General features: G+C 45.1%; 6 protein-coding genes across 16 annotated transcripts in view; 5 read left to right on the top strand and 1 right to left on the bottom strand.

The window, feature by feature from the left end:
* zgc:158766 (uncharacterized protein LOC100009641 homolog) overlaps positions 1–39,313 on the top strand; it is a 42,763-nt gene extending 3,450 nt beyond the window's left edge. Inside the window, exons 1-26 of one of the 4 annotated variants that reach the window (XM_010884450.4) lie at positions 2,756–3,196; positions 12,452–12,649; positions 14,794–14,883; positions 15,062–16,337; positions 22,006–22,209; positions 22,824–22,947; positions 23,070–23,163; positions 24,217–24,306; positions 25,422–25,538; positions 26,225–26,323; positions 26,928–27,070; positions 28,140–28,278; positions 28,485–28,607; positions 28,829–28,993; positions 31,270–31,445; positions 31,566–32,393; positions 32,608–32,857; positions 33,823–33,912; positions 34,278–34,502; positions 34,645–34,815; positions 34,987–35,164; positions 35,331–35,444; positions 36,483–36,767; positions 36,959–37,209; positions 37,372–37,444; positions 38,466–39,313. In XM_010884450.4, coding sequence (XP_010882752.2) covers positions 3,128–3,196; positions 12,452–12,649; positions 14,794–14,883; positions 15,062–16,337; positions 22,006–22,209; positions 22,824–22,947; positions 23,070–23,163; positions 24,217–24,306; positions 25,422–25,538; positions 26,225–26,323; positions 26,928–27,070; positions 28,140–28,278; positions 28,485–28,607; positions 28,829–28,993; positions 31,270–31,445; positions 31,566–32,393; positions 32,608–32,857; positions 33,823–33,912; positions 34,278–34,502; positions 34,645–34,815; positions 34,987–35,164; positions 35,331–35,444; positions 36,483–36,767; positions 36,959–37,209; positions 37,372–37,416 — 5,544 coding nt within the window. In that variant the 5' untranslated portion in view covers positions 2,756–3,127 and the 3' untranslated portion in view covers positions 37,417–37,444; positions 38,466–39,313. Of the gene's footprint in view, positions 1–2,755; positions 3,197–12,451; positions 12,650–14,793; positions 14,884–15,061; positions 16,338–22,005; positions 22,210–22,823; positions 22,948–23,069; positions 23,164–24,216; positions 24,307–25,421; positions 25,539–26,224; positions 26,324–26,927; positions 27,071–28,139; positions 28,279–28,484; positions 28,608–28,828; positions 28,994–31,269; positions 31,446–31,565; positions 32,394–32,607; positions 32,858–33,822; positions 33,913–34,277; positions 34,503–34,644; positions 34,816–34,986; positions 35,165–35,330; positions 35,445–36,479; positions 36,768–36,958; positions 37,210–37,371; positions 37,445–38,465 lie in introns of those variants that run through there. The other 3 variants (XM_010884449.4, XM_034288909.1, XM_010884452.4) reach the window with 3 other exon arrangements.
* Positions 39,314–42,336: 3,023 nt separating this feature from the next.
* On the bottom strand, positions 42,337–55,362 carry si:ch211-269k10.4. Of its 2 annotated transcripts, none has more exons than XM_034288657.1 (6): positions 55,213–55,362; positions 54,677–54,875; positions 53,586–53,705; positions 53,231–53,287; positions 44,384–44,491; positions 42,337–43,859 (listed from the first exon to the last, which is right to left on the bottom strand). In XM_034288657.1, the coding sequence occupies exons 2-6, from the start codon at positions 54,854–54,856 to the stop codon at positions 43,761–43,763; spliced, it is 564 nt and encodes a 187-aa protein (XP_034144548.1). In that variant the 5' UTR covers positions 54,857–54,875; positions 55,213–55,362; the 3' UTR covers positions 42,337–43,760. The 2 variants fall into 2 exon arrangements, with proteins under 2 accessions (XP_034144548.1, XP_034144547.1); XM_034288656.1 differs by having other exon boundaries at positions 54,677–54,880; positions 55,213–55,360.
* On the top strand, positions 47,497–58,117 carry LOC105018764 (membrane-spanning 4-domains subfamily A member 4D-like). 2 transcript variants are annotated; one of them, XM_020040635.2, is made up of 8 exons: positions 47,497–47,733; positions 55,626–55,686; positions 55,893–56,055; positions 56,426–56,530; positions 56,711–56,767; positions 56,888–56,989; positions 57,294–57,410; positions 57,640–58,117. In XM_020040635.2, exons 1-8 carry the CDS (start codon positions 47,661–47,663, stop codon positions 57,667–57,669), a joined length of 708 nt encoding a protein of 235 aa, XP_019896194.2. In that variant the 5' UTR covers positions 47,497–47,660; the 3' UTR covers positions 57,670–58,117.
* An 8,805-nt stretch (positions 58,118–66,922) lies between these two features.
* Positions 66,923–79,275, top strand: ptdss1a (phosphatidylserine synthase 1a). The gene is made up of 13 exons (XM_010884456.4): positions 66,923–67,378; positions 69,329–69,420; positions 69,652–69,696; positions 69,887–70,011; positions 70,284–70,442; positions 70,808–70,959; positions 71,316–71,457; positions 72,989–73,101; positions 73,384–73,449; positions 74,619–74,718; positions 75,373–75,441; positions 75,988–76,048; positions 76,758–79,275. Exons 1-13 carry the CDS (start codon positions 67,191–67,193, stop codon positions 76,850–76,852), a joined length of 1,407 nt encoding a protein of 468 aa, XP_010882758.1. The 5' UTR covers positions 66,923–67,190; the 3' UTR covers positions 76,853–79,275.
* Positions 79,276–80,186: 911 nt separating this feature from the next.
* On the top strand, positions 80,187–82,376 carry LOC105018766 (E3 ubiquitin-protein ligase NHLRC1). The gene has a single exon (XM_010884457.3). The coding sequence runs from the start codon at positions 80,470–80,472 to the stop codon at positions 81,697–81,699; it is 1,230 nt and encodes a 409-aa protein (XP_010882759.2). The 5' UTR covers positions 80,187–80,469; the 3' UTR covers positions 81,700–82,376.
* A 138-nt stretch (positions 82,377–82,514) lies between these two features.
* kif13a (kinesin family member 13A) lies at positions 82,515–142,581 on the top strand. 6 transcript variants are annotated; one of them, XM_034288669.1, is made up of 41 exons: positions 82,515–82,890; positions 83,203–83,296; positions 98,511–98,523; positions 103,838–103,898; positions 104,554–104,646; positions 109,510–109,690; positions 112,013–112,100; positions 112,781–112,915; positions 114,098–114,210; positions 114,531–114,645; positions 114,847–115,059; positions 116,253–116,363; positions 116,626–116,760; positions 119,542–119,675; positions 120,129–120,215; positions 120,493–120,674; positions 121,747–121,972; positions 122,239–122,401; positions 123,067–123,210; positions 123,459–123,614; positions 124,879–125,043; positions 125,192–125,368; positions 125,559–125,710; positions 125,789–125,921; positions 126,177–126,323; positions 127,531–127,569; positions 129,212–129,311; positions 129,646–129,772; positions 129,959–130,014; positions 130,981–131,105; positions 131,792–131,968; positions 132,555–132,647; positions 133,726–133,878; positions 134,089–134,166; positions 135,899–135,949; positions 136,171–136,267; positions 136,419–136,570; positions 138,698–138,848; positions 138,880–139,785; positions 140,034–140,223; positions 140,324–142,581. In XM_034288669.1, exons 1-40 carry the CDS (start codon positions 82,830–82,832, stop codon positions 140,168–140,170), a joined length of 5,721 nt encoding a protein of 1,906 aa, XP_034144560.1. In that variant the 5' UTR covers positions 82,515–82,829; the 3' UTR covers positions 140,171–140,223; positions 140,324–142,581. The 6 variants fall into 6 exon arrangements, with proteins under 6 accessions (XP_034144560.1, XP_034144555.1, XP_034144559.1 ...); XM_034288664.1 differs by lacking the exons at positions 140,034–140,223; positions 140,324–142,581 and adding an exon at positions 137,234–137,404 and having other exon boundaries at positions 138,698–139,335; XM_034288668.1 differs by lacking the exons at positions 98,511–98,523; positions 140,034–140,223; positions 140,324–142,581 and adding an exon at positions 137,234–137,404 and having other exon boundaries at positions 138,698–139,335.
* The last annotated feature ends 898 nt before the right edge of the window (positions 142,582–143,479 follow it).

Genomic DNA, 143,479 nt, shown 5'->3' with positions numbered 1-143,479 from the left:
CATTGGGACTTGTGTTTCATATAAAACACGTTTTGGCCTGGGGTGTTATTCTTGGCTTCTGGGTTCTGTTATTATGGTTCAGGCTGTTTAACTGGCGTACGTAAAACATCACAAACGGATTGATTTTGCTTATTAAGGGGTTCAAAGTAAATGATTGATAAATACTACTGTTCAGCTAGTATTTCTATGTAGTCGTCCACATCTGAATTGGATTGTGTGGGTCTAATATAACACATCTGAGGGAAATGAATGAGTACTGGGTTTAAAGTTAAGGTTGTGGGACAATAGCAGGTGGGTGGCCTGGCCTGGCTGGCTGGCCCTCTGGGTCACTCGTAACTGAGGTTGGACTGAAGTGTCACATTCCACAGATGGGTGAGCATGTGTGTGTGTGTGTGTGTGTGCGTGTGTGTGTGTGTGTGTGATATCCCCAGTTTGTAAATAGTGATGGTCAACTTCACCACAAACTGACCTCGGAACACGTCTATGAGACTTTAAGGGAATTCAAAAGTGCATGTGCGAGTGTGTGTGTGTGTGTGTCTGTGCCTGTCAGTGTGTGTGTGTTTGCATTTACATGTACAGTATACAGACCACTAGTAGTTAATTTTTCAGTCATAGCTATTTAGGAATCTGATACCAAACCACACATTGTTTTGGAAACCTGCCCTTATGGTATGACGAATGTGTGTTCCTCCACTTCCTGTGTAGGCAGCCGTTACCGTAAATTACCTTAATGAAGAGGATGATGATGATATAGGTAGTGTTCCAAATGGCACCATATTTCCTATCAACTGCACTACATTGTTCCACAGTCATATGGGCCCTGGGCTGCAATAGGGTACTTGTTGGAAATTAGGGTTTCATCTGGGACGTCTCCTGTGTTGTGTCTGTATTGTCCTAAGTGTAATTCATCCCCCAGATGGATTTATCAGATCTTCTGGCCCCCGTGGGACAGCACTATCTGTTGTTCTGCATCCCAACAAAGATTGTTTACCAGAAGAGGTATAAATTAGGGTTATTTTTAACTGCCCTTGGACAGTGAAAAAACCTCTGGAGATGACAGGAGCTTTGAAATGTTTGTCTTACAGTACAACACGCATTGACTTGGCTGTTCGGAATGTAAACCCTTGGAAACAAACAAAGGGCTTTATACACTTTTTTAATCTTTCAAAATGAAATGAAATAGCTACATTGTAGTAATAATCCAACAACAAATCATGTTTATTTTATTTACCCCTTCATTTATATGGCCAGTCTCTTTCCGTGAGTCCTGAGTACATCATGACGAAATAACACCTATGACGTTGGTGTCAGAGATGAATGTTTCCTGTTTGTTCCAGTGCATCAGCAGGCTCTTAAATCAAAAGCAGTATTTAAATACTCAAAGAGGCTGCATCCTAAATAGCATGGTGAACAGAGGCCCCTCCTGGTGGTCAGAGAGGAGAGACCAGTTGGGCTCGGGGGGGGGAGACCGAGAGATGAAGGAGGGCATGGTTTGTTGTTACACGCTCCCAGAAATTATCTGATGGAAAACAAATGGGGGAGGAGGGCAGGGAGTCAGTTGGTGAAGTTTTTGTTGTGGTGATATATGTAAAAATGTTACTCCGTGTGCAAGGAGAACATGACTGAAAATGCTTTCTGGTCCCCGTTTCTGCCTTTATGTGTTGTGTGTAATCCCCATTTCATAAACAGATCCCGTTCTCAGCACCTTCACACCCTTTCCTGAACAAGGATTTCCTATGTTTTGGTTTGAGATCCATTGGGATCAGATTTAATGGACAGAACGTGTGTTGCCCTGACAGTTGTGTCCGTCACATTCCAGTGAAGTCTGAGAACACTCCTGATCCCCGTCTGCTTCGGTTGTGTTTCTCTGAGGTTTTATCCATGTTCACGTCAGCATGGCGTTAATGAGAAACCGCTGAGTTTGAGTGCAAAGACACACTGCTTTGTAAAACAACGTCTACGCGTCTAGTGAAACTGATGATTTCATGTTTTTTGCCTCTTGGGTCAAAGAGTTTGAGCTAGTCAAGTTAACATTAACAGTCAAGGTAATTCCTTGATTGAAAGGCACTTGTAAAGGGTAATCTGTTTTGAACATGTCACATCTTTCTTTCCGGACAGGGGAGATGACCCGCATGCGTCACTGGTCTGTCAGGGGCAGTTCAAGGATTAGTTGTCCCCCCCTTACAAGATTTAAGGGTGCACTATTGTACTGTCTGACCTGCGACCACGACCAGTGCTATGCAGATGTCTTCTTTTCATTGTCTGTCTCCCACCTCCTTTTGAAAAGCAGCAGAATAAGCTGAAACTCTAGTCCATTTGTATTGACGGGACAAAGAGAGACCATCAGGGTGTGTGGTGGTGAGGGGGGTCGGGGGTCGTGGGGGTGTACTACCCCTGCCGGGCAGTGAAGTGAAGGGGGGGGGTAGAGGGTTATTGTTGTTCTGTGCAGGTCAGGTTGTGTGTTTTCTGAATGGCCCAGAGGACCTGTATCAGTATGCATTATCCAGATTGTAAAGAGACAGAGAGAGAGACAGAAAGTTTAAGAGACAGAGAGAGAGAGACGGAAAGGTAGAGAGACAGACAGGGAGAGAGACAGAGAGACACAAAGAGTGGAAGAGAGAGAGGCTTCAGTAGCAGCGGGTAGGGAGGGAGGGATGGGGAGAGGGAGGGAGGGATGGGGAGAGGGTGGGGAGGAGGGAGGGATGGGGAGAGGGAGGGAGGGAGGGAGGGAGGGATGGGGAGAGGGAACTCAGCTTGCTGCCTCTCTCACGCTCCCACTGGAGTTTAGTCGAACACTGGCTGCCCAGCAGTGCTGTTCACCACAGAGAAGGAGAGGAACAGGCATAGAAAGAGACAGACCGAGAGAGACAGAAAGCGAGAGACAGAGAGAGAGAGAGAGAGAGAGACAGACAGACAGAGTAAGACAAGGACACAGAGAGAGACAAAGTAACATCAAGAGAAACAGACGAAAGGGGGATCATGGCCAGAGATACTAACATGGCTCTGGACATGTCTGTCCTATAGCAATGATTCCACCGTCATCCACTGGAATTACCCTGGATTTTACCTTTGGTGCTTTATTCTTATTTATTATTAAGTTATGTTTGGTGCTGTCCTTTGTATCTAAATGTTGGCACTTGGCAAAATGCACTCCAGAGCCAAGTCCAGGAGCTGTGACAACTACCTGAGCATTAAGGTGAGGAGACTTCGTAAATGTCTGAAGTCAAGTGTTTTTTATTGCCTGGTGATTTTGAAGTGGGACTGAACCTTGTAGCCTGAAGTAAAATTCTTGTTCATAAGCTACAGGCACAATTTAGTTGGACCTGCTGGATCTCAGCAACTTCCTTGTAAATATCGACTTACTTCTTTCAGCGTTACAGCTCTAAGACTTCTGACTTTAAACAAATGTCGTTCTTTTTAAAAGTTGAGCTAATTTTAGATGTCGTGCCCATTTGCCCTGTGTCTGTATCTGTGTTCATTGTTTCACAGTCATCAGATGTGTCCTTCACTTTACAGATATCTAAGCAGCTGGTATTTTGTTAGTCTGAGTGTGTGTTTTGTGTGTGTGTGTGTGTATGTGTGTGTGAGCTGGTGTGTCAATGCTTGCGTCCACATGCGCGTGTCCATGCGTGCTTGGCTGAAGTCTTGTCCTGTACTGGTCAGCCAGCTGCAGCCTAGACTCAGAGGGCAGAACAACCTGACTGTCCAAACCTCCTGAGAGACGCTACCGCTCCGGTTTGTCATTGGTGTTTGAATGCTGGACTCTCTGCTGGTCAGACTGGTCCAGTATGTTGTTTGGCAGCTGCTTGATATCTTGATAGGCTGACTCCTTTAACCCAATTACAGTTTCCCATCAGCGCTGTTTATGGTCCCACTAAGCTCAGTAGAGCATGGGGCTGACAAAGACAGGGCTGTGGGTTTGATTCCCATAGGTTGCCAGTACAAAAAGAAAATGTATGCAGTCGGTACTATGCGTCAGGCTGGATAAGAGCAACTGCTAAGTTACTTAAATGTAAATGTTAAGCATTTGTCCTTTTCTGAAGATGAGATTCTTAGAAGTGAAGCGTTTTAAACTATTGTCAGTCAAGGATGTATTTTCTTTATCCCTGAAGATTCTGTGAATCTTCCATATGGTTCTAATTTTGTTTTTTATTTTCTTTGGAAAGTTAGGGGAAAGTTTGCCATAGTCCGTGCAATGGTGACTATTACAGTTTCATCAAATGTTTATTGTATTATGTCCACTACCTGATGCTGCTTAGTTTTTTGTGGTTTTCAGTATCAAGGCTGTGTACCACATATATCGATGATGCTTGCAACTCTCTTGGGTCTTACTAGGGGCTATCAGGAATACATACGTTTTTGGACCTTTAAATTAATTATATTTATCCATAGATTTTTCCATTATCATAAATGTCTCATGAGCTTAATTTAAACTTTGTCCCAAACTGGCTTTATTTACTCCAGTGTTTATAAACAAAGTAAATGTAAAAGCCTTAAAACACAGTTTCAACTATCATTTTGATGTCATAGATGGTCTGTCCTTGCACCTAGCACTTGTACATTTCAGAGAGGTTACACTGTTGTTTTATCTAGCTCATTTTAAATGTATGCACTTAATGTAAGTCACTCTAGATAAGAGCATCCTCTAACTGGCTAAAATGTAAATGTTATACTGCACTTCACCAACCACGTCCTCCAGCATTGAACACAAGGACTGGGAGCTTTGTTAGTATTTATTCCCGTTTAATGTTGTTTAATGGATTTCAATCGTTATCATGTCAGATTTAACATGCATTGTTGGTTGTATGTAGCCTGTACAGGCCATAGCCTGTCTGTAATCATCACTGGTCTGGTTGTATGACTGTGGCCTGTCTGTAATCACCACTAGACTGGTTGTATGAATGTAGCCTGTCTGTAATCACCACTGGTCTGGTTGTATGACTGTATCCTGTCTGTAATCACCACTGGTCTGGTTGTATGACTGTGGCCTGTCTGTAATCACCACTGGTCTGGTTGTATGACTGTAGCCTGTCTGTAATCACCACTGGTCTGGTTGTATGACTGTAGCCTGTCTGTAATCACCACTGGTCTGGTTGTATGACTGTAGCCTGTCTGTAATCACCACAGGTCTGGTTGTATGACTGTAGCCTGTCTGTAATCATCACTGGTCTGGTTGTATGACTGTAGCCTGTCTGTAATCACCACTGGTCTGGTTGTATGACTGTAGCCTGTCTGTAATCACCACTGGTCGGGTTGCTTGAGGGATCCTGTTGTTGCTGTGTTGTTCTTGGTCAGTCTCCCTATCTAGGCATCATGCTGGGCACGGTAGTACAATGTGTTAGTGATGTCACATCCTGTATGGCCGGGAAGGTTTGTGAGAGGTTGCAGGCAAACAACATCCTGACCCCTCTGTGGACATCCTGTAGAACAAAGATATTTAGCGCCTGGTCTCAGAAACCTCAGGAACCCCCAAAAAATGACATAGTATATTGTACAGGATCAGTGATTTCTTTTTTAAATGTTTTCTCAGTGTGACTGTATGTATTGACCCAGATGGGTTTTCTGTGAATGATCAGCTCCTGTGAAACATCCATGTCTGTCTGTATAACTGTCTCCTCCCTGTCCTTCTGTTGACCTGATTCAATTATGTCATAGAATTACTGTTGTTTTTAAATAGTTTAACACAATAAGCGTATTGTTTTAGAGGGGTTAACTTAATCTGCTAAGATTATTCGAAAACAGCTTGTTTTTTACAATTGGCCATCATACTGCTTTAATGTAGGTTAGAGTGTTTGAGTGCGTTTGAGTCTGAGTGTGTGCATGAGGGCGTGTGCTTTGGTGCTTGTCTGCACTCTTGCGTGCTTTCTTAATTGCGGTGGAGCACTGCTGAAGCCAACCCACAAAAGAGTTAGTTGAGGATGTGATGGTTGTGATTTCAGTCCTAACTCTAGTCCCTGTTCTATTTAAGTCGAGCGCCTCACTACTTGATTTAATTTCCCGTTAGTAAGATTTCCATTAGTAATCCACTCTGCTCTGAGGACTCATGACACCCCTAGCACCAAGCCCTTTCTGTTTCCTGTTCCCATTCATTACCCTTCAATCTGTCTTTTTATGAAAGGACCTACTGCTGTTTTTGTTTTGTGACCTCATTTTGGTATTTAAAAAAAAAATTGTTGACCCCAACCATGTAAAAAAAAAGTGATTTAGTCTACAGCCAGTGTTTACTCTCATAATTGAAGCCTTGACGGTCTGATTTGTGATAGTATTGCAATCTGAAGGAAGTAGGGTTGGAACTGTTTTGGAATGGTATTTGGAAATACCATTGGGAAAAAAAAGATAATATTTCCCCGGTCGGATTTAGTGCCTGGGGTGTTTTTGGTTTCTTTAGGGTCCTGTCCAGTCTGTTCTAAATGGTAAGATGCTCTCTACATCCCCTGCCCCCATACACACATTTTCTCTCATAACCCCATTTTCTTATCAGTTGACCCCACATTGGGTCGCGACCCATAGTTTGGGAAACAAGGTAATTTGGCAGTATCTTACCTTCAAAGACCATACCGTACCAGGTCGCCATGGCCTTAAAGTGTTTGCCCTTTTGAGACCACCAGCACATTGTTTTTCCTCCTTCAATCTGGATTATATTTCCCATCGCATTCACCATCGGTGGATCAAAAGGGGATTCAGACAGATAAGCTCTTTGATCTGATGGGAATGTTTCTCCTACCTCCTAGACTCCTTTGTGGTCCTCCTGGCACCTGGCTGTGGAGCAGGTCTGTGTTTGTGCACCCCTGTGTCGTCTTTGTCCACTCGGGCCTACGTCCCAAGTATAATGTCCCCTATGTAGGGCGCCACTTTTGACTCGGTCCCTTAGGAAATCCCAGTATGGAAAAGTAGTTCACTATAAATGTAACGTTTTTGGACACACTACCGCTTTGTCTGTTGGCCCCCTAGCTAGCTGATAGCTGGTTAGCGGTTAGGGAGCTGTCTGTATGGGGGCTCTCTCCCGGGCTGTTCCACTCTCCTGGAGGCTTCATGCTCCACTGGAGGCCTGGTGCGCAGCTCCTTTTGTGTCTCTGACCCACTAAATGTGTCTGTTGCCTCTCACTTTCCTGTCGATCTGTCGCTCTCCGTCTCTGTGTGTCTCTGTCTCTTTCTCTCTTTCCCTCTCTCGCACAGTCTTTCCTTTCCTTTTCTCTTTCCTCTTTTCTTTCTTTCTTTCTCCCCTCAAACCTCTCTCCCTGCATTCAGTCTTTCTGTCTGTCTTGGTCCGTTGTCCGTCTCTGTCACTGTCTTTTTCTCTCCCTGCCTCCCTCTCTGTCTTTCTGTACGTCTTTTTCTATCTCTCTGTCTTTCTGTCTGTCTTTGTCTTTATCAGTCTCTCAGAGATTTTATGTCCCAGGTAGAGATGAAATTTGACAGAGCCCATGGAGACGTGTTCATGTGAGGGCTTTCCTGTAGGTGATATATTGCAGAAGATGGCACACATGCTAGATAACTAGCCTAAGGTGATTTAATGTTGTTTAATCATTCATACGCTGGTCTTACACTCCAACTTCAGAAAAAGTCACAAAATGAAATCATCGTTTAGGAAATGAAATAGCTTGAGGCCAACTACTGTAGATAGATGGCTTTAAACAGGCTTTGCTAATTACTTCTTCACCTGTTTGACAGAACAGCTGTATTGCCTGGGCAATGTATGTTTGTGGGTGTGTGTGTATGTTGGGGTTGGGGTGTGTTTGTGTGTGTGTGCGTGTATGTTTGGTGTGTGTGTCTGCCTTGTTCTCAGCACCCGTTACAGTGAAACCACACGAGACTTCAGAAGCACTCCTTCTCCCTTTCAGAATGGGCCTAATTACAGAACAGGACATCACTCTATTTTTCACTCAGCTGAGGTCAAACCAAGATGGTTAGTGTGCGTCCCAAATAGCCCCCTACTTCCAATCAGGTGCAATGCTACCCTACAACGGCTTCTCCCCTGAAGTAGTGCACCCTAGTGAGAACAGGGTGTCGTTGGTGTCCTTGGCGCAGTGCTCCGCGTGTCTGTCTTCCTACTAACTCTGCGTGCGTATTGTTTAAGGTGGAACCTTTAGGCTGCGGGTTTGGTTTGTTTGTCCTGCCTGTTTGTGAACCAGATGTCTGTCCCACCTGGATCCTCCGACACAACCTAGTAATTACCGGGCCACTGTCCCATACACACACACACACACACACACATGCTACCTCATACAGCCTGCTGTAAATACCTGGGATCAGAAAGGGTGGGACGCTGTAGTTCACTCCCAGTCAGGACTTACTGAAGGACTGGGGCTAGTCATACAGCCACACTGCGTGTCCCAAGTGGCACACTATTCCCCGCATTGTGCACTGCTTTGACCAGGGTCCATAGGACAGTGGGTTAACGAAGGGGTTAGGGTGACACGCGTAGTAGCATTTCAGCAGGCAATACTTCTTCCCACCCTGGGGTTTAACACTGGTCGCTATTTAAACCTATTTAAAGCTCCGTTGCTGTGGTAAGTCGGGTCAAATCCTTTTTTCAGGGTTCCGCTACCAGGGGTTGTGTTGTGTTGTGTTCCTCGCTATACAGGCTTGATGCAACAAATCAAAACATAAACACTGCGTGTATTTTTGTTTTTGTATGTAGTGTGTGTGTGTGTGTGTGTGTGAGTGGGTGTTTGTATATATACATTTATCAGCTGCTGTTTGTTAACCTAACCTATAATGGTTCAACTTAAACCTAACCCTAATTCCAAACCTCATTTCAACCCTAGACTTAACACTAAGGCCCAAACAAATTAGCATTTTGTGAGTACCGACGCAAGTAGACACATCTTAAATGTTTTATTTCAGCCCAGCAATCAAATGTACAATTCAGTAAGAGCATATGTTTGCAGTCTCACTATCCAAGGAAACTTAGGAGGACAGGTTACAGACACCACTGCTAAATGCACACGCCTCCCAACTCTCTCCTGACTTACACAGTACTGCGGTCTGGAGGCCTGTGAACACGGTGGAGATTTCCAAACAGTAGTACCAAACATTTGCCCTGATAACCGTGGCTGTTCAGGTGTAACGTAAGGGCCTGGTACTGAAAAGTCTGGTCAGTAATGTCTCTCCCTGGGGCCCCTCAACAACATGGGACATGTTCAGGAGACAGAGGAACACGTCATCGTAAACATTAAATCACCTCGCTCTGACACAGGAACGCTTGTTGACGGGGACAGCTACTAGTTTTCTCTTGAGTTTCCCTGTTAGTCCAGAGCAGTGAGTTTCCCTGTTAGTCCAGAGCAGTGAGTTTCCCTGTTAGTCCAGAGCAGTGAGTTTCCCTGTTAGTCCAGAGCAGTGAGTTTCCCTGTTAGTCCAGAGCAGTGAGTTTCCCCTATTAGTTTGTCCAGACACTCACACACGGACTGTCTCAGTCACTTTGACATTTGAAAACAGCTGATTTAAAGTGTCAGAATCCTGTCTCAAATGTTTACAAGACCACTTTTTTCTTCTTCTTTCCCTTACCAAACGATACCGGGATAGTATTAGCTATTCCACATGGAGAAACAGTGGGTTTAGGGTTGGCTGTGTGGGTGTAGAATTTCCAGCATCTGAAGAGAGAATGAGGAGACTACAAGTCAATGCAAACTGATAGACAGACAGTTGAGACAGTTTTAATGGGGAATATCTCAGGCACTTGGAACAATGTTGTAGAAAAAAAATAGTTAAAACATTAACATTCCCTACAGATATTTTCTGTTAATTCATGCTAATTGTACAGTAAAATGTCTGTATTTAAATAGTTGTCAACTGGCTAAAATCTTATCAGTTTTAGAACCATTAGAACTGCTCTCACTCTCTCTGTCTCTCACTCCATCTTTCTGTCTCTGTCTCTCGCTCCCTCTGTCTCTTGTCTCTCTGGGCCATTTTAAAACCATGTAGTGCCATTGTTCCCTTCAGTAAATGCCACGTTATTCTTCTACTCCCTGCACCACTAGTGAGTAATACTGCCAACCAAATGCCACCCTATTCCCTTTGTAGTCCACCTGGTGGTCCTGGCAAAAGAAGTGCACACTACAATGAATGAGGTGCGATTAGGGATGCGGTCATAGCCTGACCAAAGAGAGACGTTTTGGGTTGGGTTTAAAGCCTGTCTGAAACCAGCTGACTGAGGTGGGAGTTTTGTTTGACGGTTTTGGGCATCCAGAGCACAACAGCCAGAGGGCATCGGGGACCTTGTACTGGGCTGGTTACATGTACACCAGTGGCAACACCCTTCCGGTCCCTTTGGAATCATGGAAAAATACCAAAGAAACCATTTGGAAAATGTGAAAAATCTAATTTTTGGACTGTTGTGTTTGATAGGGTGTTTCGGGGAGTGCGATGTGGATTGGACAATTTAGCGTGGTTGGAATTGCTCTGAGAATGTGTTAATCGTTTGATGTGACAGTTTTGTGTCTTAGCAGTTTAATACCTGCTGGTTTAGATGATGGACTTATAGCCAGCAGGTCTCTGGGTGTACAGTGCCGGCCAGATCCCAAAGGACACGCTGTCTTCTACTGCACGACCTTTATTGCCACACTATAGTGCACCCGATAGGGAATAGGGCTCCCTTTGTGATGGACCGTCAGTAATTTTGGCATGACGTAGCACCATCAAATCGTCCAGCAGGTCCCAACACACGGACAGAGGCTGTTTTCCGGTATGTTTTGGGTTTGGTACCTTGGGGCTTGACACGTCCGCACACACATCTACACGCGCGCACACATCTACACGTCCGCACACACATCTAAACCTCCGCACACACATCTACACGTCCGCACACACATCTAAACCTCCGCACACACATCTACACGTCCGCACACACATCTACACGCGCACACACATCTACACGCGCACACACATCTACACGTCTGCACACACATCTACACGTGCACACACATCTACACGTCCGCACACACATCTACACGTCCGCACACACATCTACACGTCCGCACACACATCTACACGTCCGCACACACATCTACACGTCCGCACACACATCTACACGTCCGCGCACACATCTACACGTCCGCGCACACATCTACACGTCCGCGCACACATCTACACGCACGCACACAGAAATACGCTTGTGCTCCCCAGGAAGTCATCAGGTCGCAGGACACATCCTCCATCGTGCCATTTCCATCAGTGACAGGGGAAACATCTGGCCAGGTGACGTCATGGCCAGAGAAAAGCCGACAAAAACACGGGTCCTGGAAAGTCCAGTCCCTCCCTCCCCGGGCCGGACCTGCGCCAGTCCACCCTGTATTGTGTCTGCGGAGGAGTGGGTCTTCCCCGGCGGCCAATCATGGCACAGAGTAACGAAACCTATCCCTTCAGATGCAATGACTGCATGCTGCTAAGTTTATGTGACCCGGGGTGGACCCAGAAATGCACCGTGGTGTTCGTTTCCATGGCGCCGACCCCCGTGACCGAGCACGTCGTTCTAGGTCAGCGTGCATTAGGAACACATTATGACCTCCCCAGGGGTGTTAGGGGATTTTAGTGTGTCTGAATGAGGATGACCTGTCCTAGCGGACATGGCCCGGGCTCCAGATAGCTCCCCTCCAGGACACATCGACCTGTGGACCGTGTCATAAGTAGGTCAGTGCACAGCCTACGGAATAGGGTGCCATTCGGGACACAAGCTGGTGCCTGTGGTTGTGGGATGAACCTCGTGACAGGCCCGGTAGACGTGTTGTTGACTGCTTGGCCCCTGACCCCACCCCCTCCAGCCAGCCATGGGGCCACGGTGACATCACCAAGGCCAAACAAGTCCACCTGTCTTTCCACAGTGGGAAACAACAGTGGAATGGAACACACTGGGCTCCTCCACTGATAACCATGTACACCGGACTGCCTGAGAAAGTTCAACACAGAAACAACGGGGACGTGTCCCAAATAGCCTCCCGTTACTTGGAATGGGCACTTCCTCACACCGTGACCGATAGGAGGCCTCCTTGCTAGACGCCTTGTTCTCACCTGGGCGTGCGGGGTTAGCTCTGCCTTGCCAAGGGCTCTCTCTCTCTCTGATTTAGAAAGGCGTTTCATGCAAGGTTGTATGTTGGCCTCAAGCAAGGAACATTTTTTCGAAAGGTCATGTGTAATGTTCCTCTAAAAGACAGGAGCTCAGATGAGACCTTCCAAAATGTCCGCACACATGTTTCTGCGCACCTTCTTACTCATCCGCCAACGAAACACGCCCTCTCTTCAGTCACAATACCACTAGAGGCACTCTCACTGAAATATAAAATCATTTTCCATGATTTTGGGGGGGGGGAAAGCTACATATAAAACGTCTAAATGATCCATGCAAAATGTATCTTGAAACAATTGCTTATGTTAACTTTGCGCTCAGGGAATGTAGTGCCCCGGACATGTATGTATTAACAGTGGTCGTCTCCTTCCTGTTCGTGTTCCCCTTCAGGACTCTGAGTCCCTGGACAGTTGCATCCAGAGCACCCTGTCTGCGCTGTACCCACCGTTCGGCGCCACCGCGTCCACCGTCCTGTGGCAGCTCTTCGGCGTGGTGGAGAGACAGTACCGTGGCGACGGACTCCGCTGCCTCATCGACTTCCTGATTCCTGCCAAGAGGATCCTACAGAGTGTCCAACAGGAGACCCGTGTGAGTGGATAGACAGACGGAAGGCATGGTGGCGTGATGAGTGAGAGGCGGACAGAGAGACGGTGGTGGTGGTGGGGGTGGGGGGGGGTGCTGTCAGATCAGCCGTAGCCGTGGGAAAGGGCAGCCACTGAAGCACAAGTAATGGAGTGAACATGACCAGTATCCTGTGGTCTGTTATCTGCCCTTGTCTTCAGGACTCGTAACTATTTGTTATTTGCAACATTGTAAATAACTGATATTATATCATTTGAAATGGATAGGGTTTTGTTTTGAGACAGCCAGAGCACTTCAAAGCAACAGAGGTCAGAAGGAAAATGTAATCGTTCGGAAATGTGTAACACAGGCAGCTATTTTTCCAGTCTTCCCCTTCCTGTAGAAGTACCAGAGACTGGCTGTGTGAACCTTGACCTCCCCTGACTGTAGAACTACCAGAGACTGGCTGTGAAAAACCTTGACCTCCTCTGACTGTAGAACTACCAAAGACTGGCTGTGTAAACCTTGACCTCCTCTGACTGTAGAACTACCAGAGACTGGCTGTGTAAACCTTGACCTCCTCTGACTGTAGAACTACCAGAGACTGGCTGTGTGAACATTGACCTCCCCTGACTGTAGAAGTACCAGAGACTGGCTGTGTGAACATTGACCTCCCCTGACTGTACTCCCTCTGAAGACACACTGTAGTTAAAAGATATGGAACAGATGGTGAAAATAATGTTTTTCAACAGACCGGAAAATGTCAGAATGTGAGAATATAGCGATAGAGAGAGAGAGAGAGAAAGAAAGAGAACAGGAGTGGGAATAACTTTGCTGAAAGGATGGGGGGCAAAGCAGTAGGACAGAGTTGATCATTGTTCAGTCTGAAAGCCATCCAGCCATCCTGCTCCGGACAGGCAGAGGGAAAACTGAGTTCCAAATGTCAAACTACCCCTTTATGTAGCGGCACATTGTGGATCCAGGTCAAAGGTAGTGCACTATTTAGAGAATAAGGAGTCACTTGGGACACTTCACTAGCTCTGAATAGAGCCTGAAAACAGGTCTGTCTGAGAGCTGAGAGGCTATGGGCTCTGGGCTGTAATCTAATACAGCCTCTCCCAGCAGCTTTGATTGCTGTGGGTTAGACGGCTCCACATGTCCATAGCCAGTCCTTGAGGCCCTTAAGTCTGAATTAATCTTTGCTGTGATTACACTGTGACGATAGCCTGATAGCACCGGACAGCCCAATAGTTTCCAGCCATGGCAAGCTACTGAGAAAAAACTCCTCTGTGTGAGAGGCTTAGCCTCAGGTGTCAAAAGAAATACTGTGATTCTTCAGGAGATACTGTGATTCTTCAGGAGATATAGTGATTATTTAGGAGATACTGTGAGCCTTCAGGAGATACTGTGATTCTTCAGGATATACAGTGATTTTTCAGGAGATACAGTGATTTTTCAGGAGATACTGTGAGATTTCAGGGGATACTGTGAGCCTTCAGGCGATGCTGTGAGCCTTCAGGAGATACTGGGATTCTTCAGGAGATACAGTGATTCTTCAGGAAATACTGTGAGCCTTTAGGGTGTACTGTGAGCCTTTAGGATGTACTGTGAGCCTTTAGGATGTACTGTGAGTCTTCAGGAGATACTGTGAGTATTCAGGAGATATTGTGAGTCTTCAGGAGATACTGTAAGCCCTTTGTACTATAGTGTCAGTTACAATTTGTATGGTGGTTGGTATAGTAACCCGGCCTGAGGGGGTAGTTATTGCTAGCCTCCAAGAATGAGGAATCAGTTTAGAGGATTGACAGCAGAAAGAGAATGGCCAATCAGTCAAGTGCAATGAATAGAGAATGCCAACCTCTCTCGATGAATGTGAAATGGTGTGACCAGTAACAATTTATCAGATTTTTGTCCAGCTCAATACATTTTCCCAACATCCCATTCCCTATAGGGAGCTACTTTTGACCAAGGCTTTATGCGAACTAGTATGCGGTTTGAGACAAAAAGTTCCCACATTTTTCATCCATGTGCTTTCACACCTAGGAAATATGACAAGCAACCTGTACAGTTTGCGCATCAAATTCTGACTATATGTGCTTCCTATCTCTCTCTCTCTCTCTCTCTTTCTCTCTCTCTCCCCCTCTCTCTCTCCCCCTCTCTCCTGTCTCTAGGTCCGGTTTCGTGGTTTGCTGTTCTATCATGAGGGTTGGCCCCTCTGCATCAATGAGAAAGTGGTCCTGCAGCTCGCTCCACTCCACAAGGTTTACAGATGATTTTACCCACACTCTGTAGTAACAGAGCAGACAAAAAAACAGAGTAGCTGACACCGGATAAGGACTGAACATCTTAATAAATTATAATAGAAAAAATAAAGTAAAACATTTTTAATAAATAATAATTATCAAAATTTGAACGCAAATGTCATCATCTCCTGTCTAGGTCCGTCTGAAGCAGGGAGACTTTTATCTCCAGGTGGTTCCATTGGGTCGCAAGGCTGCCAAGCTGGTCATAAAATGTCTGTCGGCCAGTGGCCAGGCGATCGCCGAGATCCCCGTCCCGGAGAGCATGTACGGCAACGTCTTCACCACTGAGTTCCTGCAGAATGTGACCCGCGAGCGAAACCTCCAGCCGCTGCAGAACTGCCTACTCACTACCGGACCGGTCGTGTACCGGACGCCGTGGAAGAACGTGGTGAGTCCTCTGTTCGTCAGCAGCACGGCCGACGCCATAATGCAGGCTCGCCGTGGCAGCGCCGGCTTCCGGGGTCAACTGAGCGCCTGCAGTACCTCCGGATCCACGGGGACCCTGGATTCACACCTCAGCTCCCACGAGTCGCTTTACTCCCAGGGGGCAGATTCCACCTTCTCAGAGCCTGCTACGCCGACCGCGGAGGTCCTGGTTGGGTCGGACCACAACCGCACTGGCAGTAGATCCCAACAGGATCCAGCAGGACTTTACCGGTTAGAGGAGCAGAACCACGTTCTGAGAGCTCCTCATCACTCCTCCAGCAACCCCCAGACGGAGAGGCTGTCTGGGGAGGAAGGTCCCGGCCGGGGGGGGCTGGAGGAGGGCCGCGGTGGAAACAGGGAGAGGACCAGGACCTCGTCGTTCAACACAGACCTCAGTAACCCCAGCCCCCGGCGCCCCCGCCACCCCAGGGACTCTGTGTCCTTCGAGACTCGGAGACTGTTCCGGAAGTCCTACATGGAGGCCTTGCAGAACCCCATGAATCTGGGCTCCAGTTCCGAGTCCATCCTGGAGGAAGGACCGGAGCACGGCCCAGGAGGCCCCCTCAGTCCCAGGGGGGACCACCTGTCCCCAGCCGTGACGCCGGGCAGCCCCTCCACCCCAGCTCAGAGAGAGCCAGGACCCCGCGGGGTCAGGCTAGTGGGGGCCAGATCGTGGCTCGGGGGTGACCCGAGCTTACCCCGACTCTCTCCGGGCACACCCCTCCTTTACCTGCAGAAGGGGCTGAGGAACGCGGGGGGTCTGGAGAGTCGTGCGGACAGGCGCTCTAAGTCTCTAGAGAGGACTAACAAGGCAGCACAGGTCAAAGGTCACAGAGCGCGCTCTTCCTCAGGAGGCTCTGCCAGTGGTAGCAACCTGCCATCGCCCAAGAAGCTGATGAACGGCTACGCGTTGCGCTTTGGCCGGCTGGACCTGGAGGCCCCGAGCTCAGAGAAGAGGAGCAGCAACCCAGTTAGAGAGGAGCCAGGTATATGTGTTTTATATTGTAACGCTCTGACTGTTTAGCCAATAGCTGCATGCGGTTTGATAAATGGGCCTCTATAATGTGACTCTCATCAAGACATGGAGTTAGGATGGATTCAAGTCTGCTGCCAATGTTTGTTGTTTAATGTACTTTTCCATCAAAAGATTATTTTAGGCAGTCTGAGTCACTGCCTCGCAATACAGCTGTGTCATTAGGGCCTGAGGGGGAAGAAAGTGAGAGCAATCAAACATTCGTAAAAATGTAGAACTTGGCTTGTCAAGAGTGAGCTTGAGCCAACCCCTTCGCTGGCGTCGGGTCCCAAGGAGGTCGGATCAAAACACTCTACAAGGACGTCAGCTCACCCCTTTGAGATGACGTGGCCTCCAGGTCTGAAAAGCTGTCTCTCTGTCAGACAGGTTTCATGTTGTGGGTTCAGTGTGTAATTACAGTATGACCTCCAGTCAGGGATGGGCTGGTGCCGTACTGAGCTGTGTTTGGACTCACAGTTGACATGAGGAGACAGCTTGTAGTGCTCATGTGCTGACTGTTATTGGTGGTGACTGATTGCTTTTGAAAGCCGCTGGAAGTGTGTGTGTGTGTGTGTGTGTGTGTGTGTGTGCGCGCAAGGTATGTTTCTGTGTGTGTGGTGTGTAATGTACGTGGATGTGTGTGTGTGTGTGTGTGAGGTGTGTTTGTGTGTGTGTGTGTGTGGTGTGTAATGTGTGTGTTTGTGTGCGAGGTGTGTTTCTGTGTGTGTGCTGTGTAATGTGTGTGTGTGCAAGGTGTGGTAGTGTGTATCCATGCATGTTTTGGTGACAGGTGTGGCGCATCTGTTGGATAAGGGTCTTACATCTATTTCAGTTGTCGGGTTCAAGACACTGTCTCACAAACACACATACACACACACATAGACACACATACCCATACACACACACACAGATACACACACACACATCTGTCTAGAGAGTCATTTTGTTTCATGCCTCTTCCGGGTATTGAAATGTGGAAAGTGTGAGTTGGTTTAACCCCATGAAAAGAGAGACTCAGCAGTCCTGTGTGTGTGTGTGTGTGTGTGTGTGTGTGGGGGGTGGGGGGGGGGGGGGGGGGGGGTTAACTCACAGGTTTTCCCTGATGTCCAAATGATAGGATGAGGAGCATTCAGAGGAGCATTCATAGCCATAGATCAAGCCACATCTTTTAATAAAATTCCTATACATACAGTGTGTGTGTGTGTGTGTATATATATAGTATCTCACAAAAGTGAGTACACCCCTCACATTTTTGTAAATATTTGATTATATCTTTTCAACACTGTAGAAATGACACTTTGCTACAATGTAAAGTAAGGAGTGTAACAGCTTGTATAACAGTGAAAATTTGCTGTCCCCTCAAAATAACTCAACACACAGCCATTAATGTCTAAACCGCTGGCAACAAAAGTGAGTACACCCCTAAGTGAAAATGTCCAAATTGTGCCCAATTAGCCATTTTCCCTCCCTGGTGTCATGTGACTCGTTAGTGTTACAAGGTCTCAGGTGTGAATGGGGAGCAGGTGTGTTAAATTTGTGTTATTGCTCTCACACTCCCTCATATTTGTCACTGGAAGTTCAACATGGCACCTCATGGCAAAGAACTCTCTGAGGATCTGAAAAAAATAATTGTTGCTCTACATAAAGTTGGCCTAAGCTATAAGATTGCCAAGACCCTGAAACTGAGCTGCAGCTCGGTGGCCAAGACCATACATCACTTTAACAGAACAGGTTCCATTTTTTTTATACAAGCTGTACACTCACTTCTTTACATTGTAGCAAAGTGTCATTTCTTTAGTGTTTTCACATGAGATGATAAAATCAAATATTTGCAAAAATGTGAGGGGTGTACTCACTTTTGTGAGATACTGTATATATTTATTTATGTATATACACAATATATGTAATTATTTAAATATTAATTGTAAATCCAAATTATTTGGATGCAATATTATACTGTAGTTTAATATGTTTTAATACCCATACCAAACGGACAGGACAGAGCTGTAATGTGGACAGATGTGTGTTTTCATCGATTCGCACATACAGATGTTTCTAGTTCTATTCTGTGTTGTGTTAACAGATTGCACTTCAGTTTCATCTTGATTGGGTTTAGAAAGTATCAGGAATAAACTGAACAGGACTTAATCATAAGTAATAACTTAGTAACAGTGATGGTTTAGGTAGTGACTGGCTCATGAATCTGTGTTGGCCAAACTCTATATACAACACTCTGGAAGACTCATAATGAAAGTATCTTGGTGTTGATGACCCTGAACTCATATCTGTATTTACAACCCTGTTTCTAAAAAGGTTGGCATGCTGCATAAAATGCAACGGAAAACAGAATGCTATGATGTGCAAATAATTTTATAATGAAAAGAGTACAGAGACCACATATCAAATGTTGAAACTGAGAAATTGGATTGTTTTAGGAAAAATACATTGAATTTGATGCCAGCAACACACCCCCAGGTTGGGACAGGGGCATGTTTATTACTGTGTTGCATCTCCTTTTCTTTTAACAACACTGAGGAGACCAATTGCTGTAGTTCTGAATGTGAAATGTTAATCTATTCTTGCTTGATGTAGGATATCAGCTGCTCAACAGTTCCGGGTCTCCTTTGTCATATTTTTCATTTCATAATGAATCAAATGTTTTCAATGAGTGGTCTGGACTGCCAGTTTAGCACCCGGACCCATTTATTACGGAGCCATGCTGTTGTAATACGTGCAGAATGTGGTTTGGTTTTGTTGAAATAAGCAAGGCCTTCCCTGAAAAATACATTGTCTAGATGGCAGAATATGTTGCTCCAAAACCTATATATATTGTTCAGCATTAATGGTGCCTTCACAGATGTGCAAGTCACCCATGCCATGTGTACTAATGCACCCCCATACCATTACGGATGCTGGCTTTTGAACTGGGCACTGATAACAACCCGGATGGTGCTTTTCAGCCCGGAGGACGCAGCGTCAGTGATTCACAAAACAGAATTTCAAATTTAGATTTGTCAGACCACAGGAGTTCTCCACTTCACCTCCGTCCATCTTAAAAGAAGATGGCGAATGCAGCGGCCCAGAGAATGCAGCTGCGTTTCTGGATCTTCTTTGTATCTGGTTTCTATGCTTGGCAGTTTTATCTTGCATTTCTGGATGCAGCGATGTACTGTGCTCACAGACAGTGGTTTTTGGAAGTGTTCCTGATCCCATGCAGTGATTTCCACTACAGAATCTTGTCTGTGTTTTTAATGTGGAGCTGCCTGTGGGCCCGAAGATCACGGCAATCCAATATTGGTTTTCGGCCTTGTCCCTCTCTTTCAATGATATTATGTACAGTAGATCATGAGATCCCTAAACTCTCTGCGATTTTACATTGAGAAACGTTATTCTTAAATATTTGCAATGTTTGCCGTGCAGTCTTCCACAGAGTGGTGAACCCCTCCCCATCTTTACTTCTGACAGACCCATCCTCTGGGATGTTCTTTTTATACCCAATCATGTTACTGACCTGTTGCCAGTTGACCCAATTGGTTATGTTAATTGGATGTTCCACCAGGTTCTTTTTCTGTATTACACAACTTTTCCAGTCTTTTGTTGCCCCTGTCCCAGCTTTATTTAAACATGTTGCTGGCATCAAATTCAAGTGGGCATATATTTTTCAAGGTATAATAAAAATGTTCAGTTTAAATACTTCGCATGTTGTCTTTGTACAATTTTGTATTGAATATAGGTTTTGAATGATTTGCACATCTTGGCATTCTGTTTTTATTTCCATTTTACACAGCGTCACAAATGTTTTGGGGGACAGGCTTGTAGTTACAATATCCGATAGTGTCTGAGTCCTCAGAGATGTCCAACAGTGGCCAGCAGAGGAACCTTTTCCCACAGAACCCTCCACAAAACTGCAGCCACAGTGAACAGGAAACCTCAGAGGATCCTATAACCGACCAGACGAAGCAGGGACACATACACACACACACGGAAACTGACAAGCCCTTTCCTCCGTTCCCACGGACTTACTCATGTACAATAGGTACAGTTGTTTGCCCCCCCCCCCCCCCTTTTCGCCACCAGAGACTAATGCAGGAGAAACCCCTTTAAAACTCTGCCTGTGCTCATGCAGGGGCCATCCACCTGAGAAACTGGAACCAACACTGGCTCTGCCCATGACTTTGTTCTGGAAACATGGCCTGCCTCCTGGACTCTGAGGAGGGGTTGTGTTACGCCAGCCAGCCTGACCACCAGCTGAGACGGTCACGGCTGTGGTAGTCATCGCTTCCTCCCTGCTCCCCTGCAGAGTTTCTGACGGTGTCCCAAATGACCCCCTGTTGCACTTACCTGGTCCGAAAACATGCTCAACAAAGTGTGCATGGTGCCATTTGGGATGGATGCAGTGTTTCACACCGTTTAGGTCATCGATAAACTCGACTGGTTTCGCTCCACAACAGACAGCAGTGTGGGGCAGAACAGTTTGGCCCTGTCCTGGCTTCAGTGACGGCTTAGAATGGTGTAAAACACTGTATACCAACCAGGCTCTGCGCAGAGACAATGCATGGGAGGCTTTGCTCCACATTTTCAACTTCCTGCGAAAACAAAGCACTTTGGGAAGCTTGCGGTGAACAGAAGCGCCGGCCGCACGGTGCCAGTCAATCACACAGGAAGTACATTTAGTGTCTGCGGACAATAGTTGGGCTCGACTGGGAGGGGGGAGGGGGGAGAGGGAGGGGGAGATCAGTGTCACGGGACCAGGCAGAGACGGACCGGATGGAACAATACAGGGTGGCCTGTCAGAGATGGTGTCAAATGGATTTGGGTCCCGACAGGTGATGGCTGTGTATTTCAGTTATCCTATACATCCTCTGTTGACCCACACTGACAAGATTTCTGTACTGCATTTCTTTTTAGTCCAGGCATCTGTGTGGTCTTAACCTGTGTTGCTTCGCATCAGGAAAAGAATTAGAGGATCCTGAATGGAAGGCTCCCTTAAGAAGGGCACTTGCTAAATACATTTATTAATAATACGAAAACATCACAGATATTGTTTTATCTAGGAATGATCTGTGTACACCAGGTTCAGCTGCCTTAGCCAGGGAGACAGGAGAAAGGGTAAGCAGACAGCTATTGGTACCAGTTGGGAGGGTCAGGACGGAACCACATTCCTGTTAATGTTGCCTTGGAGGCGGCTGCCTGTCTTTCAAAGTGTTATCTTAGAATCTGACAGATGTTCAAAAACACTTTCATATACTTTAAAATCACTTAAAATATGTTTTCCTGGTGCAAGGGAACCACTGTGGTGCATTCTGTCTAGCCAGGACTCTAAACAGGCCAACAGTAACTCTAGAAAAATATCAAATCCTATTTGAACCCAGGTCTGATCTGCGTGAGTCAAACAGAAAACATTTCTATGTCTGGAGTGATTACAAGACAGATTCCCTCTCAATCCAGCCCCTCTCATTTATTCCCTTTCTCTCTCCCACCCTCCCTTCACTCCTCAACAGAATCTGTGGTAAACTCCCAATGAAAGTTGGTTCAAGTTGATTCGGTTTATATCAGATTTGACAATAAATACTAGCAAATCAGCACCAACATTTCCCATGTTTTTTTTAACCGCAGCCTATTTTGCCCCCGGTCCTCTTCAGGGCAGCACAAAGGTGGCAGCGCTATCCCCGAGGTCAGACGGCACAGCCACGACGGAGCGCCTTCTCACCACCAACCCGCCAGGCCGTCCGACGGAGTGGCCCTCCAGCCGGCCTCGGCCCCAGTGTTGGGTCTCCACCACCTCCCCTGCCTGGTGTCAGAGGTCAACCCAGAACTCCTGGCCTCTGGGGCCATCGTCTTGCCTGGTAGGTGACCTGCCGTGCCGTCTCTCGGGCGGCGGCTCTTCCTGGTGCCGGTGGGCCCGGGCTCGGATGTGACGTACTATGTGGGGAAGAGGTTCGCTGCTTGGGACACGCGCAGAGTGAGAGGTGACGCGTCTGTCGTTAGGCGTTAGTCATCGCAGTCTGTCTGTGCAGCTCCAGAGAGTGGTTTCAATGCGTCCTCTCGCGTTACATCTGATCCAGTCATTTAATCTGCCCCTGTTGTCCTCCGTTCGCTCAAAGTCCCGTTTCACTCCTGCTCCAACATGTGGCCCAGGCACCATATGGCGTGTGTACGGACATGAATCGACACAATGGCAAATGACTGTACTGTCCTCCGCATAGGGCTGTTTTATTGTCAGGCTTAAGGAGAGGGATATTTGGGTCCCAGCTGTGCAGTGTACTTGTGCTGTAAGATGAAGGGATGATATTACGCCACCTTAATGCCCCAAGGCAAGGACGTTTTTAAGTGGGGCTACAGCGCTAGTGCCAACCTAGCCTGTCCGATCCGTTAAGTGTCATCCCCTAAACTAGCCCCGAGCGCATCATCACCCAGAGTTTCACCCGGGTGATGTGGGCCGTCCTTCTCTGTGTTCCAGGAAACCAAGACCGCGGTGGGAGGTCCGTGCTGCAGGTGTGCACCCGGGGGAGGGTGTGGGCCGGGGAGAGCTGCACCGCCAAACACCTCACTCGTCTCCTGGGATACTACTATTCCACGCTTCGGTAAGTCACTGTGACAGATGGGGCTGGAGACGTGACCGCTGTGTGAAACTGGCGCGAGACTATAGTTCCAGGGGTCTGGCCGTTCACAGGCTCAGAATGGGGGGTTTTGTTTGTGGTTTCAGGAGAGCGAGGCAGGAGAATGGTGTTACCGTGCTGGTGGACACCCGGAGACAGCAGCCTAGTGCTGCCCTTTTCTCATCCCTGTCTGGACTCCAGGTAAGAGCCTCGTTTGGTCCTCACGGTCCCCGTGGTCCATGGATACCGCGTGTACACATTCCACCTTTCACCGACCAACTACATGAGCGGTGCACCGCATGCTAGCGAAGGTTGTGACCGCATCACCGCAACCAAGAGTTTGAACCCTGGTCGTAGTCTAGCTCATTGGCAATGTCACGCTGGGGCCACGCATGGGGTGAGCTCAGCTCCACGAGGGGGTGGTTTGCTGGGTCGGTGTCGGACGGGGTCGCCTTGCCGCGTCACGCTGTAGTGACCCCTTGTGCAGGGCCAGGCTCCTGTAAGCTCTTCAACCCTTACTTCCTGGTTGAGCAAGCCGAATGGCTGGGCAAGATTAATGGTGTTCAACTGAAAGAAAAAGGGGCCCTCAAGTCCATGTTACCGCATGGCTGGACAGCTGTGGGCAGGTGTTCCGATCCTTGTCGTGCCATACTGTCAGTAACTGTGTGGATGGAGACGACACGTCTCGACACTTGACCCTTTCACACTTTCTGGGGATTGGTTGAGACAGGGCAGGGGAGGCAAATTGGGTCAGAATTCCAAAATATGAAATAGGTTGCTATGTGGAGAAAATTACTCCATGTGAGCTTTCAACAGACAATTACAATGTCATCACCACCACCTCCTGAACAAACTAACCTCAAACTAACCTATGTCTCTTTCTGACTCTTTACAATGATTTTATTGCGTTAACAAATATTATATTATTATTATTCATACACAAAACTAGCACTTATAGCTTCTTTGCTATGGATCTTCCTCCAAAACCTGAGATGAAGTTTGATTTTGGTACGGGTTCGTTCATTTATTTCTGGTGACATCTGTTTTCAGTAGCGGGAAAATCTGTGTCTCACAGCAAATGGGGAGACCTAATCTTGTGTGTTTGTACAACCACACACACACACACGCACACACACACACACACACACACATGCAGGCATGAAGATTTGTGGCTGTTGGATGAGGCTGTATTGTCATCTTGGTCAGTTTTTTCCTACCACCCAATCATCTAAATTTGTGTTATTTTTTACTCAGGCATTATTACCAAATGCACTTTACTCCGTTCTGCTACTTGTGGACAAAGAGGCAACTATCAAGACCGAGAGAGAAATGACTACTATTCCGGTAAAGTGCAACATAATGATTTTCTGTGATGTTTGGTGTCAAGTGTTCCTGACTAGTCTTTTATCAAGGCTGGAGACACCTTGTTTCCTTAAAGTTCGGCAGACATTGTTTCTGAAATGTCTCCCCTCTCTGGAGTATATCTCGCATTCTGATGGTTTTCACAAACCTAACGGATAACAACACAATGTAACATCAGGAGATATACTCAAGTGGATTCTCGGCAACAACACAACATAACATCGGGAGGGATACTCCTTGTGGATTCTGAGACAAAGGGGTTGTTGTGTTAGGTTTGAGCTAGCAGCCTGTCTGCGTTACGTCCTTGACCTAAGTGGGAGTCTCAGTCAGACCGTGGATATTTTAGTGTGTGTGTGTGAGTGTGTATGTGTGTGTCAGTGGGAGTGCTCCACACAGGTGAGCGTGTTTAGCATGTTAGGTCATGGTGAGTTGAGAGTTGGGGTATCTGAGCTATTTAGGTCTGCATGAACCCACACGTCTAACTGGCGGAGAAGCAATCCTCCTTATTACCAGCCTAGCCTGACTGTACGCCCACCCCCCCACACACACACACACACACGTACTGAAAACACCCACAGCATCCATCCCACGCAGCCAGACACCTCTAATGAGATCAGGGTTCGGGAACACCCTCCAGTGAAGTGATTATCCTTGGGATTCTGTAGTAGTTTCCTACAGTGAAGTCCAGGGCATGTCTGTTCATATTGCAACATGTGGATGAAAGAGGCGATGAATCCTTGTCCTGATGAGACCTGCAGCAGAGCTATCTGCACGACAGAGAAATGCTTCTCCTGTAAGGTTTTTTTCTTTGTTATGTTCCTTTACTTTTCGTTATCAGGACCAGCTGTCACAATGTTTTGTACAGCGGATGGGGTGTTTTTTTGTTTTGGCCATGTTGCCAGGTTCCGTTGCTACCTGTGACCCAGGAAACTGGTTAACGGGTGACAGGTTTTGTCTGGTTTTTGTTCCAGCGAGGTGTGAGTTAACGTAAAGTTAGCCTGTGGGTAGTCACAGTTTGTGTAGCACAAGGTGCGGGATAGACCCTGAGAGAGTGTGTATGTGTGTGTGTGTGTGTGTGTGCCTGTCTCCCCATACAGACAGAGATCGTGACGTCTCTGAAGGCCCTATCGAAGCACATAGACCCCAGTCAGCTCACTAGAGACCTGGACGGCACCTTCCCCTACGACCACCACCACTGGATCAACTTCAGACAGGTGGGCCTCACAGCACCGCTGGTACCCAGCTGGCTAATGTCTGTCAAATCATGGCCAACCAGGGCGCACACATAGTTGCCCATAGTTGCCCATAGTTGCCCATAGTTGCCCATAGTTGCCCATAGTGTTTGGGGAAGAGTGGCATCTTTGACATTCAGATTGTGAAGCTTTTCTAACTGTTTTCCGAACTGTATCTTTTTGTAATATGTCCCTCTCTATCTGTTTCTTTCTCTCGGTGACTCTCTCTTTCTGTATCTCACTCTCCATCTCTCTTTCTCTCTCTGTTTATCCCTGTTTCTCTCCCTGTTTCTCTCTATCGCTGTTTCTCTATCTCTCTGTTTCTCTTTCTCCATATCTCTCTCTCTCTCTCTTTCTCATTATCTGTTTATCCCTGTTTCTCTCTCTCTCTCTCTGTTTCTCTCTATCGTTGTTTCTCTCTCTGATTCTCTATCTCTGTTTCTCTCTATTGCTCTGTTTCTCTATCTCTGTTTCTGTCTTTCTCTGTTTCTCTCTTTCTATTTCTCTAACTCTCTATTTATCTCTTTCTCTGTTTCTCCCTCTGTTTCTCTATCTCCCTGTTTCTCTCTCCCTCTGTTTCTCTATCTCCCTGTTTCTCTCTCTCTCTGTTTCTCTTTTTCTCTTGCTGTTTCTCTTTCTGTTTCTTTCTCTACATCCTTCTGTCACAGAAAATCGAGCCATTTGCCACAAGCTGCAGTGTTGCTCTCTCCTCTCTGAAGGCCTCCATCTCCACACTGAGCTCCAGCAGCAACATAGACAGCACTAAGGTGTGTGTGTATCTGTAATAAATATGTGTGTGTGTGTGTGTGTGGAAAGCGCTAAGGTCAAAGTGTTATGGCCCATGGCACCACTTTTAGACAACCAGTCAGTGTGTCTGGAGAAGTGATTGATGTGTCTGTGTTCAGTGTGTATGTTAGCTTATAACTGCTGTCCTGTTTGTCTTGGTTGTCCTACCTATAGATTAGCGAGGATTTTCTGTCCAACAAGCATATTGTATTATTGAAGAATGTGAAATATCTTAGTAGTGTGTTTGTGTGCACAATCACATTTAACTAACCTGGTGGTGTTGGAAAAACCTATCAAGGTTAATAAAACACAGCACCTTTTATCTTGAGGAGATATTTCCGCTGGGACCCACAACAACGAAAAAATATTTTGTCTTAGGGGTTAGGGTAATGTTTTGTCTTAGGATAATGTTGGGGTTAGGGGTTATAATTAGGGTTTGAGGTTAGTGGTTAAGTTTAGGTTTAATGTTATGTTTAGGGTTAAGGGTATGTTTTTGTTATTAAGTTTAGGATGACAGTTACAGGTTAAGGTAATTGTATTACGAATCGGATTGCTGATGTGTGTGTGTATGTGTGTGTGGTACAGGAGGTGTCTGAAGTGATGGAGCAGCAGAGACGTCTGATGGAGTGTGTATTGGAGGACACGCGGCTCAACAGACTGAGGCTGGAGGGGGGAACGGTTCTGGCTCGCATCAGGAAGGACGAGGCCTGTGAGAATGACAACTACAGGTGCAGTAACCATAGGAACAACATACACACTAATAATGGTACAATACCCATAGGAACAACAAACACTAATAAAGGTACTATACCCATAGGAACAACAAACACTAATAAAGGTACGGTACCCATAGGAACAACATACACTCTAATAAAGGTACTGTACCCATAGGAACAACATACATAGTAATAAATGTACTGTCACCATAGGAACAACATACATACTAATAAATGTAGTGTCACAATAGGAACAACATACACACTAATAAAGGTACTGTAACCATAGGAACAACACACACTAATAAAGGTACTGTAACCATAGGAACAACATACACACTAATAAAGGTACTGTAGCCATATGAACAACACACACACACACACACAAATAAAGATACTGTAACCATAGGAACAACATACACACTAATAAGGGTACTGTACCCATAGGAACAACACACCCACTAATAAAGGTACTGTAACCATAAGAACAACACACACACTAATAAAAGTTCTGTCACCATAGGAACAACACACACAGTAATAAATGTACTGTAACCATAGAAACAACACACACTAATAAAGGTACTGTAGCCATAGGAACAACATACACAATAATAAAGGTACTGTAACTATAGGAACAACACACACACTAATAAAGGGACTGTAGCCATGGGAACAACACACCCACTTATAAAGGTACTGTAGCCATGGGAACAACACACACACTAATAAAGATACTGTAACCATAGGAACAACACACCCACTAATAAAAGTACTGTTACCATAGGAACAACACACACCCTAATAAAGGTACTGTAACCATAGGAACAACACACACCCTAATAAAGGTACTATAACCATTGGGACTCTAACCAGGGACCTCCCTCCACACTGTTACTAGGGATGGAGATTTTAAAATCTCTGAGATTAAATGAAGAGAGGACTGTCTTGACAGAATACCTAACCTTCTCTAGTCTTTTATTTTTGCACCCACACTGATGTTGTCCCACTAGCCTTAGCCATAGCTGCATCTGTTGCCCGTCAGTTATTGCTGACCCATTCTGTTCTGTTGTCCAATCAGGGATGCCGTGGACATGGTGAATGCCCTGTACAACCAGGTGGACGAGGAGGTCCACAAACTGGTGATTCTATCTAACAAGTCTCTGAAACAACTAGAGAATCTACTAGAGGTCCGCAGGTTTGAGGAACAGACTGAACAGGTGGGCTGTTCACTACAATTACAACAATGGCTTGTATTCCGGTATTTCCTTATACGGTCCAGATCAGTGTTTTGCATGTAAAGGAATTCCCTGTTTGCTCTTAATCCTTCAGTCATGCAATGATCATCAAATGGGTAACAATGTAAATACTCATGTACATTGTATAATGAGCTTAATTCCCATGTCTCCTCTTTCCGTGTGTCCAGATCAAAGTGTGGTTCAGTGTGGAAGGAGAGAAGCACCTCTCTCCCCTGGACTCTCTTCCTCTCTCCTTGGCCACGGTCAAGAACATCAGGCAGAGTTTGGACCAGTTCTTTGAGGAGTCAGCTGTAAGTTTTCATAATCAAGTAAAATACATAATTACACCATTTATTGTTAATTTTAATTAAAATAGTACCACATGAAAGTCTCCTTTTTCCTTTTCCATTTCCTTGCATAATTTTTGCTTTCCTTTTCCATTTAAAGTGACTTGTGGTATTCTGCCTTTAAAACGACATAAGACTTCTTATGAACTCCATTTCCCATGATCCTCTCCTCTCTCTACATGCAGCATCAACAGAAGCAGGGTCTACAACTGGTGAGGCAGGCAGGGGAGGCTCTCCCTAGTTCAGCCCTGCTAGACTTCAAACAGCATCTGGGATGTATCTTGGGTAGATTGGAGAGGAGGAAGAACCAGCTAGACATCCTCACCAACCTTTACGAGTTCTACGACTCGGTAAACATGTTTTCAACCTCGACAAGTTCTTCAACTCAGTAAACATGCCTCCAACCTCGATAAGTTCTATGACTCAGTAAACATGCCTCCAACCTCGACGAGTTCTATGACTCAGTAAACATGCCTCCAACCTCGATAAGTTCTATGACTCAGTAAACATGCCTCCAACCTCGACGAGTTCTATGACTCAGTAAACATGCCTCCAACCTCGATAAGTTCTATGACTCAGTAAACATGCCTCCAACCTCGACGAGTTCTATGACTCAGTAAAAATGCCTCCAACCTCGATAAGTTCTACGATTTGGTAAACATGTCTCCAACATCAACAAGTTCTACGATTTGGTAAACATGTCTCCAACATCAACAAGTTCTACGATTTGGTAAACATGTCTCCAACATCAACAAGTTCTACGATTTGGTAAACATGTCTCCAACCTCGATAAGTTCTACGATTTGGTAAACATGTCTCCAACATCAACAAGTTCTATGATTTGGTAAACGTGTCTCCAACATCAACAAGTTCTACGATTTGGTAAACGTGTCTCCAACATCGACGAGTTCTATGACTCGGTAAACACCCTTTACAGGTTCTATGAAATATGTTTGTTTAGTACCGTTACATGTTTAAAACCATTAGAGACATGTGACATGTTTAAAACCGCTAAAGACACGTGACGTGTTTAAAACCATTAGAGATGCGTGACATTTTTAAAACCGTTAGAGATGCGTGATGTGTTTAAAACTGTTAGAGATGCGTGACGTGTTTAAAACCTTTAGAGATGTGTGACGTGTTTAAAATCGTTAGAGATCCGTGAAGTGTCTAAAACCGTTAGAGACACGTGATGTGTTTAAAACCGTTAGAGACATGCGACGTGTTTAAAACCGTTAGAGACATGCTACGTGTTTAAAACCGTTAGAGACATGCGACGTGTTTAAAACCGTTAGAGACATGCTACGTGTTTAAAAACCGTTAGAGACATGCGACGTGTTTAAAACCGTTAGAGACATGCGACGTGTTTAAAACCGTTAGAGACATGCTACGTGTTTAAAACCGTTAGAGACATGCGACGTGTTTAAAACCGTTAGAGACATGCGACGTGTTTAAAACCGTTAGAGACATGCTACGTGTTTAAAACCGTTAGAGACATGCGACGTGTTTAAAACCGTTAGAGACATGCGACGTGTTTAAAACCGTTAGAGACATGCGACGTGTTTAAAACCGTTAGAGACATGCGACGTGTTTAAAACCGTTAGAGACATGCGACGTGTTTAAAACCGTTAGAGACATGCGACGTGTTTAAAACCGTTAGAGACATGCTACGTGTTTAAAACCGTTAGAGACATGCGACGTGTTTAAAACCGTTAGAGACATGCTACGTGTTTAAAACCGTTAGAGACATGCGACGTGTTTAAAACCGTTAGAGACATGCGACGTGTTTAAAACCGTTAGAGACATGCTACGTGTTTAAAACCGTTAGAGACATGCGACGTGTTTAAAACCGTTAGAGACATGCGACGTGTTTAAAACCGTTAGAGACATGCGACGTGTTTAAAACCGTTAGAGACATGCGACGTGTTTAAAACCGTTAGAGACATGCGACGTGTTTAAAACCGTTAGAGACATGCGACGTGTTTAAAACCGTTAGAGACATGCTACGTGTTTAAAACCGTTAGAGACATGCGACGTGTTTAAAACCGTTAGAGACATGCGACGTGTTTAAAAACCGTTAGAGACATGCTACGTGTTTAAAACCGTTAGAGACATGCGACGTGTTTAAAACCGTTAGAGACATGCGACGTGTTTAAAACCGTTAGAGACATGCGACGTGTTTAAAACCGTTAGAGACATGCGACGTGTTTAAAACCGTTAGAGACATGCGACGTGTTTAAAACCGTTAGAGACATGCGACGTGTTTAAAACCGTTAGAGACATGCTACGTGTTTAAAACCGTTAGAGACATGCGACGTGTTTAAAACCGTTAGAGACATGCTACGTGTTTAAAACCGTTAGAGACATGCGACGTGTTTAAAACCGTTAGAGACATGCGACGTGTTTAAAACCGTTAGAGACATGCTACGTGTTTAAAACCGTTAGAGACATGCGACGTGTTTAAAACCGTTAGAGACATGCGACGTGTTTAAAACCGTTAGAGACATGCGACGTGTTTAAAACCGTTAGAGACATGCGACGTGTTTAAAACCGTTAGAGACATGCGACGTGTATCTCTGCCAGGCTGACCGTTCGACCCCCCCCCCCCCCCCCCCCCCCCCCGCAGGCGGACCAGTGGATGGAACACTGCCAGGACTACTTCCGTCAGCTGAACCTGGAGAGCAGCGGCGTAAGCCTGCCTCCAGCTGTGCTCCAGATCCTCCGGGACTACTATGCCGAGGCCTCCAAGTTCTCCCTGGACAACTTCAGCACCCTCAACAACATGGTGCTGTCTCTGGACAGGTACACTGTCCCATGGTCTGTACCGGCCTGGGTTCCGGAGTGAGCCCATCCACTTCCTATGTTTACATCTTCCCCCAACACTCCTTCTTGCCTCTGACCTCCTTCTGCCTGTCTGAACAGCCCCCGGCAGACCCAGCATTGGAACCAGCTGTGGACCAGGTGTCAGCAGACCAGGAATCAGCTGGAGGAAATCCTGGCCCAGGCTTCGGCAGCAGCCACGGCAGCCTCTAGCTCCGCGGCCAGCGGAGATGGAACCGCAGACGCCCCAGACACTGCCGACAGACGGACCGCCGACGGAGACGGGGCGCAGCACACGCTGGGTTCCGTCTCTGGGAACCCGCCGGTTTCACCTGGGCTTCCCACTCACGGGTCACGGGACACGTCGTCATCTCTGGAGTCCGAGGAGGACACCAGGTCCCACTCGGAGGGGCCGTTCTCCTCCAATAACAACAACAACAAGAGCCCTTCCTCCACGCGCTCTTTGACCTCCCCCTCCCTGTTCCCTTTCCCCCCGGAGGGAGACCTCCTCCTCCCTACGCTGCTGCAGAGCCCCTCTGTGTTCGACGACACTGACAGCGACTGCACTGTGGACTCCCTGGGGGCTACGTCCTGCCGCTCCGAGCCCGTGCTCTCCTCGGTGACAACACGCCACCACCACCACCACCACCACCATCGCAAGCAGCCCCTCAAGAAGATCATGAAGAAGACATCAAGCTACGAGGTGTCGGCGGCAGGGGACGGCTGCGGCGGCCAGCCAGGCAGCCACGGTGACACCGGCCACCTGCAGGGCTACACCGGTGTGTACATAAAGGGGCTGGAGGTGGCCAACAACGTGGCGGTGGAGAAGAAGCTGCAGCGGCCCGACTTGGTGAGCCCGGCGCTGGGCCGCAGTCGCAGCATGTCCTCCCCCACCAGACACCCGGAGGCAGAGGGGAGGAAGCAGAGCAGGTGAGAGGAAAGCAGCATGGCGTAAATGAGCCGCATTAGATTGTCCCCATCCCAAATGGCACACTACGAATTCAGGATTCTAAGCACCCGGTTTTAGAAGGATCAGTTGAACAGTAGAGTAGACGCTGGCATCCTAGCAACAGAATCCAGATTGAATCTTGTTCAGGAACCGTTGTTTGTTAATTGAATGTCTGTAATCCTCCCTGTTCCACAGTAAAGTGCAGCACATCATGGATGAGATGATCTCCACAGAGAGGGAATATGTTCGTTCCCTCAGCTATGTCATTGAGCACTACTTCCCAGAGATGGAGCGTCCGGACCTCCCCCAGGACCTGCGTGGGAAACGGAGCATCATCTTCGGCAACATGGAGAAGCTGTGTGACTTCCACTGCCAGTACTTTGTGAAAGAGCTTGAGGCCTCTGCCCACTCTCCCTTGTCCATCAGTAGCTGCTTTCTCAGACACGTGAGTCCTTACCAGACAAATAATCAGACAAAGAGACACAGACAGACCGGTTCTAGTCAAAAGAAGTGCACTTTATTGGAAATGTATGTCCCTTCTAGACAGACAGGCTAGAAGGGACATACCCCCCCCCCCCCAACCTCTCTGACATGGCCATCTTTTACATTTTCATGTAAATGCTTCTCAGCTGTGTCTCTCCCTCAGATAGATTTCATGTATTGTCCTCATACTAGAGCAACTAGAAGAGGTTCTGCCCCAAAGTTTATTTAAGTAACTAGTGCTATAATGACAAGTGAACGAGGCCCTTCATCAGATCTCTCTGTCAGATATCTGGTCATAGATCTTGGGGAGTGTATAGATTGAAGGGTCAGTGGTACGGAAGCATAACAAGGCGAATGATAGAGAGATAGTGTCACAGCGCCCTGGGGATGTGAACTAACACACTAAAGCACACAAACCCAGTGACCTATTTCCAGCTGGATGATCTGGTCTACAATTTAAACTCTTGTCATTGACTTTCATTTCTACATGGATTACACTCTTGTCATGCACTCTTTCTGACAGTTGACTTCTTTATGGGAAAAATCTGGGACTGATAAATATCTGAGAACAATACATAGACTTATTTTTAAATGCAAGATTGCCCTTTAAAACAAAAAGTTTTTCCTTTTAAAGAATGGCACGATTAGTCACCTTACTGAAATCTAAACCAATCTAAAATATAACCCCAATATGAATGTTTTAGTCAAAATCAAATGGTATCCTAATGACTGGTTGAGGGAATTCAGGCAAATTTATTTACCGTTTCTTGTCAGTTAAACAGGCACAGAGAACTGCATTCTAAATGGCACCCTATTCTCAAAATAGAACCCTAGAGGGAAATAAGGTAGTAGGAGCTCAGTGTGGGTCACCTCCTCTGTTTGTACCTTTGACTGCAGACAGTGAATTCGTGTTATTCTTGTGTGCAGGAGGATCAGTTTGGAATGTACGCCCTCTACAGCAAGAACAAACCCCAGTCTGACGCTCTGCTCACCAGCCATGGGAACGAGTTCTTCAAGGTGCGTCTGGGAACAGTTCTGGTAACCGGCGTTCTAAGAACAGATTTCACTTGCGCCAGCGGTGGTTTTATATCCCAGTGAGAACAAGGCCCTTGTGGCCTTGTGTTCTTCTCTACCCCATGCTGCTTGTTAGAGGCTTAACCTCCAGCCTGAGTTGGCTTAGCAAGGGACCAGTCAGTCACTAGTAAACACAAGTGTGTTTACTAGTGACTGACCACCCCTCTGTCTGTCTGTTTCTCCATCTGTCTGTCTGTCTTTTCAACTGTCTGTCCGTTTTTCCAACTGTCTGTCTGTTTGTCTCTCTCTCCACCTGTCTGTCTCTCCACCTGTCTGTATCCTAATCTCTACCCTCTCCGTCTCCCAAGAACAAGCAGGTGGAGCTGGGAGATAAGATGGACCTGGCCTCCTACCTGCTGAAGCCCATCCAGAGGATGTCTAAGTATGCCCTGCTGCTGAAGGACCTGATCAAGGAGTGTGGCCAGTCCCAGGAACAAGAGCTCTCTGACCTCCGCACTGCAGAGGAGATGGTCAAGTTCCAGCTGCGCCATGGCAACGACCTGCTGGCCATGGACGCCATCCGAGGCTGTGATGTAAGTAGCAAGGGAGGGAAGGAGATAAAGGGAGATGGAGACATAGAGAACGATAGAGATCCAGTGATGTAGGGATGTGCAGTCAGCAGAGACACTGACATCACGTTTCCTCTGGCCTCTTCTGGTCTCCTTTCCTGTGCAGGTGAACCTGAAGGAACAAGGTCAGCTGAGATGCCAGGACGAGTTCATCGTGTGGTGCGGACGGAAGAAGTACCTCCGCCACGTGTTCCTGTTCGAAGACCTCATCCTCTTTAGCAAAACCAAAAAGATTGAGGGAGGATATGATGTCTACATCTACAAGCAGTCGTATAAGGTAGGAACCGATGCGCCGCCCATGGATACGTCCCAAACCGCCCCCTATTCCCTGTGTAGTTCTCTACTTCTGACCCCAGCCACATGGGCCAAGGTCACTGAAAGGGCACGGCCCAGGGTAAAGGGAGCCGTGTTGTCCCATAACGTTGAGTGTTCCTGCCTCCCCATCCAGACGGCTGAGATAGGGATGACGGAGAGCGTGGGCGACAGCGGGCTGCGTTTTGAGATCTGGTTCCGGAGGAGGAAGTCCCAGGACACCTTCATCCTTCAGGCTAGCTCCGGCGAGGTCAAGGCTGTGTGGACTGCCATAATCGGCAAGATCCTCTGGAGACAGGCGCTACGGAACAGGGGTGAGGAACTCCCGTCACCAGTAGGTCATGTCTGAGCTTTCACTGGTACTCTTTATCTCCATGTTGTACTGCTCGTTAAGGGGTGGTTTTTGTGTTTATCAGTGAACTGTCATGTGGGTCTTTGTCCTCTTCCTGGGTCAAAACTGGTTTGTTCTTTTAACTGCAGAGTTACGTTTGAAAGAGATGGTTTCCATGGGGATCGGCAGCAAGCCTTTCATGGATATCAAACCTAGCGAGGCTGCTATTAGTGACAGAGCCATTGACTACATCAAGGCGTCAGGTGAGAAATAACTCCCTATCTCTCGCTCAAAAACTCACAGACTCTCTCCTTCAATCTCTCTTGTTCCTTCTCTCTCTGTTTCTCTTCCTGTCTGTTTGGTGTATTTTAAGGGAAGCAAAAAATAGACAAGCTCCTCCAAAAACTGTGTTCTTAAAAAGTAATCTCCAAAGGCCCTCACCCTGACTTAGACATTCCACCATCCATCCTAATGAGGTGTGGAGCAGGTCGTTTGGGGAGGGGACTGCTCTAACACAGCAAATTATGTGTTTACGAAGTGGCAATATTCAGATGGGAGGATATTTCTCCTAGATAGTCATGATAGTACGTTGGCCACATTCAAACCCTAGTTGAGTGTTGCCCGGAAAAAGACTCTCAGACATCTGACATCAGGGATAGGGGTGCCTTGTCACGTTCAATGAAGCAAAAAGCTACATCACAACAGCATCTCAGGGCACCTTGTCTTTGTTCATCTTTATATTTTATTTCCCCCGAATTATGTGATGGTTTGTCAGGACTTTTGTTGGTGGGTGTGTTTAAGTTATCAAAGGATTTGGAAGTTAACACACCAGATGGAATCGATGCCATAGAGGCTTTTCCGGTCAACATTCCAGTGCAGACGCCTTAACCAAAGGAGACTAATTTGCTACCATTCACAATTATATTTCTCGTCTTCCATGGAACAACCTGCAAGAAATAACATCACACCTTAATGAATGACTGGTTAGCTGCAGCAAGAATTCCAAGACTTTGCTCCATAAGAGTGCATCTCCGTCTGACTGTCTCTCTCTGTCTGTCTGACTGTCTCTCTCTCCATCTGACTCTCTCTCTTTTGTCTGACTGTGCATTGTGTCTATCTCACTTTGTCTGTCTCGTGTGTCTGTCTCTCTCCATCTGACTATCTCTGTCTGTCTGTCTGTCTCTCTCTGTCTGACTGTCCAGTGTGTCTGTCTCTCTTTATCTGACTGTCCAGTGTGTCTGTCTCTCCATCTGTCTGTCTCTCTTTATCTGACTGTCCAGTGTGTCTGTGTCTCTCAGCAGAGTCAAGGACGAGGGCCTCCATCGCGGTTTCCTCCTTCGATCACTCCACGCCCTTTAAGCGCCCCCACTCCACCATCTCCAACAGCAGCACCTCCTCTTCCTCTTCACAGTCCTCCTCCTCCCTGCTGGGGTCCCTCAACCTGCACCTGTACCCCTCGCCTTCCCATCTTCACCCTCACCAGCACTCCTACCCCATGGGCAGTATGCCCTCCTTCGGCCACTGGCCCTACGACTGTATCCTGGAGGACGAGCAGGAACATGATACAGGGAGTCAACCCTCTATGAGTGAGTGATAGGCAGGCGGCCTCTGAATTATCTCCATGGGTGTGTCCGAAATGGCACCCTGTTCCCGGTTTAACGCCCGACACACTGCTCTGGATAGGAGGGTGCAAATAACCAAGATGCGCACCAACAGATTCAGATGTGTCAAAGGGTGGTCGTGCCACCGGGTCTGATCCTGGTCTTTTCTGTGACAGTTACAGAAAGTTCCGGAGAGACCTCATCCCAGTGCACCTCCAGTGACAGTGGCACGGGCCAGAGTACCCTCAGCCTCCCCATCCCGGTCCACGGCCGGACCCCAATCGCCAGCGACGCCTTCTCCCGAGACTCAGCCTCTTCCTTCCTGTTTTCGGCCACACCCCCTGGGCCCTCCCTGATGTCCCCTCCCCCAGATGAGTTCCCTAAGGACCAGGACCTCCAAGCCCAGGACAACACCTTCATCACAGCAGTAAGTGGCGTGCTCCCTTTGTTTCACACCGTTCCATTCATTTCATTCCATTAACCGTCCTCCCCTCACTAGCCTCAGCTGGCGAAGAGTTACATGGCAGTCAGCCATTGGCTCTTCCCGGTTATTCTCTCTTTACCATTTTGTGTGTTTTGTTTTTGCCAGAGCAAGACCTCTCACGTAACAATAGGCCTCTCTACATTGGTCTGACTTACAGAGAGAAAGGGCTTTTAGCTCAGTAAGTAATGGGGTTTTTCCAGAGTGGACGTTGTCCATTTTGTTTTGTGTTCCCAGTGTTCCCTCATTAACAACTGTTGGGATCCTTGCCTCCGTTTCCATAATACTAATCTGAGTGAAAACATGCCTGTGTGTGCTTGTGTGTGTACGCATGTGTGTGTGCATGTGTGTGTGCTTGTGTGTTTAAGCATGTGTGTGTGCGCATGTGTGTGTATGTGTGTAAGCATGTGTATGTGTATGTGTGCCTGCTTGCATGGATGCATGGCAGTGTCCTACTGGGGTAAAAGGGGTGTCATGTTGGGCGAGGACTAATACTGGTTAGTGACCATGTGTCCTAGTGAAGGCTGATTAGTGGGTTGTGACCATGTGATTGTGTCCTAGTGATGGCTGATTGGTTGGTAGTGACCATGTGACTGTGTCTTAGTGACGGCTGATTGGTTGGTAGTGACCATGTGACTGTGTCCTAGTGACGGCTGATTGGTTGGTAGTGAACATGACTGTGTCCTAGTGATGGCTGATTGGTTGGTAGTGACCATGTGACTGTGTCCTAGTGACGGCTCATTGGTTGTTAGTGACCTTGTGACTGTGTCCAAGTGACAGCTGATTGGTTGTTAGTGACCACATGACTGTCCTAGTGACGACTGATTGGTTGCTAGTGACCATGTGATTGGCTTTTTCTTTTTAGCTTTTTAGTCTGTCTCAAGCTCCTCTGTGTCCTTATGGCATGTGTGGTATAGCACAAGTGTTACCTATACATTATGCTTAAGACGATGCATGCCTGTTGATAGGTTCACCTGGTATTTGTTTCTTAGCAGCTAGGGGGCAGCAATTCCCATGTAATAGGTGCAACATGCAGGCCAACCATACTGATGGCATGCTGTACCAGAGTATTAATTCAGGGTTCTGTTTTGTATCAGCTGAATGGACTGATGTGTAAGGAGCATGATCAGCAGTAGTTCTCATGTACATTTGACCATTGACAAAGTTGTTTGTTGCTAAATCACTGACTGTGTTCGTTCTAGCTGTGAGCCCACTGCACTGAGAGCTGCTGTACCAGTGGACCAGCAGGGTCATTACAGCCACATGCACTGTGATGGCTTTACATGGAAACAGAGGTTTTCCTAATGGATACTGCGGTCTACCTGCTGTCACTGCTGTGTTTTCACCGGACACTCTGCTGAGAGATGGACTCAGTTCTTCCTGCTTGCCACTAAAACCACTCAGTGAAGTCTCAGAGGTCATCTGTGGAGGTCCAGAAGGGGGTGGACTCTGTTTGGAGCACTAACAACACACTCTGACAACAACAGACGCACAACAGACGCTGTGACGACAACAGCAACATTGATACGCCGATGACGACAGGAACAGACACACTATTATCCACTCTGCCAACACAGACACACTCTGAAAGCAACAGACACACAACAGACACTCACAGTTGACTCTGATGAGTGATTGATGTTTGGTGAAAAGAATTAAACAGTTAAAGTGCAGAGACTGACAGCCTTTTTGGCAATTCATAGGGATGTGGTTGAAAATTGGACATTGCTATATATGCAGTAAAAATGAAATGTGTCACAAATACTGGTACGTCATGATTTGAATGTATATTTGTTTCGATTACCTAGATATGTACCACTGTTTATATTGCAGATGAGTTATTGTTTTTTACTATATTTTTCAAGGAAGCAAAGAAATGGAAAGTCCACCGTCAACATCAAGACAGTTGTGGTGATTCGTTCACGGCTGTTGCGTTAAGTACAAGCAAAATGTCCCTGTCTTTACTTATCACTTCCAGTGCTATGTGAATTGTCTGTTTTTACAGTGTTGAATGTAATATTAAAATGTTCTTTCATGTCTAGCACCACAACATTATTCATCATGCTTTTTTTCTGTTGCCTAATAGAACTTACTTTGCCTCAATGCAAGAACAAAGCGCTTAATGTAAGCAGCTCTGGATGACAGTTTTTGCTAAATGACCTGAATGGAAAAGGTAATCAGGGCTTTACATCCAACTGTCAATAGGCAGGCCCACACTACGTACCGACATATTACTGTTCTCAACTATACAGCCACATATATCCTGTCATTAACCACAAACAGAGCCCTGCGAACACAAATGCGCACAGATAGTGTGAGATAGATGATAAAAAGTGAACTGATACTTGTTGAAATAGAAAATACAGAACTGTGGAGGAAATGGTATGGGAAAATTGGTTTTCTTAACATTTCAGAAGTCTCACTTCAGTTGCATGACACATTGTGACTCCGTTTTTGACCAGCATCTATCGGGGTCTGTTCGCTACGAATCTACGATTCACACTGTGTTTGACCACAAGTCTGTGTGTGTGTGTAGCAAATTTTTCAAAACAGTCTTTTAAGATTCTCTAAACTGTAAGGGCAATCGTCACAACTGTTTCATGGGACATCACAACTCTAAGGCATGTCTGCAAAATGTAGTAATTCACACAAAATATTTTATTCATGCTTCAAAAGCTAGTTATTGTGTCCGTAAATTGGCCAGTGCCACCAAAATTAAACGTTTTTTTTGTCATCGTTTGAGCCGCACTAATCAAAATGTTTAGATGTTTTTTCACCATGGCAGTCAACACTGGAAATATTTGTTATATATACATTTCTGTTTTGTTTTGCTTTTTTGTTGACACTGACTGCTTACTGTACTACACAATGATGTCCGTTTTGTCCATCTGAATGCTATTGTGTATCACCCTGAGCTGTTTAGATACCAGTTTCAACAGTTGGTAAAGGTTTACTGGGCAAAGGCAATGCTGTAAAGTACTGTTGTCCACAGAAAAAGATTATGCACATTTGTATATAGACCGTACATTTTGCAATGTGTTACATGTGAACAGAAAATGTTTAGATAGTTCTTAGATATGAAGTCATAGATAGAAGAAACCCAAAATGGCATCCATGAAAACAAAAAAACTGCAACAACAATGAAAAAACCTGCGGTAGTTCTGTAAAAAACAAAACAATGAATTGTACATCCACACATTATATTACACTGCATGTTCCCATCTTCTTGTTGGTCTGGCAAGAGGTTTTGGTCAACATCACATTTAATGTTTTCCCATGTAATGCACTAGGGGGAAAATCTCCTAGCGATTCCTATTTCATTACAATGTCACCTGAGAGGTAATTCGCCAGACATCACAAACATTCCATGTCATACATATATTTATATCTGGAAAGATTTCTACTGACTCTACTCCAAATTCTGACTCTACCATCTGAATGTCTCAACAGAAATTGAGACTCATCAGACCAGGCAACATTCTTCCAGTCTTCAACTGTCCAATTTTGGTGAGCTCGTGCAAATTGTAGCCTCTTTTTCCTATTTGTAGTGGAGATGAGTGGTACCCGGTGGGGTCTTCTGCTGTTGTAGCCCATCCGCCTCAAGGTTGTGCGTGTTGTGGCTTCACAAATGCTTTGCTGCATACCTCGGTTGTAACGAGTGGTTATTTCAGTCAAAGTTGCTCTTCTATCAGCTTGAATCAGTCGGCCCATTCTCCTCTGACCTCTAGCATCAACAAGGCATTTTCGCCCACAGGACTGCCACATACTGGATGTTTTTCCCTTTTCACACAATTCTTTGTAAACCCTAGAAATGGTTGTGCGTGAAAATCCCAGTAACTGAGCAGATTGTGAAATACTCAGACCGGCCCGTCTGGCACCAACAACCATGCCACGCTCAAAATTGCTTAAATCAACTTTTTTTCCCATTCTGACATTCAGTTTGGAATTCAGGAGATTGTCTTGACAATCATATAATCAAATAAATGTTTAATACTTTGTTGAGAATCCATTGCAGGCAATGACTGCTTGAAGTCTGGAACGCATGGACATCTCCAAACGCTGGGTTTCCTCCTTTGTGATGCTTTCCCAGGCCTTTACTGCCACTGTCTTCAGTTGTTTTTCCGTGGGTCTTACTGTCTTAAGTTTGGTCTTCAGCAAGTGAAATACATGTTCGATCGGGTTGAGATCAGGTGATTGACTCGGCCTATTGCAAAATATTCCACTTCTTTGCCTTGAAAAACTCCTGTGTTGCTTTCGCAGTATGTTTTGGGTAATTGTCCATCTGTAAAGTGAAGTGGCGTCCAATCAACTTCGCTGAATTTGTCTGAATCTGGGCAGACAATATATCCCTATACACTTCAGAATTAATCTGGCTGCTTGGGTCTTCTGTCACATCATCAATAAACACGAGTGACCCAGTGCCACTGGAAGCCAAGCATCCCCATTCCATCACACTGCCTCCATGGTGTTTTACAGATGATGTGGTATACTTCGGATCATGAGCCATTCCAAGCCTTCTCCATACAGTTCTGGTACAGTTTGAGCCAGTTCCAGAACTGGGCTGGCTTTTTTAGATGTTTTTTGGCAAAGTCTTAACAGGCCCTTCTATTCTTGAGGCTAATGAATGGTTTGCACCTTTTGGTGAACCCTCTGTATTTGCTCTCATGAAGTCTTCTCTTTTAATGGTAGACTTGGATAATGATATGCCTACCTCCTGGAGAAGGTTCTTCACTTGGCTGTATCTTTTAAAGTTTTTTTATTTTTACCACGGAAGGGATCCTACAGTCATCCACCACTGTTGTCTTCCGTGGACGTCCAGGCCTTTTTGGGTTGCAGAGCTCACCAGTGCATTCTTCTTTTTCTCAGAATGTACCAAACAGTTGATTTGGCAACTTCTAATGTTTCCCTATCTCTCAGATGGATTTTTATTTGTATCCTAAGGATGACCTGTTTCACTTGCAATGAGAGCTCCTTTGACTGCATGTTGTGGGTTCGCAGCTTCCAAATGTGAATGCCATGCCTGGAATCAACTCCAGACCTTTCACCTGCTTAATTGATGAAGAAATAACAAAGGAATAGCCCACACATGTCCATGAAACAGCTTTTGAGTTAATTGTCCAATTACATTTGTTCCCTTGAAAAAGAGGAGGCTGCATATTAACACTGCATGAAAAGGCCTGTTTCAGGGTATGTCAATACAAGTAAAACATTTTGTAATGATGACAAGTAAAAGGCTAGTATAGAGAAGTCATAATATGAAAAGATTTTAACCAGTCGTAAGATGTCAGCTCTTGACATTTCTGGAAACTCCTTGATCTTTGCACATGCAAATTAACTCTTAAAACTTGCCTTTTGTCCTCATTCTGATTTCAACAGTTTACACTCAGCAGGCAACCTAAAGTTAAAAAGCAGTATTTCTATAATTCCTAAACCCTTCCTCCAATTTGGATGTGAATACCCTCAAATTAAAGCTGAGAGACTGCACTTTAAGTCCATATTCATTCTTTAACTGTAACACCTTAACTTGAATATATGTAGGTATACAGCCAGAATAACAAAACTTGTGTCAGCATCCAAATATTTCTGGACCTAACTGTAGATATTTATATATCAAATATTGATAACTGAATGGATCATTTTGCAAGTGATAGCTCAAACAATGAAAGAATGTTTAGAAGTTGTGAAGAGTATGACAATTTCACTGAGAATCAACTCATCAGTTTGCCATTTGATCAGCAAGCCATGTGCATATAGGCATTGTGCAAATTGGAGAAAATTTTACTCTTACTGCACAGCAATGTGCCAAAACATTCTATTCTGGTGGGAGCAAGAAACTAACTGTTCAGAGATTTGAACTTATTGTTTTGAAAATAAATATTTCTCATTCGACAATTGAGCTAAAGTGTTTGAGAAAAACAGTAATAGATTCCTCATCAATCTACACACAATACCCCATGATGACAAAGCAAAAACAGGTTTTTAGAATTATTTGCAAATTTATGAAAAATATTATATATCACACTTACATAAGTAATCAGAGCCTCTGCTGTGATGCTCAAATTGGAGCTCAGTTGCATCCTGTTTCCACTGGTCATCCTTGAGATGTTTTTACAATTTGATTGGAGTCCAGGTCTGGTGTACCGTGCTTCTAGCATCATGCCCAAGAAGACTCAAGGCTGTAATCACTGCCAAAGGTGCTTCAACAAAGAACTCAGTGAAATGGTCTAAACATTTTTTTTCGGTTTTTTAATACATTCGCAAAAATATCTAAACCTTTTTCATTTGGTCATCATGGGGTATGGAGTGTAGATTGATGAAATCAATTTAATACATTTGAGAATAAAGCTTGTAATATTACAGTGGGAGCGGAAAAACATGTGTGTGTCAAGGTCCAGGGTGTTGCACAATTAGCAAATTATGCTAATCCTTCTTTTAACAAGTAAGCTAAGCAAGACGCTCTAATATCCCTGACCAGAGCTAAGCTAAAACCTAACAGTTCACAGCTTATGAATTGGCTTCTTTTTGTGAATCCAGAAGGAGAGGATAGCAGAGGCGGCCACTTCTTCTAGTAACACACACAGCACCAGTATCTCCAACTGTAGAGGAATCACACAGGCACACACTTCAGCGGAAAGGATCAACTTCAATCAAGGGTTTGTTCCAAACGTCACCCGATTCCCTACTTTGTGCACTATTTTTGACGGAGGCCGAGTAGTGCACAACAGTAGTGCACAACAGTAGTGCACAACGGTAGTGCACAACAGTAGTGCACAACAGTAGTGGTATTCACTCCTCATCTCGGGGACCCACACAGGCGTTTCACTATTTTGTTTTGTAGCCCTGAAAACGCACACCTGATCCACTGATCAATGCGTTGGTGATTAGCTGACTTCTCTGATCACTTGTGCTAAACCTAGACTGGATCAAAGAAATGTAAAGGCTGGGGGTCCCTGAGGTTTGAATGGCTCTGGATTACAGGCAATTTGGTGGCATTTGAGACGGATTCAGCTGAAGGGACAGACGGGTCAAATTGTAATGTATGTGCGTCATCGTTTGGACTGAACATTTGCGTTAATAAAAAAAAATCCCAACAGAAAAATATGCTTTTAGAACAAATTACCTTCAAATGAGCTTCAACCGCAGGATTCCAGAAGGCCAAGTCAACCACTATGAGAACTCCTCCAATGAATGCTCCGACCATGGAGCCAATGTTGACCAACAGGCAGACCTGGGAGTTAATAAAAAAGTGTCAGGAGTTTTTGCAAAGCTAAGCTAACTATTAACAAAGCTATTAGCCAAAGCTAACATAGAGTAAAGCTAGACTGGGCTAGAAGATTGTTGAAACAAATTGATTATAAAGTATAACTTTTGAGCTAGGTTACAAGAAAAAATAAACAAATAATTAAAATTAAGATTTTGGTCTTGAATGAAAGACCACTTCAATTGCAAGCTGCACTGTCTTCTTGCCATAATGTAAGGAAAAAGCTAATTCAATAGATTATTTTCTGAGTTGTGACAAATATACAGTACAGTATCATCCAGCATGTTTTAATGAGTTAACGTCTTGGTTATACTGCAGTCTTAATGCAAGACCTGTATTCCCCTGTTTGTCATTTGCCCACGTTTAGCCACAGTACTATATAAAGCCTAAGTCAAGGTTTAATTTTAGCCATGACAAACATAATGTATAAAAAGGAACTGATGTGAGCAATAGGCAATGTAAAATGAATGACAAAAATGTATGTTAATGGCATAATAATTGATCTATAAAATGTTAAATAAATTGTCATTTGTTTATTGAATCATTTAAATCCGAACAACTAGCAATCATTAGCAGATCAATCTTGAGAATACAAAAATGCTTTGCTATTGTCTTTCAAATGACCTCATGACTACATCGCTTGCCTGTGGCTGATCGCAGTTCTCTGGATTGTGGCAATAACCAGAGGTATGAAAGCAGCCTGTCATGGTTGTAAACCTGGCATATGTAAACATTTATTATCAATAAACTGGCACATTTCTAATGGAGTAAGTGGATTATATTGTGCTGTTGGGCATGTCAATCTGTAATCCCCCGTGAAATTAGACTACATAAAGATTCCTACACAACATACTGAGTATTTCTCAGGAATTGGTTGGTAAAATGTTGCCGCTAGCAATGTCATCTGTGTTCCCTAAAGATATTAGACTATATACAAATTCCTATACACCCTACTAAGTATTTCTTGAAGGTCATCTCCCAGTTCCAATTGTCTAGTTCTCCCACTATAGGCCAAGTGTCCCAGAGCTGAGGAAGCAAAAATGAGCAATGGTGTACGGGCTAATTAGATGTGTATTTCTTCAACGATAGGAGGGATTTGGTCATTATTTCATGCTTGTTTTATTAATTAACAGTGGACCATTAATTACATAATTCAAGTCAAGAGCGTGCCTCTGTTTATTAAAGCCATAGCCACTCTGTGGAAGTCACCCTCTGAGTTTTGTCAGCAACACGTGACCATGGAGGGCACTCCAAGCAATTGTGTTGGGGATAGGGTTTGAGATTCACGGCTAGTGATTTAAGGTTACGTCAGAGGCGGCGCTACCATTAGGTAAAGTATGCAGCCGCCTAGGGCCCCAGAATGCCTGGGGGCCGTGTGAAAATTCTAAATAAAATTTACAAAAATATTAAATATAGTTCAGTATGTTATTTAGCATATTTATCCCAAACATTTCTTCCAAACATGTAAAGAAATTATATCCTGCCTTCCATTCCATTATTCATGTGCGAGACGAACCCGAACCTCTTACTCGAATGGTTTGTCCCATATTGTTTCTCAGACCAGCAGCGCGAAATATGTTAGTAGCTTAATCAGTTAGCTTAAAGTAAGAGAGGCGGATAGGAAATCTGGGAATTTATTAAACGTTTATATGTTAGCGGTGCAGCAAAAAGACGGAAGAAGGAGGAAAACAAAACTTTTATTGGCACCCTCCCAAAGGTGACCATTTTTCTTTCTTCTGCCAACAATGTTAGCAATAGTAGTTGTTTAGCGGCTGCGGATAGTACTATTAACGTGAATAGCTTAGCGGCTGCAGCTATTCCTGAAGACGATTTGACATTGACAGGCCATGAAGAAAGCACTATAGACCATCATCATAAACGGACACCACCAGAGACGACATTAAAGAGGGAGAGAGAGAAATAAACACTACCAGAGACAAGACATTAAAGAGGGAGTGAGAGAAATAAACACTACCAGAGACAAGACAGTGAAGAGGGAGAGAGAAAATGTACAGAACCAGAACATTAAAGAAGGGGAGAGAACGAGATGTAAATAAGCACAACCATAACAAGGACATTAAAGAGGGAGAAAATCTACAAGAGAGCAAGATATATGCATTGATCATAATTTAGAAACATTACACTTAAACAACATGACTATAGGTGCTTCACTGTAGTTGAACAACATGACTAGGTGCTTCACTGTAGTTGAACAACATAACTAGGTGTTTCACTGTAGTTAAACAACATGACTAGGTGCTTCACTGTAGTTGAACAACATGACTAGGTGTTTCACTGTAGTTAAACAACATGACTAGGTGTTTCACTGTAGGTGAACAACATGACTAAGTACTTCACTGTAGTTGAACAACATGAATAGGTGCTTCACTGTAGTTGAACAACATGACTAGATGCTTCACTGTAGTATAACAACATGACTAGGTGTTTCACTGTAGTATAACAACATGACTAGGTGTTTCACTGTAGTATAACAACATGACTAGGTGTTTCACTGTAGTTGAACAACATGACTAGGTGTTTCACTGTAGTTGAACAACATGACTAAGTGCTTCACTGTAGTTGAACAACATGAATAGGTGCTTCACTGTAGTTGAACTCAGAAGGCAGTGTGGCTCAGAAGGTAAAGAAATACATTATTTAGGGGCCTCAGTCTCTGCCTAGGACCCCCAAATCACTAGAACCGCCTCTGAGTAACATTGTTTAAGAACAATGGGCTTCATTCACCAATATCTTTATAGTTTTTTTCTTACATTTGTTTTTGAGAAAGTATATGTGAGATTGATGATGTGTTCTTAAACCCCAGAATTGTTTGCACATATGTTCTTCTTATATTGATGAATCCCATTGTCCACATTAATTGAAAATGAGTGCCAGTAGTTCCTAATTAGCACAGGTAAACACCCCACCAATCCCCATAAAAGGGCATGACACTGTAGGGCCGTGTGCGCACACAGATATTCAAAAGAAAAGTTGAGAGAGAGGTTAAGAATGCCCATACCAAAATCTAAATATGGAGCACCGAACTCCAGTCATAAAAAAAACTTAAGTAGTTCGGAAGTGGAGGTAGTGCTGCAAACGAGCTGTCATATTCAGCGGTGTCAGTAGTGGATATAAAATGACAAGATGCATGGGATGCTATTACTGGTTCAGTGAACACGGTATCCGGAGAAGAACGCACAACAAAGGAAGTAAGTAAAATGGTTTGATCTCAAATCTGAGGCCTTAGAAAATATTGCCAAACAAAGAAAATAAGTTTGTAAATGATTACAACCCCCTTTACAAAAAAGTTGGGACGCTGTGTAAAATGCAAAGATGTGCATGATTGGGTATAAAAAGAGCATCCCAGGGAGGATGAGTCTTTCAGAAGTAAATATGGGGAGGGATTCACCACTCTGTGAAAGACTGCGCAGGTAAATAATGCAACAATTTAAGAATAACGTTTCTCAACGTAAAATTGCAAAGAGTTTGAGGATCTCATGATCTACAAAATATCACAAAAAGATTCAGGGACTGCGGAGAAAGCTCTGTATGCAGCCAAATTGAGCTCAAATGTAATGACTGTAAGAAAATCAAAATGTAACGTACACGTAATTTAAACATTTAGCCTAGTTTATACAATTCGTAAAATTCTCTACACAGATTGCATTGGGAAAGCAGTGCATGGAAAGGCTATGATTTTCACCTTATAATGGTGTGATTTATGGGTAATCAGGTGCGAGAATTCAATGCCCAGATAAAGGCCCGCCTCCACGCCAATAGAGGCTCAAAACTTGGTTTTGAGAAAACATGACTCGAAGGGAAGAAATCAGCGAACGTGGAGAAAACATTTCTTCGTTCAAACACGTTAAGATCGGACGCGAAAATCCATTTAATGATTTTAGCATACACTTTTTCCACGCTTGAATCCGTTTTTTTCATACGACTGAATTTAGTTTTTTCATACTATGAAATATTTCAGTTACGTTTTTCTTTTCTTACAGTAAATACATTTGAGCTCAATTTGGCTTCATATCTCTGTACGCAAGGGACAAGCCCGAAAAACAGTATTGGATGGCCATGATCTTCGGCAAAGCATTAAAAACAAACACGATTCTATAGTGGAAATCACTGCATGGACGCAGGAACACTTCCGAAAACCATTGTCTGTGAACACAGTTTGTTGCTGCATCCACAAATGCAAGTTAAAACTCTACCATGAAGAAACCTGACGTAAGCAAGATCCAGAAACGACTCAGCGTTCTCTGGTGAACTGAGGCAAAGTGGAAAACTGTCATGTGGTCTGACAAATCAACATTTTTAATTATTTTTGGGAATCATGGACTCCGGGCAAAAAAAGAAAGGGACCATCCAGCTGGGTATCAGTGCACAGTTCAAAAGCCAGCACCCGTGATGGTATGGGTGTGCATTAATGCACATGACATGTGTGACCTACACATCTGTATATATACATGTTTGTATAACAATATATACATGTTTTGGAGCAAACATGTCTGGAAGGCAGCATAACGTCTTTTTCAGGGGAGGCCTTGCTTGTTTCATCAAGACAACGCCAAACTACATTCTACACGAATTACAACAGCATGGCTCTGTAGTAAAAGAGTCTGGCCTAGTTGCTGTCCAGACCTGTCACCCATTGAAATTATTTGGTGCATTATGAAACGACAAATACTATAAATGTGACCCCAAACTGTTGAGCAGCCTATATCAAGCAAGAATGAGAAAACATTTCACTTTCAAAATTACAGCAACTGGTCTCCTCTGTTCCCAAACTGTAAAACTGTAGAATTAAAGTAAATGCAAAAAGTTATTATTTGGCACAAACAGGACTCAAAAGTCAGCTCCTGGGTGTGCATAGATTATGTTCTCACCTAAGAACAAATCCCAAATCAGAATCTTTGTGGAAACTGAATAAGTGGGTTTTAGGAAGGAATTTCTTCTTAAGAACAGTTGATGAATGAGGCCCAATGTCTAATTGCTGACTCAAAAACACAAAAATAACATTTGTTTATTGGGGTATCAAATTATAAATTAACGTGAATGGCTGAAGTTCACAGGTTTTTCATTTTTCAATAACTTTGGAAAGGGACATTTTGCTCAGATTGCGGGGGCAACTAACACTGCGGTGAAGTTATCTTTATATTCAAGATTCGGAATTTGATCGTCAATACCTCATCAACGAAACCTACCAGAAAGACGGCAATTACATATTCTGAATCTGCTGGCGATAGCGAACAAGCAACAATGTTTTCGCTGTTTTCTCTGTTGCGTTCAGTTTTTGAAAGACGACATTACAGTCATGTCTATGGCAGATTTTCCGTGTATTCTCCGTTAAGGGAGCGTGTTGAAAGTGCGTATTGAATGTAGTTTACTGACAAACGCCAATTGCATTGCAACCAATAAAAAAATAAACCAATCAAAACGACTAAAGAGCTCAGAACTCGGTGCCCTAACATTGACATGATGATTGTTTTGCATTATAAAAAAATGTATTGTCTGTTATTAAAATAAAGGTCAGTACTTGAGACCCAAGGTAACTTTATAATAGACCATCAGGGACAACTGCCCTACCATGAACATCATTCAGTCTTATAATTAAGGAAATTATTTATTATTAATTTAAACATTTTAATTCAGAGAAATCTCAATAGCTCTGACCCAATAAAACGTCTGTTGAAATAACCAACTGATGTAGCTTCAGGGAGACCTGCTCTACCATCAACATGCTTTAGTTTGGCAATTTTCCATTTTGGACAATATTACTAGTTTATAAAGCAATGTTTCATGAATAATTTTCAATAGCTCAGACCCAATAAAACTTATATGGAAATAATCAACTGATATAGCTTCAGAGACAGCTGCTCCACTATCAACATCCTTTTGATTGGCTATTTTTCCATTTTGGACATTATTACTAGTTTATATATTATTTTTTCAGGAAATCTCTTCAATACCTTGGACCCAATAAAACTTAGATGGAAATAATCAACTGATATAGCTTCAGGGACATCTGGTCTACCATCAACATTCTTTAGATAATCTATTTTTCAATTTTGGACAGTTTATAAAGCAATTTCTCAAATTATTTTCAATAGCTCGGACCTAATAAAACGTATATTGAAATAATCAACTGATATAGCTTGAGGGACATCTGCTCTACCTTTAACATCCTTTAGATTGTATTTCCCCCCCCCCATTTTGAACATTTATAAAGCAATTATTCATGAATTCTGTTCAATAGCTCGAACCCAGTAAAACTTATGTCAATAATCTACTGATATTTCCTCAGGAACAGCTGCTCTACTGTCAACATCTGTTAGTTTGGCTATTTTTAAATTTTTTACATTATTACTTAATTTATGAAGAATTGCTTTATAATCATGTTCAATACCTTTTGGACCTAATAAAACGTATATGGAACTAATCAACTGTTGAGTGTTGCTTGTTCGCTATCGCCAGCAGATTCAGAATATGTAATTGTTGTCTTTCTGGTAGCTTTCCTTGATGAGGTAATGACGTTCAAAATCCGAATCTTGAATATAAAGCTAACTTCACTGCAGTGCAACATATGCCATAAGGTGCAATGTTTCAGAGGCCCTTGAGTGGTACAACTTAAGTTGTTCCAAATAAATGCACCTAATTATGCCTTTTTTTGATCTTGGGGAACAGGCTAGCCATTGTTTAAATTACTGCGGGAAACAAATAGTGAATCATAAAAGGGCATTAGATGGGGGTGTATTTTGAGGTTTGAATATTTTTTTATCAGGCCCCACTTGATAAATCTTTCATTGTTTGAATATTGTTCCTGTGTTACATTGTTCTCTTTTCCTGATGTAGTTTTAGTCTCTATTTTAAAGGTCTATTACGATTTTAGTTATGCTATTAAAGTCCTCTGTTCTCTCTGTGACAGTGTATGCCATCACAGCATGGCAGCAACTACTAACAACGCTACACTGATTGGCACAGGTCGTGATATAGCCCAGCAGCGCTGCCATATTGTTATTTACTATAAATGTATTGAAAAAATAATAATAAAAAAGATAACAGTTAATCAATGAAGATGGCATATACAGATAGGTCCAGAATAAACTGGACACTGAAACAAGATTCGTTATTTTGGCTGTTGACCCAAATAAATTAAAGTTAGTTAAGTTTAATTTGAGGGTAGTCACATTCAAATTGAAGGAAGGGTTTAGGAATTACAGCTCTTTAATATGAAGCCCCCTCTTTTTCATGGGACCAAAAATAATTGTACAACTGATTCAAAAGCGATTTCATGGACAGGTTTGGACTATTCCTTATTTCTTAATCAATTAAACAGGTGAAAGGTCTGGAGTTGATTCCAGTTGTGACATTCACATTTGAAAGCTGTTCCTGTGATCCCATAACATGCAGTCAAAGGAGCTCTGAATGTAAAACAGGCCATCCTTAGGCTGCAAAAAAAAACATCAGAGAGATTAGGAGTGGCCAAATCAACAGTTTGGTACATTCTGAGAAAAAAAGAACACATTGGTGAGCTCTGCAACACAAAAAGGCCTGGATGTTTCCAAGGTGTTACGCTGCTATATTATTGTGCTGGGGGACATGAGGGATGTACTACTAACTTTTCTCAGTTTCCTCCAATTTAAAATTTTAGAAGGAGATGAGGTCCTGGTCCACACCTGCGGATTACCTGGTTTGGGGGGACCGTTGCTGTTCCTGTCCTTGTCCACCTGGTCATACTTCTGACCTAGTCTAAAATCAAATATACTCTGGATTTAGCCCAGAGAAATTTATTTATAATATCTCACCCGGCACAGCCAGAAGAGGACTGGTCACCCCTCTGAGCCTGGGTCCTCTCTAGGTTTCTTCCTAAAATTCGACCTTCTTAGGGAGTTTTTCCTAGCCACTGAAATTCAACACTACTGTTGTTTGCTCCTTGGGGTTTAAGGCCGGGTGTCTCTGTAAAGCACTTTGTGACAACTGCTGTTGTAAAAAGCGCTTTATAAATACATTTTGATTGATTGATTGATTGATGTCCATGGAAGACTACAGTGGGGGATGATCGTAGGATCCTTTCCATAGTAAAAAAAAAAATATTCACAACATCCACCCAAGTGAAGAACACTCTCCAGGGGGTAGGCATATCATTATCCAAGTCTAACATGAAGAGAAGACTTCACAAGAGCAAATACAGATGCAAACCCTTCATAAACCTCAAGAAAAGAGAGGCCAGATTCTGACAAATTCAGTGAAGTTGATTGGAAGGCGTTTCACTTTGCAGATGGACAATGACCCAAAACACAACCAAAAAATATTTTGGTTCAACCCCTTGAATTAAAGCTGAAAGTCTGCACTTAATTTGCATCTCAGATGCTTAATTTCAAATCCATTGTGGTAGTGTACAGAGCCAGAATTATGAAAATTGTGTCTGTGTCCAAATATTATACATTTTGATCTGTTGTTTTCTAAAATTATTGTGTGGTCTGTATGCCTGTGGACATTGTGTATACTCTGAAAGGAAATCTGTATCTTTTTTTTTACGGTGGATTAGCAACATTTACATGTTTCTAATGCACCATAATCCATAGCCTACCCAGAAGAGAACAAATTATTTCAAATGTGACAATGACAATGTATCTGTCGTCAGTTTGTAATTCAATCTCTTTTGCCCTCTGGTATTCTCTGCATTGCTGTCATTTGACTCACTGGTAACAATCCCGGGTATTTGAACAACAGGTTGGATAACAGTCCAGCAATGAAGAACTGAAGATTGAAGTAGAAAAAGAACAGTTTAGATTATTTTAAAGTACTTCACACTGACAGCAATAAGCAATGCAATAAACTGAATTGCTGAAATATATATTAAGTTGTCATTACAAAATCAATATGTTATTCAAATTGATAAAATAATAACATTAAAAATGTATTGCAAAACATGTTCAACCTTTATTACTAATACTATTTAGTTCTACTGAAGTTACATATATATATTCATCTTAAAATGGTCTTTGACGGTGAAACAAATAAGATTTAATGGTAAAAAGACAATGTTCCCACTTACTAGTATTCCAGTGACGGGGGCAACCCTGAGCAAAGTCAAAAGGGAATGGGTCGGTTCGTGTGTTGTAGCAAACAGAAATCCTAGTCCAACACTTAATAACCCGCTAACCATCTGCAGAGACTGACAAAAACACACCCTAACAAATAAATCATCCCTCATTGAAAATAATCACCCATAAGTTTACACATTTTATATGCCACTATATTAAGCAAGCACAATTCAACTAAAATTTATTATTCAAAAGTCATGTGTGTATATATAAAATCCTTATCAACCCATGGCAAATGAAGCATTCCTCCTTCTTAATAATCATTCCACCTTCTAAATATTTATGTTATGCTATAGTTATCACACACATTTTTCAACAACTTTCAATATGCACCCCAATGTGTACACATGGGAACCTTCAGGAAGCTTTTTAAAACCCTTCACTTTTTTGAAGAGACTCATTTTAGTTATTTTCATTAGGATATTTCAGGTATTGTCTGGTAATGTTTCTGAATGCATGTCCTGATATTGAACCATGATAAAGTAGCCTACACAGTATATTATAAAAAACATTTTGTTTTAATTCTCCTGTAGTTCCCCTTTCAAATTATCGCAGTTCCACTTCACTCTGCATTTCAACTATTCACATAATAGAAGCTATGTTAAGGGTTGTCTATGTGTGTGACCCATACATAAAGAGCTATACACTCTGTTATATTAAAATTAAAATTGGTAGAAATGTTCACTTGTTAGGCACCTGACACCACAAATGAGAGCTTACATACAGTTATGAATAAAAATATATTCTGATAAACTAATACATCTGGCATAGAGCTGGCCGATAACAAAAACCCATACTGGGAAACATTATCTGAATTGTCCAGGTAATCTACAGTTATTGTTTATTATTATTTATTAATGTATTAACATTGGTTGATTGTTGTCGCCCTCTCTTGTGAATCCTAAAATCTTATCATGGATGCCCGTGATAAGTAGTTGTTGCGATTATACCCAGCTCTAATTCTCCTCATCTTCATGATAGAGCAACTATTCTATTGATTTTAAAGCTACTTTCAAGTTGTCCCATTTATCTATGTTCTCACCCCTAACACGGCAGGTTGCTTCAGTAACAGGTCATGGAGAGGTCCTTTTCGGGGAGGCATCAGCTCAGTAGGTTGATAATATTTGATCAGCGGTTTTCGTTTGTCGTCCGCGTTGTCCTCGTAGTCGTGATCCGCCTCATCGGGTTGCTGGATGTCCATGGGGATGTCTGCACAAGCCATGATGTCTCAGTCAGAACACCTGGGCTGAGATGATATTGAGTCACGGATCAACATAATACACTTGTGAAACAGTAAAGCAATCATTACGGTGGGAAAAATAGCTGAAACACATTTTTACTACAATAATAATACACCTAGAGTCCTTGAGTAAAACAACATGACCTCTGTCATCATCACTCACCACCATATCAAAACATCTGATCTATTTACCTTGAATGGTCTGTGATTCAGACAATCAAACATAATTTACAGTGTTAAGGATTGTCATAATAAAAAATGCATTCATATGCTAAAGGTGTACATGCTTTCTATCCTTATTTTTGTATTTTTTTATAATTTATCTCCTTGAGACTCACCAGAGCTTATTTCATGCCTGTATTGTTGTCCAGCCAAGGAAAGTTGAGTTTTTAGCATCCCTGTGATGATCAGATAGAGGTTCTTTTTTTTTCTCAATGTTTTTTTTTCTACCATTGACATGGGGGCAGGGCAGTTAATTTAAACTGTAAACCACAGTTGCCACACATGAAATTCTTTGTAGCGCATTTTGAAAGGCGCCTGTTGTTCGTACCAGAAACATGGTGTTTGCAACGTCTCACGTGATGAGAGCTACTGTGAGATGCGCAATACGACACACTTAGGGATTCTGTGGTTGAACTTTTCTAAACCGTTCCACCCTGTGAGGAACCGTTTGTGTGTGTGTGTGTGTATGTGTGAGTCTGTGTGGTGTGTGAAAACCAATATCCTTGTCCATCACTTGCTTGCTTACCAGACCGGTACAGACAAGCGCCTAGTGTGATTTCCTCCATAAAGAAAGAAACCTACAGCAGAAGGTATGTAAACTTTCTAGAAGTTCATTTCAAAATAATAACGTAGCACCGCATACTTACCAACTAATTAAAATGATCATGGAATTGTTACAACCATTTAAGTTTCGACAATATTATTTCATGTCATGATCGTCACATCTGACGTAGTGAAACGTGATGAAATGTTCTACATTTATTCTGCACTGTTTATCAATGGGCATTCTTAACAGGTTAATGAGATACACATTTTACTCCGATGAATGTATGGTCATCACCATACCTCTGGGCAGCCTCAGAGATGCCAGTGAGGGTCAGCTGATGCCAGAGAAGTTCCATTGCGTCTTCAAAGATGTCTACAAGGTCTTCCTCAAGGGGCAGCCAAAAGCACTGGGGGTATTTGTGGCAAATATTTTCCCCTACGGACATTTATTATTTCAGTTGGTCTAATCTGCAGATATATCAAACGAGAAATAAAAGTTGTTGAAAGACATTTAAATGATCTTTTCCTGCAAAGTGACGAGGACTGAACTTGTCATGGACTAGAATGTAGGAACAACTGAAATTATTTTATATTGGGCCGGTTTAACTGACATAGATAAACGCCTAGTCCTGGACTGAAAAATCAATCTCAACAGAGACTAGGGTTAATCTGTGTTCGCAAAACCAGACCTGAAAGTCATTCTTTATTTTGGACTAGATAAATGTGTGTCTGGGAAACCGTCAGTTTTGTCATCTGATTACATTGTCTTCTTATCCTGGTAAGGCTTCTCAGCTAATAGCTGGAGTCCTTATAATATGTCTAGGGTTTCTTGTTGTCCCGGACCAGACCGGAAATTCTCCTTTGTCCTACACCATGCCCAGTTTTCTGGTAAGAAACAGAGTATTTCCAATATTTTATTTTATTTATTTTACTTCGCTTCAAGTCTGTAGCTTTTCCCTGTCCCCTTGTCAGTGTGAATTGTGTGAGTGTGTAGTGTAACTTGCTGATAATACATTTACTTTTGATTAAATATTTAGTAATTTGACTAAACACATGTGTCTCCTGAAGTTCATGGCTGCTGGTATGCTGTCCTACGCTGCAGGTCACTCTCCAAATATATGTGTGGTGAGTTAAATGTTTCCCAATCACTAAATTCACCTAAGTAGTAGTTTAAAATGGGAATCAAATACTGCATCTCTGAAACAAATTGGACCGTGTGCATCTGTCTATCTCCTGTTTCGACAGACCAAAGTATCATTTTCTTTGAATATGATAAGCAGTTTCTGGGCAGTAGCTGCTATTTCTCTCTGCATTCTTCACTTATTACAACTAAAGTCAGAGCCGAGGGTGAGGAGAAATAACCTTTATTATTTCATGTTTTATCAACAAATACTGCATAATAATAATGATGATGATGATGATGATGATAGTGATGCATTCATTTGTAATAACAGTAATAACACATTTGTTAATAAGAGAAAACTATTAAAATAACACAATGCAACACATTGCAATGTTTTTGCGGTTTAATTCTGTGTGAATTTTTGTCAGCAAACCGTTTAACCACAATGACTTAACAACATTTAATCCAACAAAAAAATAATGTATGGCTAATTGTTGTGTATACTTATGATTGTCTTTTCTTTTTTAGGTATTTCATGGAATCCTTGGAATAATTGCAGTTCTCCTGTTAACTGAACTGATTGTTGCCATGGTGATGATTTACTGGGAGAGTAAAGCAGTGTGCAGACAGCATTTTAATGTTCTGGTAAGACACTAAACATTTGTAATATTTATTTTTATATTTACTTTGGCAATTTCAGAGTTGGGGTCGACTTAAACTGAAGTCATTTCAGGAAGTAAAATGGTATAATGATTCAAGCATATGTTTTTACTGACTTCTAAATAAACTAAGGAGTAAAGGCAAATTATTTATGTTTTTAAAAACCATTATATAAGAAAAAATAATCACTTGATGGTTGTTTTTTCTCCTCCAGCCTATGGTCACCCTGAAGCAGGATGTTTGAGTCTGGAAGATAAAAGGCACATAGAGAAATAACTGCGTGAAATAGCTATAAAAAATATTATACTTATTAATATGAGTTAGCCTAGTGATTGCTTTTATGTTTGTGTATTTTTTGTGTGTGTATTTTTCGTATTGTACAGTAGCCCTATACAAACCATGGCTTTTAAGTAATAAACGGACCACATGTAACTACAAATGAGCTTACGAAGAAATACATTTAATTATAAATACATTTTAAAATATGCATTCTGCAAAATGTTCATTGTACTGTTGCACAGATATTCTATAGCAAAAAGTAAACATAGCATTTAACTAGTAGAAATGTATAATGACAGACTTTCTCTATACTATAATTATAATTTGCATACACCTAATAATGTGATGTGGCATTTTAGAATTTAGGCAATATGTTCACTTTACTTTTTGTAATTAAAATGAGAAAAAACGTATATTCCTTCATGTTTCCATTTTTACAACAATATATACAATTTCCAGTCTTTCTGGCCATAGTAATAGGCTACAGATATTTTAATATAAACAAATATTTATATATACAGATATTTTTACCATTCTGTTAACATACCCTGATCAGTTTTAGTTGTTTGTCACCTGAAATTTCAGATTTATATACGATGTTTCACCAAGTAGTTTGGATTAAACTCATTTTTAAGTATCCTTTAACTTATAGTAGCCTATGGAAAAATGATGCATATGATAATTAAACATGTCTGATGCCAAAAAGGAAAGTACTGCCTACTTCACACATTTTATTCAATCAATCAAATGTTTTTATAAAGCCCTTTTTATATCAGCATTTGTCACAAAATGCTTTTATAAATACAAGCAACAACTGTGTTGATGCCCAGTGGCTAGGAAAGCTATCTGACAGAACATAACGTTTGTTTTAATAAATCGATTTCCTCATAATACAGTTTAGCACAGAAAGCCAACATTGAGTGTTGAGAGACCTTTTAAGTTGTCAATAATTTTTTTGAAACGTTTCTTTTGGGTAGCTTTACATGCAAGGACCTTAAACTGATGATGTGTTTCTCAAGCACTGTGTGGGGGGAAAAAGCATTTATATTGCGACTGTTTCTGGCATGGAAAAGTTCATCTTCAGTCTCACTAGAAATTGCTCAGTTCTTATGATTATTCCTGAGAAGTTATTAGATACCAGCAAGCCTATTACTGGCTAATAAGCTGCTCAAACGTCTAGTGGTAGAAAAGTATGTTGAAAAAAGTATGTTATGTTATGAAAGAAAAAAATAAGTTATTATGCCATGAGATGAAATAGCTTTGGCAGACTCGCTAGCAATTGCTCAATTCCTATGACTATTCCAGTAAGTTAGTAGATACTGGTACAGCCTATTACTGGCTAATAAGATTTTCAAAGGGCCAGTGGCAAAAGCTAACAGTTCATAGACGCTATTTGTGGTGGAGGTAAACAAAGTAAGAAATGTTAGTCAGTTTAATTGTATCAATTTCATTCACAAATTGCCAATTAGCTGTTAAAACGGCCAGTGGCAAAAGAGGATTTGTTCATAGAAATATGAAGCTACTGACACCCATCAAATGTAGAGATATGTGGTGTAGTGGTTAGTGACACAGCTTTTCATGTGGGTGACCTGGGTTCGAATCTCAAAGGCAATTTATTCTATTGCAATCTGACTGAACTAGGCTTGCCTGGTTTCTTGTTAATGCACTGAGCAAAATTATAAACGCAACACTTTTGCCCCCATTTATCATGAGCTGAACTAAAAAAATCTAAAACTTTCACAATGTACACAAAGGGCCTATTTCTCTCATGTTGTTCACAAATCTGTCTAAATCTGTGTTAGTGCACACTTCTCCTTTGCCGAGATAATACATCCACCTCACAGGTGTGGCATATCAAGATGCTGATTAGACCGCATGATTATTGCAAAGGTGTGCCTTAAGCTGGCCACAATAAAAGGCCACTCTAAAATTTGCAGTTTTACTGTATTGGGTGGGTCCAGGGGGGTCTGAAAACCAATCAGTATCTGGTGTGACCATTTCCATCACGCAGTGCAACACATCTCCTTGCATAGAGTTGATCAGGTTGTTGATTGTGGCCTGTGGAATGTTGGTCCACTTCTCTTCAATGGCTGTGTGAAGTTGCTGGATATTGGGTGACATGTCCGGTAAGTATGCTGGCCATGCAAGGACTGGGATGTTTCCAGCTTCCAGGAATTGTGTACAGATCCTTGCAACATGGGGCTGTGCATTATCATGCTGCATTCTGAGGTGATGGTTGTGGAGGAATGGGATATCAATGGGCCTCAGGTTCTCGTCACGGTATCTCTGTGCATTCAAAATGCCATCAATAAAATGCACCTGTGTTTGTTGTCCATAACACATGCCTGCTCATACCATAACCCCACCGCCACCATGGGCCATTCGATCCACAACGTTGACATCAGCAAACCGCTCACCCACACTACGCCATAGACGCTGTCTGCCATCTGCCCTGTTCAGTGAAAACCGGGATTCATCTGTGAAGAGAACACCTCACCAAAGTGCCAGATGCCATCAAATGTGAGCTTTTGCCCACTCAAGTCAGTTACGACGACGAACTGCAGTCAGGTCAAGACCCGGATGAGGACGACGAGCATGCAGATGAGCTTCCCTGAGACGGTTTCTGACAGTTTGTGCAGAAATTCTTTGGTTATGCAAACCGATTGTTGCAGCAGCTGTCCGGGTGGCTGGTCTCAGACGATCTTGGAGGTGAAGATGCTGGATGTGGAGGTCCTGGGCTGTTGGGGTTACACAGGGTCTGCGGTTATGAGGCCGGTTGGATGTACTGCCAAATTCTCTGAAACGCCTTTGGAGATGGCTTATGGTAGAGAAATGAACATTCAATTCACGGGCAACAGCTGTGGTGGACATTCCTGCAGTCAGCATGCCAATTTCACGCTCCCTCAAAACTTGCGACATCTGTGGCATTGTGCTGTGTGATGAAACTGCACATTTTAGAGTGGCCTTTTATTGTGGCCAGCCTAAGGCACACCTTATATTTTAATATAATGTCTACACTTGTTAGTTGTTCATACATTATGTAAAGACCTAAAGGAGGGATATAATTATAGGCTATAAAATAATGCTACAATGAGAAATATACACATTTATTGATGTTTGAAATGACATTTTCTTTTTTATACAAATTTGGGGTTTGAGGTTTGATGTCAATGTACTGTACCGAAGTCTGTAGGAGGTGACATGGATTCTTCTCAGTTGCTCCCCTGCATTGATGGTGTCTGAAAACAGGTAAGACTAGGGGGCCATAGGAAGAACTGACGTGATTATTAACTACAGAATGCTTGTCGAGCAGTTCGGTCATTCTATGCAATGAGAACGGGGAGAAAGTGGAGGATTTTAGTCTGGATATATAAAATCATTGTCAACCTGCACAATGCTCAGTTTAATGTGTTTTTCATGTAGTGAGTATGTATTTATTTTAGTTGGCAAATGATAGGAGTAGTTTATTTTGGGACAAAGCCAAAACACCTGCCTGTCTGAAAGGTCACCCAGTTACCAAAAAAGCAACAACATTTTTATTTTCGTGATTTATTGCATAGTACAGTTTCCATCAGTAAAGACTCCCCATATCCTTTTAGCATTGGGATGTCTGAGTCAGCCATTAAAAAACCACAATAAGATGTGTACAGTGCTTACCTAAAAAACAGATGTTAGCCATAGCTGCTCTGACTACAAGATTTACATCCTACTCTCCAGCTTGTGTTGAATTAATAGTTTGGCCTCATTTCAGTATGTAGTGGCTGATGAGGGCTGATACATTTTCTGTCTATATATCTAGATAAAAACATTTAAAAAAATAAATAATAATAATAATAATTGTTCCCAAATTATTTGATATGTTGTGATATTAATGACTAACAGAGATGAATGCAAAACCAACTGCTCCCATTGACCAGGCACAAATGATTGTGATTGGTGAACTCAATGGAGAGGGCAGAGACTACCTTCCAACTCTGAAATCACTCAGTGTAAGTTGAATTCTAAAATGGGTTAGGGTAAATGTTAAGGTTAATACAAAAGGATTAAGGTTAGGGTAAGAATAAGGGTTGGATTTAGGGATAGTTAGAGTTAGGATTAGGCTGAGAGGAGAGGTTAGGGTTAGAGGTAGAGCTAGGGTTAGGGTTTGAGTTAAGGTTAGAGACCATAACTAACCTTGATCAAATGTCTCCTAGGCTTTCACCCTATTGCAAATGGAAGCTCTTTCTTTTGGGACAACCGAACATATTGATTTCTGCCTTCAGGGCAAGTCTGTCTCCAAGACCTGCTTGAATTATTAGGAATATGGTGGCGTATGAAACACCCTGGGACACTTCCATATACCTGTCAAACGATCATGTATGTGTGTCGTCATTCAGCCTGAGAATCGAAATTTACTTTGGGAAAGAAAACTGGAAATAAACTTTTCTGAGGGATTACCTTCGTATGAGGTTCAACGCTGGGATCCCAGTTTACCAAGTCAACAAATACAAGCCATGCTCCAACTATGGAAACGACACATGCAGCCCACGTTGACTAACAGGCAGGCCTGAAAGTCAATAACACACCATGTCGCATTATCACTCTACTGGAGGCTTGAAGGCAGTGCTATCACATCACCATGTGACTGTATTTTTGGTACAAAACTGCCTCCACTGGCTTATAGATTTTTTTTTTTATGAATTGTTACCGACATATTAAAAATAACAATTAACTGTATATTTTCATTAAACCTTGTAAACCCTGGTAAACTCACACAAAATGTTTTCATTATATCTCCTGCCCAAATATCAATGTATTTTATTTGTCAAGGGCACCGAATAACGTAATCTGAACAATGAAATTATTGTGACACGGCACGCAGTAATGAAGAAATATATAAAGTAATGAAGAAATATATAAAGAAATATATAAATATATATATAAAGCAAAAATATATAAAGCAAAAATAATGATAGAAAATCTAAAATATACATAACCACAGTGATAAAAGGCTATTTTAAAGAATGTAGAAATGGGAATATGGACAGTATGAATAGTATAGAAATCTTAAATATTATAAATATAAGTGTGGTAGTGCCTATAAACGGATACATTAAAATGTACTAATGTACATGAAGGTACGTAGAAAGTAACCAGAGCGTATGAAGTGTTCATGTGATCAATAGATCAACGTTGCTGGTTGAGGAGCCTTATGGCCCGGTAGACCCCCCCCCCCCCCCATACGTTCCTGGGTATGTTCCTGGGTCTGGCATTAGATCAGTGCCAAATATTCGTGCACAGAATTGCTTGTGTGAGCAACATTATACATTGCTGAAAGTATAGAGAACTTGACTCACAAGCAAACAATTCAACTGGGAGCAAAGAATCGTGAGTGGAATGGCTCACGCAAGCTTGATTATACATGTGGAGAGAGTAGGGAACTTGACTTGCCAGCAAAGATCAATTCCCACTCACGCATCCTAAACTGTCCACTCTCAGACAGATTTGGATACAGATATTTTTGGATACACATACTCCCATTTTGAGATAATTAAATCCAACAGATCACTGATGATTATAGTGCAGAAACACACAGTGGGACTGATGCCTCCATAGTTCTCTCAAATACGTTTTTTCTGGGAATGTAGCCAAATGCAAGTCCTGAAATTGAACCATGATAACTCATGACAGTTTTTAACTTAACAGAATTGATTTGTCTGTAGCTTACTGTATTGTGAAATCAATTCCACATTATAATTACTTTTTTTTTTTATTAACACATATTTCTTGCCTAAAGCTGGAATATGTGGATAATAAATCCATCTCATATTACTGTGCCCCACCTGCCCCTAATGACCAGTCACCCCTGATTTATAATTCTCTTGTAGTTGTCACAATATCTATGTTCTCACCCCTAACACGGCAGGTTGCTTCAGTAACAGGTCATGGAGAGGTCCTTTTCGGGCAGGCATCAGTTCAGTAGGTTGATAATATTTGATCAGTGGCTTTCGTCTCTCGTCCCTGTGGTCCTCATAGTTGTGATCTGCCTCATCCGACTGCTGGATGTCCCTGGGGATGTCTGTACCAGCCGTGATGTCTCAGTCAGAACACCAGGGGAAAGAGTTCCGTTATCATCATCATTATCATTATCATTGTAAGGCTTAAAACCTAAGGCTTATAATTTCCTGCCTATAGTGTAGTCTCCGCCAGAAGTTGAGCTTGAGGCGTCTTTAACGTCCCTGTGATGTCAGAGGTGTGCTTCGATTCTCATGATTTTGTCTGTTTTCCACTGAAATGGGTGTAGGGCGGGTCATCTTAACACTTAACCACAATGGAACACTTTAGATGGATAGTTACTATTGCATTTCAAAAGGCGCCACTTGTTCAAACCACGAGGCTCCTTTAAGTTTCGGGTGATAAGAGATGCTATAAAGAACTCAATACAACACGCTAAGGTATTTTGTAGTTATGTTTTTGTGAACTTTTACTTTGTGTCTTTGTGTAGTATTTATTTAAATTTTTTTAAGAATTTCTGATCTCGTCCAAAAGGTAATTAGTATATTGTAAGACAGGCTGCTTATATTAATACATCTTTTATCGTTTGAATCAACAGGTCTCTGTTTTTCTAAAAGGTAATGCGGTTCTGATTGTAAACAGATTTACATGTATACAGAGTTGAGTGGGACTGGAATATTGTATTGGTAATGAACTGCTACGTGAGATCTCGTGGTTTGAGTGAGAAGGAGTGGTGAAAGTGAACCTCCCATTCTTGTGCCTCTGAGGAGATTACATCAGGGAAATGTCAGACAGGGACAAGCAAAATCCTTCTGTCATTTTCTGGTTGCTAAATTTCTACATAGTTCACTCAATTCCCGTTGATGCGAGAGAGAGAAAACCGAATAGTGAAGGGAATCATTGTGCCGTCTAAAATAATTTTTATTTCTAAATATCCCGTAATATTATTTACAGATTTTGTAAGCTGGTTAAAGAAAAGTTGCAGACGAGGGGAGAGTTGATTGAATGCATTTTTGCTGCAATTCTGCTAAAAACCATAAGGTGGAAGCCAATTAGGAATATCCCCTTAATGTTCAAATTACATCACTTGATGGTTGTTATTTCTCCTCCAGCCTATGGTCACCCTGAAGCAGGATGTTAGAATCTGGAAGACAAAAGGCACAAATTAGTGTACTAAACAAGAAATTACCATTTTTTATTTAATTCAAGATTGTTTACTTTTCATTTAGATTTTTTTGCGGTTGCCTAGTAATTGCTTTTTATGTATTGTGTGTATGTTCATACTGCGTAGCATTGTACAAACCATAATGAACTGGCGTCTTCAACAAATGGCCCTAAGAAGAAATAAATGCAAAATATAGTTTTAAAATATAGGTAATACAAAATGTTAATTGTTCTGTTGTACAGATATCCTTCAGTAACAAATATAATTACATCTTCCTTTTTCTTTTTTATTGTCTCTCCTTTGGCTGTTGTCAAAATGGGTTCAGTGTGATTGCGGTTGTGATGTGCGTACGGACGGAAGCCCCTGTTGTCCCTAAACCAATTAAATCGTGAGCTGGTGTAGAAGTAGCATAGACGCGGAAATCAGGGGTACTGCGGCCCCCCGCATTATTTTCACATTTCAGCGATATTCGCGAGACGTCTGTTAAACACCCCTCCCCTTGTTTAAACAAAGTTCTGGGATCTAGACCTGATGCCTTATCAACAAACACAGTGGCTGAGAAACACAACAGATTTTTTTCAGGGTCTATACGAGGTGGGTCAAAATAGACGTTTCAAAACAATTTGACAACTGACTCAGAACCTCCTGTAGGATATTAAAGTCACCACTAGAGTGTGACAGCGGCACATAAATCGACGATGGTGGCAAATGTTGCAAGCGTGAGCAACCAGTGATGGTGTTTGGTTGGTTACATGAAGCCATACTCAAGTTGATAATGGACTGTATGATTATATTTTGATATTTTAATAATATACCCGGACCGTTATTTAAATACATTATGTGACGCCCACAAGGAGGGTTATCATTAGGCTATCATTAGGCTAAAAACAACAGGGTGTCATATCAGTCTGCAGCACTGTAATTGTTATGGAAAAAATACTGAATTACAAATAAATGTATCAATTGTTGCTATACAGTAGCAGTGTTACATATATGTAGGCCTACCAGCGCTACACCGTCACAGGTTGGTTGATTCCTTTCACTTATTTAGAAATAATCGGTTTTTTCAGCAGGTATGATTTAATTATACATGAAATAACTTTTGTGTGATCAACCATCAACGGGGGAAATACGAGAGAACAATATGAATAATTTTCCAGGTGTAGGCTATTCAGATTGTCATTGCTGAAATACCTATAGACGTGTCCGCACGTTTTCTGGCATTTTGTGGTAGTTTATTCCCTGATCATAAACTGAACCATTTGGCCTTCCGTAGTGGTAGTCCCCAGATGTACAAACCAATCAAAATGTTTATTTTCTCTGAAAGAATTTCAGTTGGTTTCAGAGCTAAATGTAACGTAGTGGATTCCTATCGTCTCCTAGTTGCCTTCAAAATTGAAGTCCCCTTTTTAAAGTAATTGAAATGGATAAAAAAAACATTTGAAACATTGCTGATTTGAATAGATAGTGCTAAGTAATGTTGGGAGGTTGTTAAATAATTAAACATTAAACTTATTTTATTGAAGGAATTTACAGCATACACCGAGTATAGACTAAACTAAAGTGTCAATTTCTCTCTCTATATCTCTCTATATCTCTCTCTCTCTCTCTCTCTCTCTCTCTCTCTCTCTCTCTCTCTCTCTCTCTCTCTCTCTCTCTCTCTCTCTCTCTCTCTCTCTCTCTCTATATATATATATATATATATATATATATATATATATATATATATATATATATATATAAAGAGAGAGGTGTACACTGTTATCAAAGGTGGTGTAAGTTTACACGAAACACAGATTAATTTGATGTGGATCTAAAAATCCCTGAGTAAATGGAATGGTAAAATTACGCCAAAGGGTGCTTTTAGAGTCTTGCCGCAACATTCCATACTATTTCAGACAACATATTGAAAACCCCTAATTATTTAACAACCATTATCTTTGTGAAAATGTGTACATTTCCAGATGTCTTCATTTAGAAAACTTTAAATTAGAAACTTTTATTTCGAAGGCAAAATTATGAGAAGCTAGGAACCCACTAGCTGCTGGCTATGTTCTTCTACATCTAAATACAGTCTAGCGGAAGCCTGGGTTTCAAAGAACGAGAATCTAGTAAATGTAGGCTGTGTGGTTCGCCCTACCAAGAAGTAGTTCATACTGGACCTCGTTTTATTGTTTTGCTGTGCACACTCATTTAACTGACGTGAGCTTGAATGTTTAGGACATTATTCATGGACAGAAGTAATCATTAATTGCGCCGAGGGTCTGATGTCGATCTAGTGGAGCCTGCAGGAGGTGAAGCTGATTCTTCTCAGTTGCTCTCCGGCAATGATGGCGTCCAGATACGGGTACGGATCCCGGACCATAGGCAAAGATGATGTCAACTACAGAATGCATTTCCGTATGATCAACGAGCAGCAAGTTGAGGATATCACTCTCGACTTTTTCTATAAGCCACATACAATAACGTTGTTGACATGCACAGTGCTCAGCTTGATGTATTTCGCATTTACAAGGTAAGTGGTTTTAAGCCAGCTGTTTCGCTAGTAGCTAACAACGGTGTTCTTGCTAGATATAGTACTGTGTCGTTGGGATGCTTTTCCGGTTGTTATTTAACGATGTTAACTTTACTGGTTAGGCCAGCTGCCAGCTAGCCAAGCTGTTTTTGGTATCGAAATGAAATGTAGCTACTAGTTACAGTAAATGTTAACTGACAAATTGTTCTTTGTGTAACTTACTAGCTAAGGTGTTTCAGTTAGGACGTAGATAAACGCTAGCGTTTCAGTTATTATTGCCAACTGTCTACGCCATGAATTACTTTGACTGAATGTTTAATGACTGTTTAGCTAAATTGTGGCGTATTTGCCCTTTAAAGCTAAGATTAACATAGTCGTTCCTGCTCAGTCCCTGAATGGGAGACCAGATTGTTCTGGAAGTGGTGTTGTAGGGTCATCACGGGGCACTCTTCCCTATTGCCTACTGTGTATATAATAAAATGCCCTGGGGTCAGTAAATGGAACATTGCCCTGCATAAGTGAATGTTAAGTGGATGTCCTGACTCCTGTCCCTAAAGATCCAATGGCACTTAGCAATAAAGTTAGGCTGTTAACACCAATTTCCTGGCTGAATTTCCAATTTGGCCCTCATAATTGCCTTGTCCACCTAATCATCCCTAACGTTTAATTGGCTAATTATTCCCCCCTCTTCCCTCTCTTAATGGAATACATTCCCATGCTGGCCAGTTTAATTGAAAAGTCCTACCCCCTTTGTTTCTGTTGCAACCTCTAACATCTTTCTCAAAAGGTCAACTCCCCCTTAATTAATATACAATTAACGACACAGATGACCGCTTCGTAATCCGGAGACTAACGGCATGTAATTGTGAAATGTCATTGCAATGCTTCACTGGAACCTGGCCCAAGGATGTTTGAAGTGTGGCTAGCCAGAGGATGTTTCTGAATTCACACTGTCACAACTTCTAACCACCTTCTGGAGTTCACTAACACTCTCAAGCTGTATCCTGATGTTGACAGCAGATTATAGTTATTGTAATTATTTGAAGGTGAAGGTAGTGTTGTCATTAGAGCATCTGACCAGTTACCAAAAGGTTGTTAGATTGAGTCCCAGAACTGGCATGTTGAAAGATCTGTTCAGTTTCTGAGGCAGTTAACCTTAATTGCTCCCATGTCTTTGCTGCAAATAAAAACTTGTTCTTAGTCGACTTAACTGATAAAATAAAACTAGAGAATAAGAAAAAATAATCTAGCATCACCCTGTGTGGAATCTCACATCACTTTCATGTCATTACAGTATTCTGTTTTGTGGAGTTGAGGATACCACAATAATCTTAAATCCTTTACAAAGTGATTTTAATTTTTTTTTTTTTTTCCATTTGCTGGCTGTTTTCTCTGTTCAGTGTGACATTTTGCTTGATGAACATTGTCAAAAGAGTCCATGTCAGTAGAAAAGCCCAAATTAGGGAAATTCATTGTGATGTAATTTAGATTTCCTGAGCAGTACACCTACATGCTTGATGAGATCATACTATGAATGCGTCCAACATCTGGATTAAATGAACGCAGACAATGTCATTATTGGAAAACCAATAACTGTTACACTTAAATATACATTTATGTAAAAATTTAAGTATACCCCCTGGAAAGTTACATTTTCTTTACATATTGGCCATATGGGTATGTTCACCTTAACAGTATTAACAGATAAAGGTAACCACATTTAAGAAATTACAATGAAAGGTTATACTTGGCAATTTATTCATCAAGAATCAACAGAAATGCAATTTCACATTGTGGAAAAAGTATGTACATCCCTAGCTTCAATAGCTTTGGTTTGGCTGAAAGAAGTTAATGTAGCCATTTCCTGTAATAATGTATCAATCTCTTATTTTTGCTCACTGTACTTTTCACCTGAGGCGTGTCAATAATTTTTGCCTCTCGTTGTGTTAGGGATGAGACCAACGAAGACTCAAACTTGTGGGTGGGACTCATCCTTGTCATCTCCTTCTTCCTGGTCATCAGTGTTTTGGCCTTCCCTAATGGTAAAGACAAGTAACAGTTGTCAAAGCTGTTTCTGGCCTTAATGGCACACCTATACTACATATGGGAAAGAGTGTTTGGCCCTGTCAAGAGAGACCGCTATTTCCAGGGCTGCTGTGGTACTGGGATTGGGTTTAAGTTCTGTCTGATGTTCTGATCATTGTACCAGCCTTGGTTCTCTTCTGTGTGGATTAAGCCGTTGATTCAATATTTTTTGACCCACCACTTTCTAGGACCATTTACAAGACCACATCCGGCAATATGGCGGATTGTTTTTGGTGAGTGACTTTGAGTGAAGAGTTAATTATTTCAAAATTGTTACGTTGCCCGCCCCTAGGTCTAGGGAGTGTTTCAGTATGTTTCAGTTTCGGTTTGTCTGGATATCCGAGGAAGCACTTGGACAGTTGTCATTGTTAAAAGGCCTGAAATTATAGTGCATGGTTTATATTTTGTTCCTGTTTCTCTCAGGTCTGAGTGTTCTGTACTTCCTGTTCCTGGTGTTTATCATCTTCTTGAACTGGGAGCAGGTGAAAAGTGTCATGTACTGGCTTGACCCAAATCTGCGCTACGCCACCCGGGAGGCGGACGTCATGGTGAGTGCTGAGCAGACCCACACTGCTGTCAGCCTCTCTGGGTGGGACGAACCAAGTCATCCCAACAAGTCTAGTCCTCCCCCTGTCTGTTCCCAGGTCTTTTTAATCTTGGATCCTGATTAGCCGTTGCCATGACAACGGCTAACCCTTTCTAATGTCACACACACACACACAACCAAAAATGTATTTACATTGAAATACTGTGTTATAATTGGGTGTGAAAAACTCTCACTGTGTAGTTGACATGTTGTGCTCTTCTTCTTGGTCTCTAGGAGTACGCTGTCAACTGTCACGTGATCACCTGGGAGCGAATCCTGAGCCACTTTGACATCTTTGCCTTCAGTCACTTCTGGGGGTGGGGCATGAAGGCCCTGCTCATCCGCAGCTATGGCCTATGCTGGACCATCAGCATCACCTGGGAGCTCACCGAGGTACATGCACACATGCAGGCGCACACATGCAGGCGCACACATGCAGGCGCACACATGCAGGCGCACACATGCAGGCGCACACATGCAGGCGCACACATGCAGGCGCACACATGCAGGCGCACACATGCAGGCGCACACATGCAGGCGCACACATGCAGGCGCACACATGCAGGCGCACACATGCAGGCGCACACATGCAGGCGCACACATGCAGACAGACATGTAGGAATTCCAGAAAATGCCTCCATTTGTGAACCCAGAGAAGAGCTGGGTTTTGGGGGCACCGTGACCAGGTCCAAAGAGAACCTCTATTGTCTTTCCAAGTTTGAATCAGCTTCCCTCTGACATGTGTCCGTTCCTGACAGCTGTTCTTCATGCATCTGCTGCCAAACTTTGCCGAGTGCTGGTGGGATCAGGTGATCCTGGATATCCTGCTGTGTAACGGAGGAGGCATCTGGATGGGCATGACTGTCTGTCGCTTCCTGGAGATGAGGACTTACCACTGGGCCTCAATCAAGTAGGTCCCCCCCTCCCTGAGTCTGTCCTAAATGATCCCCCCTCCCTTGGTCTATCCTACTGAAACAGGAGATGAGCTATTGCCTTTTGGGTTGTTCTGGCCATGTGGTGGGCTACTCACAGTAGTTAGGCAATAGAGTGCCATTTGGAACTCTTTGTTTACCTCTCAGAATGGAAATAGAGCTTTTGTTTTGTCGTATTTTCAGGCCTGTTGCCTGGTAACATGGTGGAATTTAATTATGAATGCATCCGTATTGTTTTCATCTGCGCTACCAGGTGTACATAGCAACATGGAACTTAAAGTATGTCTTTCTGCAAGCATTTCTAACGTGTGTGTGTGTGTGTGTGTTTCTCTAGAGACATCCACACGACGACAGGGAAGATCAAGCGTGCCGTGCTCCAGTTTACCCCGGCCAGTTGGACGTACGTCCGCTGGTTTGACCCCAAGTCTTCCCTGCAGCGGGTCACTGGGGTCTACCTCTTCATGATCATCTGGCAGGTTCGGTTTGTCGCTCCACACATTATCTTCAACAGAACTGTCCATGTATTCCCGTGGAACGCACGTCCCACAAGGACCCTGAATCCCAAATGACGCTCTGTCCCCTACGCAGCACTGCTACTGGGCCCTGGTTGCACCGAGGGCATATGATGCCGTTTGGGACGCTGGCGTTGACTATCCTCAGCTAAATGAATTGCTTGTAATGCAAAGACAGTCTTGTTCCAGTCTGAACAGGTCTGGGAGGTAGTTCGAACTAGCTCCACGTTCTCAGTTGTATGAGGAGTGCTCCCTTGGAGTTCAGCTCATCAACAGCTCATCATTTAACAAGTGAAAGGCTAGCCAGGTTACATGTGACTGGGCAGGCACTTTCCGGACAGGGGACACCACCCTGGGCTTAACGGACAGAGAACTCGAGTAAGCCGTAGTGCTTTTGTGTCGTTAACCGAAGAGTCCTGTTCAAAGGGTGAAGCGTTTTTCTTTTTTTTTTCAACGGAAAACAAAATATGAGTTTTTGTAATTGATCACGTTTTAGTAGTCCCTTATTTGTCCCTTCCTTCCACGTGGAGCCTAATGAACACGCCCCCCGACCCCGTCCTCATTACTGGCTGCTATGGTGATGAAAAGCTACGGTGCCTCTGCCCTTTGTGCGTGGGTACTATAGGACAGTCATTCCTCTGTCCCATGTTCCCTACACTCTGGGGTCTTGACATTGTAATTACCCTAGGTTTGGAGGGGAGCGGTGACAGAGGTCTGGGGGGGGGGGGTTCTGCGGTAGCTACAGTTCAGATGCTCTTCACAAGGCCCCTTCACACTGGCTCAGGGTCAGATGACAGGAATAAGGCAGGCTTTGGTACCAGGCTCTTTATTATGATCTTCTGTGCTGGATGAGAGGCATGTGAATGTGGTGTCCTGGTTTTACAATACATGTGCTCAACAGTCTTCACCAAGACAAAACCTGACAATTTGGTCCCCAATTGGAAAAAGTCTAATTCCAACTGAGGGGCTAAGTTTACGGTGAAGCTAACAATTGAGGTTTAGTTTTAAGGTTGTGCTTTAGGGTACGTTTGGCATAAAGGTTCGGTTATTAAGGGAATCGTTATTTAAGTATTGAAAATCAAATGTGGGGCTGGTTCCAAAAATAGCCAATCATACCTACCTCACTGGGCTAAATAGGTCATATTTACATCAGCCTAGTGAAGTTATATTTACAGTGGGGGGAACAAGTATTTGATACACTGCCGATTATGCAGGCTTTCCTGCAGAAATCCAGAAAATCACATTGTATGATTTTTAAATAATTAATTTGCATTTTATTGCATGACATAAGTATTTGATACATCAGAAAAGCAGAACTTAATATTAGTGAACTAGTAAAGTTTTATTTACACCAGTCCCTCCTGTTGTCTTGTTGGTAACCGTGATAACTCTCTCTCTCTCTCTCTCTCTCTCTCTCTCTCTCTCTCTGTCCCTCCCCCTCTCTCCCTCTCTCTCACCCCTCTCTCTCTCTGTCCCTCCCCCTCTCCCTGCGTAGCTAACAGAATTGAACACGTTCTTCCTAAAGCACATATTTGTTTTCCCGGCGTGCCACGCCCTCAGCTGGTGCCGGATCCTTTTCATTGGCATCATCACAGCACCAACTGTGAGGTAGGAAGGAGCCCCGCCTCTTGCCTTGGGGGGCGTCGGCCTGCGCGTCTGTCTGCCTGTCCTTCTGCATCTCTTCTCCCAGTCCCCTCACCTTGACCATCTACCTGAACTCTTCTTCTAAACCTGTTTGTTAGTAATCCCTTCAGTGTCACCATCCCTATCAGTCCATCGCCACCATGTTTACAGTTAATAGATAAGAGAGGGCAGCGCTGGTTAACTGGTTCGCATGTCGGGTCTTGTTAATCCTGTATTTCTCCTGACCTGTTGTTTTCCCGATTTCAGACAGTACTATGCCTACCTCACAGACACGCAGTGTAAACGGGTTGGGATGCAGTGCTGGGTGTTCGGGTGAGTGTTGTTTTAATAATAACGTCAGGACTGTGTGAAGTCAGGTGTATACGGACATAAAGCCAAGGTGGGATCAAACTCCATTCAGCTTATCAACGCAATAGTTATTAGAAGTGGTTCTACATTAGGAACGGAGGGGCCGCGTTGGCCAGGAGCGGTACAGGAACTGGTTTGTTTTACTTCTCCTGTGTCTGAGTGTGCCAGTGGACTGGAATACACAGAGTTTTACAACCGCGATAGCCAACCGTCAGACGAATACTTGGCCATCATTCAACGACTAAACAGAGCTTTGTGACACTTCCCTTTCCACTGTGAGGGGGTGTGTTTCCACAACCTCTAGCGAGGAAGTGGGAGGGGTTGGAGAGAAGCTTTGTTCTTCTGAATGTTAACTGATCTGCTGCGGTGTTGGGAGCCGCGGAACATTAGGTGCCCGGCCGGGGCTGCGTGCTTTCACGTGCGCACGCGCGCACACTGCCTGGCAATGAACTGCTATTAAACAATGGCCTCCATTATCCCGCGGCTAAACCCTGAGTATTAATGAGTGGCCTTATTAAAGTCATTACGGAAGCACATGTTGTAGGAATGTGTGGGGAAGAAAGTCTCTAATACTCTAACCACTGAGACCGCAAGCAGATCCTGCATGTACATGTGTTAGAGACAGTACAGCACTGGTCATACTATATATGACAGATTGAGGAGAGTGCAGTGGAGATGGTGGTAAAGGACTCCTTCTTCTGTGGTGTTCGCATTAGGTATTCTTCATATATAGAGGTTGTGATGACATTGATGTTTACATATAGAAGACTTGGGATTTGGGGCACCTTTTGGAATGTGTATATCTTCTGGATATGCTGTCTGTCCAGGTCTCCAGTGTGTTTAGATGGTTAGCGCTGATTTCTTGGTTAGCGCTGATTGGATCTTCTTATTTTCCTCAGCTCCCAGCAGGGTAAAGGGTGATGTGAATATATTTGCCCTGTACCGTCACCACCCAGCCAGGTTACGGCTGTCTGATGTCACACTATCCCCCAAGTGCACTGCTACCTGACTAGGAACCTGTTCAAAATAGGGCACGGCGTAGGAAATAGGCTGCGATCTGGGACGCGCCCGTAGCGAGCTGGGTACCCAGCAGCCTAGGCTGTAGCGTGTGACCTTGTGTGTGTTTTTCACAGGGCCATTGCATTCCTGGAGGCCTTGGCGTGTGTCAAGTTTGGCCAGGACCTCTTCTCCAAGACCCAGGCCCTGTATGTGGTGGTCTGGCTGGTGTGTGTGGTAAGTCTCCCTGTTGTTTTAGAGCGTCAGTCACTGACACGTCAGTCCCCAGAGCAGACCAGGACCCCTCTGTTAACAAGGCTCGTCTGATATCAGGAAGTCTGTCTGAGTGGATTAGGGTTATAGAAATGTTTTGCGGTGTGAGATATGAATGTGTCATTACTATGTACACAGGGAGGCTGGTCCCTTGACAGTTAATGTCCCACGAAGCCCTAAGTCTCTAAAGGGCACTTGCCAACACTGGCTTCCCTCTAGTCTGTTTGTACATTAGATTGTGAAACGACAAGGGCCAGGGTTCAGTTTGGCATAGGAAACTGCTTTATCTGTCGGCTGTCTGTGTTTGCGTCTTAAGTCTTTCATTATGTGGCCACCATGTTAACTATATCAGGAACTACTTGACTTTGGGCGGTGACGAAAACTCCCCCTCTACCTCCTCCCCCCTCTACCACCTCCCCCCTCTACCACCTCCCCCCTCTACCACCACCCTCCTCTACCACCTCCCCCCTCTATCTCTTCCCTCCTCTACCACCTCCCCCCTCTACCACCTCCCCCCTCTACCACCTCCCCCCTCTACCACCTCCCTCCTCTACCACCTCCCCCCTCTACCTCTTCCCTCCTCTACCACCTCCCCCCTCTACCTCCTCCCTTTCCCAGGCCTTCATTACATTCCTGTGTCTGTATGGGATGGTTTGGTATGCTGAGAATTACGGCCCCAGAGAAAAGGTATGCTCCATGCTTGCTACACTGTCTCAGAATACAAACAGTCCTATCCATTAATGTCATCATTTATAACACATTTATTACAGTCTAACTGTAAATATGTTCAGAAGGCCTTTGTTCTGCAGAAGCTTTTATTTAGGTAGAAGGTACATTCAGAAGCTGTCTCACAAAATATATGATTTAAAATGTTGATATACCTGGCAACTGTTTAGAGGTGTGTGTGTGTGTGCACGTGCGTGTGTGCGTGTTAGTTAAACCCTTCAGGCAACATGATCTGGACATTCCCATGAAGAGAATGACCATATATCACTGCTCTTCAGTAGACAGTTAACCTTTCAGTCACTCCAGTGAACTGGCTTGCGTCCAAAATGGCACCCTGGTCCCTAAATAGACCACTACTTTGAACCAGGGCCTAGTGGGCCATGGTAGTGCAGTACATAGGGCATCAGGGACACTGGATCACCGGATCAGCTGACCGCTGGTTGTTGATGTCCCTCTCAGCCGTACATTACCGGAATCTCTGTAATGTGTTGTTCCCATGTTTCACAGAGCTACTCCGAATGCGAGGACAGTAACTACAATGAGGACTTTGTGTCGGAGGAGTATAAAAGTAAGTACGGTGGCTGTGTTCGTCAGTGGTTCCCAACTCTGGTCCTCCTGTACCCCCAACCGGACGCACTTTAGTTGTATTCCTGGACAAACACACCCGATTCAACTCAATACTTGATGCTGATATCCGGTGATAATTAGTGGACTCGTTGAATCAGCTGTCATTGGCCGCGGCGACAGTGAAAATGTCTACGGTTGGGCGTCGTTGAGAACCACTGACCTACACCAGTGTAACAAGGGGGTTGAAGGTGTTTCTATTGTTTGGTCATAGTCTGACCTCTAATGGTTTGACTAGGAATTTACTTCTTCTTCCCAGCATTTTAATCTTGGTTTAACCAGAAGCGACATAATAGAGAAACGTGGCCTGTTGTAGTGTGGCAGTCTGGGCTGCTGCAACTGGTCACAGTCACATTTGCGCCCCAGTTGTTCTGGGATTGTTCTAGGTGGGATCGAAACAGGCACCTGTGAACAGTAGAACGGTGTCGCTCGCCGATGACGACGTTCGGTTGCTAGAATTCTACTCCACCTGCTAACGATCGAATGCGTTGTGCCGCAAATTCAGTTGACGTCTATTTTAAGGAAACCAGTGTTGCGGGTCTAGGGCTCATTTTGGGGTGTAGACCATGTCTTTTTACCGTTTATTTCTGTCACATGGATGTATGCTTTTGTGTGTGCGCCTGGATTATGTTGATTAACCCAGAATTTTCCAGGTGAGCTGGATTCTGAGGGTGAGGCTCCTACAACCCGCAGGAGGGTCCAGAGCGCTGGGAGGAGCAAGTCCACCAATGGCCTGGGAAATAATTAAAGCAAGCCCCACCCCCAGGGTTGAGCCCCGCCCTCTCCTCTCTGAACCTCATGGAGACCACAGGGCTTGGAGTTGGATTTGGGGAGAGACGGAAAGGAGGCGATGCTCGAAGAAAGAAGGGAAGGATACCAGCACACTCCCTGTGCATTTAAACATTTACCATAAACCACCCATCCACGACATAAGAGGAGAGAGAGAGAGCGTGGACCCGGGTTAGAGGCTTGGTCGCTGGGCAGGATAGACCAATGCCAGGTCTGTGTCCATGCAGGGTTGTAGGGGAAGGGGAAGGGGCGGGGGACATGGCCTACAGATTTCCACGTAGGTACCTACAGGTGAAACGGTCACCACTCCAAACTATTCTACTGCCGATCACTGTGTGGGGTGTTGTTGTTTTGTTTTTTCCTGCGTGTCTGTCTGTTTGTCTGCCTGTGTGTGTCTGCGTGTTCCTGTTTTACTATCTGAAACAAGGAAAGTCGTGCAAAGTGAGGAGATTTAGAAGTCTTCACTATCAAGAAGCTTAATCTGACTTGGGGTAAAGTTTAGGTTTAGAGTTTAGGATGAAATTATTATTAGGATTTAGGTTAGGTAAAGAGGGTTAGGATTTAGTTCAGCATTATGGGGTTAGCTTTATGAGTTAGTGTTTGGTTAACGTTAGGCATAAAGGTTAAGTTATTGAGGATAGGGTTATTGTTAGGGTTAGTTAAAATGGTTATTTTTAATGGCACTCAATTACCGGTCATGACTTTGATAGTAAAGTCTTTGAGTGTGTGTGTGTGTGTGTGTGTGTGTTTTTGTTTGTTTTGTGGGTGAGAATGTGATGACAATATTGCTCATCCTCAGTTGGAACAAAATAATGCATGTTTCATTGTACAGGAGCTGGTAAACTGCTCTGATTGGAGATCTACATTTTACGCTATAAAATATATAATGAATGTGCTTGAGCCTTACTTTAATAAACCAGTCCTGTTTTGTCGTCAGACCAACGTATTTATGAAACGACTCCGATGTTTTTAACTTTGGACAGGTCTTTACCCGGTGTTATGGTCACCGTTTAGTTTTTATCACTCGAACAAATTGAAGAATGTGAACTGTGGACATGGTAAAACATTTCAGAACACTGACCTGGAAACAGGTGATCTCCTGCCCATGTACGTCTAGGTGATCATAATCTGAAAGGCTGAAACTGATCCTCGAGTGAATTGCCTGGTGCAAAATGGCACCAGGATTTTAATGCAAAGCAGCTTTGGCAAGAAACAAAGTAAGGAAGGACATACTGTTAAGACCGTTTAAGCACTTTTTTTTTTTTTTTTTATGAGCCTGCCGCTGCTTCAGCTTCATAATGTATGTTGACTTCCATTGTATTGGAGATACTGTACATTTACTGTAATGTTTTCTCTTTGGTGTCTTTTGTGAAATCGTTGTGACCTTGAGTGATTTTGTTTTGTTTTCTCAGATGGCACCCTACGATCATAGTGTATTCTTTTACCTGCACTATGTTTTAATAGGATGCCGTTTGGAAGCTCACTATCCCTTTACATCCATGGCTGCTATCTTTTTCCGCGTTCTTGTAAATGACAAATTGTCTTGGACCTTCAATTTATCTGTACAGGCAGGTAGCTTCGTTGTCCAACTTCTCGTTCTGGTCTACATTGGCCATTGGCATGGCTGAGTGGAAATGGGTCTGGACGTTTCTGAACGGGCCCAAGGGCGATTTGAGTAAAAAAGGGTCTTCAATGTCACAACGTCACAAAGCCAGTCATTCAACGTCTGTTTTTTTAAAATTAATTCTAAGCCCTTGTGCTTATATGTATGCATGTACTATTAAATTCTTTTTTTCATTTAATTATTTTTTTTCAAGCTCCAGCATTTTTTTTTTTTTTTTTTTTGGGTTTGTATTTCACCTACTCCTTTTTGTTTTTAAGTCGTGTTTTTGTTACCATTATCTGGTGAGATCTCCGAGGGTCCTATCAAGGTGCAATAGGTTCTATCGGTCAGTCACAGGCCCAATTCCAGTACTTTTCAAATGCATCCATCCTTCCTTCCTCCATGTCTCGCTCGGAATGAGCACTGTTCTGATTAACTCGATCGGCTACCTTTGCATATAGGATTACTTCTAATCCCTGAGGTGTGCTCTGGCAAATAGACGTTATCGTTCTCACCACCCATCCAGTTGTCAGGCCGGAGATCAAGGAAGGAAGGAAGGAAGGAAAGGAGGAAGGGAACGAGGCATGTCTCCAGACACCAGACAATCTCAGACACTGACAGTCATTCCCCAGGTAGCGAGGACCCGGTTCCCTTGCTGGGTGGAATATGGCACCATTGTTTGTACGCTGTTTTGCCAAAACAACTCTGTCTTTAAGGAAACTTTTGTTTTTCACTGTGAAATAATAAGACTTATTAAAACTGTTTTGCATTTTCTCCAATTTTTTTTGTAGACTTGTTTACTTAGAAATTGTCTCACGTAGCCACAGGGAAGCTTGGTTTTTGACAAGTCTGAATTATACAACCAGTGCTGTGTTATAAAGGCTGGACTAAATGATGTGCAGTAATGGAGCTTCCAGAATATCTGTCTATTTCACGGTACATGCTACAACACACCTGATGACAACGGCGTATGTTTGTATTGTATATTGGGGGGGTCAGGGTCAATGGATCCTGGGATTTTCAATATTTTCCAGGAGGGTCACATTGACACGGCCCACCCTAATTCTACACCACTGCTTGACTATAATTGCTTTCTTGAATAACCAAAGGGGTTTTTGTGCACTCTTTGGTACTTCAGCCCAAGCTATGGAAGAACAATTTACCCTTTATAACATCAGGTTTTATACCACAAGTGTTCTGGTACGGGCTGGTATTTGTAAGGGCACATGGTTGGGGGGCCAGAAGATGATTAGGAAGCAGGCCTAGATGTCCCATGTGCCTCACAACTTAACAGCATCAGATTTCACTGGAGTGGCATGCCAGGGAACAAGACAGGCAGAAATAGCTGCCATGTTCTGGCCTTAAAAAATCTCTCAACTAACTGTGGAATGAATTGCTTCCAAGCCAAGAAAAAAAACCTTTAAACTGCTGAATGTCAGTGTAACTGTACTGTGTTCCTAGTAGAGGCTATCGTTGAGCCTGTAAATGACATAAATGGTATATTCTGACAGGTTTTTAAATAGGTTAGTTTGATTGTCTGCATTGACTGTGAATATAGCAAGTCGCATTCTCTTTCTGGGCCAAACTCCAATGGATCATGGGGAAATTGTGATTTACGGATCTACAAATGAACAATAGTTACAATGCACAGCGATTTGTAGATCAGTCAAGTCGCCTGCAGTCGTTCTGATCTTCTGAATGAGGATCCTGATGGCCCTGAGACAAGTCACCTCTTTACCACTAGAGGGCAGCGGCGCTCCTCCAAGTGACCCCTGTGTTTCAGAATCACATGACAATCTGAGACTGTAGCACCGGCGTTCAAAATGTCACCCGTGTCGTCTGTTTCTTTCCGTCTCTCTCTCTCCCTGGCCGTCTGCCTGTTCTCGTAAGACGGCTTTCTGACATCAGGAGACCGCGGCAGAGCTCACACCGGGACTGGATGGGTAGTAAATGAGGGGCTTCCCTCTTATGTTATGGCTGACTTTCCACTGCCTCCTGGCCCACTGAGCCCTGATGGAGCCCTCCTGAGAGAGATCCACATCAGCCTGCTGGAGTGTAAAGTCTGCTTTGAGAAGTACAACTCCAGTCCGAAGGAGCGCCGGCCTCAGAACCTGTTTTGCGGCCATGTGCTCTGTCTGGAATGCGTCCGGGCACTCTCCCACCCCGTCCTCAAGAAGCTGGAGTGCCCCTTCTGCCGGCAGCTGTGTGACGTCGAAACCACGTCCCACTGCCGGGCCCTGACCGACCTTCAGGAGCTGCTGCACTGCCACGCCCCTAAGTCCGCTGTGCCCCACCGGGCCAAGGAAGGGAGTGGCTGCGGTCGGGGTGTGGGCTCCGGGGCTCTGCAACTCTGCTCGGCCTATGGAGGCTGGGGGACGTTGATCAACCCCACCGGGTTGGCTGTGTTCCGTTCCTCAGGGACCGCGGTGGTGGTGCACGACGGGGACCAGAGAGTCGCGGTGTTTGGCCCCCAGGGCAGGCGTCTGCACGGGTTCGGTCAGAAGGGTCGCGGCCCCGGGGAGGTGTGTTATGCCGCGGATGTGGCGGTGACCCCCGGCGGCTACGTGGTGGTGACGGACGCCGGCGACGGCGCGGTGAAAGTGTTCAGCTCCCGGGGGAGCGTTGTGCTGGTGGCGCGGGACTCCTTCCAGACACCCTGGGGCGTAGACGTGGATAACTGTGGACACATCCTGGTCACCGACATCCGGGCCGGCATGCTGTTCCGTCTGGTCGTGGATTTTGCCCGTGGTGTGACCCTGACGAACCGAGCGGTTGTCACTCGGCTCCACCGGCCCAAAGCGGTGGCCTGCTGTTGGGCGACCGGGAACGTTGCCCTGGTAGAAACACTACCATGCACCACGACAGACACCACATCTCCGACAGGTCCCCAACCCACCAGGCTGACCCTTTTCAATAAGGACTTTGATATTCTGTCTCAGATAGATAGCTTTGGTCTGAGCCTTGGGGCCTCGATTTGGCCTTGTGTGTCTGCTGTGGCCTTTGACCGGTTCGGGGATGTGATTGTGACCGACTCGCAGCAGGGGCTGGTTTGGAGTTTGGGAAAGCTCCAGGCCAGTCCAGTTCTGACCCCACTGGTCAGTGCAGACCTGGTGCGCCCTGTGGGGCTGGTTGCTACAGCACAGAACATGCTGATTGTTTTAGACAGTGGAGACCATGCAGTGAAGATGTATTCAGTGAGCTAAAATCCTATTCCAGCAAGGAAATACATAATGTAGCCTGGAAAGGGTTATCTATGTCAGGTTTTATTATTGTATTATTAAATAAATAAACGAATAAAAGTTCAGGAAATACTTAGTGGTCACTTACATGTTGTGGCAGAACACAATACATTGCAGGTTATTTTCTTTTTTTTATGTTGTTGGACATAATTAAATGTTAAAGGTTCGTGTGTGTTTTACCCATTTTCATGTGACCCGTAAAGTACCAATAACATGGTTATAACGGTATTATTTCTGTGCTTTGCAAATGTGCTTGGCCATTGTACAATGTTGCTGATTACTCTGCCTCTCGCTACTATTTAGGGACACCTAGTGGCGTTAACTGACTGGTTAGACGAATTAGACACGCTTATTTACTTTCATTAACCCGTCTTTATCCAGGACGGGAAGAACTCTTGCCATAAGTCAAACGTATTAATTACAATTTAAAATAGACTATTTGAACACGGTTGGAAACACAATTGTAAATCTTGTGCACCACTCTGCACGCTATCGAGTGAGACCAGTCCACAGAAAAGCTCCCCAAATAGAGCAAATAGTTGTATGATCTTATGGTCTCAGTAAAAGTTTTGCTGATTAAGACCACTCCTCTTCCTCTTCCACATTTAATACAGTCTGCATTTCACAATATTTTGGAACTCCAAAAAGCGCGTGGCATACGGGTTCCGACTCTCCTTCATGTCCCAAGTACAGTTTGTGTAATGAAAAATCATTTTTTTCTTTCGCATAGCCGTCAGCACGGCGGGATTTCCAGCAGGCAGCCAGAGCGAGCCAGCGAGCCAGCCAGTCAAGCGAACTGCTCCCTCTGGAAGATGGCGGTTGGGATGCTGTCTGGGGCTGGAGCACAGCGCTGGATCTTCATAGGAAGCTAACTTTACGGATGTAAAGACAATGTTCCGTTTTTCTTTTATCACTCTTATGGACTGGACTACTCTGGTGTTGTGTAATTAGAACACACATCACCCTTTAACCGGCTGAAATTTGGTCGGAAAGTGGAGGGGTCTTTTCGGGGACGGGAAAAGCTAAACCGCTAGCCGTAGCTTGCGCATTGCTTGCTCTTGCTACACATTGATGGTAGGGTGGGAGGAAAGTGGATGAAAATGTCGGATACCAAGGTAAAAGTTGCGGTCAGAGTCCGGCCCATGAATCGTAGAGGTAAGTGAAGAATAATTGAAACTCAGCCGAAGTTCTTTATTTTGTTAAAGCGAGTTTTGGGTTTAGTCCGCATTCTTTAGCCCCTTTATCCCACATTGATTTTGCTGCAGGTTGAGAGGGTTAACAAGTCTAGCCAAATGACAGGATGCTGTATGCGGCTAGGGGTGCTAGACATAACTTCCTAAGTGAAGGGCAATAAATCTTCTAAATGTCACACAAGTACACGATTATCCATTAGACCTGGTGTAAAGCTTTATATTTCTCGAAAATATTTAGAAACTTTTCTCTACAACTTTCCTCTGAACTCTGCAGAAACGGAACTGCATACAAAATGTGTGGTGGATATGGAGGATAACCAGACAGTTCTGCATCCACCGCCTTCAAATACAAAAGGAGAAAACAGCAGGTAAAAATAAATGTACACGTTTTGAAAATCGTTGATGTTCTGTTATCTGTATTTTTGATACAACTTCGATGACATGTTGATGGAGTGGAAAAGCTTGAGGCCTGTTTGAAAAACTCGTCCTTGTATTTTGGTGTGACATTATTTAGGGAGCGTCTGGGCTCCGTTCCGTATCTTTGCCAGGCCTGGGTCTCAAAGAGGAAAAATATTATTTAGGATTTTACAACAGTGAAAATAAAAGTAATCATAGTTGTTTAATCACGTATTTTTAGACAGCGGCCCCTAAGTACATGCATGCCTGGGTCTTTCATCATCGCCTGCCCCGAACGCAACTCACTTTCACCGGTCTGGACACAGATTTTGGTCTGGATAGGCCTACTGTCCCTTTAAAAAAGTTTTCTGCATCGTTCGCCGCGCTGTATAACAACATCCGACCCAATGAGAATGCCTGCCGATGTAGCTATACTGCAGATTGAAGTATTTATTATCGTTTGTGATCTATTAAAAATGAAGCAACAGAATGAAGATCATTATATGTAACAGTGTCCAGATGTCACATGCTTGTTTCTTTGAACATTACCGGCAGTATCCCAGCTAACCTTTTCCTCCAAAAATGTAGCAGAGAACTGCTGGCACTGTGCCTAAATTCCGAAGCAACCAACAGTATAAATAGATGCAGCGACAGACCGTCAGTGGCTGAGTTACTGCAGTACCTGTGCTCTTTTGTCCTAGCCTGTTTTCTTATCATCGTTTTTGACAAACTTTAGTTTTTTTGTTATGTAAATCATTTTTTAAAGGCCCCGGAAACGAACTAACATAATAGAGACACTCTGAATAGGATAACATCTCACTTGCATCCAAGAAACCAACCTTTGTGGTCTCCATATCAATTGCATAATTACCACACATTTTACACATGAACAATTCTGCAGCAGCACTCCGTCCCACTCTTTACGTGACTTGAATGTGTCGTCTCCCTTGTACATTTAACGTTTTGTGTTAGCTGGGCCTGGGCTTAGGGAGAACTTATCCTCTACTGGCTGTTGACTGAGTGGAGTTTTTGGAATTTACACTGCATAGATAATCTCCCTGGTGGCAGCGGTCTAAGGAGCAACATTCCGGGTTTGAGCTCCGACTGTGTCACTGGCTGACAAGTGGCCGGAAAGTCCCTGGGGAGAACATAATTGGGGATTGGCTTGTCAGGGGGGAGAACCAAACTGGGGAATGGCTTGCGTCGACTCCTTTTGAGGGCTTGCCGTGGTCTTCAGGTCTCCCGAGTCTGTTGCACTGAGACAGGGCCGTAGGTACACTTGGGTGTGGTGAAATTGGGGATAGAAAAGGGCGTTAAGTTGGGCGGCAAACCTTTATTATCTTTTCTGAGGAGCTTGACGGTGGTGTATGGCGATAGATGAAGAGGCAGATAGGAAAGGTAGGAGGACCAGTTGCTCTACAGCAGTGGGGGGTTCAGAGCCCACATGCTCACAAGGAACCCGTGGATTATACCGCTGGATCTCCCCAAGCCACAAACCCTGACAGTTTTCCCAAAACCTCATCTCCATGTGTTTCCTAACCTCATGAGTGGTTTCTGTTAGTCATGTCAATGTGAACTGTGTTATAGTGGTTGTTATAGTGTTCTTGATCATCCCACATCACACTGAGTGATTAAACACTACCATGACACACGTTAATTCCCTTCACAATGTGGTGACTGAAGGAGCTGAAAAAGCGGTACACTAGTGACTAACTACAGTACGAAAGCTTTGTCAGACCGTTGTCCCACACCCGGGGTCACGTGCTGATCACAGATCGCTTTAAGGTGCCATTTCACAGGCAGATAGAGGTGCAGCGCTCCTCCACTGGGCATAATGGGAAAGGTAAGCTTTCAGAATCCTCTCCTGTTTCGTCTACCGGGAGTTTGCCCCGGGCATTGGGAAGCAACCTGCCTGTCTCTATCTCGCTCTGTTTCTACGAAGGTAACTCGACAGGAACACGAGAACAAGGGATGTGTGTGGATCGGCAGAAAGACGGATCCCCTCTTTTGAAGGACTTGTGTGGACTAGCAAGTGTCTGAGGTGCCAAGGAGGATAGCTTAGACGGAGCACTTCACCCCTCAGTCAGCTTTTGTGTGTATTTTTAGTAGATGCACTTCCATGTTCCACTCAAGACCTTCCAAAGCAGAACAGGGAAACCTTATAATATAGAACCAGACATAAACAACCCTCCGTCTAAACATCCATAGAACTGGATCAACACTGTTGCCACATGGCTATAACCAACCATCAACAAATGTAATACTGTTTATTATTTATTATGTTTGTCCCTCAAAATCTACATAGCACAAAGAGGATGTTCGCCAAGGCAGATGGGCTTGGGTAGTTTTTTTCCTACCTTGTTCTTTTTCACAAATAGCACCCTATTCCCTTTATTTTTTCCCTGCCTCTGAGCAAGACCTAAGGGTCTCTGGTCAATTGCAATGCACTGAATATGGAATAGTGTCCCGTTTGGGACGTGGCATCTGTCATCCTGGATTAGACTTGTGACCTGATTAACCAGAGATGCAAATTAAACCATCTCCCAAGGCCGCTGTTCATTTATGACAGAACACTGATTATTTACATGGGCCCCATGCGCTTTGGCCTTGAAATGAATGAGGATTCTACTGCTGTGATTTGTTCATGGGCCCTGAATGTAGGTTATGCATCAGGTCTCTTTCTCACATGAATGCCAAGGGCTCCTTTCCGGGTGTCCAATGGAGACCAGGGAAACATGGTCCACCCTAACTGATGGGGGTGGAAAAGTGGCGTCCCGAATGACCACTTCTGATGTAAAAATTAGTGCACTTCATAGAGAATAGGTTGTCATTTTGGATGCATCCGGCCAGAGGGGCTTGAGGGTAGAAGAGGTGTCTGGCTGTGAGTAAAGCCATCACTGTAGGCTCTGCTTCAGTCTAATTGGCTAATCGGTATCCTGACCCAGGCTAACTACACCCGGCCTAGAACTGTGGTGGCGCTTCTAATCATCAGCTGTAAATGAACAAGTAATGATCAATAACTGACCACGCAGACATAAGCTGTCCATTAACTGGTGGAGTGAAGGCCGTTAACAGAGCTGAACTGCTCCGTTCAAGTCCATTAAGTTAGGTTCCAGAGCTGATGCGGAACAAGACAAGAGTTTTGTGACAATTGAACCACAGGCCATGTGTCTGGGTGTGTGGTCGGAGGGGAATGGACGCTTCATGTTTATTGGGTTTCTTGTCATGTGTGATTTGGGGCCAGTCTGTTAGGAATCTAGCGCTCAACAGACCAAGAAATGCTGTACATTATATCCAGGGTCTGGTGTTCATTATTCAGTCGTTTTTCCGCCACTTTGTCGTTCCCACTTTGGCAGTTGGAGAGTAAAACTCTCCAAACGTTTTCGAATCCGTAGTTTGTAAACAGATAAGACATTAGAGTACCCTGCAAGATCATTCAACTACTGAGTGTCTCAACCACTCAAAGCCAATGTGGCTTCCCTGTGCCATGGTGTGAGTTGGTTGAGTTGGGTAGCTGCTGCCTGGTGTCATCTTCCAATCTTTCACATCCGGCTGGACAGTGAAGGTCAAGCTAGATACTTTGTCATTTGGTTCATCCACCAAATGGTTGGTGTTATACAAACCTGCCATTTTACCCGCCAACATTCATTGTCTTCTTACCTTGAACTGATTTATGTTCTTTCTTCTTAGAATTTGCTACTTTTTGTCACTGTGAACATGAACTTTGAAGGCTTGCGACATTCTTTGCCTGTGGAGAAATATTTTGGAATTAGTGTTCTCTGGATATATTTTCTGTATTTTTTGACCATAAAAAGTTCTGAAGAATATTCTGAAGGCAGCGTTTCCACGGTAGCTAATGTTCAGCTAAGGTTCAACCAGTGTTCAGACAAGGTAGCTAATGTTCACTCGCTGAGTGAGGTTGAGATTGGCACATTTAACCTGCGCAAACCATCGTCTTGAGGCGCCCAACCAGTTCTGTGATTAGTGGGCCTACAGAGGAAGAGGTGCACCCTCAGGTCCTATCTCTTGTCGTTCTGGACACCTGCCCACCTGCCACTGAGGTGTATCACAGTGAGCAATCTATCAGCATGTCAGATAGAGCTGCAGGGACACAATCCTGGTAACCTCAGCATTCAGTCTTCCATTACTGGTTAACGTCTTCAATTTCAGCCTCAGAAAAAGTGTGTAGGACAACGTTCCTGGGATTTAGCCTGACTGGTTATTGTAATTTCGAAATGCATTTTGCATTTACAGCAAACTATTGTCTCGTGGAATATGAGTTTGAATATTCTGGCACTTTTCTGAACCGAGACCACCATTTTGTAGGTACCGTGTGAACATTTAAGCTATGTAAAGAATGTGGAAAGTATACATGCTTTTCCTTTGATGGCTCAGGAACATTTGGGCATGTCTTAGGGCTATGATACATTGTGTCTGGGCTTGTGACCCTCCTTCTGTTCCTCTCCCCCCCCAGGGAAGAATTGATCAAAATCCTACTGATGTCGGCATGGAATGTTGAAGGTGACTGCAGGGCAGCGGAGGTTGAGTTTCCAAACCCGAGCATTTGGTTCTGTTCACTCTCCTGTTCTCTGGTTTCATTCCACCTCTGTCCCCGACGGGGCCCGAGTGGCAGATTGGAAACGTGATGCTGGGAAAGACGTTTTGGTTTTTAAGCCACAGTCAGCTTCCCTCTGAGTGATAAACATAATGGCAGTGAGAGACGGGGGGGGAGACGAATGGAGAAAAAGGGGATCAGGGGTAGGAGCGTCACGACAGGGAAATACCCTCGGAGCCCCCCCACGGGGGGCCGAGTTACACCTATCATGCCCTAACGTGTCCTTCACAGCAGAACGAATGAGAACTGGTCTCCGAAAATGTCATGGTAGGATTTAGGTAATGGTAGGTTAGTGACTGAGGTTAGTCCTTTACAAATGTGACGCCACAGCGTTCCGTGTTCAGAGTTTCCAGTTACTGAATTGGTGTGACTAGCGCCATCAAGAGTGTTTTGGAATGGAGCTCCCATTAAGTTTTGTAAGAGTACTCAAGCTGTGAATATTCTTCTGTGCAGAGGAAGACAAATAGTCTTTTGCACAGTGTGTTTCATTACAGACACTTTCAAACCACTCTCAGCAGCTACAGGGCAACGTGATAAGGGATTCATATCTGCACATCCGATTACCGCTGTTACCCGGGGTTGTAAAGTACCCTTTAATCTCCAGTGTACACGTTCCTCCTTATTACTCAAACACTTCAGTTGCGTTCACAGAACTAGACTACTTCAGTTGAGTTTACTGAACTCCCCAAGGGGTCCCCTTCATTCTTATCTCTTCAGTGTTGCTTCCTCTAAGGCCTCATTATTGTTATCTAAATGATGTGGTTTGGAAGTCCATCCATCCAAGGACACAGTACAGTTCCTTCCTATTGAGATGTACTTTCCTTGTTTTTATTTTAAAGAATTGGGGTTAGGGTGACTAACATGTGACTTGCACCTTTTTCTTTTTGAGAAAGAAATAACTACCTTTTTTCAGAGCCATTGTTTTAATATATATTAGTATAAACAATAGTTTTTCTAGTATGTGATAGCATAAAATACATTGATGTATGTTTATTTTATACACTTTTTTTTTGCTCATCTTCATCTGTGGTGCCAATTACTTTGGAGGTGATTTTATGTGCTTTCAAAAATAGCATGTGTAGTAAGTGGATAACCTATTTTAGGTCATTGGAGTGGCAAGCGTCTATGTTAATTAGAGGGTCTTCAGAATCTTTAAAACCATGTTGTCCAGAGTCCAAAAACAGACGCTGCTTTGTGGCGTGTTTATGTCATGCTTAATTATGCCATGCAAGCTTCCTCCTGTTACAGATGTTCATCAGGGTTTTGACCAGCAGCTATTTCTCTGGAAACATGGGCTGTGTGTACAGGATAGCCTACTACGGTAAACAAAGATGGTGGACATATGGCGCTGCTTAAAGTGCTTTAAGATGAAAGTCAGTATGCTTTCCAAATGAGGCTCCGTCCACAACAGATGAGACCAACCATTCTTAAAACCAATACAGGATGCTAGGAAATAGGATATAGATGGGCATGGTTTTGAATAGTTTGGAACTAACATGCATTTGTAATTTAACTCAACAAGCGTGTTCTCTCTCTGGTCTCTTTGTACTGCATCCAACTCCAATAGGTCTGTGAGGTTTGCTCATCATTTTGGCATAAAGCTGATCCCACATACACTGTTGAAAACATGATTTAGTTATTTCACTTAACAAGAATATTTTAAATTCAGCAAACTTTGAGCTTGACTGTGGTGTGAACAAACATGGATGCAGTAGCTGAGGTTTGTGTGTTTCACCCAAGTTCACCCAACTCACACTAAAGTCAGACTATTAACTCTTTGTGTAGCGTCAGCCAGTAGACATACTGTAGGTGTCAGAAGTGCTCAGCTTTCTTCAGAAAACTATGTGTTGATTGCTAGTCAACATTGCTGTCTCTGTGAAGTGGAGCAGAGCTGCAGGTAATAAGGGAATGATTATCGCTGTTTAGAGTCGGGTGCCTTGTGGCACAAATGGGACCCTATTTCCTGTTTAGTGCACTACTTGAGATTAGGGCCATATGGATCTTTCTGTGTGTGTGTGTGTGTGTGTGTCTTGCTGTCTATGTGTGTGTGTGTGTGTGTGTCTTGCTGTCTATGTGTGTGTGTGTGTGTGTGTGTCTCTTTGTGTCTTTCTGTCTGTGTCTGACATCAAATAGGACCTGGTGCCATTTCCACTAGGCTCTCCAAAACAACAACTCTGTAATTTTAATTTTCCCCTGCCTCCCTCCCTCCCTCCCTCCCTCCCTGCCTCCCTCCCTCCCTCCCTGCCTCCCTGCCTCCCTCCCTCCCTCCCTCACTACCTCTCTATCTCTCTTTCACACACAATGCAGGTCTGTTGTGCAATGGCTGCCCTCAGGAATGCATCCCTTTGTCATATTTTGTCATTTCTCCCTGCCTCTCTAGTAGTATGTGAAAATAATCAACCTTTCCATTCTGTAAGATGTTGTTGTGCTCGGGGCTTTGGCCCGGTCTCAGCCGCATGCACATTGCCATGCCTTGTTTCTCATGAGAGAGAGTGCAGTTCAGTAATTTGTTCCTCCTTTTGCGGAAATCCTTTTGTGTTACTGATAAAACTGTTTTGTTCCCTGGAGTCCCAGAGTGCTGTTTTGTTTTCAAGGTGGGGCCGTGTTTAGGCGTCCTGACCTGGAAGTCAGAGAAGAGACGGATGCGTTGTCCTCTTCCGCGTACAATGAGACTGATTTTGACTTTCTCTCAATGCATCTTTCCTATTGTCTGACTGTTTCTGTCCCTATCACCTTCTTTCCATTGCTCTATGCTCTTCCATTCTCTGTGATTTATTTGGTCTTTTTCATTTCTCTCTGCTCTATTCCTCTCTCCATCTCTCCCTCCCTTTCCCCTCATTCATTTTCCCTTTGCCAGATTTGTCATGACTTTGGTTTTCCTACTTAGATGATTCTCTAATTGACTCAGAGCTTTAGAAGTTTACTGTTTTCTTCTCTGTTTATGCAAGTGTTTGTCCAGTGCTGAAGCAGTGTTTACTGTGATATGGAAATAGCAATCGGGTTGTTTAACCCTCCTCATAAGCCCACGATGGAACCAAACAATGTGGTTCAAGTTGTCCCTAACTGAGACAATACTTGATAACACTTCAAGATACTGGGGTGATACTGAGGTGTTACCCAGATTGTGTTTCCATTGCCTAAGCATGGCACGGCAATGGCAATTGCAACGTTTGCTTGTTAAACTAGTGTCACTGGTAAGCCAATACGTTAAGCTTGATGTGTTGCCCTGGTCCTTCCTGGGTCTGTGATCGGCTCCTCTGATTGGTCAAGAGGATGTGAATAGAGGGAGGGCCCGAAGGGGTGTGGTTTGGCAGCACATGGGGTCACACGCCCTTGACATGGGGAGGAACCGGCGTCATTAGGGCCAGATTGATGAGGCCACTATGATCAAATCAGGAAGTGTAAGTTTCCTCAACGGATGAATCATGCCAAGCACAGCAGTGGAGTTGAAAAAAAGCCCCCAAAAACACTAGCTGTCCGTCTCCTGCCCCACATAAGTGACCTGCTTAGTCTGCTGACAGAACACTCGTAGTTCTGGTGTAAGACATTGTTGTAAAGGCTACCCTGACGTTGTTCACTGAGTGCTGTTGAGACGTGCGCGCTGTGAAAACCTGCTTGTGTAACCAGTCCATGTAGTTGTGAGGGCCTAAAGTGAAGTTGTCACTGCTGGGGGTTTTGGGGTGGGGGTGGGGGGGGTCGATGAGTTGTGGCGGTGTGGTCTGCTGTGGGTCCTGTGCTTCCATTGGAACTTTGACTCATGAGATGGAGCTTGTCGGCTGAGTTCTATGTTTATAGGTTGCCTGGCAACAGCAACTGCAGCCAGGATACAGCAAAGTTCTGGAATGGTGAGAACCAAGTTACCGATATACCAAAATGAGTCCAATACCAGAGAATTCCACCCTCATCCGTTTTTAGCCCTCTTTAGCTTTTTCGCACAGGACTAATTTTAAACATTAATTATGACCCTTGAGCTTGTTTTGTGTCCATCTCAAATGGCACCCTATTCCCTCGGGTTGCTGTAGCACTAGGTTACAGGGAGTAGCGTGTGTTTTTAGGGACGCAGCTTACTGTATAACTGGTTAGAAATCGTAACTGCATATCATGTTCCATCTGTTCAGATCTAAAAAAGAATGTTTCCCTGAGGTGACTCACTTCCAAAACATGTCATTTCATTCCCTTGACTTCAATGAAGTTGCTGTCCGTTGGCCTTGGCCAAAAGTAGGGCACTATCGAGGGAATAGGGTGCCAGTTGGTGCGCAATGAGTGCCGTAAACCTGTAAACAATAAACAGTATAGTCAGTTCAATTTGTTTACCACACTTTAGTTCTCAGATTATCTGATGAAATCACTACTAAAGCGTTTGTTTGGCTGTCTGGTGAGTTGTTACGTGATGCTTGAATATCCTGAGTTTTTTCCAGTGTTGCTAACTTACCGGCCTAGATTCAACTGGGGAGGGACACACCCACCTCTGTAACCCTGTAATGTCATGGTCCCCTAGTACTGTTGACCAGGACACCATAAACACACATACACACAAACAAGTTCTAACACAGACGGACACACCCCCCTTTAACGCACACCCTGCACTAACACAGACACACAAATGCCCATAAGACACGCTCATACACGCACTCATACAAACATGCACACACAAACACACAGCATGAACACACACACAAATGTTTTGCCAAAGATGTTACCAGTTATATTTAAGGTTAGGGTTAGTCTAAATTTAGGTTAGGTTGAGGTCAGGGTAAAGTTTAGGGTTAAGATTAGTAAAAGTAGGATTTGATGGGAGGTTAAGCAGGGATAGAGTCACAGCATTTGTGCACAATAATCTGCTTCAGATTTTGATGGATTGGCATGACTGAATCAGTGGGATGGCACACACACACACACAGTGAAACAGACAGACACACAAACATATACACAGTCTGACAGCTGTTGATGGTCTGGTGTGTGGATGGTCTGGTTTGTTGATGGTCTGGTCTGTGGATCGTCTGGTCTGTGGATGGTCTGGTCTGTGGATGGTCTGGTGTGTGGATGGTCTGGTTTGTTGATGGTCTGGTCTGTGGTTAGTCTGTGGATGGACAAGGCTATATGTTGAGAAAGGCCAGAGTTGGTTTGAGTCTCCCAGAGCTCTTCAACAGGGCAGTGAGGAATTTGACACCAGGACACAAAAACGTCTGCATCTAATGGACCCTGGTCAAAAGGAGTGCATGATGAAGGGAGTAGTGTGCCTTTTGGGACATAGACTCCTACAGCAGAAGACACACCGAGAAGCAGTCCAACAGGGTTGTTAAAATGTCCAATTAATTTCACCTCATTGTTGAATATTTAAATTCACTTAGTAATCCTGTCCCCAGTAAGACCTAGTTAGCTCAAAGCTTGTCTTCTCATAGTCTGTCGTGTGTTTGTCCTTCTCTTTGGGCAGGTGGGCCTGTGTTAGATCATTTAATCTGGGCCAAATAGTCTGCAGGGGGCATCAACCAAAGTACTGTAGATCATAATAACCCATTGGCCCTAATCCTAACCCACTGGCCTTAATTCTAACCCACTGGACTGAATCCTAACCCATTGGCCCTAATCCTAACCCACCAGCTCGAATCCAAACCCACCGGCCCGAATCCTAACTTACTGGCCCTAATCCTAACCCACTGGCCCTAATTCTAACCCACTGGCCCTAATTCTAATCCACTGGCCCAAATCCTAACCCGCTGGCTCTAATCCTAACCCACTGGCTCTAATCCTAACCCAATGGCCCTCATCCTAACCCATTGGCTAGAATCCTAACCCATTGGCTCTAATCCTAACCCACTGGTCCTAATCCTAACCCACTGGCCATAATCCTAACCCATTGGCCCTAATCCTACAGACATACCCTAGCCACAGGGGACTCCTGTTTTACCTACTTGCATTTTCTGCTCCAGCCAGTGTCATCAGTAATTTTCTGCTCCAGCCAGTGTCATCAGTGATTTTCTGCTCCAGTCAGTGTCATCAGTCACTTTCTGCTCTAGTTAGTGTCATCTGTAATTTTCTGCTCTAGCCAGTGTCATCAGTCATTTTCTGCTCTAGCCAGTGTCATCAGTCATTTTCTGCTCTAGCCAGTGTCATCTGTCATTTTCTGCTATAGCCAGTGTCATCAGACGTTTTCTGCTCTAGTTAGTGTCATCAGTAATTTTCTGCTCCCGCCAGTGTCATCTGTCATTTTCTGTCCTAGCCAGCGTCATCAGGCTTTTTCTGCTCTAGCCAGTGTCATCAGGCTTTTTCTGCTCTAGCCAGTGTCATCAGTCACTTAATGCTCTAGTTAGTGTCATCAGTCATTTTATGCTCTAGAAATGCTGACTGAACTGTGCCAAGCTGATGATAATACATACTGTACATTAAGTCTCCCATACCCAGTAACACACAAAAACACACACACACAGAACCAATAAGAGACATAAACCAATAGGGCATGGCCTCTACTGCATCTCTTTGACTCCTGGGGCCAATGACCTGTTGGCCATCGGGGCTGCTGGGAGTTGGGGCGTCACCCTGGGTTCTCTGCTGACCAGGGGATGACATAACCCTGTCTGGAAGTTATGTGTCATACATTGATGTGAAGAACACAGTGAACACAGACACACCAGCAGGCACACAGACACACCAGCAGGCACACAGACACACCAGCAGGCACACAGACACACCAGCAGGCACACAGACACACCAGCAGGCACACAGACACACCAGCAGGCACACAGACACACCAGCAGGCACACAGACACACCAGCAGGCACACAGACACACAGACACACAGACAGTTGTCTAACAGACAGAACGGCCCTGCATCTGAACAGCAGTATTACATTCCATCTGTCTGGATATAACATGAACACACAGACCATAGCAGGTCTCACCGTCTCAGATTAAGAACGTCAGAAATACCTTCATGGAGACAATTAAGCGACGAACAAAATCACCCAATGTCCTTTGTTTCACCCTCTGCCTGTGTGTGCGTGTGAGGGTTGGGGTGGCACCCCTGTACCGTCCCTGTTGAGCGGCAGAATACACAGCGCTGTGTTTGTTCCACCTGAGATTACTCATTTTACACATTGACTCTGCATTCCATCTGGCGGCAGATGACCTAATCACTGGCTCAGAGTGAGTCCCACATTACACCTTCGTCCCTGTAGAGTGCACTACATAGTGCTTAAGGTGCCATTTGGGAAGCACATGATCCCCTCCTACATGCTCTTAGTTGGTCGCCAAACACTGGAATACTGGTGCAGCCTCACTCCGGCCCAGGTTAGACCTGCCGCTGGGATCCTGGGGGGGTAGGGGAACACTGGCCCTGGTTAGACCCGTCACTGGGATGCTGGGGTGTTGGAGGAACACTGGCCCAGGTTAGACCCGTCACTGGGATGCTGGGGTGTTGGAGGAACACTGGCCCAGGTTAGACCCGTCACTGGGATGCTGGGGTGTTGGAGGAACACTGGCCCAGGTTAGACCAGTCGCTGGGATGCTGGGGTGTTGGAGGAACACTGGCCCAGGTTAGACCCGTCACTGGGATGCTGGGGTGTTGGAGGAACACTGGCCCAGGTTAGACCCGTCACTGGGATGCTGGGGTGTTGGAGGAACACTGGCCCAGGTTAGACCCGTCACTGGGATGCTGGGGTGTTGGAGGAACACTGGCCCAGGTTAGACCCGTCGCTGGGATGCTGGGGTGTTGGAGGAACACTGGCCCAGGTTAGACCCGTCGCTGGGATGCTGGGGTGGTGGAGGAACACTGGCCCAGGTTAGACCCGTCGCTGGGATGCTGGGGTGTTGGAGGAACACTGGCCCCTGTATCTCTCTGTCTCACCACTCCTGGTTGGCTGGAGCCCAGAATAGGTGATACCTCCGGCCCGGATTACATCCCTTGCTGGCCAGAGCATCGCCTTGGTTGGTTTTTGTTATCTCCTTTTAATGGCGCTCAGCTTTTCATCAACACTGCAACACCCATCTCAGTGGTGTATTGCATTGTATGAGACAGTGCTTAGCTTACTATAATGAGGGGTCATTTACGGCTGGAACAATTATTTTGTAGCCATGTACCCTTAGAAAATAACCCGCTAACCCTTCATTTGCTAACACCTGACTAAGGACACAATGGCTATTCACCTATCAGTTTGCACATTAGCTCTGGTTTAGTGTTGTAGGTTAACCACTTTTTTCCTGAACCATTAGCTAATATGGCAAATAGTGTACAGATGCTAAGAAGTACACCAGCTAGCAAGCTAGTTAAGGAGTACAACACTGATTGGCTAATGCTAATTGTTTGCTGTATAAACAGTCATCACAGTCATTTGGCTGGTCAGTAACATCATCAATAAAAAATATCCAAAATTCCCTGACTGTCAAGACCCTAGCACTACTGTGTATTATGTAGCCAGGTGGTTCTCAACCCTAAGTTGGCCTTTGTATTTGTACAGTGCCAGAGCAAGCCTTTAACATGGTGAATCAGCTGGGTGTGGGGGTCCTGGAGTAGAGGTTTGAGAAGCACTGATTTAGCCTACTGCAGGGCTGCCCAACCCTGTTCCTGGACTATACTGTCCTGGGTTTTCTCTTCAACCCGGTTAATCTTTTCATCCAGTTAATTATTAAAATCAGGTGTGCTAAATTAGAGTCGGAGAGAAAACCTACAGGACAGTAGATCTCCAGGAACAGGGTTGGGCAGCCCTGGTCTACAGTAACATGCAGCCATCGGGCTGCTCGTCTGGTGTGGTCCGTGTTGCCGGTTCCGGTCCACTGTTTGTCTTCAGCCTCTGCGGCTGTGAGAACAAGAGTGCGGCAGACGTACTTACTAAGTCTTGTCTGTTGTTATTAATGTTGTGTAATTACAATTATCTGGCCAGTATACAATGGCTGGAGGCTACTCTTGGGCATGACACAACCTGAAGTTGTGTGGTCACACCAGTGGTATACGGTCTCACCGACCACAGCTTTCAGCCAATCAGCATTCAGGGTTCAAACCAGCCGGTTTATAATGCGTTGTTATCCTTTATGCCCTTGTACCCTGTCTTGTTTTTTTCATCACCTGCCTCATTAGGTTTGTTGACTGCTGATGAAAACCTTGTTTAGACAACAACCGCCAAGGTGATCCTGGAGGGACTTTCCTGCCCATAAAAGATAAAAAGTGGTCTATTCATGAAACCAGTTAGACATTTTGCCTTTTGACATATCAGCTAGATTAGCTTTAATAGCTGGATACTTTGACAGCGTAACAGTAAACTAAACACAAGTTTGTTTAAATGAGTGAAACAACCAAAATGAAGGAAACTGTGAAATGAAGTGCAAGTGTCTGATTGGATAATAAACATTATATTATGGGATGTTCTAGACACGTTTTCACATAGTTTTTTACTGTCTTTTTTGTGCTAGCCCTAGCACACACCAGCCCACTTCAATATTTGCATGTTTGAACAGTCACTTTGCCCCGGGCTAAAATCTCCATTGTCCCAAAATAGGCCCTCGGAATGAACATTCTTAGTATGGTAGTTCTCCAGCAAACAGTCGTTCTTGTTTTGGACGATGGTATCGCTCGTCCCAAAAATGTTAATCTTGTGAGATCATCTACCAACCTCGGATTCAGATTTGGGTTATTGATTTTACCTGAGAACGGAGGGATTTTACTGCTGTAGGTTGACTTGCATTCCCAGGATTCGTGTAAGACCTCTACTCCGGGGTACAGCTTCACTATCCTCCTCCAGGACACACACACACATCTCCCCGTGCCACCCTACCCTCTCAGGCCTTGCTCGTTAAGTCCACAGGCTTTGGTCCTGTTTACCCAACAGAGTCTGTGGGACACTGAATCCTAAATCTCCTCCTCTCCTCACGCTTCACCGGCCCAATTATCAGGCCGTTCACAGCAGGCAGCACCAGGAAATAACTCGTGGCCGGACGGCTGTAAACGAGGGAGTGAGTGGAGGTGTGGAAGAAGTGACACCTTCAGTCATTTTGAAAAGTGAAGTACGAGGTGGTTGTATGGATGAGGGGAATTTAGCTGATCGTTCATGGCGGCACAGATGTGATGTTGTACCTGTATGTAACACACATCTGCGCTTTCTTTCTATTTGTACAGTAGCCTAGCTAGAGCCTATTAATTGTATGTTTTGGCTAACCATCCAACAATGAGATAAGCTACAGCTGCTCTTTCTGTCTCAGCCATCTTTCTCTCATCTCTCTCTGCTCTTTCTATCTCTGCTCTCTTTCTCTCATCTCTCTCTGCTCTTTCTATCTCTGCTCTCTTTCTCTCATCTCTCTCTGCTCTTTCTATCTCTGCTCTCTTTCTCTCATCTCTCTCTGCTCTTTCTATCTCTGCTCACTTTCTCTTATCTCTCTCTGCTCTTTCTATCTCTGCTCTCATTCCTTCTCTCTCAGTTTCTCTGTCTGCTCTCTCCTGTTCACTGCTGGAAGGCAACATTAGTGTTAATGTGTTAATGCTAACTATGTTACCTGTCTCTCCGCGGTCTCTGGTGGTGTTCCTGATGGACCCCTGGTTTGCACTCTGTACTCCATCATGGTTCCATCTGCCCATCCGCACCCAGGAAACAACCCAAGGTATAGTATGTTCCTTATCTTATTAAGAAATGATGTCTGACAGAGCTTACGTCAGCAGCACGAAAGCCTCCGCATAAATAGGGTCAACTGAGTACATACATGCTCGCCGTGCCAATACCTTCAGATTGTGGTCAAATAGCAGATGCACTTTTCCAGAGTGACTTACAGTTAGAGCACTGATGTTAAGATATTTTGGTGGGACCACCACACAGCACAGAAGTGGTAGAACACTTCCCTCAATGAAGTGGACATCGGCAAAGTCAATGCTACGATGTTAGAGGATGTTAGGAAATGTAGGAGAATGTTAGGGAATGTTGGAGGATGTTAGGGAATGTTAGAGGATGTTATGAAATGTAGGGGATGTAGGGGATGTTAGGCAATATTAGAGGATGTAAGGGGATGTTAGGGAATATTAGGGAATACTAGAGGATGTAAGGGGATGTTAGGGAATGTTACAGGATGCAAGGGAATGTTAGGGAATGTTACAGGGTGTTAGGGAATGTTACAGATTGTAAGGGAATGTTAGGGAATGTTATACTGCACGGTATAAACAATGCCACGGTATATTGCAGTTTAGCACTACCAGAGCATCTGTGTCTTTCTCTGAAATTGACAGGGCCTGGGTGTGGAACCAAGCGAGGACACGGAGGCAGAGAGGTGATGTCGTGCACAGATGTTTATTGTAGGAATATGCAGTCTGGTGGTTGGCAGGCAGGCAGAAGTCAGACAATGAGTCAGAATCCTAGAGGTACAGTGGATTTGGCTGGTTCGAGGTCGGGTGCAGGCAAAGGTCGTAACGAGGTGGTCCACAAGGCAGAAGCACAGGGGGCAGACAGGCTAGTGGTCAGGAACAGAAGGGGTTCGGTAACTGGGAAGGCTGAGCAGAGAACGGGTAACAGGAAACTGGTAACTCGGGAGTAAATGCTGGAAATGCATGAGCGAACAGAAAACAGAGCCATAAATGGACAACACGATCTGGCAGCGGGCAAACAGAGAACAAAGGCATAAATAGGAAAGAGGTAACAGGAACTTGGTAGACTCCTGGTGAGGGGGTGGAGACAATAGTGAGACAGGTGAACCCAATCAGGGCGTGACAGAAATAGTACAGTAGTTTCTATTTTGTGTACTTGTTTTGGACCCAGGTCGGAAGTAGTGTACTATATATAGCAAATATGACTAGCACCCCATCTCTATGCTAACATCTAACATTGAAAATACATTAAGAGGCCCAGCACATCCCTTGTCACACACGCACACACACACAGCGCTGTCTGTCACAGCGTGTTCTAAGAGGGCTTTTTATTTCTTCAGTGATTTGGTGCGTGTGTGTGACTTGGGAGTTGTCAGTGGTTTGGTGTGTGTGAGACTCACTTGGGGGTGGTCAGTGGTTTGGTGTGTGTGAGACTCACTTGGGGTGGTCAGTGGTTTGGTGTGTGTTAGATTGACTTGGGGGTGGTCAGTGGTTTGGTGTGAGTGAGACTCACTTGGGTTTGGTCAGTGGTTTGGTGTGTGTGAGACTGACTTGGGGGTGGTCAGTGGTTCGGTGTGAGTGAGACTCACTTGGGGTGGTCAGTGGTTCGGTGTGTTTGTGAGACTGACTTGGGGGTGGTCAGTGGTTCAGTGTGTTTGTGAGACTGACTTGGGGGTGGTCAGTGGTTCAGTGTGTTTGTGAGACTGACTTGGGGGTGGTCAGTGATTCGGTGTGTTTGTGAGACTGACTTGGGGGTGGTCAGTGGTTCGGTGTGTTTGTGAGACTGACTTGGGGGTGGTCAGTGGTTCGGTGTGTGTGAGACTGACTTGGGGGTGGTCAGTGGTTTGGTGTGTGTGAGACTCACTTGGGGTTTGGTCAGTGGTTTGGTGTGTGTGAGACTGACTTGGGGGTGGTCAGTGGTTCGGTGTGTTTGTGAGACTGACTTGGGGGTGGTCAGTGGTTCGGTGTGTGTGAGACTGACTTGGGGGTGGTCAGTGGTTTGGTGTGTGTGAGACTCACTTGGGGGTGGTCAGTGGTTTGGTGTGTGTGAGACTGACTTGGGGGTGGTCAGTGGTTTGGTGTGTGTGAGACTGACTTGGGGGTGGTCAGTGGTTTGGTGTGTGTTAGATTGACTTGGGGGTGGTCAGTGGTTTGGTGTGAGTGAGACTCACTTGGGGTTGGTCAGTGGTTTGGTGTGTGTGTGAGACTCACTTGGGGTTGGTCAGTGGTTTGGTGTGTGTGTGAGACTGACCTGGGGGTTGTCAGTGGTTCGGTGTGTTTGTGAGACTGACTTGGGGGTGGTCAGTGGTTCAGTGTGTTTGTGAGACTGACTTGGGGGTGGTCAGTGGTTCAGTGTGTTTGTGAGACTGACTTGGGGGTGGTCAGTGGTTCGGTGTGTTTGTGAGACTGACTTGGGGGTGGTCAGTGATTCGGTGTGTTTGTGAGACTGACTTGGGGGTGGTCAGTGGTTCGGTGTGTTTGTGAGACTGACTTGGGGTTGGTCAGTGGTTCGGTGTGTTTGTGAGACTGACTTGGGGGTGGTCAGTGGTTCGGTGTGTTTGTGAGACTGACTTGGGGGTGGTCAGTGGTTCGGTGTGTTTGTGAGACTGACTTGGGGGTGGTCAGTGGTTCGGTGTGTTTGTGAGACTGACTTGGGGGTGGTCAGTGGTTCGGTGTGTTTGTGAGACTGACTTGGGGGTGGTCAGTGGTTCGGTGTTTTTGTGAGACTGACTTGGGGGTGGTCAGTGGTTCGGTTTGTTTGTGAGACTGACTTGGGGGTGGTCAGTGGTTCGGTTTGTTTGTGAGACTGACTTGGGGGTGGTCAGTGGTTCGGTGTGTTTGTGAGACTGACTTGGGGGTGGTCAGTGGTTCGGTGGGCCAACAGTGGACTGGCAGTGGCAGGGAGCCGTACAGACAGACGTCCGTGTGAATGTGTCACCGCTCTAAGATCTGGTGAACATCCACAAAAAGCTCCCCAGTCTGGGATGAGCCGGGACACTGGCCCACTGTGTCTGTGATGAGCCGGGACACTGGCCCACTGTGTCTGTGATGAGCCGGGACACTGGCCCACTGTGTCTGTGATGAGCCGGGACACTGGCCCACTGTGTCTGTGATGAGTTGGTATACTGGCCCACTGTGTCTGTGATGAGCCGGAACACTGGCCCACTGTGTCTGTGATGAGCCGGGAAACTGGCCCACTGTGTCTGTGATGAGCCGGGACACTGGCCCACTGTGTCTGTGATGAGTTGGGATACTGGCCCACTGTGTCTGTGATGAGTCGGGATACTGGCCCACTGTGTCTGTGATGAGCCGGGACACTGGCCCACTGTGTCTGTGATGAGCTACTACTTTTAAGGGTACAGAGTTTCAATTCACGTAAAATTAATCGGTGCCAAATTTCGGTACCTGAGAGTGCATCTGGGGGAGTGAGTAGAGAGAGCCAGACTACGAGAGCCAGACTACGAGAGCCAGACTACGAGAGCCAGACTACGAGAGTTAGACTACGACAGCGAGATTACCTCACCCCTGCAGCTTTTTCAGTGTTTAACACCAACAGAGTCAGGGCAACAGCGAGCTGAAACTTTTCAAAACTTGACAAAGACAACGCTCCTGCAATATTTGTGATGCAAAATGCAAAGCTGGCCATAGCAACACGTCTAACCTGAGGAAACACCGGGTCAAACGCAAAATATTTCTTAAAGCTGAAGTGTGTACCGTATTTGATAGCATGAAAGCCAAGTCGCCCACAGCAGCCGAAGCTAATGTTGTGTGCTGCCGTGTGTTCCAGTGCCATAGTTAATTTAGTCTGCGGATTAGCCCAAGGGTCCCACAGAAGACGGCGCAATTGGCCAGCATTTGGGGTTAGAAATCAAATCAAATAAGTTCGGCTTGACCCTTTGCACTCCAGCGACGCCTGTGAGCTCAATCACGGTAGATTGGCTGGACTGAGAGTACTTTCCTTCCAGCGCATAAGAATTCCGGTCTGGTTGAGCGAGCAACATGATAAGAACCAGAACGCCATCGGATGTGCTTTGGAAGACACATATCTTAACATCTAATTTAGCCTGAGTCAGCTGTGGGTTTCCGCAAAGAAGCAAAAAAAAAGGGGGCCAAAGTAATAATAATAATAAAATAAATTATTTGGTTGTTCAGTTCAAACCCATGCCACTTCTCAACGCAGAGCTAAGTTAGTTCCTCCTCCTCAGACTGACGCCCACTCTACTAATGTCCTGTCTCTGGAAGATATCTCTCTCTCTCTAACCCACGGGTGACCCACCTCGTCACTATGCTGACATCAGGGAAACATCCCTCTCTCTCAGGCTTGTGTGCCCTTCATTAGGATTAGAAATGAGCTCAACCGTATTGGCCCAGACATTCACAGAGGGAGACAAGGGCTGCTCCCAAATTGCCCCATGTATCCTATGAAGTACATTACTCCTGGCTAGAGCCATAGCGCACCGTGGTCAGGCGTAGTCCTCTAACTAGGGAATAGGGGGCCAGTTGGGAGTCTGGCCAGATCCACTACGGGGCAGCTAGGCCCCAGGTTTCAGCCTGGCTGGGTTTGTTTGGCAGACAGTGGTGTTAGTTGAACGTTGGCGTTTAAATGAATTCATAAATCAGGGTCAGGGCTCCGCGGAAGACATTCCAGCTCCCGGTGACCCCTGTCGCCACGGCAACCCGGCTGCAGTTGTTTCTAGGGGGTGGCTGGCTCAGCCCTAGCGCTCTATGCACTGTGTGTGTGTGTGTGTGTGTAAGAGGGAGAAAGAAAGAGAATGCCACCTGGGTTTGCTCAAAGCCTCAAGTGGATGAGTAGATGGCAGTACTTGGTGTTGCCGCCGGCCCGCTTTTATAGACAAATCAAATGTGTTTTATGAAGCAGTTGTCACATAGTGCTTATTCATGGATGGCACATGTTGTCACAGTGTTGTTTCGAACATTTGCATCCACCCCCATTCTACTCAATGGAGACTGATTTCGATTTACGTCAAATGCATTACAGTAGCATTAACTAACATGATGCCATTCCTAACCAAGGCAAATTACTACTTTATGTTGCCATTATATGCATCGTAACATTAGCTGGCTAAGCTAGTCCACTTATTTTGAGCTTGCCGAACGTTAGCATTGCCAGCAGATGATACTGTCATCTGTTCAAAGTAAATATTTGGATTTACTTTTGTACTTCTGACCGTCGATATTGAATGCTGTGCCTGTAGAATGTTGATGACAATGGAATCTGTATGTGTGTGTACCTGTGTGTGTGTGTGTGTGTGTGTGTGTAACTGTGTGAATATCTGTGTGTTCACCTGTGTATCTTCACCTCCTTTGTTCTGTCTCACGCAGGTATTTGCCTTTGACCACTGTTTCTGGTCAATGGATGAGTCCAACATCGCCAAGTACGCTGGTGAGTCAAGTGCGTCCACAGCCTTCATGTTCATCACATTCTCAGGTTCACAGAGCAACCAGGCATGTCAACTGACAGCATGGCGGTCTGTTAAGTGGACGACTGCCTGCCTGCCTGCACACACACACACACACACACACACACACACACACACACACACACAGTGGCTGAAGGGCCTGGCACACAGCTTTATTTAACTTCTAAACAGCTGTCTCATTTACCAGGAGCATGACAGTATACCAGTACAACACAAGAGTTCTCTGTATCTCTCATGCTCTCTGTTTCACTCTCCCTCCGTCCTCACAGCAAAAACTGTCCAGGACTTTTATGCAAATTCATGGCGACCAGGCAGGAATGTCTCCTCCTTTGTATTTGGTTTCCTAACACTGTGTTTTTGACGTAGTCCCTTTTTTTTCCTTTTTCCTCATTTCGTATTTATTCAGTTGGTTTTCATATTGCATTCATAACAACCGAGTCACATGTTTTCATTTGAACAAGAAGGCTATGGAAGAAATCGGATCATATATTCTCTGTAGCCTGTTTATTACAATGCAAGTCAGGGACACGTGAAAGCATTTGTGTTGTTGTGCAGTTTCATTTCTTTAGAAGGAGAAAAGGTAGTATTCCTCCATGCTAATAGCTGTTTATTTTGAAGGTCAAGAGGTGGTGTTCAAGTGCCTTGGTGAGGGAATACTAGAAAACGCCTTTCAAGGATACAATGCCTGCATATTTGCCTACGGACAGACAGGTAACCAAGAATGTCTGTTGAAATCACACCGTACATCCACAAATTAATCAGACAGTGCAGGCAGTCCTTCGGCCAGCATCAGCCTATCCCGTCTGTTTTGTATAATCTCTGTTTTGGATTTTTTCCATCGAATCTCCATTCAGAAAATGCACAGGCTCCAGCCATTAATTAAAAAATGTTACGTTACTGTGACTGTCGGCATGAAATATATTGAAGAGTGCGAAGGGTTCAAAGCAGCTGCTTTAAATAGCTCCACAGCCTTCATCATCTGCTCGTGTCGCTCTACGCCTGGACAACTGACAAATGTGTCCCTCCCCGGCCCAACGCCATGGCTGCGTCCCAAAGGGCACACTATGCCTTTTATAGGGCGCTTCCTTTAACCACGGCTCAGGGCTCCATTTGGGACGCCGACCACAAGAACAGGAAGCTTCTGTGTTTTGGATCACGCTGCAGCGCGGTGAATCGCTCAGTTGGTATCCTTCCTCCTAAACACTGGGGATTAAATGAGATCATTGGCCCTCTCTTGCTGTCCTTAAGGAGGACAACACAGACACCTTGGAAACCAACACCCTGGAGGTGACACAACATTGGACTTTGTTTCCTGTCCCTTGTTATCCCCATGTTCTGTTCACGCATGGTGTATAGAAGGAAAGAACTAGAATTAAGTAGCATGTAGTTATTCATGTAGGATGTACAGTTGTTGCTCATACGTTTGCATACCCTGGCAGAAATTGTGAACATTTGGCATTGATTTTGAAAATATGACTGATCTCAAGGAGAAATAAGACGGAAAAAGACGGTGTGGTTGTTGCAAGGAGCACAATAGAGCCATACTTGAACAAGAATGAGTTGCCAGAAAAAAGCCTTTACTGCGCCAATGCCACAAAAAAGCCTGTTACAATATGCCCGGCAACACCTTGTCACGCCTCACAGCCTTCGGCACACTGTAATTTGGAGTGATAAGACCAAAAGAGAGCTTTATGGTCACAACCATAAGCGCTATGTATGGAGAGGGGTCAACAAGGCCTATAGTGACCAGAATACCATCCCCACTGTGAATTGGTGGTGGCTCACTGATGTTTTGGGGATGTGAGCTCTAAAGGCACGGGGCATCTTGTGAAAATTGATGGCAAGATGAATGCAGCATGTTATCAGAAAATACTGGCAGACAATTTGCATTCTTCTGTACGAAAGCTGTGCATGGGATGATCTTGGACTTTCCAGAACAACAGTGACCCTAAGCACAAGGCCAAGTTGACCCTCCAGTGGTTACAGCAGAAAAAGGTGAAGGATTCTGGAGTGGCCATCACAGTCTCCTGACGTCAAAATCATCGAGCCACTCTGTGGAGATCTCAACATGCGGTTCATGCAAGATGACCAAAGAATCTGCATGACCTGGAGGCATTTTGCCAAGATGAATGGGCAGCTATAACACCTGCAAGAATTCAGGGCCTCATAGACAACTAGTACAAAAGACTGCACACTGTCATTGATGCTTAAATGGGGCAATACACAGAATTAAAAAATAATGGTGTGCAGACTTTTGAACAGGGGTCAGTTCATTTTTTTTCTTTGTTGCCATGTTTTGTTTTATGATTTTGCCTTTCTGTTATGTCCTACAGTTGAATGTGAATCCCATAAGAAATAAAATACACGTGTTTGGCCTGCTCACTCATGTTTTCTTTACAAATAGTACATATATTACCAATTCTCCAAGGGTATGCAAACTTTTGAGTGCAACTGTAGCTAGTCCTGTAGCATATAGCTAGTAATGTAGTTTATAACTAGTCCTGTAGCATATAGCTATTCCTGTAGCATATAGCTATTCATGGAGCATATACAATGATCAGCCATAACATTATGACCACTGACAGGTGAAGTGAATAACACTGATAATCATGTTATCATGGCACTTGTCAGTGGGTTGGATATATTAGGCAGCAAGTAAACATTCTGTCCTCAAAGATGATGTGTTAGAAGCAGGAAAAATAGGCAAGCGTAAGGATCTGAGCAACTTTGATAAGGGCCAAATTGTGATGGCTAGACAACTGGGTCAGAACATCTCCAAAACAGCAGCCCCTGTGGGGTGTTCCTGGTCTGCTGTGGTCAGTACCTATCAAAAGTGGTCCAAGGAAGGAAAAGCGGTGAACCGGCGACAGGGTGAGGAACACAACAACAAGTTCAAGGTGTTGACTTGGCCTCCAAATTATCAAGATCTCACTCCTGTCAAGCATCTGTGGGATGTGCTGGACAAACAGGTCCGATCCACAGAGGCCCCACCTTGCATCTTACAGGACTTAAAGGATCTGCTGCTAACGTCTTGGTGCCAGATACCACAGCACACCTTCAGAGGTCTAGTGGATTCCATGCCTCGACGGGTCAGGGCTGTTTTGGCGGCAAAAGAATGCGCAATATTAGGCAGGTGGTCATAATGTTATGCCTGATCTGTATAGCTTTTCATTTGTATCAGTTAGTATTAGGATGGAGTACTCCCTTTATAAACAGTGACATACATTTGAAGGAGAATCACAGTCACATGAACATCCAACAGAAAAGTCCCAACTTGCAAACAAATAATTAGAACACAAAAACAGGGTGACAACCAATGATGGTCCATTGAAACAGACACAGCGGTGCCCTAATGAGACTGAAAAGTCAGAAGTTACTGTGAATTACATAGAGTTCCTTCAGTGTGCAATTAAAGAGTCACATATTCACATACTGTATAACAGATCATATGTAAACAACCACACCATAAAGACCAATGAGCTTTCAAAACAAGTCTGGGAGAAAGTTCTGGAAAAGCACCAGTCTTTTGATCATCCCTCAGAGCAGAGTTAAATCCATTATAAAAATGTAAAAAATATGGCACAACCATGACTTTGGTCGGCGGTAACAGAAGCGCGCAAGAGGAGCTACAGAATTCCCCGCCTGTGATGGAGAAATTGTCCATATGTCGACTCTTAACCAGGCTCCAGAAAGCTGGTCTACCCACCCAGTCCTTCATGTGATCACTACCCACCCAGTCCTTCATGTGATCACTACCCACCCAGTCCTTCATGTGATCACTACCCACCCAGTCCTTCATGTGATCACTACCCACCCAGTCCTTCATATCATCACTACCCACCCAGTCCTTCATGTGATCACTACCCACCCAGTCCTTCATGTCATCACTACCCACCCAGTCCTTCATGTGATCACAACCCACCCAGTCCTTCATGTGATCACTACCCACCCAGTCCTTCATGTGATCACTACCCACCCAGTCCTTCATATCATCACTTCCCACCCAGTCCTTCATGTGATCACTACCCACCCAGTCCTTCATGTGATCACTACCCACCCAGTCCTTCATGTCATCACTACCCACCCAGTCCTTCATGTGATCACTACCCACCCAGTCCTTCATGTGATCACTACCCACCCAGTCCTTCATGTCATCACTACCCACCCAGTCCTTCATGTGATCACTACCCACCCAGTCCTTCATGTCATCACTACCCACCCAGTCCTTCATGTCATCACTACCCACCCAGTCCTTCATATCATCACTACCCACCCAGTCCTTCATGTGATCACTACCCACCCAGTCCTTCATGTGATCACTACCCACCCAGTCCTTCATGTCATCACTACCCACCCAGTCCTTCATGTGATCACTACCCACCCAGTCCTTCATATCATCACTACCCACCCAGTCCTTCATGTGATCACTACCCACCCAGTCCTTCATGTCATCACTACCCACCCAGTCCTTCATGTGATCACTACCCACCCAGTCCTTCATGTCATCACTACCCACCCAGTCCTTCATGTGATCACAACCCACCCAGTCCTTCATGTCATCACAACCCACCCAGTCCTTCATGTCATCACTACCCACCCAGTCCTTCATGTGATCACTACCCACCCAGTCCTTCATGTGATCACTACCCACCCAGTCCTTCATGTGATCACTACCCACCCAGTCCTTCATATCATCACTACCCACCCAGTCCTTCATGTCATCACTACCCACCCAGTCCTTCATGTGATCACTACCCACCCAGTCCTTCATGTCATCACTACCCACCCAGTCCTTCATGTGATCACTACCCACCCAGTCCTTCATGTCATCACTACCCACCCAGTCCTTCATGTGATCACTACCCACCCAGTCCTTCATGTCATCACAACCCACCCAGTCCTTCATGTCATCACTACCCACCCAGTCCTTCATGTGATCACTACCCACCCAGTCCTTCATGTGATCACTACCCACCCAGTCCTTCATGTCATCACTACCCACCCAGTCCTTCATGTGATCACTACCCACCCAGTCCTTCATGTCATCACTACCCACCCAGTCCTTCATGTGATCACTACCCACCCAGTCCTTCATATCATCACTACCCACCCAGTCCTTCATGTCATCACTACCCACCCAGTCCTTCATGTGATCACTACCCACCCAGTCCTTCATGTCATCACTACCCACCCAGTCCTTCATGTCATCACTACCCACCCAGTCCTTCATGTGATCACTACCCACCCAGTCCTTCATGTGATCACTACCCACCCAGTCCTTCATGTGATCACTACCCACCCAGTCCTTCATGTGATCACTACCCACCCAGTCCTTCATGTCATCACTACCCACCCAGTCCTTCATGTGATCACTACCCACCCAGTCCTTCATGTCATCACTACCCACCCAGTCCTTCATGTGATCACTACCCACCCAGTCCTTCATATCATCACTACCCACCCAGTCCTTCATGTGATCACTACCCACCCAGTCCTTCATGTGATCACTACCCACCCAGTCCTTCATGTCCTTCATGCTCTTGTTCTGTCCCTCCCTCTTGGTCATCCCTGAAGGTTCAGGGAAATCCTTCTCCATGATGGGGAATGAGAAAGCTCCAGGGCTGATCCCCCGCCTGTGCTGCTCACTGTTTGAGAGGATCAGCCGTGAGGATAGCCAGGCTCACTCCTTCAAAGTGGAAGTGTCATACATGGAGATCTACAACGAGAAGGTCCGGGACCTGCTGGACCCTAAAGGGTGAGCACACACATCCACCTCCACTCCTCACACACATCCACCTCCACTCCTCACACACATCCACCTCCACTCATCACACACATCCACCTCCACTCATCACACACATCCACCTCCACTCATCACACACATCCACCTCCACACACGCATCCACCTCCACTAATCACACACACCCACCTCCACACACACACACACACACACACACACATCCACGATGGACTGTGTTGTGATGAGGATCTGCACTTAATGCCACATGTTCAATCTCAGATCTACAGTACAGCCTGCCTACTGTTGTGGAATACTGATGACCTGGGCCCCGCGTTTCAAACATTATATTTCTGGATTTCATTTGCTGGATGTTGACTAGGGTATTCTCACTCAGGTGCAGTATCATCATATCTTATTTGCTGGATGTTGAATAGGATATTCTCATTCAGCTGCAGTATCATCAGATCTTATTTGCTGGATGTTGTCTAGGGTATTCTCACTCAGGTGCAGTATCATCATATCTTATTTGCTGGATGTTGAATAGGATATTCTCATTCAGCTGCAGTATCATCAGATCTTATTTGCTGGATGTTGTCTAGGGTATTCTCACTCAGGTGCAGTATCATCAGATCTTATTTGCTGGATGTTGTCTAGGGTATTCTCATTCAGCTGCAGTATCATCAGATCTTATTTGCTGGATGTTGTCTAGGGTATTCTCATTCAGCTGCAGTATCATCAGATCTTATTTGCTGGATGTTGTCTAGGGTATTCTCATTCAGCTGCAGTATCATCAGATCTTATTTGCTGGATGTTGTCTAGGGTATTCTCATTCAGCTGCAGTATCATCAGATCTTATTTGCTGGATGTTGTCTAGGGTATTCTCATTCAGCTGCAGTATCATCAGATCTTATTTGCTGGATGTTGTCTAGGGTATTCTCATTCAGCTGCAGTATCATCAGATCTTATTTGCTGGATGTTGTCTAGGGTATTCTCATTCAGCTGCAGTATCATCAGATCTTATTTGCTGGATGTTGTCTAGGGTATTCTCATTCAGCTGCAGTATCATCAGATCTTATTTGCTGGATGTTGTCTAGGGTATTCTCATTCAGCTGCAGTATCATCAGATCTTATTTGCTGGATGTTGTCTAGGGTATTCTCATTCAGCTGCAGTATCATCAGATCTTATTTGCTGGATGTTGTCTAGGGTATTCTCATTTAGCTGCAGAATCATCAGATCTTATTTGCTGGATGTTGTCTAGGGTATTCTGATTCAGCTGCAGTATCATCAGATCTTATTTGCTGGATGTTAACTAGGGGTTTCTCATTCAGCTGCAGCATCATCAGATCTTATTTGCTGGATGTTAACTAGGGGTTTCTCATTCAGCTGCAGTATCATCAGATCTTATTTGTGTCTGGCAGGTGGGCAGGAAGGGAGGGTTAACTCTGAGTTTGTGTGTATCAGGGACATCTGTCAGTGAAGCTGATAGCAGCAGCGTGTGTGTGTGTGTGTTAGAGAGAGTGTTTGCCAAAGATTGTTGGTCTCAGCTGGGATATAACAGAGACCGTTACCATCGAGCTGGGACTGGGACATCCCCTCATAGACATCTGCAGCTACAAACAGAGAGCTCCACTGTTGTCTATCCCCCACACACATTCAGTCACACACACACACACACACACACACACACACACACACACACACACACACTTCCCATGGTCTGTCTTCTCCTGATGTCAGTTCTTACAGGAGTCCAATTGATTTGAACATGGAGCAGCCAGTTGGAGCCGCATGCTTTTGTGTGTGATGTGGTGTATGTATGTGTGTGTGTGTGTGTGTGTGTGTGTGAAAGAGAGCTAAATCGACAGTCACTATCTGTATCAACCCCTCTCCATCCCCAACCTAACCTCTGGCGAACAGCCAAGTGCAGATCAGGTTCAATGAACCCATCTGTAGCACGTACAGAAAAATGTGTTCCAAATGTACACCATCTGACACGTGTCAAAGGTATTGCACTATCTGAGAAGGGAGCCATTTGAGACGTCATGCTAGTGAAACATTGCCTTTAGTCACAGGGCTTCGGGAAGTGTGATGTAAAGGTGAACTCCTGTCGCGTTGCCCGCTCCTTATTGAGATGGATGGGTGATGGATTCACTTCCACATTGAGGGGGTTCAAAGGCAAAACAAGGGCAGCTGTTTCCTAACTGAAATTTGGTGATGCCAGGAACAAGTTGAAATGATATCACACATCACAGTGGGCGTGTTGTCCTCGATTCAGCTGGGTCATGCTGAGTAAATGAAAGATATGTTTGTTTCGTTTTGTCCGTCTCTCTGTCCAGGAGTCGTCAGTCTTTGAAGGTCAGAGAGCACAAAGTCCTGGGCCCGTATGTGGACGGCCTGTCACAACTGGCTGTTACCGACTTCCAGGTGAGTAGGTTCTGCTTCTCCGTAACCTGGCTACCCCGACTCCCAGTGCTGTAATCATCACTGTCGTTAGGCCAGGATATTGTTTCCCCACAGAATGACCCTGTGTTTAGGAAAACATGTACCGTAGGCCGGCCCAGCTCTGACGTAGTCATGGTTATACCTGTGCCGTGTCGTGGCCGGCCTTGGCGGGAGATGTCTTTAATGACGTCCTTCTGAGTCTGGTTTGATCGGCCCGGGGCCTGTCCACCCATTACCCGTGTTAGTGTGCACATGATGGAACCGAGCCGTGTGCTCATTCTGCCGGGCTGCTTGGATGGGTCGCTACGGGTCTGTTTGAAGCTTCTCCACTACACTTCCTGAAAACGGGGAGCGGTAGACACGAGGATGTTGCTTTGTATCGTCATTTGGTACGGCTGATGTGTTTTAGGATTTGGGTTATAATGAAACGTTTTCCCAAGGGGGTTGTTATATTTCCTGTTGTGGCAAACCAAGTGTGAATTGACATGACATGTTTTAAAAACCTCAAAGTTCATCAAATCAACGTACGGCGTTTGTCGATGCAAGTGGGTAATGCTCACACATCGCAGACACAAGGCCTTCATCTGCTGTGTCCTCCTCATCTCTCTTCTCACCCTCCCTTTCTTCAATCTCTCCATTCCCCCCCCCCCAACCATCTTCAGGACATTGAGGTGTTGATGTCTGAGGGGAATAAGTCCCGGACAGTGGCGGCCACCAACATGAACGAGGAGAGCAGTCGTTCCCACGCAGTGTTCAGCATCATCGTTACACAGACACTCTATGATCTGAAGTCTGGGGTCAGTGATGAGGTTTAGAGGTCACACACACACACACACATGCCACCGCTCAGAACGTGTGCACAAACACTCACAGAGCGCAGACTAGCAGTTAAGGGATCTGGCCAGTAACCCAAAGGTTTCTGGATTTAATTCCTCTCTGGCAACGTGGGAAGAAAGAAATCTGTCGTTCTGTCTCTGAGAAACATAGTTAACTGTAAGTGCTTCCCTCACACACAAATACACACACAACTCACAACCAACCGCTCCACCACAGTGTCACCCCTCATTAACTTTGTCTTAAAGCTGTTGTAAATGCATATGACATGAAACTAAACAAACAGTGGTTGTTTCAGTTTAAAACTCCAAACTACTATCATATAAATGTTTACTAACTGGTCTGTGTTAGGCTCTGATGTTCTAGTAAACTTGCAGTTTTAACGATAGCCATATCTCTAAAAAGATATGGCTATCTTAGCTCTGAATTTACATAATGATTACTATAGCCACAGATTTTTATAGTAACTGTAGCTTCTAAACTTAGAGGCCCCATAAGAAGCAGTACATTAATTCCTTCAGACATTGTTTGTTTAGAAAAGTACAAATAAATATAATTAACTTACTTAATTTCCATATTGGTTATGATAATCCAAGTGCAATTAGTAAATAGATTCTTTAATCTGTATTTCTATGCATTTCATCAGAATATCGACAAGAGAATGTTTCTAGCTGATCCAGTAGGATTTCAACTTCTTCGTTAGCTTACTCTGGGTCAAACTGGTATTGTGCAGTATCGCTGTGTAAAATCCCTTCCAAAAATGTATTAATCTAACCTACCTCAGTCTTGTAGAGAAGACAGTGTGTTGCATTAAGTTAGGGTTAGGTAGCTGTCTAAAAAGGATTAAAACAAAGTAAAAAAAATTACAACAACATGAAATTCAAATAAACCATGTAGCGCTAGAGGGGAAGAGCAGGAAGCAGTTCCAGAGTCTTTTAGATAAAGATAATGTCGACACCTTGTACATGTATCAATATGTCTACTGATAGGAATGTCACTGGAAGACATTCAATGGCTTATCAAACTAGGACAACCCTGTCTAAATGCTCTCTTATTGACCACAATGTGTGTGACAGATGTTTTCTATAGTACTCGGGGGAGATTCCTTCTACAATGTGTGTGTGTGTGTGTGTGTGTGTGTGTAGAACTCAGGTGAGAAGGTGAGTAAGATGAGCCTTGTGGACTTGGCTGGAAGTGAGCGTGTGTCCAAGACTGGAGCAGCTGGGGAGAGGCTGAAGGAGGGCAGCAACATCAACAAGTAGGTGCTGACTACCAAGCAGGAAGGCCACCATTAGACACACTATTGGTTTACTTTCCTCATTAAAACACATCAGTATGTGTTATAAATATATGTGTGTGGGGGGGGGGGGGGGGGCATTAGCCTAGTGGTTAGATAATCTGACCGGCAACCCAAAAGGTTCTGCGCCTGATGTGTTAACCCCCGTTGGTCACAGCTGAAAACGGTGTGTGTTCTCATACTTGGCAACAATGAAATAACTCAATAATATATCTTAAAGGTATGTTAAGTGTTTCTTTCACCCTGTGTGTGTGTGTGTGTGCGTGCGTGTGTGTGTGTAGGTCACTGACCACTTTGGGCTGCGTGATCTCGGCGCTGGCGGACCAGTCGGCAGGGAAGGGGGGAAAGACCAAATTTGTGCCTTACAGAGACTCTGTCCTTACCTGGCTCCTCAAGGTCTGTTCTGACGCCCCAGCCGTCCTCATCACGGTGGCCCTAGGCCCCATAGTCTAACCCCCAAAAGTCCCTGGTTGGGGAGAGAACAACCTTACATGTCCTCTTTACACTGGTGTTGCAGATACAGCAGCATTTCAAGCTTTTCTACTGCCAGCGAGGTGTACAGGTTATGTCAATCGTCTCATCCTTCTGTGTTGCCAGGACAACCTGGGTGGGAACAGTAAGACGTGCATGATTGCGACTGTGAGCCCAGCGGCCGACAACTACGAGGAGACGTTGTCCACCCTGCGATATGCTGACCGCGCCAAGAGAATCGTCAACCACGCCGTCGTCAACGAAGACCCCAATGCTCGCATCATCAGAGAGCTCCGAGAGGAGGTGGAGAAACTTAGAGTACAGCTCTCTCAGGCCGAGGTGAGAGATACTTTGATTGGACGACTGGCTGGGGTTTGTGGGCAACGGTAGATGAAGGCTGAAGGAAGCTGATTAAATATGTTTTTAAATTGGTCTAATCTTGATAAGCTTTCTCCAAAAAGTATATTTGTGTTGTAGTCGATCATGGCATCTGGTTGTGTGTGTGTTATAGTGTCTCATGGCATCTGGTTGTGTGTGTGTTGTAGTCTCTCAATGCATCTTGTTGTGTGTGTTGTATTCTCTCATAGCATCTGGTTATGTGTGTGTTGTAGTCTCTCATGTCATCTAGTTATGTGTGTGTGTGTGTGTGTGTTGTAGTCTCTCATAGCATCTGGTTATGTGTGTGTGTGTGTGTTGTAGTCTTTCATGGCATCTGGTTATGTGTGTGTTTTAGTCTCTCGTGTCATCTAGTTATGTGTGTGTGTGTGTGTTGTAGTCTCTCATAGCATCTGGTTATGTGTGTGTTGTAATCTCTCATGGCATCTGGTTATGTGTGTGTTGTTGTCTCTCATGGTTATGTGTGTTGTAGTCTCTCATGGCATCTGGTTGTGTGTGTGTTGCAGTCTCTCATGGCATCTGGTTATGTGTGTGTTGTAGTCTCTCATGGCATCTGGTTATGTGTGTGTTGTAGTCTCTCATGGCATCTGGTTGTGTGTGTGTTGTAGTCTCTCATGGCATCTGGTTATGTGTGTTGTTGTCTCTCATGGTTATGTGTGTTGTAGTCTCTCATGGCATCTGGTTGTGTGTGTGTTGCAGTCTCTCATGGCATCTGGTTATGTGTGTGTTGTAGTCTCTCATGGCATCTGGTTGTGTGTGTGTGTGTTGTAGTCTCATGGCATCTGGTTATGTGTGTGTTGCAGTCTCTCATGGCATCAGGTTATGTGTGTGTTGTAGTCTCTCATGGCATCAGGTTATGTGTGTGTTGTAGTCTCTCATGGCATCTGGTTATGTGTGTGTTGTAGTCTCTCATGGCATCTGGTTGTGTGTGTGTGTGTTGTAGTCTCATGGCATCTGGTTGTGTGTGTGTTGCAGTCCCTCATGGCATCTGGTTGTGTGTGTGTTGCAGTCCCTCATGGCATCTGGTTATGTGTGTGTTGTAGTCTCTCATGGCATCTGGTTGTGTGCGTGTTGTTGTCTCTCATGGTTATGTGTGTTGTAGTTTCTCATGGCATCTGGTTATGTGTGTGTTGTAGTCTCTGAAGGCCCCAGAGTTGAAGGAGAAGCTTCAGGAGTCAGAAAAGCTGATCCAAGAGATGAATGTCACCTGGGAGCAGAAACTACGCAAGACAGAGGAGATTGCTACGGTACGGACTAAAATCACATCACCTGGAACTACCTAAACGTGTGGAAAAGTCTATGGGAGTTATGGACAATTCCGGGAATAATAGTGTCTTTCACAACCCTGTGCTGTACACACGGATCTAGATGCCTGGATGTGACAGAAACAAACCGGGTCCTAAACTAGAGTTAATACTACAGACTGGAAAGGACACACCCCGACCTCCATTTGGTTTTCATTTGCAGCAAGTAAATGAATCCCTTGTGTTGTTCTCTGTGTTTCCACAGGAGCGTCAGAGACAACTGGAGAGTATGGGCATCTCCTTGGAGACATCCGGGATAAAGGTCGGTGAGGACAAGTGTTTCCTAGTTAACCTCAATGCTGACCCCGCCCTCAACGAGCTGCTTGTCTACTACCTGAAGGTACACACGCAGCCACACACACAAACACCCATGACAGGATTTAGATTAACGCCTCAGATTTTATATATATTTCTGTGAGTTACACTGCGGTGCGTTCTGTGCTTTATTGATAGAAGAACGACAGTGGGAAAGACGCGTTGGGGCTGTAGATGTTGCTGTAGGACCAAAGGTAGTGGCTCACACTGCTGGAGGCCACACAAATCTATTTTTAATGATTATTTTGGAAAGCCTTTACTGGAAATACTGCCTGGAGTCAAAACAAAGATGTGACGGGGAGCATTATTACACAAATATTGAGGTTGTAACTTGCCTGTGAACCAAACAGTGTCTTTCTCGCTCGCTTTCTCTTCCTCTCTTTGTCTCTCTCTCACTCTCTCGCTTTCTCTTCCTCTCTTTGTCTCTCTCTCCCTCATTCTCTCTTTCCCATTCAACCCCCCCCTCCCTCCGTGGCCTTCTCTTCATCTCTCTCTCAGTTAATACCTCTTTGTGAGTATAAGCTGATACTGAGAACAGAGGTTCAGCAGGTCTTATAATTAGGGAGAAGGCAGGAATCACATGAGTAAATCATGCCCAGCCTGAAGCAGCATACACACACATTCTGTATATTCTGCTTCTCCTTCAGAGTCATGCATGCACCAGCTATGAGAAAATGACACATTTGGTTTGCAATGAAGTGCCTGATACAGTAACAATAATATATATACAATGATTCTTTCATATAATTAATGCTTTGGAAGGCTGGATGGGTCATACAATGAATTATATTTCCCAGCGTTTGAGATTAATTCATTTCATGCAACAAAAAGAAGAAGAACCTTTAGAGGATGAAATAGTTCTTTTATTAGCTCCACATAGAGGGAGGGATAGGTGAGGGACGGGTTGAAGGAAAGGGACAGGGTGAGGGACAGGGTGAGGGACGGGGTGAGGGACAGGGACAGGGTGAGGGACGGGTTGAAGGAAAGGGACAGGGTGAGGGACGGGTTGAAGGACAGGGACAGGGTGAGGGATGGGGACAGGGTGAGGGACGGGTTGAAGGACAGGGACAGGGTGAGGGACGGGTTGAAGGAAAGGGACAGGGTGAGGGATGGGGTGAGGGACAGGGACAGGGTGAGGGACGGGTTGAAGGAAAGGGACAGGGTGAGGGACAGGGTGAGGGACGGGTTGAAGGACAGGGACAGGGTGAGGGATGGGGACAGGGTGAGGGACGGGTTGAAGGACAGGGACAGGGTGAGGGACGGAGTGAGGGACGGAGTGAGGGACAGGGTGAGGGACGGGGCAGGGTGAGGGACGGGTTGAAGGACAGGGACAGGGTGAGGGACGGAGTGAGGGACAGGGTGAGGGACGGGGCAGGGTGAGGGACGGGTTGAAGGACAGGGACAGGGTGAAGGACGGGTTGAAGGACAGGGACAGGGTGAGGGACGGAGTGAGGGACAGGGTGAGGGACGGGGCAGGGTGAGGGACGAGTTGAAGGACAGGGACAGGGACAGGGTGAGGGACGGGGTGAGGGACGGGGTGAGGGACGGGGTGAGGGACAGGGTGAGGGACGGGTGAGGGACAAGGTAAGGGACGGGGTGAGGGTGAGGGATGGGGTGAGGGTGAGGGACGGTTGAGGGACAGGGTGAGGGACGGTTGAGGGACCGGGTGAGGGACGGTTGAGGGACAGGTTGAGGGACGGGGTGAGGGACGGTTGAGGGACCGGGTGAGAGACAGGGTAAGGGACAGGTTGAAGGACAGGGACAGAGTAAGGGACGGGGTGAGGGACGGGTGAGGCATGTGAGGGAGCAGACAAGCCTCCTCTGGCCCACAGAACAACAGGTCTTTGTTTGGGCCCGGCTGGGACGGCTAGCCTGCCTGGCACACCAGTGTGGAATCACACAGAGAGAAAAAGGGAATGACTGACTGACTGGGATTATGTTAAGTGGGCGATGCAGCTGGAGAAGTGTAAGAGCGACAGACTTCTTCTGGAAGTGGGATGTTATTTTAAGTACACCCACTCTGTAATGGGAGAGGGAGAGAGAGAGAGAGAGAGAGAGAGAGAGAGGGAGTGATAAGAGAGAAAGAAAGGAGAGGAGGTAGAGATAAGAAAGACGAGAGTGACAGGGAGACAGAAAGAAAGAGGGGGGACAGAGAAGGGACAGAAAGAGAGAGGGGGGACAGAGAAAGGACAGAAAGAGAGAGGGGGGGACAGAGAAGGGACAGAAAGAGAGAGGGGGGGACAGAGAAGGGACAGAAAGAGAGAGGGGACAGAGAAGGGACAGAAAGAGAGAGGGGACAGAGAAGGGACAGAAAGAAAGAGGGGGGACAGAGAAGGGACAGAAAGAGAGAGGGGGGACAGAGAAGGGACAGAAAGAGAGAGGAGGGACAGAGAAGGGACAGAAAGAGAGAGGGGGACAGAGAAGGGATGAGAGATTGCAAGCGGACAGCGAGCATTTTTTTTTATTTCAAACTGATTTACTGTCCTGACTCATGTTTTGGCTATTCTTCTTCTATTGACAACTGGAGAAACATCCTGTAGCTAGCAGCCGGAAATCAGCCCATAACACTCTATCAGTAACATCATTACATCAGCTCTGGTGGAGGTGGTGAACTCCAGGCGCTCTGTGTTTGAATGGGCATTGCAGTGTGTTGCATCAGATCACATTTCAACCGGTGGAGCCTCGTCCTGTGAATCATGCAGAATAATTTCCCCGTGATCTCCCTGTAAGGCTTCTATCAGCCTCTGTAAATCTCCTCATGTCTCAGAGTCGCATCGTGTGTGTGCGGGTGTGTGCGTGCGTGTAGGAGCACACGCGTGTGGGGGCGGACACTTCGCAGGACATCCAGCTCTGTGGGATCGGTATCCAGTCGGAGCACTGCATGTTGGAAATCAGCCCAGATGGAGGAGAGGTCACCTTGACGCCCATAGACAACGCCAGGTGAGCTGACGCACACAGACACGCTCCCTCCTCCTCCTCCTCATGGATGAATGAGCCAGACTTCATGGAGTTTCTCATGACCTCATAGCTGAGGCACCTCTGATCTGATCTCAACCTCCTACTTTGATATCAAAAACACGGTCTCCCTCCACCCTCACAACAACACACCCACCCAAATCTAACCAATGGTATTTTGATTACTTTTAAGAGTTTATTTGGAAGCGAGGATGCTGATTGTGTAGCATTCTTAAAGCATTCATTCATTATTATTCTGGTTTACTATTATTATCTATGTTTTTTGTGTAGCCTTGAGCAGGAACCTGAAAGGAATAATTTGATTGTGTAGTTTGTCTCGAATGTCATGTACGTTAAACTCTTAAACAAGTTGAAGGAGGTAGGAATGAAAGGTCATGACCTCCAAACTGAATCATCGTGTTTTGTGGTCCCTAACAGAACGTGCGTGAATGGGACCATGGTGGAGTCTCTGGTCCCGCTGTGGCACGGAGACCGCATCTTATGGGGCAACAACCACTTCTTCAGGTTAGGAGAGGCAGTCCGGCTGAGTTAACCTGTATTAGTCATCTTCATTAACCTCCTTGGTTTGTCTTCAGAACAGCAATGTTTATCTGGGAACGTTTATCAGAAACAAACCTTCAATCTCTCAGATTCAGTAGGACTTACGACCTCACATATTCTACTATAAATACTAAAACTACTACTGTATATATTAAATATACTTAATATTTTTTTAACCAAAAATAGTATCAAATTAAATGAAGGTTAGGGTTCCCTTTTATGCAATGTCTCTGTGTGGTAGGATCAACCTGCCTGGACGTAAGCGGCGCGAGCGTCTGAAGGAGCTGGAGAGGGAGCGGGCCTCCCCCAGGGAGAGCTTTATAGAAGTGGACGTGGAGACGGCCAGCGAGGCCTCCTCTGAACAGGACTACAGCTACGAGTTCGCCCAGATGGAGGTCATGATGAAGACCCTGGGAAACAACGGTATGAATGACCACACCAGCCACTACAATTTCCCCAAAATTCCCAGGTTTCAAAGGACTCATTGTTGGAAGGTTCCAGGAATCAGGTGGGAATGAGCATGGAATCTGGGATTCCTCGAACCAGAATATCGAAACAACAGGGGATATTTGAGAAAGTTACCCGATCCTCTACTCCACAAGATACCGTATCCACAGTGTCTACAGATGTCAACTGTGTGACTCTCAGAGTAAACTCCATGACCTTAAAAGCAGCAACACATGGATATTTTACAGGCACTAGAACTGGAACAGAGTACAGTCCCTGTAGGATATAGCTGCAGGACAGATACGTTCTCTGTATAGTCCTCACAAGCTGCTGTGTGTAGCTGTGTGTGTGTGTGTAGCTGTGTGTGTGTGTGTGGGTGGGTGTGTGCGCATGAGGAAGATGGCCTGAAGCTCTGCACCTGCTGTGTGGGGGAGATGGACAAAATGGTTTCTAGTTGTGGTTCATTAAAAATGGTACCTTTATTTTGTCAGGTAAGTTGAACCACTAGGCAACTTTGTTGTCCTGAATTTAAGTAGATTTTTACTCTCCACTGAAAATCTACATTTTAAAAGGTAGTATTCTGTTAACTCATACCCAGATACCACTATCGACTTTTCCTAAATCTAAATATGTGGCAAAAACATAAATTGGTGAAAAGAAATGTGTTGAAACATTCACTCTATTGTCTTTAGAGAAATAGCATGTGGTTTACCACTCCTTCCTCCCAAGTACCTAAAGCATAAATCTGAGAAAGAACTTGTCAGAAACCACATCAAACGTGTATCATAAAGACTGTTTATCTTTATTAACCATGAAGTATGATGTCATACTCCCGAGAAGGATGAGCTAGCCAATCAGAAGTGTTCCTTTATGGAATTTGAATGCTACACCATTCCATCATTAAAGGAAAACGATTCCATATGTCATATCTCTTATGTCAAGTAGTTTTACTGTAGGAAACACTAAACAGTTACTTTAATGCATTTTGTCAACATCTTGGAGGTTCCTGCTCCACAATAAAAACCTGTGTGTGCATGCGTGCGTGTAGATCCCATGCAGAACGTGGTTCAGGTTCTGGAGAAGCAGTACCTTGAGGAGAAGCGCATGGCGCTGGAAGAACAGAGAATGATGTACGAGAGAGAGCTAGAGTCACTACGGCAACAGCTGTCTCCGGAAAGGACCAATCAGCACCAGCGAAGCAGCAGTGACCGCCTCACCTTCCCCACACACACACCATCACACCACAGCAAGATACGCCTCTGGACGGAGGAGAGGTGAGACTCACACACACACCTCGGAGGAACAATTAAACCTGTAGACATATCTGTGTGTCATATCGGCCTTCACATGATCCACTGTGATCAGTTTGAAAGACTTGACTGCAAGGATTCCATGTCAGACACACAGCCGCTCAACTGAATGATCTGGATTTTGTCTGTTTCTGTGTTTGTGTGTGTGTGTGCCTGTGTGTGTGTTTGTGTGCGTGTGTGTGCCTGTGTGTGTGTGTGTGTGTGTGCATGTGTGTGTGTGTGTGTGTCAGGGACGAGCTGTTCCGTCAGAGTCTGTGCAGGTTGAGGGAGCAGGTTGTGAAGGCCAACACCCTGGTGAGAGAAGCCAACTTCCTGTCTGACGAGATGAACAAGCTCACTGACTACCAGGTGACCCTGCAGATACCTGCAGCTAACCTCAGCGCCAACCGCAAGGTAACCGCGCTCTGATCCCATCACACACGTTAAGACCAAGACCAACCGCAAGGTAACCGCGTTCTGATCCCCTCACACACGTTAAGACCAAGACCAACCGCAAGGTAACCACGCTCTGATCCCCTCACACACGTTAAGACCAAGAACAACCGCAAGGTAACCACTCTCTGATCCCCTCACACACGTTAAGACCAAGACCAACCGCAAGGTAACCACGCTCTGATCCCCTCACACACGTTAAGACCAAGAACAACTGCAAGGTAACCACTTTCTGATCCCCTCACACACATTAAGACCAAGACCAACCGCAAGGTAACCACGCTCTGATCCCCTCACACACGTTAAGACCAAGACCAACCGCAAGGTAACCACGCTCTGATCCCCTCACACACATTAAGACCAAGACCAACCGCAAGGTAACCACGCTCTGATCCCCTCACACACGTTAAGACCAAGACCAACCGCAAGGTAACCACACTCTGATCCCCTCACACACGTTAAGATGAAGACCACATTATGGTCAATTGCACATCCCTAATAACTCTACATTATTCATATGATAAACGTTATTAAAAATACAATTTCAAACAGTTTTCATTTGTATAATTCTGCTCAGTAGCTCCATTGATGCCAGCTTAACAGTTTGTGTTGGTGTTTTGGTGCAGCGTGGAGCCATAGTGAGTGAACCAGCCATCCAGGTCAGACGGAAAGCAAAGGGCACTCAGGTGTGGACCATCGAGAAGCTGGAGAACAAACTGGTGGATATGAGAGATCACTACAGGGACTGGAAGGAGGGAGTTGAGGAGAAGGTGAGAGGAGGGAGGGGATGGTTAAAAAGGGAGAAGATGGGATGAGGGAGGGGAGGAGAGATGGTGAGAGAGGGACTGGAGGAAGAGGAGGTGTTAATTCAGGGGGTTGAGTGGGAAGAGTGTATTTTATAGAAAGAGTCAAAGGAAGAATTGTCTGTGAGGAAATGACGGGAGGCTAAAGTGCAAAGAAGTGTTTTTCAGAAATAAGTGTTGAGTTTGGTGTTTCCATTCTGGTTCCTCCCGGTCAGCATTACAAGCTGAACAACAGCAAGCAGCCTGCTGACCCGTTCTATGAGGCTCAGGAGAACCACAACCTGATAGGAGTAGCCAACGTATTTCTGGAGTGCCTTTTCCATGACGTCAAACTACAGTACGCTGTACCCATCATCAGCCAGCAGGGGGAGGTAGGAGCACAGCCACACACACGCACAATGGTACATATACACACACACGCACAATGGTACATATACACACACACGCACAATGGTACATATACACACACACGCACAATGGTACATATACACACACACGCACAATGGTACATAAATACACACACAGTGGTACATAAATACACACACACAGTGGTGCATACACACACGCACACGGTGGTACATATACACACACACACACACACACACAGTGGTACATATATACACACACACACACAGTGGTACATATACACACACACACACAAACAAACACAGGTACATATATACACACACACACAGTGGTACATATTCACACACACAGTGGTACATATTCACACACACAGTGGTACATATACACACACACACAGTGGTACATACACACACACACACACACACAGTGGTACATATACACACACACACACAGTGGTACATACACACACGCACACGGTGGTACATATATACACACACACACACACACAGTGGTACATATATATACACACACACACACACAGTGGTACATATACACCCACACACACACAGTGGTACATACACACACACACGGTGGTACATATACATAAACACACACACACACACACAGTGGTACATATATACACACACACACAGTGGTACATATACATAAACACACACACACACACACACACAGTGGTACATATATACACACACACACAGTTGTACATATATACACACACACACGCACACGGTGGTACATACACCCACACACACACACACGGTGGTACATATACACACACACACACACACACACACGGTGGTACATATACACACACACGGTGGTACATATACACACACACACGGTGGTACATATACACACACACACGGTGGTACATATACACACACACACACAGTGGTACATATACACACACACACACACACAGTGGTACATATACACACACACACACACACGGTGGTACATATACACACACACACACACACCTTACTTAAGGAGATTTGGTAATAGTTAATGATGGTAATGCAATAGTGACACCATGCTATTATCAACCAAATGGTGGTATTTCTGTTGATTGCTTGTTCAAAATGTGTCTTGACATTGAAATCTTTCTACCAGTAAGATTCAGGTGGCTTCATGGGAACTCTTCTGTTATTCTGCATTCTGTCTTTGCTCGGCACTTCTTCACTCCTATGACGACATACATGTGTGTGTGTGTGTGTGCGTGTGTGTGTGTGTGTGTGTGTGAGACAGGTAGCGGGCCGGCTCAACGTCGAGCTGATGCGTGTCAGTGGGGCGGTGCCGGAGCGGCTGGTGGGCGGAGACGACTCGTCGGAGAACTCCAGCGAGAGCAGCATGTACGAGGTGATGGACACGCATGGAGAGATCGTCCATATGGCCAGGAAGCTCACCTACAGGGTACGTGCTGGGAGGACAACCAAACCTCCTCCACACCAGCGACTGGCTGCCCAGGGCTTTACTCCGCATGTAGACAATCGGCCGTGCGGACCTTTGTAAGAGTGTGTTTATGTGTCCCTTTGTGTGTGTGTTTGTGTGTGTTCTCCAGGTGCGTATCAGGGAGGCCACAGGACTGCCTCTCAACCTCTCCAACTTTGTCTTTTGTCAATACACCTTCTGGGAGGGGGCGGAGCCTACGGTGGCCCCGCCTGTGGTCAGCCCAGACACGCCCACCACACCCCGCAGCCCCGACGCCCAGTTCACTGTCCGCTTTGACCACTGCAAGGTGAGGGATACACAGTTGTGATGCAACCCCCCCCCCCCCCCCATATACAAAACGAAAAGGTTTTCCAGGAATCCTAGTTGAAAGATTGCTGGTATCAGCAGTTTATAAAATGAAATAGAAATATTCCGACAAGCATCTCTGGAACTGATGGCGTGTTGAGGAGTCCTGTATTTTGTGTGTCTGTGTGCAGGACTATGTGGTCCATGTGACGGAGGAGTTTCTGGAGTTCATTTCTGACGGGGGGCTGGCCATCGAGGTGTGGGGTCACCGCTGTGCCGGCAATGGACGCTCTCTCTGGGAAATGGACGCTCAACAGGCCAAGACACGCACGCTACGAGACAGGTACTCGCGAAAACACACTCGCTCTCTCTAAGACACACACACACACACGCGCGCACTCACTCACACGTGTCCCTGCAGGTGGAGCGAGGTGTCTCGTCGTGTGGAACTGTGGGCTTCCATCCAGGAGTTGAATGAGCAGGGGGAGTACTCGGCTGTGGAGATGCACCCTGGGAAGGATGTCAGCACTGGGGGAGTCTTCCAGCTACGACAGGTATGTCACCCACGGATCTGTAGCCCTTCCTCTCTCCTTCCCTCTCCTCCTGTCTCCTCCCCTCTCGGACCCCCACTCCTTCTCTCTCCATCCCCTGTCCTTCTCATCCAATAGCCAATAAATATGTGTAATACTGGGATGGGTCCCAACCAATCAAATGTCTGTTTCCTTGGCAGCACTGCGATCGGTTTTGGATTGGACGTTGAGTATGTTAAATGGATGTGTGTGTGTGTGTGTGTGTGTGTGTCTTGTCAGGGCCACTCTCGCAGGCTCCAGGTGTCTGTGAAACCGGTGCCAAACTCTGGGACGCTGCCTCTGTTAGTGGAGGCTATTCTGTCGGTTTCTATTGGCTGTGTGTCGGCACGCTCCACCAAGCTACAGAGACCCCTGGACAGCTACCAGGTCAGTGACACACACACACTTCAGAGGTTTCAGTGGAGTGACATTCATGTTTTAAATGTGCTTGTGCTTTAAAATGTGGTGCTGTATGAACATGGTAGCGTGGTGGTGGGTGGTTTTGGTGGGTGGTGTGGGTAGAGGCAGTGGGTGGTGGTGAGGGTGGGGACAGTGGGTGGTGGTGGTGGGGACAGTGGGTGGTGATAGTGGGAACAGTGGGGGATGGTGGTGACAGTGGGTGATGGTGGGTGGGACAGTGGGTGGTGGTGGTGAGGGTGGGGACAGTGGGTGGTGATAGTGGGAACAGTGGGTGATGGTGGTGACAGTGGGTGATGGTGGGTGGGACAGTGGGTGGTGGTGATGGGGACAGTGGGTGGTGGTGGGGACAGTTGGTGGTGGTGGTGGGGACAGTGGGTGGTGGTGGGGACAGTGGGTGGTGGTGGGGACAGTGGGTGGTGGTGGTGGGGACAGTGGGTGGTGGTGGTGACAGTGGGTGGTGGTGGTGCGGCTGGTTTCTGGGCCTGCTGCCATGTCTATACCATGTGTCTCAAATGGCACCCTACTGCCTTTATGATCCCTACTTCCCACTACTCAAATGTAGCGTGTTCCCTACAAGGGGAATTGGGTACTATATGGGACAGTGGCGTGCGCTGCAGGAATGCCTGTCATTGGGCTGAATGTGTGCAACGCCACACGTCCTCCGGGCTGGACTAAATCACACTACGACATTACTGGATGCTCTACCAATAGTACTAAAATAATTCAATAAATCATTTTCCGGACAATGAAAGCTGTGGGGATTAAGATGGAGTACTAAGTGGCCAGGTAGGGTCGGCATGCAGGACATCGAGGGGGTTAACGCTCCATGTGCCGACATCCTAGCGGTGTTCTGTCCGTTCTGCAGCATCTCCCCCCACTGTTGTGTCCAGATGCTATTCGATCAGGTCAGTCATCTGTCGTACATCACGGTCAGAGTCGGCGCTGGCGTCTGGCTCATCCGCGGGAACCACTCGACCCAGGGCCTTCTCCGGGGCTGCCGCGGCTAGTCGTTAACGCTGGCTGCCATGCCTCCCCGTTCCGCCAATCCCACGTCCCCCAAAACGGTTCCCCCCGTGGGGAGAGCCCGTGAGCGGGGCACCGTAGACAATGGAATAGGGTGCCATTTGGGACTCATGTTGAGTGTACTGTGCTGTGCTGTGTTCTGTCCTGCCAGAGGGAGGAGGTGGAGGCTGATGATGGGGATAGTTACCAGGTACACCCAAACTACCGCCGAGGAGGGGGGCATGGCCCCGGGGGGCTTTCACTGCTGCTTGGGTTGCAACATTCCCACACCGTCCCCCAGGTCTCCACTGGGGGAGTTCAAAACCGGAATGAATAGCGAATGTAGACTGTTTCCGATCAGGATTCACGGGGAAACCTGGGAGTGATGAGTTTTATCGAGGATGTGCAACCCTAACTACTGGCGCTGATGATGGTTCCATTTGCAGCGGGGCATGATGGGTGAAAACCAGCTGCTGGTCGTGTGCTTGCAGACAGGGGGCGCTGCTGAAAGGGGCGGGGTTGGCCAATAGTCTGTCCTTCTGGGATCCCGCCTAGTGCCAGCCCCTCCCCTGCCTCCGGTTAAACACTAACTTTCTGTGACACGCGGTCCGCTTCCCAACGCCGACACTGGAGAGCTGCTGCAGCCCTGCTGGAGCTCACCCTAATCACATGACCAAACGCATGGCTGCATCGATGCATGACTCATTTTGCATGACGGGGGAGTTCTGTGTGTCCACGCGGTTGTCCTACACATTGGCCGTGTCACCTTTATCAGTCTGTTTGACCTCTGAGGTCATTGTCCCTGTGCGTTTCGCTAGGACTCCGGGTGGGTTGGACAGGGGCATGTACAATACAGTGCGTTGGGGAGGGTCAGCTTGTGCAGAGCATCGTGGGTCCCCGCCGATCGCTCACGTGACTCATCGCCTTGCATCCCAAACCAGTGCCTTTGCAGTGATTCAGTTGTGTGAAGGTCCGTGAATCCACCCGGTGTTTTGCACAGGCCTGTCCTCCCAAAGACAACGTGTGTGTGTGTTGGGAAATGGGCATGGGGTTCGCCTGTGTGTGGTCCCAGGGTGTTCTGGGAGAGCTGTTTTATCATGGTAATGTAATCTTTTAATCAGTTAACTGTAGACTACCCAGTAAAGGCTCTGAGCCTAGGAGACATTTCATTTCCTGACTTTGGGACCTTTTATTTTGTCTATGTGGTTCCAGAGGATTAACTTTGACTTGGCTTTGATGTTAGTCTATTATTGCCTGAGGTACCTGTAGAATGTTGAACCTGCCATTGGCACTCTTTGAAATAACCCCAAATGTTGCCTGCCTGAACAGTGTTACACTGCACTCCATTGACCAGGCAGGACCCAGGGGCCCAGTAAGACTACACTAGGGAGCATGGTTACATACACACACTCAAACAGTTATTATTTTGTTACATTAGTTAAATTTTAACATTCACATGCATTTGTGAAAAAGTCTCATTTCTAGCGGTGACAGTAACCATGAAAAATATCTATTTCTTAATTACATTTATCATCTTTTTACCTCAAAATTAAACAATTTTACCTCAATAATAGAGGTTAAGCTGATATATTTATATTTTTCATAGCTTTTTTGCTATCTTTACCTACGGCACAAGCAGTTGTGTCTGAAAAACATGAATTAAGCTGTTAATGTGCTTACATGACAAAAGCCAACCTAGACCTACGACTACAATGATTTTAAGAATGAGTTGTTAGTGTGCATTGAATGGACTCAGCAACAGACACATGACAGTGAATGGACTCAACGACAGACACATGACAGTGAATGGACTCAACGACAGACACATGACAGATATTCCTACTGGCCTCCAGGAGGAGGACCTGAACTGTGTGAGGGAGCGCTGGTCCGAAGCCCTGATCAAACGACGAGAGTACCTGGATGAACAGATCAACAAGATCATCAATAAACAGGGTGAGTCCTGGTTCTGGACTTCAATGGAGCAGTTATCAGACCTGTGTAGAAAATATTAGTAGTTTTTACATAAATTACTGACAATGACTGACTTACAATGAGTGTCAATGACTTGCAATGATGTATTTGCAATGAATTACAATGACTGACTTACAATAACTTACTTACAGTGGCTTACCTACAAAGACTTACAATGACTTACTTTGAAATGTCTTACATTAGATGTACTTGAAGTCAAGCAGTTCAGTAACAGAAAAACAAATGGGAATCCCCAACTCCTCTGTTTCCACCTCCCATATTGCTCTCCCTCTCTCCCTACACTTTCTGTCTCCAGAGAAGTCTGAGGAGGATATGGAACGGGAGGCCCGGTTGGTGGAACAGTGGGTTGGGTTGACTGAAGAGAGGAACGCTGTGTTGGTGCCCTCACCTGGCAGTGGGATACCTGGAGCCCCTGCACACTGGTAAGACTGGTTCTTCTGTACAGTGGTGAGACTGGTTCTTCTATACTCTGTTAAGACTGGTTCTTCTATACATTGGTAAGACTGGTCCTTCTGTACAGTGGTGAGACTGGTGTTTCTCAACCCTGCTCCTTCATGACATCTATTCATGTCTGACCTTGTGTTGTACTCTGTGACTCATTGTTGCAGGGCGCCCTCTGCTGGAATGGAGGCTCACATCCCTGTGCTGTTCTTGGATTTAAATGGTAAGAGGTCATTTTTAGTAACACAACAAATCTAGTCATGCATCACAATTTACATTGTTAAAAAACCTGCATGATCTTCAAAGCTAAAAAACGGGATGTTTATTTAGCATTTCATTTTTTTTCACTTAAGTACCGCACATGTAAAAAGCTGCTTCAAATTAACTGCTCAGTGAAAAGATTTCAGATGAACTCAAATTTATTGCAGCATGAGTGGAATAGTTTTCCATTTTTTGTAGTTAAAAAAAAGCTTTTCTATGTTGGAATTGTGTGGGCGTATAGCAGACATTAATATATTTTATGTGATGAGACTAATTGGTCAGCTTATCTTTCTCTAGACCTCTGATTGGCCAGATCCTTCTCAGGTGTATGACATCATATTCCATGGTTCTAAATGGTCGATATAGATGGGTGTTTTGAAGTGTTTTTCTCCTCAAATGTTTTCTTTGTCCATCAATACACAGCAACAACATTATTTAAATGCTTTAATAAACCACATTTGCTTCTGAGAGGTTATGTTTGGGCAGGCCTTGAGGAATCATATGAAACATGTTATAATATGAACTGCCACAATGAATCATATGAAATAGGTTATATTATGAACTGCCACAAGGAGTCATATGAAATAGGTTATATTATAAACTGCCACGAGGAGTCATATGAAATTGGTAATATTAGGAACTGTCATGAGGAATCATATGAAATTGGTAATATTAGGAACTGTCATGAGGAATCATATGAAATTGGTTATATTAGGAACTGTCATGAGGAATCATATGAAATTGGTTATATTAGGAACTGTCATGAGGAATGATTTGAAAACCCCCTTGCCCCATCTGAATGTGTCTTCATATTGACATGTGTTCATTTGGATCTTATTGTAACCTATTAAGAGTCCTCAAGCCTTACCCCTTTTCATCCTCTGAGTATTGTGACACCTGACACCTGTCTCTCTGTACCCCTCTGTAGCAGACCACCTGACCGTTAATGAACAGTTAACGGGACCTCACGCTGCCGGAGTTAACTCAATCCTGCCCAAGGAGCACGGCAGCCAGTTCTACTACCTGCCCATCATCAGACACTGTGACGATGAGGTAGAGTGCAACATAGCCTGTGTCCCAAATGGCACCCTATTTCCTTTGCAGTGTACTTTTGACAAGGACTTGTTCTGTTCAGACGTTCCTGATTTCCTGCTTATCCCCTCCCTGATTTCCTGCTTATCCCCTCCCTGATTTCCTGCTTATCCCCTCCCAGATTTCCTGCTTATCCCCTCCCAGATTTCCTGCTTATCCCCTCCCTGATTTCCTGCTTATCCCCTCCCTGATTTCCTGCTTATCCCCTCCCAGATTTCCTGCTTATCCCCTCCCAGATTTCCTGCTTATCCCCTCCCTGATTTCCTGCTTATCCCCTCCCTGATTTCCTGCTTATCCCCGCCCTGATTTCCTGCTTATCCCCTCCCAGATTTCCTGCTTATCCCCTCCCTGATTTCCTGCTTATCCCCTCCCTGATTTCCTGCTTATCCCCTCCCTGATTTCCTGCTTATCCCCGCCCTGATTTCCTGCTTATCCCCTCCCAGATTTCCTGCTTATCCCCTCCCAGATTTCCTGCTTATTCCCTCCCTGATTTCCTGCTTATTCCCTCCCTGATACTTGCTTATGCTCTCTTGATTCTGAGAATCAAGGAAGAGTTTTTGCAACAAGGGAATAAATAGTTGTTTTTCTCGCCACGTTTCTCTGTACCCACTTCAATGTCTATCTGCCATCTGGCCTCCCGCCAACAGGTGTCAGTGGTGTGTTCCTGGGACTCTTCAATTCACGACTCGGTTCACCTGAACCGGGTGACGTCGCCCAATGAGCGCATCTATCTGATCATCAAAGCCACGGTGCAGCTCAGCCACCCAGCATCCATGGAGTTGGTGGTCCGCAAGAGGATCGCTGTCAACATATACAATAAACAGGTCAACACACACGCACACACACGCACACACACACGCACACTCTGATAGACCGTGATATCTTCAATATCAGGAAGAACAGCACAACCTGGAAGTGCATTGCCACTTAGTAACAGTTATGGAGGACAACTTGATGTTCTCGTAACATTCAGACTGAAACCTCACTGGCCTGAACTCATTGAATAAATGCCTCTGGACTGGTTTGGTGGTGACAGAATTACAGTAGAAATCCTTGCTTTCTCAAACCCTTACCTGGGCTATAAAACAGAAGAGACCCTTTTTTTGATAGACAGGCAACACAGATTGATATTGATAGGATATTACAGTCTTTAAATGTTATGTATGCATGGGGCAGCAACATATAAAATACAAGGTAAAAGTACTCAGCTAGGTTTCTAATTAACATATAAATATCCAGCTAAAGGGGGGTCCATGACTAAACAATGATGATATCAATTAAATTAAAAGTGAACAATCATCAACTATGGTTACTGGTTAGTTATTAAATCCTTTTGTTCATTTAGGCATCTGCTAAATGATTGAAATGTGAAAAGCATTGCTTTGAAATATATTTCTAATTCTCCTGCAGACCTTCACCCAGAGTTTGAAGAGAAGGATGTCCGTGAAGAACACACTTTACTCCTGTGGAGTCACCTATGAGATTGTATCCAATATACCGAAGGTTTGCAGAATTACTTGTTCTCTGAACTGTCTCTTAAAACAACATTACAATCCCTGAGCTAATATCACAATCCCTGAGCCAATATATCTATTACTGAGCCCATATCACTATCACTGAGCCAATATAACTATCACTGAGTCAAAGTCACTATAAATGAGCCAGTATCACAATGACTGAGAAAATATCACTATCACTGTGCTCATATCACTATCACTGAGCCAAAGTCACAATGACTGAGCGAATATCAATATGACTCAGCCAATATCACTGTGAATGAGACAATATGACTGTGAATGAGAAAATATCACTGTGAAAGAGACCGTATCACTGTGAATGAGACAATATCACTGTGAAAGAGACAGTATCACTGTGAATGAGCCAATATCACTATCACTGAGCCAACATCACTATCACCGAGCAAATACAATTCTCACTGAGCCAGTATAATTCTCACTGAGCCAACATCACTGCTACTGAGCCAATATCACTGCTACTGAGCCAATATCACTATGACTGAGCCAGTATCACTATGACTGAGCCAACATCACTGCTACTGAGCCAGTATCACTGTCACACAGCCTAACTTTAAGGTGAGATGTACACACATCTTTCAAACCTTTGTGCAAGTCATTTAATTGCAAGAATCAATATTTTGATTTTAGTCTATTGTTTAAGATAATATCATGACTGTTTGGGGAGGCTGAAGATTGAAAAGCTGTAATGCTTAATACACTAAATATGCATTGAGTACTCAGTCATATTTGTGATGTAATATGGTAATGTTATGTGTGGTGTAATGTGGTAATGTTGTGTGTGGTTTAATATGGTTAAGTTTTGTGTCGTGTAATGTGGTAATGTTGTGTGTGGTGCAATATGTGGTAATGTTGTGTGGGGTGTAATGTGATAATGTTGTGTGTGTTGTAATATGTGGTAATGTTGTGTGGGGTGTAATGTGATAATGTTATGTGTGGCTTAATGTGGTAATGTTGTGTGTGGTGTAATGTGATAATTTTGTCTGTGGCTTAATGTGGTAATGTTGTGTGTGGTGTAATGTGGTAATGTTGTGTTCGGTGTCCAGGCCTCAGAAGAGCCTGAGGAGAGAGAGACTCTGGCCCTGATGGCAGCGCGGGGAGACAGTGAGGAGAGTCAGGATGGAGAGACGTACATAGAGAAATACACCAGAGGGGTTCTGGAGGTGGAGAACATACTCAGTCTGGAGAGACTCAGACAGGTACAGCAGTTTACATGCAGTCATTCAGATGAAACTGTTGAGTGTCTTGGAGCAAACAGCTATTGTGTTTAGCTTTCTCACATCGTTATCTGGGTTCATTTTGTCTTCAGGTTTAGATGTGTGAATCCTGTGTAGTTATTTCTGAACAGATCACTGCAAAACACATTTCTTTTCTGGGGACAATAAAGTGTGATTGATTGATGTCATCAGGCGGTGACGGTGAAGGAAGCGCTGTCTGTTAAAGGGAGACATATCAGAAGGAGCCTCAGCACCCCCAACGTACAGCATGTAAGACTAACACACACACACACACACCAGCACCCCCAACGTACAGCATGTAAGACTAACACACACACACACACACCAGCACCCCCAACGTACAGCATGTAAGACTAACACACACACACACACCAGCACCAGCACCCCCAACGTACAGCATGTAAGACTAACACACACACACCAGCACCCCCAACGTACAGCATGTAAGACTAACACACACACACACACACATACACCAGCACCCCCAACGTACAGCATGTAAGACTAACACACACACACACACCAGCACCCCCAACGTACAGCATGTAAGACTAACACACACACACACACACCAGCACCCCCAACGTACAGCATGTAAGACTAACACACACACACACACCAGCACCAGCACCCCCAACGTACAGCATGTAAGACTAACACACACACACCAGCACCCCCAACGTACAGCATGTAAGACTAACACACACACACACACACACATACACCAGCACCCCCAACGTACAGCATGTAAGACTAACACACACACACACACCAGCACCCCCAACGTACAGCATGTAAGACTAACACACACACACACACACACCAGCACCCCCAACGTACAGCATGTAAGACTAACACACACACACACACACCAGCACCCCCAACGTACAGCATGTAAGACTAACACACACACACACACCAGCACCCCCAACGTACAGCATGTAAGACTAACACACACACACACACACCAGCACCCCCAACGTACAGCATGTAAGACTAACACACACACACACACCAGCACCCCCAACGTACAGCATGTAAGACTAACACACACACACACACACCAGCACCCCCAACGTACAGCATGTAAGACTAACACACACACACACACACACAGCACCCCCAACGTACAGCATGTAAGACTAACACACACACACCAGCACCCCCAACATACAGCATGTAAGACTAACACACACACACACACACACACCAGCACCCCCAACGTACGGCATGTAAGACTAACACACACACACACCAGCACCCCCAACGTACAGCATGTAAGACTAACACACACACACACACCAGCACCCCCAACGTACAGCATGTAAGACTAACACACACACACACCAGCACCCCCAACATACAGCATGTAAGACTAACACACACACACACACACACCAGCACCCCCAACGTACAGCATGTAAGACTAACACACACACACACACACACACCAGCACCCCCAACGTACAGCATGTAAGACTAACACACACACACACCAGCACCCCCAACGTACAGCATGTAAGACTAACACACACACACACCAGCACCCCCAACGTACAGCATGTAAGACTAACACACACACACACACCAGCACCCCCAACGTACAGCATGTAAGACTAACACACACACACACCAGCACCCCCAACATACAGCATGTAAGACTAACACACACACACACACACACCAGCACCCCCAACGTACAGCATGTAAGACTAACACACACACACACCAGCACCCCCAACATACAGCATGTAAGACTAACACACACACACACACACACCAGCACCCCCAACGTACAGCATGTAAGACTAACACACACACACACACACACACCAGCACCCCCAACGTACAGCATGTAAGACTAACACACACACACCAGCACCCCCAACGTACAGCATCTATGACTACAGTAACACATCGAAACGGTAACCCTGGTGTGTGTCTGTGCATCAGTCAATAACCTCTTGCTGTTGTGTCCCAGTCTTCCTGCAGCAAAACGGACCTGACCAGCTGTGAGGATGAAGACTGGAAGGTAAACCTGAGCAATACCAGTACTTTCTCTACTTCACACACTCTGCGGTCTCCGCTGCCTACCCTGCTGTCATGGAAATGACTAAATATCTAACATCGGTCCATCCCAGAATTGACCTCTTACCATAGGTCTACTGCTATGTCTACTGACAATGTCCAAAGGGTTACGACTGGTTCTGGTGTGATAACCAGCATGTCTGTGTGTCTGCTGGTGTTGTCCAGGGCCATTGTGACTCTCACCTGGACGTCTCTGACTGCACTCTCCAGGACGGTGGTTCTCTGTGCGGCACACCACAGAAAAACAGAGCAGAGAATCATGGTAAACCAGCACATTTCACTCGGCAGGGCCTGGTGCTATTTCCTGACCACCTAACCAGGACCCCAGACCATGAAGCAGGGTTGGAGTGCCGACTGCTTTATTTTGGGGGACAGACATAGGAATGTCCTTAAGAGTTTCTGCATCCCCTCAGGTATGGTGCCAGAGACTCCCACCTTCTTCAACTCAAGCCCTTTCAAGGCCCTCTCTCCTCAGCCACCCAAGTTCCTCAAGTCCCTGCTGCCTGTCAAGGAGGAGAACAAGCCCCAGAGAGCCCTGGAGGCACGTCCACTGCTGGGACAGGAGGTACTGTACATATCAGCCACGACAACTGTCCCTCTCTAGTTCCACTCTCTCTTCCTCTCTTCCTGTCACCTTTTTGTCCTTCCCTTTTTCATTTCCTAGTGTTCTTTATCTCCTTCATGTTTTCCTTTTAGTCTTTTTTTTTTTTTTTTATCCCTTGTTTTTCCGTCGTTTTCGTGACGGGCGTTATTACCTGAGGGCCCGATAACACCCTGTCAGAGTGTATCAGTGCAGAGTTTCAGTATATCACATTGACAGCTACTAACGACATAAAATCCACCTGTGTGGTGATCGCTAAATGTTCTGCCTGAACTGAATCGGCTCACGCCAGTTCAGCGCTAGTCTACGAGTGTTGACGTAGCTGCGCGTTCCAAGTCTGTTTTGATATAATCTAATGCCTTGATGCCTTCACTGTACATGGCCAACGCCGACCCTATTTTAATATACATTGTTTTCTATTTAATGTTGACTGCATGTCTGTGTCACGTACAGCAACTAACTCCATCCCATTGACTGCACTGGACTCTGTGCGTGTGTGTTTGTGTGTGTGTGTGTGTGTGTGTGTGTGCGTGCGTGCGTGCGCGCGTGTGTATGTTAACTCACCTGCTCCATGCATGCCTGTGTGTGTTGCGTGTGTGCCATCTGTTGTTCTGACCCCGTCTGCAGAGCATGCGCTCCTCATGTGCGGACAGCCCCGCGCTGCTCTCCCCTCCTTGCCACGCCCCCTGCCACGCCCCCTGGCGCAGGCCTAGAGCTGGCAGCCATGGCCATCTCTCCACCCTCACCCCCGCCATCCACATCAGCAGACAGCTCAGCCACACACTGCCACACACCGCTGTAAGTGCCTCACACACACACACAAACACACACGCGCGCTGACATGTCCACGCACAAACACTCACGCACACCTCTTAACCTGCCACATGTGGTTCGGCCTTACCTGGACTGCCACGCACACTGCTGCATCAGGAAACACACTGAAACAGCGTTCCACTGAGGGGAAACACTCGGTCATGATTCTACAGACACGTACCAGGTTAACAACACTCTGGCAGCATGAAGTCTCATGTAATCCGCTCATGTCCTCCCATCTTCCAACCAGCACCTGGTCACTGTACACAGCTGACCCTAATACATTTGAATAATCTCTGTCTGCACATAAACCAGGGGGTGGACTCCTATTTGAATTACTGGGAAAGAAGTGACACCATTAACGCAGTGATACCATTAACAAGGTGGTACCACTAACACAGTGATACCATTAGCATAGTGATACCATTAACACAGTGATACCGCTAACACAGTGATACCATTAACAAGATGATACCATTAACACAGTTATAACATTAACACAGTGATATCATTTACTTGGCAATGCCATTAACACAGTTATACCGCTAACATAGTGATACCTTTAAAAAAGTGATACCATTAACACAGTTATAACATTAACACGGTGATACCATTAAAAATGTGATACCATTAGCGCGGTGATAGCATTAACACAGTGACACCATTAACACGGTGATACCATTAACAAGGTGATACCATTAACACGGTGATACCATTAACAAGGTGATACCATTAACACGATGATGCCATTAACACGGTGATGCCATTAACACAGTGATACCATTAACAAGGTGATACCATTAACACAGTGATACCATTAACACAGTGATACCATTAACACGGTGACACCATTAACACTGTGATACCATTAACACAGTGATACCATTAACACGGTGACACCATTAACACTGTGATACCATTAACACAGTGATACCATTAACAAGGTGATACCATTAACACAGTGATACCATTAACAAGGTGATACCATTAACAAGGTGATACCATTAACATAGTGATGCCATTAACATAGTGATGCCATTAACACAATGATACCAATAACACAATGATACTGTTAACAGTGATACCATTAACTATGTGATACCATTCAGTTCACTGCATGCCAGCTGTTACAGTGAGCCCTGCTCCCCTCACCTGCCTGCTCTCCTGCAGACAGAAGCTGAAGCTGATGTCACTGGTACGTTCTGTCCTGTGTGTGTGTTTGTGTGTGTGTGTGTGTGTGTTTGTGTGTGTGTGTTTGTGTGTGTGTGTGTGTCTCAGGACTCTGAAGAGGAGGACGTGGACCTGGCTCTGAGCTTGGGCCCTCCAGAATACAACATCTTCCAGCCATACGTCCCGGAGAACTTTGCCAACTTCGAGGTGTACAACGCTACGCTGGAGACTTTGGAGGGGATGTGTGTGACGGGGGGCAGTGGGGAGCCGAGGGGGGGGGCGGGCAGGAGGAGTCGTCGGAGGGGAGAGGGGGGGCGCTCCTCGCAGCCCGACAGCCAGCAGTTGCACCAGCGGCTACTTCTCCCACAGCGCCTCGGACGCCACGCTCTCGGATGTGCCCTTCGGCGCCAGCGACAGCTCCGATCAGCTGAGCGCTGCCGCGGGGGACAGAGACCCGGACCGGGATGCCCACCACAACCCCCGCCTCCTTCTCCTCCACGAGACCTCTTCCCCGGTCTGCCCCAGCGCCTCCCCCAAGACCAGAAGTGCTGCGGCGGGGGTCGGGACCCAGCTCCCTGCCTTCCACTCACACCACAAACCCCCTTCCCCCACACCCCCTCCGACCTCCTCCCCAGTCAGCGTTCCTAACTGCACGGAGGAGCAGCCTCCCTCCTCCCCGCTGCGCAGCAGGCGTGTCCTCAGTGTCAGCCAGGAGTTCACAGATTTCAAAGGGGCCGACGATGGCTTTGGGGAGCAGGGACCCTTCCAAGAAGGATGGCAGCCTGGGGGCCCAGCGCTCCTGTCGCCCGTCCACCAGGAGGAGGAGCTGGGCTCTGGCAGGGATCACCCTGGTAACGCCCCAATCCACAACGGTGAACAGTGTTCCGTGCCCCACCAAGCCCCCTCTAGCCCCCCGGGCCGGCTAGCAGGAGGGGAGCCCCGGATCCAGGAGCCGGCCCAGGGAGACCTCCCTCCCGGGAGTCCCTGTCCCAGCCCCAACTACAGCAGCGCCGAGGGGTCCGGCGACTCCTCCAGCGGGGACGAGGGCTCCGGTGCCCCAGTGGCCCAGTTGCCAGACTGGATGGCGCCCGGGGAGGTGGTGTGGGTGGGGAAGAGGAGCGGCACGGTGCACTACGTCGGCGGGGTGGAGTTCGCCAAGGGGATTTGGGTCGGTGTTCAGCTGGACCTGGCCGTGGGTGAGTGGCTGTTGATTAACGTTAAGTTGCGGTTAGAACTCAGTTACCATGCCCTTGTTTGAATGAGGTCTGTGAATGAAACACCAACTGAAAAAACGGTGAGGCCGTAGTTCCCGTTCGGTTTCTTTATTCCTCTGACAAGAATGGCGGATAACATCTGGCCACAGTGCTTTCCTATGCGCATGCACAGTGTTTGGCGTTGTTACTGTGATCGACCCATGAATCTCCCGTCTCTGGTGGACACACAGGGAAGCACAACGGGACAGTCCAGGGGAGGGTGTATTTCCGCTGTCCTCCAGGCCACGGGGTGTTCGTCAAGCCCTCGCGGCTCAGCAGGGGACCCCCCTCCATGGACACCACAGACCCCCAGCCCCTCATCCGATGAAATCCACAAAGCAACCTTTTCTCCAGAAAACACTGCCTTCTGGAATACGAAAGGTAATAAACAGGAAATCCAGAATCCTTCAGCTATAGTTTTTTAGTTTTTTGGGGGTGAAATGTTAACTGGTAAGTGACTGGTAATGTTCCAACCCTACAGGTGGGTCGGCTGGTCCCGTCTAGCCTGTCCTGCAACCCGGGGCCCAGTGACAGACGCTCAACAGCAAAGCCTCCAGACCTGCCCCTGTCCTCCTCACCATCCTTCCTCCTGTCCCCGTTGGCTTCTAGACCCGACCGTCGTGTCCTGGGTCTGTTGGTGTAAATGTTTCCCCGTGATCCTATCTAACCAGTCCTTTTTCTAGACGGCATCTCTCTCGATAATCGCTGTCCACCGAAAGTCAGGACGCGCACCTCCGCATTTTTCTTTTGCTTTCGTTCACGTCGAGGACGTCGTGTTGTGTGAGCTTCAGCTGAGAGTCTGAGAGGATTAACTTTACCCGGACGTTTTTTATTGGATTCGTGTCATGAATTCTGCTCATCGAGATGTAATACTTATGTGTTTTTCCCCATAATGGCGACAGAGGCCTGTAATCTGGACTGTGTCGGGGGGGGGATGTTCTACTGTTTCTAACACACTGGTCACTCTTTGTTGTCAAAGTCACTATGATGCATCATGGCTAACCAAAGACCTAAGGTTTCGTATCTGCTGTTTAAAACTGATATCTCGCGTTGCTCGTGTGTATTTGTGTGTGCATATAATGTGTGTGTGTGTGTTCATTGAGTAAGGCGTAGTGCCATGTTCCCATGATTAACCCCTGTGCCACAGGCCTGCTGTCCTCTTGGGCTGCCTCCTGCGAAAAACAAGTCATCAAGTGAATATGAGTCCACTGTTGATGTATTTGAAGGTGTGGCCACACTACGACTCCGTCTGTGTCGACATGCTCCGTGTGTAGCACTGTTTCGATGGCGGATGAAGCCCAGCCCACTAAATGTATTTGAACTGTTGCCATTGCCAACTGACCGAGTCATGCTTCTTGCACTGGAGTGAGTCAACCCTCAGACCGTTTCTCTTCCATTTGAGAGACTGTCTACTGTACTGTCCTGTCTGTGTGTCCTTCACTGGGTCGTGTGCCCTAGACACCGAACGGAAGGAAACCGATCTTGTCCAATAAGACACTTGTTTTTTTCATAGCAGAACTCACATTAACGAAAAGGACCCTGGTGTGAGGCTAACGACACTATAGCAAAATGTGCCTCTGGAGAGGGTGGAAACGGAGGCGTCCATGTTGGTCCTGTGCTGTGTCATCTGTTTGAATGAAGCGGCTAAGCTTGGCCTGACTGAGGCCTGGTTGTCCGCAAGCCTTACTGCCCTGTTCTGCATTCATCTATGGAGAGAAAGTGCATCGTATTCCTCATGTAGAGCACTACTTATGACCCAGAATGCACTGCGTGGAGAATACGGCGCCATATGGAGCACAACCATAGGGGATACTGCAGAAGGCTCAGTTGCTTGACCAAGGATGTGTTATTGTACTGACTTCCTGGGATCTAATTTATAGCCCAACATTTGGACCTAAAGCCTGTGTATGACTCTGACCTGAACCCCGGAGGCATTTTTCGATGCTCTCCTTCACTGTCTGGGGGCCAGTTCTTTCAAAGGTTGTCCACCTGGATTTTGCCTATCCGGTACGATTAGATGCAGAGAAATATGATGAATAGAATGGACAAATCCTTGTCTTGAATGGGGATTGCTGTTCTATTTCAATTTTGAATTATATTTCTCTGCATTCAGTCTTATCAAATTGGCGAAATAAACGTTTAAAAAGCCACTCCTGCAATCCGCTGGATTTTTTAAAATGTAAATTTGACTAATGAGTAACGTTGAAGTCTTTTTATAGGTACTCATGCCAACAAATGTAGTTTTACTTTTCTTTTTACAGGGAGGGCAGGATTATCAGGTGGTGGACAATGTGAGGAAACGGGATGGTTGGGAGACATGTCAAATAGTTTTGTAAACTAAATGATGACTTATGTCCTTCTGACACTTGTATGTTATTGTGGATGTATCGATCTTTGGTCTAGGGTGTTTGGGCATTCCTCTACTGACTCCTTGCAGAGCATCAGCAGAAGAACAGACTGACACCCAAGACCACAGTCGAATGTGGCTATCTGTGGTGGAACTGAGAAGAAACAGAACTATATAGTATTGCTGTATTTTCAAGTAAATATGACAAGAAACCCAAGACCTTACTTAAAGTTAAGATCAAAGCTGCTCTCCCTAACGAGGAGTTGTAAATAGAAATGTATTTGAACATAGTATTATTTACATTATTATAATGTACAGAATTGTATTTATATTGTATCGCAACACACTTGTTAATTGGTACAGAGATGTTCTAGAATACAGAACGTTTAAAATCTAAATGTGTCTCGCCTCTGATTTGCTTTTTTTTTTGCTTGTTTGACTGTGGGCTTACTAAAGCTGTTAAGAGCTGTGTACATTACCTAAAGGTGTCAACTAGGAATAATGATTACATATGCTCCATAACTAATATGCTGTGCCGTTGCTGCAGGATTACTTTTAAAGACTGTGTTTTAAGAATGGTTTCACTAGGTGGCGCTGCTTAACAGTCATAGATGTTGTCTCACCAGACCCAGGAAAACTGAAATGTGGATTCATTCAGACCCACCATGTTTATGCAGTGTCATTGTTACAATATTCATCTGTGCCCAAACACTTATAATTCTGAATAATGAAAACTTACCTGGTAAGTGAGTTGCCCAAGTTGTGGGTTCACGTCTTTATACAGTACCCAAGGCCAGTATAATAAATGTATTTGACCATTGGAAAAATAACTACCAGTGCAACTAATGCAGTGCACGCGATTGACTGAAGCCCTAAGAGTTTATTGGATATTATACAATATAGAGTTAATTGTGAATCTTTTATTTATATACAGTACTACTTATTATTTTGAATACATACAAACATTATTTTAAAGCCCCCATGCAGTCCTTTGTAAAACTGTATCATCCCTGTTCATCAAATAAATTCCTGGGAGCTTATTTTATGGAAGAAAGATCCCAACATATTATCATTTATTTATGGAAGAAAAATCCCTACATGTTATCATTTATTTTATGGAAGAAAGATCCCAAAATGTTATCATTTATTTTATGGAAGAAAGATCACAACATGTTATCATTTATTTTATGGAAGAAAAATCCCTACATGTTATCATTTATTTTATGGAAGAAAAATCCCAACAGGTTATCATGTATTTTAATGAGCTGGTTTGGGCCCTTGAAATGCTCT

Source organism: Esox lucius, chromosome 20 (assembly GCF_011004845.1).
Source record: "Esox lucius isolate fEsoLuc1 chromosome 20, fEsoLuc1.pri, whole genome shotgun sequence".
In the NCBI taxonomy this organism is placed as follows: Eukaryota; Metazoa; Chordata; class Actinopteri; order Esociformes; family Esocidae; genus Esox; species Esox lucius.
Note: the sequence above shows the minus strand (reverse complement) of the source record. Positions and strands in the feature narration are given on the sequence as shown.

Coding starts and splice junctions, on each gene's coding strand:
- si:ch211-269k10.4 (XM_034288657.1), bottom strand. CDS start 54,856: ATGGCTTGTGCAGACATCCCCATGGACATCCAGCAACCCGATGAGGCG. Junction 53,706..54,676: donor AGCAACCTGCCGTGTTAGGG/GTGAGAACATAG, acceptor TGTTTTTGTCAG/TCTCTGCAGATGGTTAGCGG. Junction 43,860..44,383: donor CGGTTGAAGCTCATTTGAAG/GTAATTTGTTCT, acceptor ATTCCTCTACAG/TTGGAGATACTGGTGCTGTG.
- LOC105018764 (XM_020040635.2), top strand. CDS start 47,661: ATGACAAGATGCATGGGATGCTATTACTGGTTCAGTGAACACGGTATC. Junction 47,734..55,625: donor AAGAACGCACAACAAAGGAA/GTAAGTAAAATG, acceptor CTTGCTTACCAG/ACCGGTACAGACAAGCGCCT. Junction 56,768..56,887: donor ACTCTCCAAATATATGTGTG/GTGAGTTAAATG, acceptor CTGTTTCGACAG/ACCAAAGTATCATTTTCTTT.
- kif13a (XM_034288669.1), top strand. CDS start 82,830: ATGAAAATGTCGGATACCAAGGTAAAAGTTGCGGTCAGAGTCCGGCCC. Junction 122,402..123,066: donor ACCTCAGCGCCAACCGCAAG/GTAACCGCGCTC, acceptor GTTTTGGTGCAG/CGTGGAGCCATAGTGAGTGA. Junction 126,324..127,530: donor GACCCCTGGACAGCTACCAG/GTCAGTGACACA, acceptor CTGTCCTGCCAG/AGGGAGGAGGTGGAGGCTGA.
- ptdss1a (XM_010884456.4), top strand. CDS start 67,191: ATGATGGCGTCCAGATACGGGTACGGATCCCGGACCATAGGCAAAGAT. Junction 70,012..70,283: donor CCCGGGAGGCGGACGTCATG/GTGAGTGCTGAG, acceptor CTTGGTCTCTAG/GAGTACGCTGTCAACTGTCA. Junction 76,049..76,757: donor TGTGTCGGAGGAGTATAAAA/GTAAGTACGGTG, acceptor AGAATTTTCCAG/GTGAGCTGGATTCTGAGGGT.
- LOC105018766 (XM_010884457.3), top strand. CDS start 80,470: ATGGCTGACTTTCCACTGCCTCCTGGCCCACTGAGCCCTGATGGAGCC.